Here is a 135,960-nt window from a genome sequence, read left to right on the forward strand (position 1 = left end):
GGAATCTGTCAGCTGTCATTGCAGCACCACCGTGAGTGCCACAATACATTCAGTGGGAATGAGGAGAGGTGGTGTAACAGGTGTCATTGCAACAGTGCTGAAAGGGACACTGTCACAGCTTGCAGACCTGAAATGTGACCTCTCGCTCTCCTGCGTGGGTGTGCGGGAGGTGCAATGTTATATTGCACTGAGGGTCCTCTGCCTTGTGGCTCCATGGTGACATCCAAGGATGCAACAGCCCTGAGCTTGTGAAACTCAGCACTGACCTTGTTTACAGTCCAGAATGAGCAGAAGACTGTTTTGGGTGGGAATATCTCAAACAAAGTGTCTGGCACAGCCATGCTTGGGACCATTATGGTGAACTACCAAATCTGCTGCCCTAGAGAGATCTGTCTCAGAGATCAGCTTTAAAAGCACCCAGACATTTTTAACTTGTCCTTCCCTTGCCACATTCTCTTCCTTCCCATAAGGCAAAAAAATGTATTCAATTTCAATCAGAGTATAAGTTATACAGGTATATTATACAATGATGATGATGATAATGATGATGATAAATGGCATAATAGCTGTCTTTTTTACACATACACAGATGAGAGTGCCACCACATGCTTACATTATAGAAAATACACAGTAGATGAACTATCACCTAAGCATGGTTTATCTGATCATATTTTTACTCTGAAGGGTAATTGGTAGAAATAATGAACATTGATAAATTGGAAAGTGTTTAAAGGATTTTCCATGGGATCTTCTGCTCAATAACCTGCATAAAACAAAGAAGATATGGTTCACATGAAGGGCTGGTGTATCATGCCCATCTTCCACTTTTGAGATGGTACAGGCTATTTCATGAGGCTGCCACTAATACGTTCAGTTTATTATTTAAATGAATCAGCCATGGGTTGTTGAGCTGTCTTGAGACTGTGCCTTAGATGCAGAGATGTGCACCCTCACTAGTACCTTCCCCAGGTGGCACACACACACACACACCCTTCTCAAGAAATCAAACTGTTGAAAACATTCCTTGGTGGAGAAATTACAAAAAATCTTGGTCCTGGAATGCAGTACTGAAACTTGCACTGTCAGTACCAACATGGGACTGAACTTCTGGAACTGGGAAATGCAGCTCTTGTAGACCTTGGCAGGTGGGCCTCTGGGCTGTGTCCTCCCCAGCATGACTCCGGTTTAGCCAGGTGGATTGGACTGACTGCAGCATGGCAGAAAAGCCAGGCGAGTCCCTGCTTGCACCCCTGGCATTTCGGTGGACATGCTGCAGAAGGGATGAATTTTCAATGTCTTTTGTGTGCTGGGACCCCATAACACCACCAGGTGAAACGGTGCTCTCCACCAGCCAGGGGAGGGATCGAAACTTCTGTGAGAGGGGAGATATGAGCCCTCCCTGGCCATTTATCAGCTGCTTCCTGGCGTGCTGGTGCCGGGGTGAGCATCACAGGCAGGAGCAAATTGTGCTGTTGCACCTGCCCTTGCACAGCCACCCTTTGGAGGGATGCAGCCCCATCATGAGATAAATGAGGCACTAGGGATGGAAAGGCCTCCTATTTCACCTCCTAAATATGCCCTTCTTCAGGCAGCAGGAATCATGGAATTATAGAACTATAGTCACAGAATGGTTTGGATTGGAAGGGACCATAAAGATCATCTCATTCAGTCCCCTGCAATGAGCAGGGACATCTCCAAACTAAATGAGGTTGCTCAGAGCCCCACTCCATGTAGTGCCTTGTTGCAATCCATGTCTTAAAAGCAGCTTTTTTTTTTTTTTCCCAGAGAGATGACAGAGTTTGCTGTGGCTTTTCGGGCACCATTGTGCACACAGCATGGCTTGTTTGACCACAAGCAGAGGACTAGCATGGCTTTGACAAATGTACCATACTTATTAAAAAGGAGAGTCCAATTATTCTCAAATACAAGACACTGGTTGGCAAGAGAAAATTAGGAAGGCTGAGGAAAAGTCACAGCCATAGATTTTCCAGTTTGGAAATAAGTCAGTGACAAACACAACAGCTTATTTGTCCCCCAGGTAGAATTTGCCTCCTGACTGTTGTTACTGTGCAGGGCGTCCAGCATTTGAAACCCTCCTGGGATAGTGTAATGGCTTTACCCAGCTGGCAACTGAGTCCCAAACAACCACTCACTCACTCCCCACCCACCCCAGGGGGATGGAGAGGAGAATTTGGAATGGAAAGTAAAACTTAACTGTGGGTCAAGATGGATTCATAATTAAAACAAAGTAAAATAATAAAAAAAATTAAAATTATGCTACTATTAATAATAATTGTAATTAAAAGGAAAGGCAGAGAGAGAGAGAAAACCCAACACAAGGCATACACTGTACAAAGTCCTTGACTTAGTACAAGCACTACTTAGCAAAAACTAAAAACACCAGTGTGTTATCCGTATTATTCCCATCCAAAATCCAGAACACAGACTTGTAGAGAAAATTAACTCTATTTCAGCTGAAGCCAGGACAGACAGGCATCTATATGCAACCTCCAATGCAGGATAAAATACAAATAAAAGAGCAAATCTGTCCATGCCCTTCTTCTTTGCTCTTGTCCATGTCAGCCTTTGCTCTTGACCCACTGCTGTGCACAGCTGTCCTCCCAAAGCCCAGCAAAGCCATCCAGACAGGGCACCAGGGGGAAAAGGAGGTGCTGGATGTGTGAGCCCAGGACCGTGGCAGCAGGACAATGATTCCCCTGCAGGCTGCCAGGGGCTGAGAGCCCTGGCCCAGGGGCTGCTCAGTGCAGCCTGTGGCTAACAGCCAGCCAGGCTTCGCTATTGCTGTGGGATAGGCTCCTTAGGTGCTGTATGAATGGGAGTTTTGTGAGGCAGATGATCTCTAGGGAGGGTTGGTGAGTGCACCTGTGTACCAGGTCACAGCTCCCGCTGACACAAAACATGCCCACCCTGTAACTCCCCCTGTTTTTGAGCTTGTGGCAGCCTTTATGTCTCAGAGTCTGACTTGTCCTGGCTGCAGATACAAGCAGTTGGTATTTCTTGGCACCGTTGCTGTGATGGCATTAAAGGATAATTCCCTTTTCCAAGCTTCAACTATTCCTGCAAAAAATTTCTTTTCCTGGTATTGCAGGAAAATGGGTGAGGGAAAATGTGGACTCCAGCACTGCATGAATCCATAGGAGACCTGGCCCTGGGCTTCAAAGGTTTTCTAGTAAGATCAAGTCTTCATCTCTTTCATTTGTTGAAAAAAATGAAAAAAAAAAAAAAAAGGGACAAATCTCTAAAAAGTGAAAACTGCAAATACAGTCACTTTAATTTAAAATATCATTATATTACCAAAAAATGTAATACTGGACCCCAGATACTTTAAATGTAGCAGTTAAGTAATTTCTAGTTCACGTTTCAAAGCTAATTGCAGCTTGTTGAAGTTCTGGAAACTTCTACATTGGAAAAAAATCAGTTTTTCCCCCTTGTAAAACTTTCCCTAGAGGTCTGCCAACCTTTCCAGCAATAATAGAGAAAAAGCTCTAGTGAGTATTAAACGGAGGTATCTTTTTTTCTCTTTACACTAAAATCATGACACAGCATAGAAATCAGCCTCCCCAGGGAGCCCCATGCTCTGTGGGAGCATTCCCTTAATCCCCACTACTCTGCAGCCCAGGCAGCCTTTCCTTTGGGCCAGGAGCTGAACAGTCCCACGTCTCACCCCATAAAGAGCTGGTGAGACAGGCACTGAAGGGCTGATGTAGGGATTGCAGCCCTGCTAAGGGTACCTCAGAGGATGGTTATGGCTCCACATGAAAAAAATATTTTCCCCCATGTACTTTGTTTTTGAAGTGAAGTAATTACATCAAAACAAATGTATGCTCAAAGAAGCTTACAGCTGTGAAATTAGGCACCCATAATCTATGAAATGCCAAAATCAAGATTGCCTAAAGCAAGCCTAATGCAGCTCTGAGCTCATTGGACTGATCCCAGCAGCCTCCACACTGCCTAGTACTCTTTTTTTTTTCCCCATGGAATATTCCAAGCTGGAAGGGACCCACAAGGATTGTAGAGTCCTCTGCCCTTGTTTGTTCCCACCCTCACACCTATAGCCTTAGATCCTTGGCATGACTGAATTCCCTTGACATATCCAGGGAGATGGTGCTCTGATCCCACCCCATGCCTGCAGGCATCTCCAAGATGAGCAATCCTCACACTTCCTGCTCACCCTGAGCAATCCTCACAATTCCTGCTCACCTGAGGTGTTCCTCTCTCTGCATGGAGCGTGGAGCAGCAGCCAAGATGTGCCCACCACAGAGGCATTTGGCAAAGTTACCAGTTACAGCCTGGGTTGGCTCCAGAGCCAGCTGCCCCCCCTGACTCCAGTGTCACACGTTGTCCCAGGGGCTGTGGCACCATCTCCAAGCATTCCTCATTCCCACCGTGGGGTCATTGCTTCCCATGAGAGCACAGGGATAGCTGGAAAGGAGGAGAGGCTGGAGGCATCTCTGTGCTCTGGAGTGAGAATGTGCTCCCCAGAAAATAAGTGTGCAATAGCAGAGGGAGTTGTGGGCAAGGAAGATTTTTTCTGCAACATGCAAATGTGCTGTTGGCCTCCTTAATTAGACCTCCTATTACCCACTGTCTTTCCAGAGGAAAAAGCCCTGGGGCCAAGCTCCCCAACGTCATCCTGGACCACTTCTTCCTAATCTGACAGCCTGGCTTGGAGGGGAGGATTCAGCTGCTCACCTCAGGTTTGTAAATGTAACAGGGATGCTTTTATAGCCTGGCTGTGCCAGCAGTCCCTGGTCAGCAGTGGCAGCTGGGGTTCCCACCAGACCAAGGGCTGCAGAGGGGTCAGAGGGGAGCAGCAAGGATGTTCCCAGAGCAGGGGAAGGGAAACCATTGATTCATCTGTTTCATCTGTTCACTCTGTGAGGGCTTTCTTCTGACAGAGAGCCCTGCCCGCACTCTGCTCACCACCCCAAGCAGAACCACATAGCTGTGATGGGTTGTCAGAGCAGGAAAGCCACTGAATTGCGAAGCCAATGTGATTTTTGCATCTGCACTAGCACATACCTCACTAGAAAATGCCAACAATCAAACAGGAGCATGGGGGAAAGGGTGCTGTCACCAGGTGCTCATTCCCTGTAGCACCAAAGAGTGAAGCAGTGGCGACTGCAGGGACACACAAGCCTCTGCCATTTGGCTGCCAAACCCCTCCAGACCATGAAATCACCACCTCCAGACCACCACACAGAGGAGTCCTGTTCCACCCTGCCAGGCTCTGCAGGCACCATCAATAGAAGGCTTTGGCCAGCACTGCTGCAACTCCATTGGCTTTCTCAGACCCAGGGAAATGAGACCCTGTTTTTTGTATCCATTGCTTCATCTCCTTTATGAATAAGAAGACAAGTCTACAGCACCAATCCAAGCAAATTATTAATGATCTTTCATTTTTATGCAACCAGCTCCAGTGCTCACTAGAGCAGGCTCGCCTCCTGTTTGTGACTGTCCTGCTGCCTCTGTTGTCAAACAATGTTGTTTTATAACAACATTTGTGTTGAAGTGGATTATTATCGGGTTGACTACCCCTTGGGGTGTAATGAAAAGCATTCATTAATGTTCAGGGCAGGAGGGCTAATTACTTCTTTATAAAAAATCCGTGCTAATTGCCAATAACTATTTTATTGAATGGGTCTCATAGAGATAATTTTGATTGTGTTTGATTTCCCTCTCATATTGTAATGCTTAATGCGTAGTCCAAAGGAGCTGGGGACAGCTAGGTTATCCAGATGAGCCTGGGGAGGAAACCCCACCATTACAAAGACCAGTGGACCATGCCAGTCCATGCTCAGTTCAGTGCTCGAGCTGCTGTGGTGCTGGCCAGGATTTTCTGGGTCTTTCACCTTCCTGCCTCCACCAGGCAGGTGGAGACCTGTTTTCTGTACTCCTCCAAGGCACAGCATTGATTCTGGCAGGCCTCGGAGAATTCTGCTCTGGCAGAGCAGAGGGAATGCACAAGGCTCAGGCAGGCTCCCTCCAGAGCTGAATTCCACCTCCCTGCAGGAACAAGGCAATCCCTGGCCCTGCAAGCACCAGGACTGCACGAGGGCAAAAGGAGAAGCACACAGCAGCAACCCATGGGGTCAGTGTACCCGTTCCTACACTTGGGAGGAAGACTCATTCACCTGATCTTTGGGTCATACTGCACTCCAAGATGAAGAAAGGTCCGGATAATAATTTGTTTGCTTTTTTTTACAGATAAACACAGGGCTGAAGACACCAAAAAATCAACACAAGCACTGACCGCGTCCTTTCAGTTCTATTGAGGAAGCAATGACTTACAAACACGACATTCAAAGCAAATCCCACAGAAGTACAGTCAGCCTGTGGGAGGCAGAGTAGAAACTACCAGGGTCCAAAGGCTCCTTCAAGGCCTCAGGAAGTGCCATGGGTTGCTGCTGGCTGTGAATTTCACTGGATGTGCACAGCAGTATTTTCTAGCTGTCTGACGCCTACAGACTCCCACAAAAGGCTGCTCTCACCACCCAGGGGATGTAAGAGGTGTCCTGGCAGGCAACAGTCCCCTCCAGACCAGCCCTCGCACCCCGTGGCTGCAGAGCTGAGCTGCTGAGCCTACTTACCTTGGAGCTACTGTCAGACTCACCATCAGATTGAACTACTTCCAACCCATCTGACTGGAGAAATTTTTTTTCCTCTTTTTTCTTCTCCTGTCCCACCCCAGCAGTTTTACAGGCCATCAGTGTTCTCTCATATCATATTTTCTGATTCTCTACTCAAAAAGATAAAGCACACAAACCACACTTTCCATATGCAAGCCAGAAAGCTCTCTTTCCCCCTAGAAATCACAGTTTAAATAAATATTAATGTTTTTTAACTTGGTTGAACGATCTCCATTTTATAAACAGACAGGGCTTTCAGAAATGACTTTTTTTCAGTGCCCTGAGAGTTTTGAGAGGGCCAGCTTAACAAAAAGTTGGTCATTTGGCACTTTCTGAAAGCATTCTGGAAATACCTCCAGGGGTTGCCTGGAATCTACTGCTTCTGCAAGTCTTGGCCAAGTATGGTGAATAAAAAATAGCATTCAGGTGATTTAGTAGTTGCTTTGGGAATGTTTGGAGTTGCACTGTTTCACAGTGCACCAGGGATAGAATCACAGAATTACAGAATGGTTTGGATTGGAAAGGACCTTAAAGATCTTCTTGTTCCATTCTCCCCCTCGGAGGAGGCTGCACAGGGCACCATCCAACCTGGCCTGGATATTTTGGGTCTGTAATATACACTCCCCATTTATTGACCACACAGGAGAACCACAATCTAAAATAAGTCCTTGGTGCCACCTAGAGACACTCCAGACATCAAAAATAACCACACTGCAGCTACCAGGGAGCAGAACAGAGTCCAGAGCTTGAGGACTTGCTGCCTCAGCTTGCTTTTCATGAGCTTGCACATACCAAATATCTCCAGTCATGCTGGACAAAACTGAAATGACTTTTGAATAAAGTATTTTCTGGTTGCAACAGGAACAGGTGCAATGACAAGAAAAAGGCAAAAGCAACAGCTTTTTACTTCAAAACCAGGCCAAGCTGGTAGAAACAGCTTGCAGAAAGCTGACCATATTTTACATGTTTGGAGGGCAAAACACTTTTACTTACAAAATAGAGAAGTGTCATTTCTATGTCAAATCTTTATTTCTGGATACGGGATCTTTAGGAGGATCTTTATTTTTTGATACAAGTTGACAGTAAAGCAGGCCTCACTCAGCCCTGGGGGAAGTCTGACATCCTGATCAATCCTTCCTCTCCAGAGGGATGCCAGGTATTTTATGCAAGGGGCTTGGCTGGCAGTAAATTAACTTTCTAGCTTTAAAATTATCTTCAACAGTAATGAGCCATTAAAGTCAAGGGAAGAATCACAGAAGACAAAATCATCTTAGAGCTGCACTGGGTCCTCCAAGGAGCAGCAGCCTGAAATCCTGTGAGCAAAGCCAGTCTCTTCTGCAGCGATGCTCGCCCAAGGATGGCAGCAGCAGCAGCAAGGCCTCCAAGAGCTGCCACATTTCACTGACACCATGAAACATCACCTTCACAGCAACATGCTGTCCTCTCAGCAGGGCTCAGGGCTTTTCTCCTCAGCAGAAACAAGCCCTGGGAGGCAGCTCAGGACAGCACACACATCAGCTAAGCCTGCAGGTTCACCTTACCAAACCAAGCCGGCAGCCCACTGGACCAAAGCAAGGCGCTGCTCCTTCCTCCTCCCAGAGTCCTGCTTCATCTGTTGTCATGATTTTGAGGTGGATTTGGCAGTGCTGGGGTGACAGATCTTAGAGGTGTTTTTCATCCTAAATGATTATATGATGCCCCACTCTCCTCGACCCCCGTCATGCCCCATTCCTCCCACCCCTCCCGGGGCTTATCTGGTTGCCCCATCATCTGCTCCCACTCCCACACCTGCCCACCCTTCTTTGGCCCAGCGGGCTCACTAATTGCACAGAACACAGTTGGCTCGGGCAGGGATGAGGCAGCCAGAGCCAGCTCGGCACAGCAGCAGCCCGATTCCTCTGCTGCTCATAGCGGAGGGAGCAGAGGGACCGCAGCCCCCGGGGCAAAGACCTCTGCGACCTGCGGCAGCTTCACCGCTGGAAGGAAAATCCTGCGCGCTGGTGCCCGGCTGACACCGACCCGCTCTCTGCAGCTCCGGCTGCGTGTCCTACATCAGCTACCCTGCTTCTCCCTGCCAGAGAGGGGAAGGGAAGGGAAGGGAAGGGAAGGGAAAAGGGAAGGGAAGGAAAAAGGGAAGAAGGGAAGGGAAGGGAAGGGAAGGGAAGGGAAGGGAAGGGAAGGGAAGGGAAGGGAAGGGAAGGGAAGGGAAGGGAAGGGAAGGGAAGGGAAGGGAAGGGAAGGGAAGGGAAGGGAAGGGAAGGGAAGGGAAGGGAAGGGAAGGGAAGGGAAGGGAAGGGAAGGGAAGGGAAGGGAAGGGAAGGGAAGGGAAGGGAAGGGAAGGGAAGGGAAGGGAAGGGAAGGGAAGGGAAGGGAAGGGAAGGGAAGGGAAGGGATGCCGCGGTGCCAGCCAGCGCCGCCTGTGTGGTCCCACCCGATCCACGGGGATTTCGCCAGGGAAGCCCCTGGCAGCTCCTCCAGCAGCCGGATCCTCTTCAGGGAAGCTGCCAAGAGCCCAATTAACACACCGACCCCATAAAAGCAGGAGTGGTGCTGCGCTGAGGGAAACAATCGAGCACGCACTGAAGGGCTTTGCTGAATGGATTTAATTCAGCTCTTACGCCTTCAAGCTGAGCACAGCTCAGCTTTCCTGAATGGGGACAGGCACGTTTGGGGGCCTGCTGACCTGTCACCCAACATCAGCATCTTCAAAAGGAACAGCTCTTGGCACAAACAGCTCTTTCTTTCCGGAAAATGAAAAGGAAAAAAAAAAAAAAAAAAAAAAGGAAAGAAAACCAAGGAGAGGCTGGTGCTTTTGTACTCCGGAAGGTCACTGGTGACTCCTGAAGGAGGCGGTGGCAGCCTCAGCCACCTCCCTCCCCTCCGCGGGGCAAGGGGAGACCTGCCCGGCAGTGAATAGAGGAGGGAAACTGGGGCAGCTGGTGGGCCAGTTCTTTCTGGTATGGAAAAACGTCGCTCTGTGAACATCCTGTGCCTACAGGAGAAGGGCATCGCTCCAGCACAGCGTAGCCCCAGCAACCAGCGAGCGGCCGTGCCTGTTCTTAAGCCCTCAGAAGAGACTGCAAATGTGACCTGCCGAGTGGCTTTGTCCCCAGCACCGTCCTGCTTGGCTGCCCAGCACAGATGCAGGACCTGTATTGGCATCTCCACCTTTCAGGATGTCTCGCTCCCTCGTGGCAGATGTTTTATTGAGGGCAGATCTAAATTTGGAGGCCAGATTCCTCCTCTATTTGCAAAGCTCTTTTCCTCTTTCCTGCTCTGGAAGGGCTCTCTGAATAAAGCTAAAGAGGATGCTGCTGGGGTTTTTAAGACATGCTGGCAGGTTTCTGCCCGTGTGGCTGTGAACCCTTCTAGAGCTGTGGGTGGGAGTGCACTGCCCATGCCAGCACCACCCCAAGGTTCACCAGGATCTGATGCTGGAGGCACCAGGCAGGGCAGCTCCCCCAGGCAGGGGGTCACAGTGGCACTGATGGATGGACAGACAGACACAGAGAGGAAGGACTGGCACTCCAGCAGCTGCACAGCTCCCACAGCCAGAAGGCTCCAGGACTTCTCAAGTCTCTCTGTCCACACTGCCAAGCCTAAGGCTTGGCCCACAGTTCCCAGGTTTAAACTTCCATGGGTTTTCTGTCACATCTGTGACGTTTCACTTATTCAAGTGAGAAAGAGATAACTGCCTGCCTTTCCACGAGCCTACCCCTCAACACCAAAGCTCTCTCTCACCAAAATCAAGAGAGAAATGCTTGATGCCAAAATCACTCACAGCACTAAGGATGGGATAATTAAACACTGCCCATTTTTAACAATTACAAAAAGAAAATTTGCAAAGCAGAGGGTATTTGTCACGTGGTGAAACCAGCTGTAGAAGGAGTTTTGAAACAATTCCAGCTCTTTCTCCCTTTTTTTTTTCTTGTCCCAACGTGTTCACATTTCTCTTTTACAAGCAAATTAGTTGTTAAAAAACACATAAAGACATGTCACGCCAAGCTGTGCCCGGGTGTTTTATGTGCACTTTCCCTCCTCCCAAAAAAAGAGTTTTCTTGTAACTAAAGAATGAGAAGGAAGCAGCTAGAAATCTGTAATGGTTCCATTTATTAATACGTATATCACAAATACTCACAATATCAATGCATTCTCGTTGGCATGCTAGACAGAGGCATTATTAAAAAAGTCCTATTTTTTTTTAAAAAGGTTTTAAACTTTTGCTTTCCCCCAAAAATATTTCATATGCCTGTTATTTTTTTTGTGATTTTTTTTTTGTGTGTGTGTGTGTGTGTTTTTATTTTGATTTGATTCAACAATGTATTTGGTGGCTGCAACCTCAATGCAAAAAGAAAGAAAAAAAAGAAAGAACAGGAAAAAAGTATGAAGGCCGCAGTACAGCACAGTTCAATTAGTTCATAGCTACGTAATAAAAATAAAGGGAGCAAAAATTTCTGCCTTCACAGTAAGCAACAACACAGCTTAATAACAGTATTACACAGGATCAGGTTCCGAGGCAAAATGCACAAGACAAAGCCTACCGGGATACGCACTAGGCATACAACACTGAGTAAGAATCAAAGATGTAGAAGAACATCAGGAATAACAGTTCCCTTCAAGCACAACATTTTAACATCATTTTCAAGTATCTTTATGTTATGTTACTGATTCCTTTGTTTTTGGGGAGAGGGGGACAGGCGCAGGGGAAGGGGGAAAGGATGGAAACCTTAGTAAAGCAATAAACAAAACAAGAAATTAAGATAAAACCAAAAGAATATATATTTCATATACCGGTTTATATGAATGTGTGCAACACTTATTAACCATGGTGAAAGGCTAATTATGCCCTCCAGTCACTACATGCACAGCCCGATCAACGCTGTTAATGAGTTACCTTTGTTAACTTACGATGCAACTACTGTGTGACCAAGAACATACAGACGGTGCCGTCCTGGGCCGAGCCGCCGGGGTGGGGGCTGGCTCTGGAGGCCGAGGGGACCCGGCCACTCTGGGTGGCACCGTGGAACTTCACAGAATGGGACACTACGCATGGGACAGTTCGGGAGGTGGGGTGCGAGTGTGCGCGCGCACGGGCTTGCTCGTGGGGGTGTGCGTGCGTGCGTGCGAGAGACAGTGTGTGCTATAACATTCATGGCAGTCTTTCTCCAATTCTGCAGCTCCTGGTCTTCACACAGGCTCTGGACTTCACACTTCTCGAAAGACTGGAGAGCAGGGAGGATGGAAAAACAAAAAACAAAACAACAAACCAACAAGTGGGTTGCTTTGGTTGGTATCAGTATTCACAGCAGGTGTTTTGCTCTCCCTTTCCAAGAAAATTTAAATGATGAAATTCAACGCTGCATTTCCCCACCCCTTTTTTTAATTCCCCACCACACAAAAAATTGGGATGAAAATCCCAAAGCAAAGAAGCCCATGGGAAGGTTTAATTCTCAATGAACACGCTCAGAATGGAAAACTTGCTCGCCGTCTTCAGCAGAAGCAGCACAGGCACAACAACACAGCAAGTCTTTTATAGTTCTACCACCTGGAAAATGGGAAAAGCTCACCTTGTTACACCATCTCGTACTGGTTAGCAGTAATAAACCGGGACAGACAGCATGCCAGCAGCATCCCGATCAACTGTTCCAGACAAGACAGAGACAGAACAGAATTCAGGTTAAATGCATCAATGCAGAGCATTGGTAAGCATGTAGTTCATGTTCTGGAGTTATTATGCACAACGTATTTATGCCCTATTTTAAGGACTGTTCTAATTAGAAAAACAGCATTAAAATCTGTCATCTTTTTTTGTCAGATCTTCCTCTTAATTTTTGTCATTTATTTGACAGACAGCATGCCTTTTTGGTATTTTTCCATCTTGTTGCCAATGTCTGGCCAAACCAGATGTGGATGAATAAACTGCTGGGCATATCAGCTTGTTACAGGCTGTGTTTCACTTGCTCCACCTGGATGCCTCACCACCACCCATCAGCCCCGAGAGCTGGTGCCTTTAACTTCTTTATCACTGTGCCTGGGAAAAGCTTCCTGATGTCCCAGAGTGGTTATGCTTCCTTTACAGCAGGGTAGAAATGAGTGCTGTAAATCTGGAAATAACTTTTTAAAAAGTCATTCACTATTCCCTTGGCTGTCACTCAGATTATTGAAAACAGATCCCAGGCTTCCACTCATCAATAAGCACTCAGTCTTTTCAATGTTTTGTCTACTGCAGTTTCTTAGTGCTTCCTTCATGTGCCAACAGTGTTAATATGCTGTAAATAATTCAACCTCTTTGCTCATTGGGATTGGTCAATTAATTAACTCCTGAGCATATCCAGAGCATGCCCAGGTATGACTGACTGGCTGCTCATCCAGACTGGATCCTCCCCTTTCACTCCCCAGGACTGTGTGCTGTGTGTCCCTTCCCCTAGACCAGGCAGTGCTCACTGTTAACACAATCATCATCAAAACACACATCTGTACCAGGCAATTGCTTGATTTGGGCTGGCACCAGCCCAGAGCAAGGCCAAGCCAAGGTAGCTCAAATCTGGATAAACTGTTTCCTGTCTCTTAAGATGTCACAGTCCTTGACAGACCATGCTTCTTTGCCAGAAATTTGTTCAATTTCCTGTTTCAGTGTCCACCAGAGCTCTTCTGGGAATTTCAAAAGGGCACTGAGTCACATTGAAAAGCAGGTTGAGCCCCCCTGTTCCCCACATGCACCCCCTGATTTTGGCACCAAGGATGACACTCTCTTGGTTAGAACTAGATATGTGGCACTGGTACCATCTCCTGACCAACCTCCAACAAAAACCAAAGCTACCAGGGTCCAGGGGCTATGTTTTTAGTTGTCAAAACGGTATGTGCATGGTGAAAACCCCCCTCAACTCTGAAAATCTCACTTGATACCAAGAAGACATTTTAACCATTTTGTTGCCTTTTCTACTCATCACTGGGAGGATTATTTAATCAGTTGCTGAAGGTGTTGCTGAAAACATTCACATTCTATAGGTTACATGACACTCCTGCAGCTGACTCCCACACTGTTTCTTGAGCTCAGCTGAATTTTGGAGAATGAGATTTCTGTTTTGGACAGTGCCATGTATTTCTCCATGCTCTAACAGGCTGAACAGAGTGAGTGCCTCTGGGTGGCCCTGTCCCACCTCTTTCACTGTCGCTTTTCTGTGTTTGTGGTGACTTTCAGTCTTTCTTCACCTTCCTTGTCTGGACTCAGAAGTTACTTTTCTGACTTACTGCATTTTTAAGTAAGATAAACTTTGCAGTGTATTTAATCCGAATTATTTTCCCTGAGCAAATTCTGGCCCAGACCCGAATCAATTCCTCTCTACAATGGGCAAGAATGTATGTACATTGAAGTTGTTTGTTTATTTTTCCCCATCATGAGCCCCCAGATTACAGCTCCTGTTCTTCTCAACCACAGGCTTTTCTTTCCCCCTTCAGCTGGAGCAGACTTCCCCAGATACTTCTAATTAGGGATTCTCCTCTTCTCTGCAGGCTGTAACTCTAATAATCAGTGTGTCTAAACTTTGTAGCATCTACAGGCATGTAATGGTGTTTTGTTTTACTCAGCTCACTCCTAAGACAAAAGGCAGGTTTCTCATGAATCTATCTCCATGATCTTTGGCCCACTTAATGATTCTTGGCTCCGACCTTAGGCTGGCTTAGGCATTTACGTGGTTATAGTGACATAATGTTTAACTTTGTATTTCAAAAATAAGCCATTGCACACACTTTTTATTCAGCATTTCTAAGTAATACCAGCACTCAGAGCTATAACAAATATTCTAGAAATATTTTAAATGCATATAAAAACATGTGCTTTTCTATGTGTTGACTCCCACATTTAACCACAAGAACACTACTCCTCCTGTAGCCAAGAAGAGGCAATATTGTACTGAGCTGCTGAATCTTTTTCATGGTGCTCTTTCATTACAGGCAGAACTAGAGTCCTCTGCATTTAAGTCGGGCTAGAGGCTCTTAGACTGCAGCACAAATCAGCACTCTCCACCCTGCCTTGCTCTCTGCATTTGTTCCATCACTTGCCTCCTCTGCTCTTCAGGCAGGAGGAAGCTCCTTATCCTATTGTGCACCAGGTCCCTGCAGCTCCTTTGAAAAAACAGAAGAATTGGCGTTAAAGGATTCCCACAAAGAAACTGCTGCTGGGAGCTGCATTCATTTCCCTGCACTCCCATTGCCTCTCAAATGCCCCATCTCAACTTTTACCCACTTATTCATTTATTTGATTTTAGTCTCCTGATTTTTGAGTGCTAAGTTGTCAGACTTGGTTCTGCATTTGTCTTCTCTCTTACTTTTTTCTTTTCTTCCCTTTTTTTTCCCTGAGATTATCTTGGTCTTCTGAGCTATTATATAGAAAGCAGAGAGTTTTTTATACCATGGTCTTGCCACAGGAAACTTGAAAATGCTGACAAATTCTTTGGTTTAGACAACTGGGAAACCCACACTCCTCAGGTGTGTCTCCTGTACTACCATGCTGTTGGCCACAGGTCATTCCAGCAAGCAGAATGCAGAGAATTTCTCATGATTTCTAGGAGCAATCTCAGGCACACCTTAGTTCTGGCCATTGAAAACCATCCAAAGCATATTTTGTAGCAGTCTTATCCCCCCCGTACACATAATAACTGGCTTTTAAACACACTTATTCTGTAGGAGTTACCACTTACTGGAAGCTGTTCTGCATGACATATTTATTATACCTTATTATACTGAAGAAACTGAATTGCAATTTGAATTTCCATTTTATTTTGGGTCTTGGTATTGTCACCATTTTTCATTCTTTGGAAGAATTTCTATAAATAGAAATGTGTTGAACTAACTTGGAATTCATCAGCACATCAGGTAAGCCAAAACTGGGAGGGGGAGGGGGATTTAATCCATCAGGAACAATTTTTTAGCTCAATACCTTGTCATATTCTCAAAATGCAAATCTCCAAACATGCAGGTTCTCTGGCTCTATTTTAAAAGAGATCATTTTCTGTGTCACATGTCACTTACTTGAGTCAGCCTCCTGTGCCATGTTGTGCCTCTGTCACAGGCCCTACCTCCACACTGAACCCACTGTGATTCACCTTTAGAAACAGCCCAGTCTTAGACCTGATTTCAGGTCACATATTGGATGCTGATGTGGATCCCACTCCCTAAGCCCTGAGCAAGCCCCAGCCTCCCTGTGCTCAGGGAGGAGCTGCAGCAGACAGGGTGGATGATGTCTGCCCCAGAACTGCATCCACCTTCAGGCAGAGCTGCCCACGCCGATGCTGACAGCAAAGAGGGCGGGTGGAGGCTGCACAGTAGAGAGGGTCCATGGCTGCATGGGAGCTTATCTTAGACTGATGGGGTCTGTATGTGCCCAACAACTGGTTTGGAGCATGTGGAGAGCACCTGATTTTCAGTCCCTCAGCACAAAGGGAATAATGTGGCCTGAACGTTGCACTGAGTCTCCCCTACTCAATCTGTACACCCCTGCAGACAGTGTCTCTTGCATTCCTTAAACCAATGCCTGCACAGTAGTTTTATCTAGGCACAGCTCTCCATCACCTATGCAGTTTGCATAATTTTATTCTCTGTTGGGCACAACACAGCAATAATTTTTCTGCTCTGAAGAGCACCTGCTAAATGGAAATTATTCCAGCTGGAAGTGAACATTGGTATCCAAGTCCAAAAACCATCAAATTTTATTTTATTGTTATTATTTCAAACCTGAGGAGCAGATCACACAAGGTCAGCAACACAGTGTTTTTTATAAGAACTCTTGACTCTGATGGGGAGGTCTGTGCCAGGCCTGTAAAATTTGCAGTGCCATTACATCAGCTTTCCCCATTTCTGGGCATCAGCACATTCCCCATGCTAGTCAACACCTAACAAATCACGTGAAGGAAAGGCCCTTGAGCATGCTTTACCGTAGAAGAGCAACATGATTTAATTTGTCTTTTATTTAGATTAAACCTATTCTCAATAGGAACAGCAAAACCTCGCCTACAGCTGGAGCCCTGCCTGGCATTCCTGCCAGCCACATTAACCTGAAATCAATTTGTAAACACCGTCCCTAATTGGGCCCAGCAAAACAGATTACTCAGTAAATTACAACGGGCCACCTTCTATTCTTCACAGCCTGGGAGAGCTGTGTTTTCCCCCTCTGCAGCCTCTCTCCTCTCTTTTTCAGAAGTCTGCTAACACCCCAAGCAGCTGAGTGTGTCCTCACAGTGCCAGAGCCCAGTGCCTGCACTGGGGAGTGACATCCCCAGCTGGCAGCAGGGCTCCTGGTGACACCAGCAGCTCGAGATGCCAACACCACACCAAAACACACCTCATTTTTCCCCTCAGTCACAGGGACAAAGGGCCTTGCAGCCCATGCTGCCTGCAGCCTGCCATGAAACACCCATTAAATGCTTTCAGGCAGTATTGGTCCTGACTTTTCCCCCCAGCAGCATATTTTACAATTCCACTCGTCTCATTTTTCTTTTGGATAGCTTTACAGGAGGCATTCTTTACAGCCTTCTGGCTATCTAGAACCCAAACTGAAACCCAAGCCTGGAGTTCTATAGCAGCAATCAAGCCATAATCAAGGCTGGAGAAGAGTATCAATGCTGTCACCATTCAACAAGAATTAGAATAGCCTATTAAAAAAAACCTGACCTCCCCTTGCCCATGCACAAACAGCTCCAGATTGTTCAACTTTTCTGGACCCCTGACATGCAGACACATGCTCTGGGCAGCTGCTGTTGTGATGAACCAACATTTCCACCCACACCAAACCAGGGGCTGCTCACACCCAACACCTTGGCTACAGGGCAACAGGCTTCCAGATATGCCCAAGGCAGGGCACTCAGCCAGTCTGAGCCCAGACAATTTTAGGGCTCCCTCAGGCTGTGTGTATGCTGATGGAGAGGATGTGGGGGCCATTTTCCACATGGCTTGGGGACAGTTTTGAATTGTGCATATTTCCCTCTCTCTCATTTTTGCATGATACCAGTAGAGTCCTTGCTGTGACACATGAAGTGACTGGTATAGAGGAGCATCTTGTTGAAAGATGCAGGTGTTTTCCTGCCCCTTCTTCATCAGAACAATCTGACCAGACCCATACTTTCTCCAGTTCCTGTCTACACAAATGCAGTTTGGATATCATGGAGCAGAAAGCCCCTGCTTAGCTCTCCTCTTGTCGCTCTCGTGCCACACTCCTTTTGGTGCAGACAGGAGTTGGTTTAACACTCTGATTTTGGTAGACTGAACATTTCTCACTGCTCAGTGTTAAAGGGAAGATAAATAAAATTGGTCACAAAGTGCCCTCTCCAGGCTCCAGGTCCAGGATGGGGAGGCCTGAGGGTGCACTCATTAGAGTTCTTGAGTCCTTTAAGAACAAATAAGAGTGCTTAGAAGATAGAAGCCTACCCAAACAATGGATAAGCTATTTGTCTTCTTAGCCTTTATGCTCCATTTAAGCCAATGTTTTATTGGGTTAACCTCTATTTGACCCAGTGCAGGGACAAGTTGTTTTCCTTGAGCTAGTCATTAGCTCAACCGTAACTGATATTCCCAAGGAGAAACTTCATTTAAGTTGAAAAAAAGAAAATCAATGAACAGATGACCTCAGGACTAATGAGCATGCTGAGTTCAGTCCCTTTCCATAATCCTTCCTTCCTTGAAGTCCAGGTAAAGAAAAAGAGGGGCAAAGAAAATGGGGGAAGGGGAGTGTTTATGCACTTACCTGTGAGAATGCAATCCCAAAAGCCACTCCGGCTATGATTCCCATATTTGTCTCCATAAAACTGGTCACCAAGTCATAACAGCCCTGGAAAACAAACATCATCATTCTTTGTACTGACCTTCCCTGCCATGAATGCATACATACAAATTTCTCATTTAGAATGAACTCTGGCTAGACAATATTTCTGCTGTAATTTCCAACAGTGTCACCTTTTTTTAAAATAGCAATTCTGAGTGAATGATGTGGAGTTCTGGCAAAACCAATTACTTTTAGAAACGAATGCATTTCAATACTTCTAAAATCGAAATGTGATGTTGCACTCATTTTTATGGGTCTTTTTAAAGAAAGTCAGTTAAAAAACAATATAGCTGACCTGAAACCAAACCAGTAACAATACACCAATGTTATAATACAATACAGATGTCAAAAATGAATAAATGATGCTGATTTCCTAATACTCTAGGTATTTAATAAAGTGTCCCTTGAGGCATTCTGCTTGCCTTTACCCATCAAAGGACACCAGGCAAGGCACTGAACAGCATGTAACTTTAAACCATGTAACAATGTTATCAAGGGTTTTGTATTAATTTTCTTGGTTCGTTTGCCCTTGGACATAAAATTCCCTGTCCTGCTCCCCAAACCTAATTTTCTCTCTGCTGACTTTCTTTGTCAATTCACAGCTCAGGCTGGGGCCAGAGGATTCATGTACAATATCTGCCCTTCTCTTGGATAGACTTTTTTGAGATGTTCCCCCTCAGTATAATAATGTTTGCCAAGTTTCTTCCCTCACCTATTTGACCCCTCAAAAAAGCATTTGAAGTTATCTCCTAGTTTGTGGTGCCTAACTTAATCTAAACATGTGACTTGATATGTGAAGAAAAAAAGAAAGATGGCACCAAAACCAATACACATTTCCTTTCATTATTAACTCTGTCATTATTAACCCCCATTCTTTCATTAGCCCCCTTTTCTTTCATTATTAACCCCCATTATCTGTCCCTACAATCCAAAATCACTGCTCAGCCCCTTTTGCCACCTTGCTCAAATGACCAACACTGGCTCAAGGCCAGTCCTGAGGAGTTTTATACATTATATCTTTATCCACTTTATCAGAAATTGGAAAACCCAGTAATAACAGTGAGTTGCCTTTCCCAGCTTGGACTCCTGTCCCATAAGAGAGAAGTGTCTCCACATTTCACCTACATCCACACAACCCTCATTCTGCAAGCACTGCAGGAACTCTTGATGGCCTCAGAGCATCAGGTTCTTGTAAAAAACGACAGTGAGAAGGACAAACAATGTTATTTATTTCAGACAGGTCATTCATTAAATAAATGGTACCATTTCTTTAACTTCTTTTATAATGTCACAAGACATTTAATCCCAAGAGTAATGAAGTGCTGAACCTAATAGTAGCTGAGGACCAGCACAGCTGGTCCTGATTAATTTCTGAAATGTTTACGTGCACATATCAACTATGTTTTACCACAGTGTACAGTAACTCTGATTCAAGCTTGCTTATTTAACCCATCAATCAGCTATAGTTTGCGTGTCTTACATGTTGTGCAATGAGATTAGATTTCTCAAGCAGTATTTTCATTCTGTCTGACATGGTTTAATGCTCTCCCAGCTCTTCTGAAACCAATTCTGTTGAAGAGCCTTCAAGAGATGCAACACGGAAGCACAGTGGTAATTTGAGGGAGACAGAAGATCTTGCCAACAAAACATGCAATGGCAGAGTTTTGATCACCCTCCTCACTTGAAGGCTCTGTTTTCCCAAGCCACAATGATCTGTTTTCTGAAGTACATTGTTTACATATGGCTCAGTTGCTCAGTCCTTACTGTGCATGGGCTGAGTGCAAGCAGCACCCACAAGCTGCATTACAGGACACAAGTGTGTGAAGCACTGTGTGAGCACCTCTGGGCGCTGGTCCAGAGCACAGAAGGGACAGTTTACAAAGGATCTGATCTGTCTTGACTCTGTGCATCTGCTCCTTTCTTAAGATTTTAGAGAGAAATAGTTCTTGAGGTTTCTTGGTAAAGAACTGTGATTAAAAACACTAGATGAACATTAATTAGCCAAACCTTAATGACAGCTCTTAGAGTTAGGTCTTAGTGCTGTCTGAGATGAAGAAACAGAGAGCCTAAATAATTAACCCAAGGTCACTAAGCAAGTTAGGGTCAGATTTGGCAATGAAAATCCAGGACTGCTGTCTTTTAGTTCTGTAATTATATTAGTTTAATCCTCTTTGGTAAATTCGTTATCAGTTCTCAGAAACTGCTAGTAATTTGATTAGCTCATAGAGAACTCTTCTTACTGATAGTTTTGCAAGATCCACCAAGAGATGTAATCCAAATATACTTGTCCATAGGCATGGTGAGAAGGGTCTTCCACAACACAGGCAATACTTATTTTCCTTTTTCTCCAACACTCAGAGAGCAAAGGGCCTCATGTTTCCAAGACGAGCAAGGGGCTTGGGTCAGAGGCAATGATGTTTGGTACCTATCTGAAGTGAAAGGATAGGGCCAAACAACATTTTCTCCTTCTTGCTTTTTACTCCCACGCACATTTCAGAAGCATCCCACTTTGCTCAAATGTCTGGGACAACTGCAAGGTCTCACAACTGCTGAACAGAAATCTGCAACTTTTGATTTTTAATGGCTATGTCAGAAAATGAGACAAAAACACATGAACTTCCAAACATCCAAATTTCCTCTAGGTAATTAAATCAAGTAATTACTTCAACTATTTCTGAGGAATCAGCAGTCCTTTTCTGTCAGGTGACTTGTGCATTTGACAGGAGAGCAAGGAGCAAGAATGGCTGGAAATGTGTTACTAGCCCTGGACAAGCACTCACTGATCTCTCAATCACTTCCTACAATTCAGCAGGCATCCTGTGCCACGAGGAACTCAAAAGTGGACAGGGAATTCCCTGTGCAGGCAGAGCAAGCCTGGCACTTGGGGGAAACCACAGATCAGTGCTGGGAGTGCAAATGGTACCTAAATGGTTTTGCAGGAAAGGTTCGGAGTGCATGGCTGTCCTGAACTGCAAAGCTGGGCCCTGCTGGTGGAACACCAGTCACAGCAGAAAGCTCTCCTGCTGGGAAGAGGAGCAGAAGCAGAGGCTCAGGGTGGGCTGCCCCGGAGGCACCATGCCTGCTGCGGGTGCCGGCTGTACTGCACATGCCCTGCATCCACCCTGCCCTGCCTCTCACCTTCCTTCCACTTCTACAAAAACATCAAGTTAGTACAAATTCACTGAACAGAGTGGCTCACCCTCCATGCCTCATGCAAGATTACTCTGCAGCTGGTGACTGTGAGTTACTCAACCAATGGACACCACCAACATTCCACACATCTGCAACAAGTGGCTCTCATTAAACCATTGCAAAAAAAAAAAAAAAGAAAAAAAAAAGAAAGGCTTAGTGGAAAATAATCCTCTGGTATCCCTTTTACAATACATGCCAGAAAATGTTGTCTACTTGACTGGTTTTCAAAGATGTTTCAGGCTGTGCTCAGCCACCAGTCCAACCTTCTGAGTCACAGGTGACTGAGGTGAAAAAGACAGAAACAGAAGAGACAGAGGCATTTCCATATTTCCCCTGTTATCCTCAGGACTTCTATTTATTTTTTAAATAGATCTCTGAAAATAAAAACAGAAAAGAAAATAATCCTTAAGTCTGACTAAGCTGTGTTGCTACTTAGAATGGTGATTTAGCCACAATATCATTCCTCTTACCAACAAACTCTTCCCTCTCTTGCAAATCTCAAGTGAAAAAGAATTGATGAAACACTAGCACTTGAAGCAATAACTTGAGTAGTACTTCTTCAGCGCAAGGTCTAATGCATAGATGCTGCATTATTTTCTCTTTATTCTTCCCTTTCTTAGCATTTTCTATATTTTTATTCTCTAATTTACAATTTTCTTCCTGTTGTCCCCACTCGCCTTCTCAACCCTATTTCTGTCTTCCCAACCCTCTCCTTCAGGTGACCCCAGGGAAAGGGTCATGACTTTGGCTGGTCATGTTCAAAGGTTTAAACTCACAATAGATGTACCCACCAACCACAGCATTCACTGTCAATCACCTCTGTTTCCTCAGAACTGCTGTGTCTGGCATTGGATTTCAGAAAGGCCAGCTCAAAGCATATGAAGCAAGTGCAGGACCAAGCCCATCCTTACCATCTCTCCAGCCTTATTTGCACATTATCAACCAACCATTTGAAATGAAATGCAACTGCAAGCAGGCATACACTCCACTGGGGTGCTGGGTGCTGTCCCAACTGCCTCTGGCACAAGGTTACTGGTACCTTCTGGTTTACTTTAGTGGCAGCCACGGTCATGTTGCGCAGATCCTGAGTGTTGCAGTCACTGGAGTTCATGCAACAGCTTGTAGGGATGCCGTGCTTGAAGAAGTAAGGGCTGGTGCTCCAGTTGGTGTAGCTCTGAATGCCACAGCAGCTCAGCTAGGAGGGATAAGAGGCAGGTTTAAAACACACAAACAAAACAGAATTAAAGCTAGAACAGAATCATCTCGGCCCACTTCATAAGCTCATAATCAAAATAATGACAGGGCACCTCAAGTTTTGAAAAGCAGATACCACTCCTGCCCCATTAATTACAAAAGTACCAGGGATGTAACTCACAGAACATGGGAGCAGATGACCGACTAAAAGAAGGTATTTTATGAGCAGAACGATTATTTGTAACATTTGACAAAGTTCCAACCATAAACCCATGTTTTTTAGTTGACAGTCTGTTGGGGTTTTTTGTTTGTTTTCTTTACTTTTTTATTTGATGAAAGATGACCCTGCAGATTCAAGACCTCATAGCATTACGCAGAATTACACATACAGGTAACATACAGGTATGTATGAACCTGTAACACATACAGGTTCAAACTAGTACAAATCAGAAAGGTGAAGCCTCTCTAACTCACCAAAATAATTTCTAGGACAATTCACTGAGCTGTGAATAGAAAGAGACCATATGTTCACAGGGTGTATCTACGAAGTCAGCTAGAAAACCCTAAATTGGGAAGGATGTTCTGATTTAGATCCTAAGCTAGAAGTCAGACACTCAAAAGTATGGAGTATGTGATTAATTTTCTGCATGGAAAGGGCTTTATTAATGCAGTTCCTATAAAGAGAGAACTGTGAATGAAATGAACATTTTGCTACAACAGAAAAGCTGAAAAACTACTCAGAAATATTTTGTTTGGTCAACTCCAAAGAATCAAAAATTTAAAATACAGGTTAGCATTAGGCAAACAGACAATTTGAAATTTGACAGCAGAATATACTGTTTGGAGCACTGCAGTAATCTGCTAACCAGGAGAAGCCAGGTTAGAGTACAGTTTCAACCATGATGAAGGGTCCAACATAACAGCTGTAATTTCTAAAGGTCTAGAAGTCATTGATACAATTACACTGACATTTCAGCCATTCATCAAGTTACAATCATATGGAAAGGCTCATAGAATGTTTTGCAAACTGAAGGAATAGCTTCTTGCTATGGCAGAGCTTCCAGTGGGAATTTAAATGTGAATTTTATCACTCTGTGTTGTAGTTGGTGGACTCGGTCTCTTGTGGATGGCATCCCCACCTGGTTTGGCTGTGCTGTGGCATTTGCTCCTGCCCTGTCCCTGCTGGAAGGCAAGGCAATTCCCCACTGCCCTGCTACCACCCCTGAGGGTCAGAGAGGCTCTTCTCCACCAAGCTCCTACTCCACCCCTCCAGCACAGCTTTCACTGCCAACCTCAGCAGTTTTCCCCTCCATTTTCCTCTGGGGAAAATATACCCGGTTTTCTCCTTAACTCACTAGGTCTCCTTTGCCAGCCTCTCACTGTACTTGGGAAGAGAATTGCTGCAGTTTATCAGTGATGCAGGACACAAGATTATAAAACCCTGTCTTATCCAGCTCAAATTTAAAACATTTTATGATCTTATTGGCAAATTCCCTTAGGAACAAGGTGTGTTCTTTAGGAATAGACCTGCCCTGTAAACCTAATAACCTAATTCAAGATCTGGGACCAACAACAAGCCAGTGGGACAGGCCTTGCCTTTATCAGACAGCTTTTTCTCTAAAATTTAGGAATCCCGGGCAAGCATTTCAGCTGAAATACTTTTCTTTTAGATCAGTTTTGCCAGCCTCTATTTTGCTTGCAAATTACGGCTTGCAGATTGAGCCATCAAAACCTCACATTCTGGGATTAAATCCGTGCTTTCTCTACTGACTGATTTTTGGTACCCAGTTTTAGACTTACACTTTCCTGTACGTTATCCACTGCATGGCTCCGCTCATCGTTCTTGTTGTAATTCTGGATTGCTTCAGTGTATGTCCTAAGGAAAGTATCCTTGATCTGTGAGGGTGAGGGGAAAAAAAAACAGCCCACGTGAGCAACAAGAAGCACAACATCTGAAGCAGTTTTTGCAGGAAGCAAATGCATTGCAAATTTCCTAACAAGACACCCAAACTAGCCCTTCCCAGTTGTTTTTAAGGGTGTTTTTAGAGCTGGCAGAGCTCCCTCTTAACTGTCAGGAATAATTTATGCCATTTTTCCAGTGGGATATCAGACACAGAAACAAGACTACCCCAGTATATTGATATGTTTTAAAAAAATACTGTGAAATGACTTAGCCTATCAAAAAGGAATTGTTTTATGCTTTTTTCCCCCAAACACTTTGTTCCAGCACTAAGTCTGAAGGAGACTGCATGCTTCTTCCTGCTCATGGATGCCAGGTGGGAGCCAAAGCTTGTGCAAACACCCTGGTGACACAAGCCAGTGGCACCAAAATAAGACATGACATGACATAAATCCCCAGCACCAAAGGGATTTGGGTAAGGAACAAGAGGTCCCTCAGCTGGAAAATGTCAGGCACATCATCAGGAATGGCACTTTGGGTGGGAGAGGGGCTAGGAGCAGATGATGTGAGCAACCCACATGGCTGCAGCCTTCACAAGAGACTGCCTCTCCCAAAAGGGAGCAGTCTGACACTGGGGCTGCTGCGGGTTAGGTGGGATGAAATGGGAATCCTCAGCAGGTGGACAGGCACCTCAGGACCTCATTAAAAACAATCCACTGCTTGCAAGGGTGAACAGCAGAAAACTCTATAGCAATGGAAATGTCATGTCAAAAAAGGAGACTGGAAAATCAGCTCATACAAAAAGAAGAGACAAGGAGGGTCTCTGGGGCTGCTCTGGTTCAGCACCAGAGTCATGTAGGTCCATGGACTTACAGCCAGAAATAGACCTGATTACAGTGGATAAAGCAGGAGTGTTACTACAAATCTAGACCATCACACTTTTTTAAAGCTTCTTCCTGTCCCAGTTTCCTCCCTCACTCTACTTCTAATCTCTCCTTATACTCAAGATAGAAATGAAATCCCATCCCACTCCCTCTCCACCCCCTCTCTCCCCCCACCCAAGAAAAAGAAGATTTACAAAACAGCAAGTCTGGTGTGATGCAGAAGTTGTCTCTGCCTTACATAAACCAGCATTTGCCTGGCTGAAAAAAGCTGTGTTTAAGAAAAGCATTTAATCTATTTTGCAGCCCTCAGCAAATGTAAAAGAGTAAAGATGATCTTACATGCTGGACACACAAAACCTGATGGCTTCAGAGTAAATCACCAGGCAGCTGAGGGCAAGAGCTTTGGCTAAATCCCTTCATTTGGAATGGCACTGGTTTTTAAGAGCTGTACAAGCTATTGTTGCACCCCAGCCCCATCCTGGGGATGTGCTGGAGCCGCCGAGCCCAGCGCCCCACGCGTTCTCCATGCTCCAGGGAACTTCTCAGCAGCTCCTGCCCAGGGAGGCGCTGCCAGCTGCAAACTCAGCACATTTCCACCTACCTCGTGGCGAAAGACAAACCCTGAAATGCCAGCCACTAGCTCAGCCAGGAACACCAGGGACAAGAACATGGCATACTGAAAAGGCAGGAGGCAAGAGAAGTCAGAGCATGATAGGCTTTCGTCTCAGCACAGATATTATCACATGAAATGTAACTCTCCCCTCTAGGCACCCTTCAAAGACGTTAAGAAACCAGAGGTCTTTTGGAGGAGGTACACAGGTTATGACCTGAATGTAATACACGTGTTTATACAACTCACAGCTGATATATATTGCTTAATTACTGGCTTTTCTGACATTTCTGTTCCCACATTTCTCAGCATTCTCATATAAATTAAAACACACTCACATGCCAGAGGTGAATCCAAGTCACTCAGGTTTTGATCTTGCACTAAGGAATACAAACAGACCCTTCCTGTTTGCACGGTGCTCTGCTAATGTCAATAGGCTACCCCAGGTGTTTTGGTTTGTGTTTATCTACCTCACTGCCAGATTGGGATTTGCTGCCTGGTCCCTGAAGTTTCTGCAATGAATGAACTGAAACATTGCCTTCACTGGAAATATTCTCACAGTAACACTAGACATATGCTCCAAATATTTTGCTGAGCCAAGGTCCATATTTGGCTTTAGGTGCAGCATTTGGATCAGGAGCTAAATAAACCTTGAAAACAGTGTTCTCAGTGTAGGCACTCGCCAAGTACTAAAAATATATTTAAGTAAGAATAAAGAAGGTAAAGAAAAAATGCAAAGTGGGGTAGTAAAATTGCAACTTGGGGCTTAATCTTCTGGAGGAAAAATTACCTTTTTAGTCCACCTGCTAAGTAACAGTTAATTAAGAAAGGAAGTATTTTAAATTAAATTCAGTCCTAGCAGGATTTAGTGGAGAAAGGGAAACTTAGCTTTCATGAAAGGTTATTGGGGAAAGGAGTACAATGGTGAAGGTAGAGCTAGGAAAAAAAAAATGTGTCCAATTAATGCAGCTGTCAAAACAGTGTCTTTTCAGGAGAGAAAAGAAGTTTAGAAATCTTTCTTATACATACAATGAAAATCAACCCACGTGCTTGCAACAGCATGTGCTAGCATTAGTGGCATATCTCTAAGAAAGTTACATGAGTTGTGGAGCAGCTAGCAGAGCCTGATTTCCTATGGATTTATATCATCATTCACCTTTATCCCTTTCCCATCTGGACTGCAGTGACTCCAGCAAGCCTCTGCACATGCCCTGAGAGCCCATCACCAGCAAGAGACAGCAGTGAGGGTCTTGCCAGCTGGCAACCAGCTGATGGAATTGCAGCTGCTACTTCTCCCCTTCTCCTCCCTGCCATCATTTGAGGAAATTAACTCCCTTTAACATGTCCTTTCTTTTTTAAAATGCAGTTAAAACTGGAGTAAAATCATCCCATCTCCTTAGAAAACTGGTCTCAAAATACTGTAGCAGGAGATGCATTGTACTGTCAAGCCCTTTCTCACTAGTTCAGTACTTCACAAGTGCTATTTCCACCCTTCAAATCATGGCACAAGCAGGATTTTGCTCCTAAATATGCCTAGAAACACAGTTTATCATGTACCTTTGTTTAGCCTGTAGTTATTTTGAATTTTACGGTAGGCTGGAAAACTCAGAACAGAGAAACTCATATGGAGAGAGGTTAAAGTGGACTGAGGGACAGCAGCTTCCCCTCTGCTCAGTGCACCTCAAGCCCCTGCTCCTTTTCAGGTGAGACCAAACATACCATAGAGTGCTCTGCTTTTTGGGTTGAATTGTTCTACCTAGGGATGTTAGGAGAAAATAAAGGGCTGGCATGCTTTTATGAGGTGCTAACTCTTCTTTCCATAATTTCACATCAGGGTATTAAACTGACCCCTTAAAATACAGCTTGAAAGAATTTCACATTTATGATGTTTTGGGCATCTTGAAGACTGTAAATATATTTATCTATCTGGCTCACAGAAAACCAGAATGATTATAGAACGACTCACAGAGCAATTCAGCAGCACCACCCTGCTCCAAACACTTGGGCCTATGTGCCATGTGTAGCAAAATTCAGTCATGGTCAATCAAAAACTGGTTTTGGCAAAGGGATTTTTTCCCCCTTTGCCCAAAAGGTGCACATGTTGAAAATAACAATTAATAACATCTAGCTTATGTGCCTAAGAAGTTTCACCAACATCTGTCAGGGGGCAGGGGTGTGGCAGCAGCTCTCTGGCCACAGAGAGCAACAGACAACTTTCCCAGGGAAAGGCTGTGAGAAGATCAGAGAAAAGAACGAGAGACAATTCTTATCTTAACCTGCTGCACCTGCTGTTGTGAACATGTGGATGTGTTATGGAGATTTGTTTAGCAAAGGGTGGCTTCTTAATTGGCCAATGGTGATGGTGTTTGGATTCAAGGACCACTTGGGTCCAGCTGTATCGTAACTGTGTATAAAAGCAACGGGTTTCTTAGTAATGAAATATATAAAATAACGAGATTGATCAGCCCTCCGGGAGTCATGGAGTCAATGCGAATTGCCACCCGGCCGTGGGCCCGTTGCGGTGACAGTGGGGGAAATCCCAACTGATCCAAAACCCCTCCTCCCCTCCAAGGCACTTGGGTGTGCTCACCAGCTTCAGCATCCATGGGCTGCCACGACAAGTGGCAAAGCAGCCGAAGAGGCCGAAGACGATGATGGTGGTGCCCGTCCCGATGAGCACGTAGGGGGCATTGGTGGAGTTCTCAGCAATGAGGGAGATGTAGGTGCCGAGGGTGAGCTTGCCCCAGACGCCGACTGCGAGGAGGATAACACCAGTGATCTGCAAAGCAAGGGGACAAACCTGTCAGGAGCTCTGGAGTTTTTTTTTGTTGTTTGTTTTTGTTTTGTTTTTGTTTTGTTTTGTTTTGTTATGATTGGGGTTAAATGCCCGAGATGGTATTTTTTGTTTGGATTTAGATGTTTATTAGTTTTTATTTATATTATAGTCTTCTAAATTGTGAGGTTTATAGTACTTTTACATACTAAAAGTGGAGTTGCATTTTTTCCTTAAAGGTCTTTTAAGGATAAACTGTCTAGTTAAGAAATGATATTTACACTGTTTTTACTTTTAACTTAATAACTAACTACTTTTGGTTTGTAATGTGGATTTTTTTATTTAATTATACAATACTACTTAAACTTGTGAAGAAGAAGGACTAGCTTTTGTTTTAAAAAATTTATTTTGTTTAATATATGTCACTATATTCTAAAACTTTAAGTTTTCTACTATTTGATATTATACACTTCTATTTAAACTACACACTTGTAATCTCAGTTTTATCATTCTATTTTGGAAGCCTTCTCCACAGCCTCAGGTCAAATGCAGTGTTCTCCTGGGGGTCAGTGCTTGTCAGCACAGAAAGCCTAAAATTCTCAGCAGCCAGGGTTCCAACCAGGAGCCACCGGGGAGGGCATCCAAAGCCTTCCAAAGCACACAGTGATCCTGCAGGGATGTGCTGGTGCCGTGCTGCTGGCAGAAGGGAGCCTCACAACCTCTGCAAACTCCAGAGGGACAGACAGATGAAATTAAACTCCAGCATCTGTTGCATTAAGGCTGCCACTGAAGGACAAACATCTCAGACTAATCACTGCCAAGGGAGGATGCAGGGTACCACCTGCAGGAACAGCTCTCTGCTCCTGCAGTGCGCTCAGAGACACGGCCAGCTCCACGTGTGCCTCTGAGTGTCCCCTGCTCCCCTCCATCAGCCTTGGCAGGCGTTGGCATTTCTGCTGCCACCCTGGGACAGGATTAGCAGAGACTTCTGCTCTCCTGCTCACAGTGGCAGTAAGAATAAATCCAGCTCTTGTCCATCTTTCAGTGCAACTGTGTGAAAAGTGCTGATTCCCTGCTATTGCACCCAACAGCTGAATGTCAGAAATAATCACCGAGGAGCCTACCAACCCACAGACAGCAAATGCCCTTGCCAAGCCTGTCCCATCCCTGCACAGCACCGTCTTCTCCTCTCCCCATCCTGAACAGAAGTGGATTAATCAGCAAAATCTGAAAGCAAGCTGCAGGGACTGGGAAATCTGCAGAACAGCTTCTGGTTTCTCACCTCCAGTTCCACAAAGGGCTGGTTTCTGTGCCTAAGCCGCTGAAAGTTTTACCACCGTCCCCAGGGAGGCATAAAAGCAGCCTTCACTGCCAAAATGAACAAGCAGCTTCACATATGAAAGAGAGCTCCAGCCTCGTAATAAAAAGCATTTTTAGTTGGCTGTTTGAAACAATTACTAACCCTTTACTATGCTTTTTAAGAGTTTGGTTTCCCCAGGTCTCGGGGGGGGCTATTCAATTTATGGCATACATAGTCTTTGGAAAAAGGGACGAAAGCCTCTTGGTGGTTTATTCCCCTTCTGCTTCTTAATAGAGCTCTGATTTACAGGGATTTAAGGAAATCCCTGAGTTTGTTGGGAGGTCTAAGCCAATAGCAAGTTTGGCACGGTGCAGAGGGGATGGGATGTTTCCACAAACACATGCTGAAGATGCACCTCAGGTTGCAGCAGTGCTGGCTGGACTTTTGGTTATGAAGACAAAAAATCCATAAGACTTCCCTACAAACCTTTTCATGACCTTTTTTCAGCAGAGCACAAGCAGTGGTATGATTAATGCCTACCTCCACCCCAAGGCAAGCCTCATTTCCTTATTTCCAAGACACAATTTTTATCACTATCTCTCTGTGCCATCACACAGTCTAGGGAACAATGAATGTACTGGTTTCTGGTTTGGTTTTTAGATTTTTTTTAAAAGCAGGAGAGACATGGGCAGACAGAAGACCAGGACAGTGCTGGCCTGAGAACAAGGCAGCAGGAACAGACACTGCTCTGGACACTCACCATCAGTACACACATCTTCCCTTTATGTCCTTCCTTTGACCCAAAACCTCTCTACCAGCCTAATTCTGTGACCTGTGACCAGCCTCAATAGTTGCAAAAGCAGGGTGTTGTGTGTCCCTTTACACCTGAAAGGTCTAAAAGGAAACTCAGAGCACCTTTTCAAATGCAGTCTCACCCCAGTCTTCCCTACTCCCCTTCCAGTGTAAAGTTTCAATTCCGACAATGATCATATAGGAGATGTACAAAGTATTTCAGATATCCTGGCAGTCAGAAGAGAGTGATTACCAGCCCTTTGACCTTTTGAGACCCTCTGAGCATTCAGCATCCAAAGGAACTTTATTTACAAACACCTGGAAGAGCCAGCACACACGGAGCACGAGAGCTGCAGTAAAATTCCACCAGTGGACTTCTACAGCAAAACCTGGTCTTCATATGGCCCAGCAAGAATTTTAAGATTTGTCCTGGAGATGCTATGAGAGCTACAGCCTGTGAGGAAGGAGTGTCATAACCCCACTCCAGATCCTCAGCAGACACAGAAGAAATGAACCGGCAGCTGCACAGCCCACAGTGCCCCAGATGAGACATCTGGAGTGGTACAGAAAAACAAGCATTTGCAAAGGAACCACCCTCCCCCACCAAAAAAAACAAAACAAAACAAAACAAAACAAAACAAAACAAAACAAAACAAAAAAAAACACAAACAAACAAACAAAAAAACCCCATTTCCTTCCAAAAAGCAACTGCTAGAACTGCCAGAGACATCCTACCTAAATGTAAAGATGTGGGATCCTGCCCTTTGGTGTTTATAAGGGAAAGCAAAAGAGAACAACTACCCAAAATCCCAAATTTCAAGGCCTGTCACAAACTTACCAAATGCTTCTGATTCAGAAAAAAAACTCCAGAGTTTTCCTTGGACTTTATACAAGCCTTGGTTTAAGCAGTAACAGCCCACCCTGGATAACACAGGCAAAGCTCAGATCCACACTCAACCAGAGAAATTCCTGCCAGCAGCCAGGGCTGGCCTGATTTATCCATGCTTAGGACCAGTTCCTATGATCATAAAAAGCCCCAAAAACTCGGACAGGTTTTGTGTCCACAAATGGGCTTGCAAGTGGCTTAAGCTTCTTTTGGTAGTCTCTTTTTCATGCTTTCACCCTGTCCTGCCCCCCACACCATTTTGATGGATTTTCCCTGCATCTTCTGTTTCTTTTCTGTGTTCTTTCTCTAGTTGGAAACATTATTAGAAAGCTATTTCATCCTGGATTTCATCAAAGGTAGATGGTATCTTCCTTACAAAAGTTCACTGCAGTGGAAGCCCCTGCACTCAGGTTTCCTCAGCCAGGAAACCAGAGATGTAGCATTCCATAAAACATTATTAGTCCTGCCCTTCATTTAGGTCAAAATTTTAAAGGTTAAAAGGAAAAAAAAAAAACCAAAAAACAAAAAACCACAGGAGATATCCAAGTAGGACAAGGATTGTAAAGGCTGCACACATGTAAAAATCACATTGTTTAGCCCTAGCAGGTCTCACATTTCAGTGCCTCTGAGCTCAGGCTCAGCAAACACATCCCAGAAGCCCTTGACTGATGAGATGGCAGGAAATGAAGCAGGTGGGCCACCTGGACATTTTCTAACAAAAACACCACTGAAATCAAGATGTTCCCACAGAATGTTTTAATCTAGATGAGTTGGATTGTTCTGGCTTAAACAAAACAAAACAAAACAAATTCTGTGAAACCAACCCCCCCAACTATACCAATCCTTTTACCTTCCTTCAGCATCAATACAGATGTTTCCAGTGTTACCTGCAGTACTGCTCCCAGTTCTGGATGTGGTGGCAAAGTTACCATGCAACAGGCAGGCAGAAATGCAGCAGAACTGACTGTCAGCTCTAACTTCACTTGTCCAATAAACCAACTGCTTTTTGGAGGCACACAAAGATGTGGCCAACAGCACTGGCACAAGGGTATGTGCCACAGCTTTACAGGACACAGGGAGAGTGATGCCCTGATAATGCTGGGCATTCCTAAAATCAGAACTAATACTAAACACATGCAGTTTCTCAGTAAAAGCTAACAGAAAAATGTCTGAGAATTACTTCTTTTAATAGTGCCTAAACAAAGATCAAACTATCAATCCCCTTCTTCCAGGTAACAGCAGCAATGTATGCAGAGAGGAGAATGCAGAAAATAACTTCTGAAAGTGCCCTGTCTGTCTTTAGTTCTGTCAGAATTAGGCAGGTAAACACTATGTACTCCTTTCAACTGGGTGCACACCACTCCTAAAAGAGTCTGTTGTATTCATACCCCAAAACCCACAGAGCACTGGCAGCACAACATGAAGGTTGCTGCTGCTGATACAGGAGGCATGGAAGGTTCTACACCTCACATCCAGAGATTCAAGAACCTAAATCAACCCCTTATTTATACTCAGGACTGCCATATGGAATATTTAAAGTTTGTCAATTACAGAGGTGAAGATAAATGTGCAGCAGGAATTGCTGGTTTATTGGTCCACATAATTCATGTCCTCCTGTTCATTACTGATGTGAGCAATTTTGATTCCTAAGGTCTGTCAAAATAAAAATTGGAAGCCAATCCTGATTGCTGCAGAGCACACAGCAATCCCTACTACTCCCAAACGCAGCAGGAAGAGCTCAGCATTTCTCTGGATCAGCTCTTTATCTACAGAACTGAGATGCAGGAGGGCAACTTCATTAATGAGGATCTCGCCATAGGTGTAATTCTTTTATTTCATTTCATATTTTCAGCCTTGCTACATGAATGTAAAATGTGGGCAACTTAAAAAGAAATTCAAAGCAGCAGCAAAGAATCAGGTACAAGGAAAATAACCATGTTGTTGGTATTTTCAGTTTCTCAATTCCAAATACTTCCTTTTCCAAACACCAGGCTCCCTGCATTTTGGTAGAGGCATGCTGTCTCTGCACAGCTGTCCTGCAACCTTCTCCTCAAACAGGCTAGAGAAAATGTGCATAAAATGGATGAAGCTGGGGAAGGCAGACAAGAACTATCTCAATCCATCTTGGCTGAAGCTGAAAGGTCTAGCAATAGGTTTAGCAGGCTGTGAGGAAATGAGAGAGGACCAAGGCACCCAGTTAATTAGCTCTTCCAGACATCTCCCCAAAGGAGGGAAACTTTTTTCATGAAGAAAACGTCCGACCTTGACAACATCCAGAACAAATCCTGCGTTAAAAGCATGTCCAGAGAGACTTAAAAATAACTGGCCTACCTCTGAAAATTTTATAACTTTCCCAAAATAGGCAATGGATCACATTCAAAATGTTCTTGCTTTACAGCTTGTCAAGCACTGGGAGTGGCTGGCTTTGAGTCTTCTCCTGTCTCAGCCCCTGGGCCCTCTTCAGGCAGGCAGGTGACTAAAACTAATATAAATCTTCCTTTGAGCTTCAATGTCAGCTCTTCACAGGCAGGGGAAAGCATTAAGCCAAGATACAACAGAACGTGGGAATGCCTGTAAGCCAGCAACACGCCTGAACTCTCAGTCCTCACATCTGCTGATCTTGACTCCACCTGCAAACCCAACTTGGGTACCTTTGCACAGGACTGGAGTGAACGGGAAATGAAGACACCACCAATTTTACCTTTGGAAGAGGGCAACAAGTTGCAAGCCAATAAATCATAATTTCTGGCCCCTTTGCAAATTGAGAGACAGCCTGTAAGGGTCACTGTGTTAGAGGAAAACACCAGCAGTGGCCATTCTTGTATGTAACTGTTCTAGTGTCTTCTAGTTCCTGACTTCACCATTTCTTAACACATCTCCCCAGTACCTAACATAATTATTTTGTCCCTCTGCTCTTGTAACTCAGGTCTGTCCCTCTTCTTCTTTGTTCCTTACAGTTTTCCATGTAAATAACTCCTCCCTAAAAAGACACAGCCAAAAGGATTTAAAGGAAAAATGCCCTAAGATTAATTCACATTCCTCTCTGAGATGCCCTGCCTGTCTCACCTGGGCAGGCTGCCACGCTTTGGGCTCAGGGTTTTCTCTCCCTGTTGCATGTGTGGAATGTCCAGCACAAGTGGACATTCATCTCTTCACCTCAGGAATCTGTTTCAGTTTTGATCCCTGCTGCTCAGCATCCATCTAGAGCTAGCTGCTGTCACAACACTGATTATCCATCACAGCCCTTGCTGTTTCTGTGCAGAACTGAGATTCCTGTGTATTAAAACTACTGGTCCATGTCCTCCCTGTGGAAACCATCCTCAGGGATACCAGCACATGCCAACCACAGCAATGGGGATGCTGCCTCTGTCCTCATGTCACCGCTGGGTCAGAGCTGAGCACCCAGTGCACTCAAGTCAGGGGACAGCCACTGAATCTGCCCTCAAATACAGCGGAGCAGATTTTGATTAGACACACTGATATCAAGCTTAACAACCTGATCTGGCACAGCTCCTTTCTGTGAGCTGACTACTATCCTATTTCCTTTTCAATAATATTTTTAATTTTCAGCGTTTGTCCTTGCTGGGACACTATGACAAGCACATGAATAGTTGTCCCAAGTGAGCTGACATCAGATTAAGGTCCTCAGAGGTCAAACTGTAGTGCTGGTAAAAAAAATAAGAAGAAAAAAAGAAAAGAAAGAAAAGAAATTAAAATATTGACTCTCACACAGATGACAAAGTGAATAGCAAATTATCATGGAGCTGATCTGGCTACTCAGCACCAACTCTGCAGACAACAGAGTGTGTACTAAGCCCTACCTTCAATAGTGCCTCTACCAAGTACAGAATTAAATGGCCTTCGAAAGGAAGTGAACATTTTATAAACAATCCAGGTGTTTCCCAGCACCCCCACCCATCCATACACCAACCACACACCAAGGTCTAATAGGGCTTTCCTTGCAGGCTGGGGCAGAAATGACAATCAGGACTGTACTACTTACTCTGTATGGAAAACAGGTTAAAAATCATGTAGAGGTGAGTGCAGCCTTCTCCTTGCATCCAGAGGAGGCCAATGGTCATTTAATGAGGAGCAGGAGGAAAAAAAAATCACAGTAATTTTGTTTGCTGCAGGATAAAAAATTGGACATGGCCCAAGAAGTCCTAGGAGCACTAACAAGGACTGCAGTGGGGAGGCAAGAACTTGAAACCAACCTTGCAGCATTGCTCAAAACTAAGGATTTCTTGCTAATACAGTGCAAATACCTATTTTTAGAGAATTTTTCTATAAGGAAACAATTGATTACATGGCACTTGTAGGAAGATTCAGGAAGAATAAGGGCATTTGGGACCTGATCTCTATACTAACATCATGTCCATGATGAATAGTTATAATAAACAGCCATATTCTTATGCTGAAGATGTAGCTTTATTACACCTTGCACTTTCAGAAAAGAAGTTGGAAATCTCAGTGAAATTAAGTTCTTTATCATGAGAATTATACTTATTTTTATGTAAGGCACTTCATTAAATGAGAGAAGATATTCTGCTTTACAGTTTAATCACCAGTGGCTCTATTAATTGATGTATCTTTTAAGGCAGCTTGCAGACAAAAAATGTGGTCATCTCTGGATAAAAATAAAATGCAAAATTACATTTCTGCTGGGAATTTTCAGACCTAATTTCTTGAAATGTAGCTTTAAATATGCATAACTGAACATCTCAGGGAAAAGAACTTAGAGAGTGGAGACTTCAAAAGCAGCATCCCACTCTGCAAGGCTAAGGCACACTCCTAGCCAGAGGAACTGGGGTTGTTTTGAAGGTCTGTAGTACACAGAACAGAAGGAATTAACTGATCACCAGCAAAGTGACACAGCCAGAGAATATTTACCTGTGGGGCCTGAAAGTTTTTGGAAGCTTAAATGCAGCAGCTGTCCCTCATACTCACACTTTCAAATCCCTTCAGTAGCAATACACAGAGGTGACAGAAATGTTGTTTACATAGCATGACATAGCTCTGCCTCAAATTTTGAAACAGTTCACCTATTTTACTGAGGTATAAGACTTCAAATGATAAAAAATACAAGACAATGTTTTGAAACAACACTATCCCCTATTTAAATAGTTTGTTTCTTAAATGCTCTTGTTGTTTGCTTGCCTCCTAAAAAATCAAGGCAAAATCAAAACTTCTATAATCCCTATCTGAAAAGAGTAAAGGAATAAAATAATAATATAATAATAAATTAAACACTCTGAAAAATAGCCTCTAGTGTTATCCATGCCCATGAGACTATCACTGTGTCCAAAGCCCAAGCTGAGTCACACTTCAGGGCAAAGACTCCCATGCTCCTCAGGACTGACCAGGGCAGAGAAGATTTTAAGAGAGACCCCAGTCAAGGAGTTTTGGTAATTTCAGTGGATCGATCAGCACTTAAATTCCTCCCTGCACATGTAACCTCCTTATAAAGTTTGGATTTAGCAGTAAGAAAACTTGAAAAGAATTAAAAAGAGATGTACAAGCTCATTAGTCACTGCACACAACAGCAGTGGCGTGAAACTCTTTCAGAACCATTTTTTATTCAAGCAACTATAGTCCTAACAACCTTCAGAAAAAGCAGAATATGGCATTGAGGTGCGAGATGATAAATTCAATAGCAACAAATGCAAGGTCATGGTGCTGGGACCAATTCCAGCAGTTTCAAGCCCCTGATTTTGCAAATAATAGGGGAGGAAAAGGATTTCTGAATGCCAGCTGACCACGGTGTTTATGAGGAACCACTCATGGCACACACACAAAGGAGGAGGCACACACAACCCAGTGGTGCATGTCCAAAGGCAAAGAATTCCCAGAGGAGGCTGCTCCAGGAAGCTGGGGCGATGCTGCAGCAGGTCTGTGGCAGGGATGAGGAGGTGCTGGAGAGTCCCTTGAGCAGCAGCTGAGATGTGTGGGGATGAGGGGATATAAACCTGCAGTGAGGGGATGACACTCCAAGGACAAGAGGGAGCTGGTTAAGCCCCAGGAGAGCCCAGCTGGGAACAAAGCAAGCACTTGCTGGCCATGAACACACGGAGGGTACAAATCAGGGAGATGAGGGTGGGAGCAGCCTCCTCCTCGGGAAGAGGGAAGGGGGGAAAACAGCAACACAACCAGAGCCAGCAAAGGGTGTCAGCTGGGCAGCCTTCATCCCTTCACCCTGGGATGGGGGCTGCACAAATGGAGAGCTGGGGAGCCCCACTGAATGCCTAAAAGGCTGGAGCTGTGAAGAGGAAGGGGACACAGCAGGGTCTCAGCCTCCATCCCTGCAGAAGAGGCAGGCTGCCTCTGGTCGTCAGCTGCAGCTTTAATTTCAGTTCAGTCCATCCAAAAATCAGCTTGAGGGCACATGTAATGATAAGGTTTTGTTTAAAGTTGAAAAAGGATTTTATTATTGCAACCAAGCCTCTCATGTCCTGATCCCATTTTATGGAAAATCACTGGTTATTTACATTCTCCTAATCATACACAGAATGAGCTGAGGACTGCCATTCCTATTGAGGGGCTGTTTTGTTTTTTCCCCCAGAAAGGACACATTTATTCCATAATTAACTCTTCTGGTTCTTTCCCCTTCTCCTTTCACGTGAGCCATGTTTTCCTCTCGTGTTCTTCAGGCACCATGCTCCAGTGTTTTCTGGTGGTCTGCTTTTGGAGGCAGTGCACACAGGATGGATCCCCACTATGCTGTTGTACAGCTCACATGAGAAATAAAATGTTCTCAGCTCAGAATACCCAAGTCAGTCCTTCAAAACCAACCATGCTCTCCATAACCATCTATCTGCATTTGCTCTCACCCACACCTGAGCTACTGCCCATCCTCCCAAACACAAGCAGCAACACAGTCAAGGAAGTGAAAAAGGTAACTAAACAAGGCTAAGGATGCCAAAGGTAAGGTTTGTTCTACTCTAAACAACCCACTTTTGCCCAGCCAAGGTCCAGCACTCTGGTTCTGCATCTACACGACAGTTTTCATACTGCTCTGTTGTTCATTTGTGTACAGCTCTGGTTTTCATGTGCTGCTCCCGCTACAGGAGCCAAAGCCAAAGGCAGAAGTTGCTTTTAATACTTCAATGCTTTTTTAGAGAGAAGAAGGAAATATCTGCCCCAAATGCCAACAGGATTGCAGAATCAAAATGGCTTATAAATATGATTTCAAAATTGTTTAGGACCTGTAACCATTCACCAAAACTCTCTGGATGAAATCAAAAGAAACAACTGAACTGTGTTTTATATTCCTATACATACACATATATTGGCGCTTAAATGGTTGAGATACTGGAGTTCCTGTTTGTGGGTATTCACTTGAGTCTGTGAGGCATATTCCTCACATATTAGCTGGGCTTTGCTACATGTCAGAGTTGCCTAATTCAAATACTGACACCTTTGAGGGTGTATGACTATATGTGCTTGCATGGGGAAAAAAAAAGTTTCTATGTAGCCTGCACTCAAACTGCTAAATTCCAGCTGAAACAAAACCAAAAAATGTCAGCCAGAACAGAAACAAAACTTAAACAATTTCAACTCAGATGTTTGATTAGTAAAAAAACTGAAATAACACTACATGGGAAAAAAAAAAAAACCCAAACAAAAAAACTCAAACAAAAGCAAACTAAACCAAAAAAATCAAATCAAATCAAACCAAAGCAACACAAAAGAACACGAGCAACAAAAAGGACAACAAAAAAGCCCCAAAACCCACCACCACCACAACAGCAAAACCAGTAAAAAGTACCAGATAATTACAATACCAAAGACACAAGTAACCTGCAACTCTATTCCCCATCAGGAGAGTGATGCCACCAGGAAAGCCTTTTAACCATAGGTCTCCCACTAACTCAAACTCATTCTCTGGCATGGGTCCAGCAGCTGTGGGATTCCATCATGCAGGATTCCCTCACCCCACCCTGAAGCTTTGCCACAGCTCCTGTGGGAGCACAGGGACAAATGTCTGTGTCATTTGAGGCTGAGCTGCTGCCAGTCTCCTTGAGAAGAGCCTTGGGAGGCAACGCTGCTGCTTCCATCTGCAGACCCCTCATCCCTGCCGTGAACCTCCTCCTGGCCTGGAAAATGTCCTTTGGCAAAACCACCGAAGTACCCCAAAACTGAGCAGGAATGCTCCTGCTATTTGAGATGCAGTGTAAGATTTGCAGAAGGGATGGATTTCTCATGGGTTTTAAATCAAACTCTTAGAATGCTACATCTAGTACTTGGGGCTCACTTGCTGCTTAATCCTTCAAGTTGTCTTTTCCTGAAACAGCTGCAATGATGTCCTGAATGACAGATGGACCAAACTATGGTATTTTGCATATCTTATCGCTATGAAAGATGATTAATTTTTAAATACTTTCAGACTTCTTTATTCCTGTTCATCTCATCAGCTGTAATGAGGTTTTGATATTCAGTTAACATCCTTGCTAACCAAATCTGCAATCAATGCAAATAAATTAAGCCAGTGGGTTGTTCAAAGGAAAGGAAGAGGAGGACTTTATCTGATCCTTGGCTCCGGTGCACACAGTTCCAGAGTGCAACTTGCAAAGCCTTTCTGAGCCCCTTGGAGCAGGCACTGGAAAGGCAGAGGTGAGCAGCCATCCCACTGGATTTCAGTGCTGCTCTTCAGTCCCCCAGGCACGAGATAAATTCCACAGACTGAGAGAAGGAGGTGAGGTTTGTTCTGCCTGGCACCTCTTCTGAGTTTCCTTTAAAGTGCCTGTAGCTACAACAACTGGAGAAAGCCTCTCTGTGTGCTCGGCATTAGTGCACTTCCATCTTCCCTGGAAATAGGGCTAATAAACCCCCCTATGTTTACATAAAGCAGAGAAGAAATATGTTGAGGAAGCAATTTCATTTTCAAGCTTGAATGGAAGTACTGCAATTAACAGAAGGAAAAAAGACAAATATAAAAAGTAGGCATTAAAAAACCTGTTATGTGTTTCAGAACAGCAATTAAAGGAAATGATTCACTGCAGAGCCCCTGTTGAAAAGATTAAAGAAAACCACTGCATCTTTCTCAAGAAGAATTACAGTTTGAAGGGGGATTTCATGCTGGCATAATGCTAGTTTATTTACAGATATCCAATATTTATCTTACTAGCATTCATATGAGCAGTAAGGCAAGCTAATAGTTACCATCATTACACAGATCATTCTGTTTTATTTCATTTGACTGGTAGTTGTAAAATTCATGCTTGCACTGGTGCCAGTCAATCTTATTCAAGCCTCATCTACGCTCTTTATAGGTTCCAATTTGGGGAACCACCTACTAACAACAGAAAACAGAAAACTTTAAAAGGCTGAGCACGAGCCATAACAATTCCGAGTTGATTACTCTACCAAGCTTTCCTCTTTTACTTCACCAGCTTTTACTACACCCTGCCAGCAGCTGTCACTAGGACTGTACTGAGTGGCTCCAGGCAGGGATGTGGCTCCCAAATTTGCCATCCTAGCTGGCTGTAGCTGATGCACACTGTTCATCCAGGATGACACTACAGCACCACGGTGGTTTACCAAACAGGCTTCTCTCAGCTTAGGATATCAGAGCCTAGGAGGAATGACAGAGCAGCAGTACCAGCAAGGAAGGAAACAAAAATCAAATTGCTACACTCATCCATACATAACAACAATAATTAAAGAAAAAATTAAAAACCTTGGCACCAAACAGTATGGGAAAAGACCAGACACACCTTTTCCACCCCATGTTGCCAAGCACAGTGTTAACACACAGCAGAGTGTTCTCTTCCAAACTCCAGGCACATTCAGAAGGACCACATCTGACTACTTAATTACATACAAAATTATTTAGACCTGCATTTTGATATGGATTATGTTAAAAGGGGGACTCTGTGGTTTCCAAGCTTGCCAGGCTGTTGCGGAGCTCTCCTGCCTGAATCTTGTGGAGGTCAAAGCTTGGGAATTGTGCACTTTCCTAGGATTCACAGGGAGAAAACAAAAGCTGCTTCCAGCTGTGACAGCCCTGTAGAACAGTCCCAGCAAGTTCTGCTTCTCCAAAACCAAAACATGCTATTCCCATCTAAGTGTTACTGACAGGGAATGCTCCAAAATCAACATTTGGAGAAGACACAACCCAACAAGTAACAGGAACTTCTCTGAGAGAGTCTGATATCATTCTTTATTTTCTTGGTGTTTGGTTCCTTGATTGAACTTCACATAAAGGATGCTCTATAGCAAAGCATGCTGTTCCTTTAACCCTTATCCTGCTGTTTCTTATGGCAATTTCCCTCATGGGCATTTCCATTCACACTTCACTTACACTCATCATGGTACTTCAGTTGCAAGTTTCTAACTGCAAAGTCTTAATGCATTTTGCAGTGCATTTTGCTGCACTGCAGCTGTAGAAACCCAGAATCAAGATCAGTAGAAAGCATCCCAAAACATGCCACATCAAGAAATGTGAATATCTAAAATTAACAAAAATTAATCTTCTTCTGTTTGTGCCAATAGGGGCGTATTTTCAAAAGATATACCAGATACACTGTGAATTAAGCACAGCAGGGCTGAAGCTCCCTGACCTGTAAGTCACCCAAACACCATGAATGAAACATCAGATGAATGCCTTGTCAATTAAAGAAAAAGTACCATTCTGTAATATAGCAAGAAGGACAAACAATTGGACTTACAAAGTTCTTTGCAAAATGCAAATTGCTTAGAACTAACCCCTTCTACCATTACACCATTGCAAGAGATCAGGCAAAAACCTTTGTCTCTCAGGCCACCAAGTTCTTACTATCCATCTTCCAGGTTCCTACTTTGTCTCCTTCTGTAGAAATTATAGGAGGAACATCCAACCAACCACATCTATGTCCTAGACATGGCAAAGGGACTTGATGCATCTCTTCCAAGAGCAGTGTGGTGTTGCCAGAGACAGAAGAGGGATGACTGGGAGGTCTGGATGGTCTCTCTGACTCAGGGAGTGGGGCTGAACATTTTGGTCAGCAGAGCAACCTGGACTTAAAGATTTAGATGCATGTTATTCATAGAGGCCAAAGGCTGTGGCTGGATGCTAAGGCACAAATGCATAAACGGTTATCCAGGTGAGAACACATCCCAGGAGTACTCCACATGGGATAAATGATGCCTCTGTGAGATCAAACTGCCTTACAAAACAAAGCTTAGGTAAGTGCACCCCAGGAGATGCCTCAAAGCAAAGAAATGTTTAAACTATAATGAAAAAGTGTTCTTTCTACATACTTTGCCCTCTTCCCCAATGGAATTGTTCAAACAGAGCCAAATGCTTTATGCCAACATGACAAAGTGAGCTGAACTTACTTTAGTCAAATTTGCTGATCAATACAGAAATGTAAGGGCTTCTAAAACACATTTACACTTCTGTTGAGGAAAATATTTTCTTATTCAAATGGATATTTTAACATCAGCACAAGTAAATACACCCCTGATGCTTCATTACAGCAACTGCACTGTTCAGGAATGCAAATACAAGAAGAAAGTAAAAAAATTATATTAGAAATATTAGGAAAAAAGTTAAGTAAATGTAGATATAGTTTTAATTGTACAAGCTGATAAAGTGTCAATATAAATGGGAAACTAGGGCCCACCTATTGAAAATAAAATAATATTCTTGCAACATCTACCATCAGGCATGGTCATACCACTGGGTATGTGCCATTGCCTCCACTTCTTGGAATGGGTGGCACATGGAAGCAAGCCATCAGTAAGGTATTATCTTCATGTTTTCTTAAACTCTCAAAGTCCCATCAAAATGCAACAATATTATGAAAATATTCCTTTCAAAACTTAAAAACAGAATTAATTTTCATATCCAGATGATCATTGTACATCTTTAGCAGCATTGCCTGCATGACTACAGCTAAATGTAGCAAAACCCCAATGTTTTATTAGTTTAAACAGATGTCCTACTTTGACCACAAAAAAATTAACATAAAAGTATTTTTTCTACTTTGTCTTACTTGCTTTATTAAATGAAGGCACAGAGGTAAGTAGGAAGTGGGATAAAACCATGCAGAAAGCAAGGCTCACTGAAGCTTGGTTATTGAAAATTAACCTAAATAACCCTTTCTGAAAAGCTGACTCACTTTTTATACAACAAAAAATACCACAGGAACCATCTGAGCTCCCTGCAGGAAACCTGCTGACAGAGCACCACGTATAAAACATGAAAAAGCTGTACTGAAACAGCCTGATGACAAAGGAGCTGGCAACACAGGGGAAGCTGCAATCACCTGTGCCAGCAGGAGTTATTAGAGAAATTCTGCAAGCATTGGAGCTGACTTGCTTTTATGAGTGTCACAAAAAATGAGGGACATCCTAAGGAAAGTTTATTGAGGATGAAAACGGCCAGCACTGTCACACAGAGGACATTGGAGGAAATGGGGGCATTTCACACCAAAACAGAAGGAATTTGAATCACTGTGTAATGTGCAATGTGTTAATGTCCTAATATGTATACAGACCTCTGGCATAGCCTGGTCTTAGTGCCCAGAAATTCCAGATGAAAGGCCTGCACCAGCTGCTCAAAAGGCCAGTATTAGCTACTAGGGCAAAGCAGGCATGAAAAGTGCTTGTGCAAACTCTGTACTTCCAGCACATGGAAATGTGGGTACTACAGAACAAAGCCCTGATGAAATCTCCTCTGGAGCACAGTATGATTCCAGCTGTCCATGTTCAGATTATTACACCATGCATGTGGAAGGAACCATGATTGCTGCAGAAACCAGAATTTTCTGGGCTGCTCAGGGGGTTCCTTGTCTTCCTTCAGCAGCAGCACCAGCCCATGACAGTGCAAGGTCTAAGAGCAGTTTTACTGGCAGTTTTCAGTCATGCTCTTTACTCTTTTTGCAAGCACGCATGGCCTACGTGACTCTGTGGATCACACGTAAAATTGGTTACACAGCCAGTTTAAATCAGAGCTGGCTGGGAAGAAAAGGATAAAGGTAGGTCTCATTTACAGCTTTTATGTTCCAACTTGACAATTCCTGTTACACTTGACAATTTTTGCTACACTTTCTATCCCCATCTCTGAAGCATCAAGCACAAGGGTCTCTCCAAATCCACCCAGCATTACTTGAACAGAGTTCTCAGGTGTCACTTTTACTTTTTTAATATCTAAAAGTGTTTCAGTCCCCCAAGGACAAAGAGAACCCACACCCACAAAATATTGCCTGAACTGACAGCAGAAACACTGAAATAAAGGCTTAGAATTCTCCATCCATGAAAACACTTTGTAGACTACAGGTCACTTATTTTAACAGATTTTAGGTATCTTAACCCTTAACCAGAGTTGTGAGCACCCATGTCCTCTATTTCCTTCTTCCATCTCTTGTCCAAAAACCCAGTGTTGACTTTGGTTGTCACCACTACTAAAGCATGAAGACTGCACCCAAGAATGGGCTTCACAGGGTAGAGGATAAAATACAGAGGCTGCAGCTTCCATACCTACTCAAACCAGACTGCCAGAGATGTAAAAAGCCTAGCATGTAAATAAGGACATTTCAAAAGCACCAAGATACTCAGAAGAGATAATGCAGTAGAACCCAGGCACCCAATTTCCACAGGCTGTCTTTCACTGCACAGAGGTCCAGCAGCCTGACCACCTGAAAACCGCAGGGCCTATCAGCACTTTTAGGTACCAAAATGGAAATGTGACTACACAAACATCACCTTTTCTGACCACTCTCATGCCCGCATTAATCTCGATGCCTTGTGAAGGCTGACCTAGAACAGAGACTAGAGAGAGCTAAGAATAAAGCAGAGATTTATTAAAAGGCCTCAACAGATCCACCTTGGGCAGCACAACCCAAAATGGTCACAAAATGGACGACTGGTCACAGCATTTCTCACTTTTATAAGTTTATATGCTAATGGTAGCATATTGGAGCTAATTGTCCAATTACAGCTTCAGCCCATGAAGTCCCATCCTTCTTGTTTTCTCTCTTCAGTCCACCGTTGTTTATGCTCTTGGGCCTGAGATCTGATCAGCTGTTCTTGGTCCCCAGCTAGAGAAGGAATTGTTTTGCCTCCTTATTCTGTGAAGAGAGCTCACCGTCCCCTAATATGAAGCTTAGACTTACACACTAAAGCAGAACAGAATCTGAAAAATATAAAAGCTAAAACCTGAGGCATCAATCTGTCCCTTCTCTTACATCCCTTGAATTGTGTTCATTTTTTCCGTTTAAACCATCTTAGAACAGTAAATCAAAGTATTCTCCCTACTGTCAGCCTGTTAATATAGACACAACATATATATAGACATGTAACTAAAACAGTGGAGATGGTTGCTGTAAGGAAAAGATCACATTAAATATCATCTGCAAAGAACATAAAATCAGTGACATTTTGACCATCAGGCCTTGGGGAACAATCTGTACTCCCTGCTCACAGCGTGCAGGCTGGTGCTGGGCTGATGCTGAGCAGATGGCTGCAGAGCAGCTTTTGCTGGCTCTGAGCCATCATATTGTTTTTTCCTTGCTCGTGAAGGTTGGGTTATTTATTTATTACGTGGCCTGACACAGTTGTGATCAGGGTATGGTGGAAATGCAAACGCACAAACAGTAAGATGCTGTTTGCAGTTTTGAGGGGCTGTTCATGATCAAACTCTGAATTTCTGCTGCCAATTTTCCATTTACCACCTCTGGCCTAAGAAAGCCTTCCCTCCAGCTTACTGTCGCTCCAGCTCACAGCTGCTAATGAAATGCTCGGGTGTTTCCATGGGGGCTGATATTGATGTGTTTTTCCTGGAGTTTTCTTTCTTTACAAACAGCACTGAGGATGTCAGCAGAGCTCCTGCAACCATTTCTGTTAAGCACAAAGGTTAGGATCCCAAACTAATTGGCATAAAGATAGAAGAGTCTTTAATTAAAGATCTGTGTCAGTGAAAGGGATTAAATACAGATGCAGGATTCTTAGACGCTAAATTTCATACAATTGTTCAGAAGATATACTTTTAGTAACTATTAAGATGCTCATTTTTCCTTTATAAATCAATCCCGCTAAAAATGGTAACTTTTATTTTAAACTCTTTCCCTATCACTAAGCTTCTCACAGATGCTCGTTTTGACATTGTATTTGAGAAAAAAGCTAAACAAGATCTGAGTATGTGTGAACTAAAGTAGAAATAAACTCCATTTAACTCCAAACTAACATCCACACAAATTATGCTGCACAGAATCAATAACCATTCTGCCTTTTGCATGCATATTTAAAGAGGCCTAATCCCACACATAAAGGCAGCAGGTTTAACAATTACAAGACAATCATCAGACAGACTTTAGATCAGCCAGATGTCCAGAAATATATTGTTAATCTCAACTGTAGTTTTACCTCCAAAATTACTCTGTGTCCTATCTTCTGCCCCCCATGCCTCATTTTTAAATCCTTCCATTATTCACTCCATAGCTTTTTATTATCCTCCCCTTAACTCAGTGTGATCAGTTAAGTTCCAGCAGATGAACACATTCTCCATATGAATCAGAAATCCAGCATAGCCACAGTGCTGCCTGGTATTTACATGTAAAGTGGTAAATCTTATAAGAAGAAAATTAAAATGACATCAATTTATACTTTGCATTAAGTGGATCAGACATCTCCTCTCTCCCTTCTCCCGCTCACTCCCACCCACCAAAGCTTAAATGACGACAGCAGTACTTAATCTTTTTTGCTGAAGGATGTTAACAGCACTGGGCTATGTGTTCTGCTCCTCTAAGTTTGTTGGTTATTAAATACTTTTTCTGCTTGGTTGCTTTCAGGCTTAGAGTCAAGTTAAAAATAAATTAATACGATGCAATTATTAATACTCGGTTCTGAACCAAATTTAAGCATTTAAGAGGTAGTGAGAGAGACACTCTAATAAAATTTATTTCCTTTATTTCAATTTAGAGGTGAAAGACAACAAAAAATGCAACATTTCGAATGACTGACAGGGAAATGAAAGCTGAGGAATGCTGTGTCTAATTGACCTACTTCTAAAAATACTTTGATCAAAACTAAACACGAAGCCACTCCCTTCACCCCATACAAACTCACAAATAAACCTGGTGTGCTTTGCTCAAATGGCTTTTTCTTACAAAACACCACTTCAGTATATTCAAGGCTTGAGGTCCTGTCTTGGTTCTGGACCACAGGCTGAAAATCAAGAGGGCATTTCCCATCTCACAGCCCAGAGCTGCACAGGGCAGCAGAGAAATGAGATCCAGGTGAGGGCCAGAACAAGCAGAGACACCAAGCCAGACCCTGCTGGAAGGAATTGCCTTCTTCAGGTCATGCATGGTCCCTGGTCCAAACACATCTGACCAAGGCATCTCAGCCTGGAAAATGGAGACTAAAATCAGACTTTGGTGGGTCGAGTGAGCACATGGTAGACCCGGCAGAGATAGAGCTGCACGAGGTGACTGAAGGTAAGAAATTGATGGTGCAGCCTTGCTTGAGTCCCAGATGGAACTGCAGAACGTGGCAAGGCTTCAGTGACACCTCCACTGGCCAAGCATTGCTCACAGCTCCCACACCACCAGCTGCACGGTCAGGTGAGGCTGAGAAAGCCAAGGAAAAGCATCATGTGCAAGAGTAAAGCCTGAAGAAGGGTAACACAGGGGCCACAGGGATTACTCCATCCAACCTCCTCCATCCCATCCCATCCCATCCCATCCCATCCCATCCCATCCCATCCCATCCCATCCCATCCCAACCAAACAACCAAACCAACGCCAGGGCAGTGAGAACTGAGCCAGCAGCCAAAGCTGTGTGGGAGTGCCTGAGCATTTCTGCTGAAAGCCAAGATGTAAACTTTGCCTCCCCACCCAAGGGGCCCCAGCTGCACAGGAATACTGGTTTCTCCAAGATGGAGGTGGCAGAACCCAAATGCAGGCTCAGCCTGCCACCACCCAGAGCACAAGGTCTGGTGTGGTGAGGACATGACTGCCAGCCCAGGCAGGGATGATGGAAAGGAGCTGAACAGGAAGGGCAGCAGAAAGGCCCACACATGAGGTTTTAACAGCAAGGACACAATGCAGAGGAGGAGAAGTGTAAAGGCTGCTCTTCCATCAGCCAGGGAATAAAAGAAAATGGCCTCTATCATTCCACTTTTTAGGGAGAGAAGGAGCAGAAGCAAGCAATGAATGACGAAGGCACAGCATGTGTATGGTGAAGAGCACAGTCACGTGTCCAATACCAAGCAATTCTCCACCTCACACCAACCACTGGTACCTGCTGGCTCCCTGGAAAAGAAAGCAATACAATTTGCACTCTGCTGAATAAATTCCTCATTTCCTTTTCCAACTATCTCAAGTGACAGTCATTCCTCTTATCGTAGAAATGTGCATTAGTAGAATGAACATTACCCAAGGCAACTGGGTTAGTTTTTTTTTTTTTGCAGGAGGAGGAGCTCACATCATAGCAACTAGCATGAGGGATGCTGGGAAGAAGGTATAAAGCAGCTCCAGGGATGGCCAAGAGGAAACTGATGACTAAGAGAGTGCCCTCAAGAAGGCTTTGGGTTATTCTGTGGAATGCAGTCCATGGCAGGAAGAAAGCAGAGGGAGCTTTAGAGGGCTTTAAATGAAGAAGACAGGTCAGTACATGTTGCAGTGACACATACATGGACAATCATCTGTGCTGATAATCAATTATTTCTCTTGTTTTATATCAAATACCATCGTTAAGTCCTTTAAATTGTGGCAAAGCACATGAAGAAAGATGGAGATGACAGCAATCCATACTCACAACACACTGGTATCACTCCAAAGCATGGCATGGGCTGAGTCTCAGCTCCAAGCTCTGATTTCCCAGCAAGCATCCAGGTCTCACACCACAATCCCCATGGCCACCACAACTTCCAGTTAGCAGGAATGAGTAATGCAGCATAACTTGACAAAATAAAGGTGGGTGAAATCCAGTTGTTATTGGATCAAAATGCATCTTTTCAGACAATGCATTCAGCATGTTCATGGCCAGAATGGCGTTCGCATTTTGTCACAGAAACATGGTGACACAATGTGGCTTTCCTGTATGGAGTTTTGTAACTATGATCAAGTTTTGTTTTTCTTCTTCAGTGGAAGGGAGTAATTCAAGTTTTCTCCACAAGCTCCTCTTTCATGCCTGAACTGAATTTTCTGAAAGCTACACCTATGCAACATCTCTTCTGCTTAGGAAACTTAAGAAAAACATCCTTAAGAAAAGTGTCCTTTCCATGCTCCTCTTCCTTGTAAGGAAAAACCCACACCACTACTCCAGCAGGTCACCACTGGCTGACCAGAGACAACCCTGTCCATGCAGCATTGTCATCCCAAATTTGTTTCCAAGAATATAATTAGTAACTCAGACGTTTTTCTGGAGTTTTTCCTTCCTCCTGTGTTTTCTTTTATTCTCTTTCCTTCCACTGGCATCCAAGTGTCCCAAACACATCACTGGAAAAGGATCCACTGTCATGATGACAGCAAAGTAAATTCTGGGTTCCCATCCCTTGTTGTGGACTGCATTTTCTGTAGCTCTCAAACAGCCAGGCTAGCTGGGCTGGTGAGGGCACTACTGCATGAGCATCACCATGTGATGTGAACCATCCACTTCACCTCAAAATAACTCAGCCAGCAAGGAGCAAAGTAAATAGGGAATGACAAGACAGAAGGAAAAAAAAAAAAGGAAGAGTGATGGAGTAAGACAGCAAATGAAAAGATAGAAGGAAATGACACAGCAAACACAGCTAAATGTTCCTATTGTTCTTTTACAGCCCATCTGTGAAGCCCTATATGCTTCGCTAGTGCATCTTTTTTGTAGAAGGAGATGCTAGGACAAAATCAATCTCTGGTATGGAAATGCTTGTTGCTGTAACTAGAACTGAGTAAAATCCTTGTGATACCTTTAACCTGCCCATTTTACTGTGAACCAGTAAAACAAAGAAAATTCTAGGAGGTGAGATCACAAGTGTATGAAAAAAATACACAAAGCCTATGCCCCTCTAAAAACAGTAATCTGGTTTATGGCTTTATATGCCTAGTAGATTACACATACAATTGATAATGTACATTTACTTTGGCTAAATGACCATTTTATCCTTGGACACTTGCACATGATGCTTACATTGTCATCCTGTGCTGGTTTGACGTCTTCTAAGCAGAGGTCAAGCCCCCTCATGGATTCCAAACACCAACAGATAAGTTAAGATAGCCACTTGGCTCTTAAATTTATGTCCAAATTCCTAGCAGACAGTGCTAGATGCACAGCAAGCCGTAACCTGCAGGCCAGTCTGGCTGAAGACTCCTCACCAGCTGGTCCAGCCACAGGGCACAGAAAACAGGAATCTGCACAAACCTCTGCCCATCCTAGAGGTCTGTCACACCTGGTGTCCCCTCCATCTGGGCTGGCTGGGAGGTGGCAGGCAGAGCTCAGAAATCAGCACGTGGGGTGGCCCAGGGGCCTCGCCCTGCCCATCCATTCGTCCCTCAGCCTCTGCTGTCACAGGAGGCTGCACAGAGCCACGCGGCAATTAAAATAGCAGCCTTTCGTTTGGGCATGTTCAAAGCTCTGTGCAAATAGAGGGATTAATTAATCCCCACAACAGCAGAGCAAGGTAAGCACCACTCTCCAGATGGAGAAAAAAATGACAGAGGCAGAACAGAAAAGCCAGGAATAAAATGCAGGTCTGTGTGCCCTGTCAGACTTGATTTCAGTCCCTTGGGCCACAAAGCAAAACATTTGCCTTTAAAGGGAAGTGATTTACAGTGATCTGGATCATAACCTTGACCTACTTTAACAATTATAAGCAGACAGGGAAAAAAACCTCTCTCTCAAATGCTAAATTAAGGTTTTAAATCAAAATAATCAATTCTGATGCAGAGGCATTTTCTGTACAGAAGGAAGCAGCAAACCCCTCCTGGCTCCATGGTGGCAAGGTCCTGAGCTCATTTACCCCAGAGTGATGCTGAAAAGCAGCAATGCTGGGATGTTTTCACAAACAAGCTGAGCTACTGCTTCCCAAGTCATTCCTCGCGTGCGACAGCAAGCACAAAGCTATCCTGCCACTATTCAGAACCAATTGCTAAATTGCAGCAAATGCAGCTAAAATACACAAAATCAGTACTTTCGTGCAGAAGTGCCTGGTGTACCTACCCCAGGGGTGCTACACAATACTGAAGTGCCATGAAACAACCCCTCTGCTGAGGCGTGGGCTGCACTGCAGGATTTGGAGCCACTGCACTGCATGAAACCTTCAGCCAAACAAGTTTATTTCACTTTCACACAAAAGCGAGCTGTCAGGAAGGAGAGGAGAACCTACTCTTTGCCACACGGAGGAGTGTAGTTGGTAAGGAGTCACCATTCTCCAAGGCAGGAGGCAGAGTCCCCCTGGGTTCACTGCAAACCCAAGATCTTTGCACTCACCCTTCCCCACAAAAGGATTGAGCAGACTTTCATGTCATCACTCATTCTCTGGTGAGCAGGAAACTATTGCTATGTAGGTTAAGATTCAGTCATCTTCAACACAAAAGATTGCAGAGTGCCGTTTTATTGCTTGGGAGATGCTGTGGCAGTTCACAGGCTGATATTGCCCCCTAATGCTGCCTCTGGCACCAACCTCTGCCACCAACCCTTGATTCCTCATTCAGAACATCTGACAACTTAAGCATCTAGCCAAATCTAGCTGTCCTTCCCAGTGGGAAAACACCTATGGTAAATATTTTACCCGATAACCTGTAATGGACTTGGGTATAATTCAGACTAGGAACATCCTTGTAAAGTGCAGGTTTTAATCTTTAGTGGGTTTGTTTTCTGCATGGGATGGCACACTGACACCATGAACAAGGATGAAATGACTCTGTAACAGTCTAGCTAGAACAAGGTTCTGGTATTATCACCAAAGTCCCTGTGAAAAATAATTCCAAAATAATGGACTAAACTCACGGTCTGACCAATGACAGGACAAAGGAGGAAGGAAACACTAATTTGGGCACCTTCCTATGGCATGATTTCTGTTAAAACTTTACAAAGCAAAGGATGGGGATAATAAGCTCAAGGTACCCTCAAGTTGCTCTCTTTTTTTGCCCCGACACCTTTCTCTGGAGCTCTCACTCCTTTTGGTCACAGCCGGGCTCCATCAGCCAGAGTCCTCCAAGGGCTGCCCTTCAAGACAAGATGCTTGATTCAGAGGCACTGCATCTCCTACTGTGCTGGAGTCTTTCTGCTCTCTCCAAAACATCGTCTGTGACATTGGCAGGCAGGGATTTCACAGGTATTTCAGTGGGACACAGACACACACTGGGGTCTCTGTTGAAATTCAGGCTGCCACAGAACTGTCCCACATGCTGAACAAAGCCAGTGATCTCTGAAGTCAGTTCTGTGCAGAATTCAGTCCTGCAATGCCAGTGGACATAAACCTTGGCACTTGCCTCAGGTTTTCTCTGGGGGGCAGGCAGCAGCTGCTGCTCCTGCTCTGCCCTCCCTTCAAACACTGAAAGCTGGGATGTGCAGCCATCTACTTGTGGAGTCATGGAGATAAACAAATGCCAACTGTGCCTGAGGTGGCAAACCTCACAGGCAAAATCCAGGATGGAGGAGCTTTGGAACAAGCAAAGAATAAACCCCAAAAAACAAGGAAGAGAATAAAAAGAAGACACTTGTAGCTGTTATCTCATCAAATTGCCAAAGAAAGATAGGACAAGCTGCTGATAATTCCATCCATATAAAAGAAGTGCCAAGATGGCACAGAGTGCAAAACCAGGGGAGATGGTGGAAAAGCCCATTCTGGAATACATCACTACTCGCTGCACAGGTAAGAAGCTGTGGGGATTGCACTTCCCAGTATTAGCTGGCTGGTTTCTTACCTTGGGACTGGAGATTGGAGAGGAAAAGGAAGATGGATTTTCAGGCACTCTACCTAAAATTGGAACAGGAGTCCAATCTGCAGTGTGCCACACAAAATTAATCACTATCAGTTCATGTTCCACAAATGTCTCACTGGTCCTACCCAGAGAGGAGGCAATAACAGGTATTACAAAGGGAACTTGTGAACAGAAAACAAACAATTACAGAGCAAACCACCCTTCCTATTTGCAATGTTTTATCCAGCCATTCCTGCTACAGGTCTTCACAGAGAAACCTTGTTATTTCTAAGTGACACAGAACTTGAGCACCAAGGGGAGTTTCACTGACACCTTCTTAGCAGCCACACACAAACCCCAAGCTCCTAAGCTGGAACTGCAGTGAGCTCCTATATTGAAATCACAGAAATCACAGAATAGTCTGAGTTGGAAGGGACCCAGAAGGACCACCGAGTCTTACTCTTAAGTTTTGTTGCACCTGCCACACAAACAGGTGCATTTACTGCCCATTCTGCTTGTTTTATCTTCATTTTTGTACTTACTCGGTACTCAAGACAGGGAGGAAAGGAAAAAATAGAAAATACTCAGCTGTTTCTAACAAAAGTATGTTTCTTTCTAGTCAGAATGCAGCATAATTTTGTTGCCAGACTTGGCCATTTTCTCAGAGGTAACCAGCAAACTCTAACTCTTTTGGGGAATTAAGTGTTAGAGCAAGAAAATATCAAAGAGCCAGCCAACGGCATTCAGCTCTTCTGCAGCATTTGCTATCATCAACCTCTTCCTCTTCACGCACCAAAGCAGTTCCCAGTGAAATTTCACTGGAAACATTTTAAAACAAAATGCACCATGTTAGTGCAAGCTTTTAATTTAATGTATAACATTTTATATACATATACATATACATATATATATATATATATATACACCCACAATTTAATGGAAGGTCTGGCCTCTTCAAAATCCTTCCTTAGAGAAGTGTTCTTTCCCAGGGGGGGTGGAAATCACTCCAAAACACAATACCAACTGCTAAGTTAGTTTCTTTTCCAGCAGAGCTACTGAAGATTGAAAATCTCATGTCGGAGCTACTCTCTTGGCAAAATTTTAAGCAATTAACTGCATTACCTGGTGCTGCCACGAGATGTCAGGGAGCAATAGAGAAAAATTAGTTGTGCTGCCCTAAATCACGGAGCTGGCGTTGTAAAGGGGAGGTGACAGTCACCCGGCCACAGCAGCTCTGACAGGGATGTCCACATGATTCTACCCCTATTTACTGCAACGTGCCTTATCACACCGTAATATCTTACATGCAGGGAGTCTTCTTTCAAATAAACAGCCCCAGGTTTTGAGAGCATCGTCAGGGGATGGAAGGAAAAAAGGAAAATCAAGCTTGGTTTTCTGAAGCTGGAAATTCAAAAGAAAAACCCTCAGGTAATGTAACAGCATTATGTAGGTCTTAAAGGCACACGGCTCAGAAATACCCAGCTTCCAACACTAAGATCAGCTCTGCTTTGTGCACATGTAAAAATATTTTTACATGTACTGCTATCTTCTTCCTTTAATTATCATCCTGTTGGCAGCAAAATTTTACACATTTTATTCAGAATCCCCACCCTTTCCAAATCCTGTTTCAGTGATGAATAAAATGCAGAAGGATGCATTAAAGGCTCTATAGCAGCCACATTGTTCCTGCCAAAACTGAAGAGTCCCTTCAAGTCACTCTGTAGCAGAGTCTGAGAGCAGGAATTGGAATATGTGATGGGGAGGAAGGGCATACAAGGTGACTGCAGCAGGAGACTGAAACCGTGGACTGTTCACAGGTGGTGAAGCCACAATTGGTCTTGGATGGCGAGATAGAAATGTTAAAAAAGAGCTACCATGTATCATCCATATGTCACCTTTCCAGAAATGCTTCAGATGGCTTTTGAAATCCTACCACAGCTAGTTTTTTGTATCCCTTCAATATGATGGATACAAGGCTTGGAGCATGCTGAAGTCTGTTACATGATGTAGAACACTTACACTTTCCTGTAATGAGAGTAAGAATTTTAAAAATTGGTATCTTGGGTCCTTTCCAAAGTAAGATGGAAGTGCTACAAGTCCCAAGGGAAGAGGAAAATTCCCACTTCTCTTGCAGTGCACATCTTGTTGAGGAGCAGGCCAAGAACATGCTCAAAGCTATGGCTGTTTAAATTACACCTTTGACTCCCTTCAGGCAGAGAAACTTGGAGATCCAGAGGGGGAAAAACGTTTCTGTGGCAGATTGAGTGACTGAAAAACACCTCTAAGGCTTAAAGACACTCAAGGCTGAAACAGGGCTGAAAGCAATCAGGTGAAGAGAGGGAAGCCTGGTGAAGTGGCCAATAGCATATGGCAAATTAATTATTTTGTGTAGGAGCTCTGCACATATAATTTTATACATTGCATTCAATGACTGTTCACACACATCGACATCCAAGTACAAAAATCTAAGGAGCTGTGTTTTGAAGGGGTAATCTCCCAGCCCTTAGGGCTTGGATTAGTGGGCAACTCCTCAGGAAGCTTGTCCCAGGACCTGGGTGGTCCGTGAAGAGGACCAGCAGCTGGGAACGCAGCTGATGCCCTGGGAACCTGTGAGCAGATGGGAACTGGAACGATGAATGTCAGCAGGGGAGCGGCGTGGGCAGCACTTTGTTCCGGATGCTTCGCGCTGAACATAGGGGATTATCGGTTATGTGAGCAGCAGATACATGGGCAGCAGCTCCAGCTCCAGTGGATGCTCTGCTTCCCGTCATAATCCCTCTCCCAGATGATGAGAGCAGCAGACCCAATGCTTTCCCTTCTTCTCTGGAACACGGCACAGTATGGAGTACAAGGTAAACAGAGCAACAAATTGGTTTGTGCCAGCCTGGCATAAAATACTCGGTACACACAGCACATGAAAATTGCTTCAGAGGGCTCGAGTTCCAAATGTCTCAGTGAGGAGATGTCCCCATCCTTCTGTTAAGCCAGAACACTGAGGAAATCCCACAACACTGAAGAGCAGTTCTGCTTGCTGTGGTGGATTTGGCTGTTGCATGTTATAAACACAGCCACTGAGGCCGTGCATTAGTTCCGCAGTATATCAGGCAGCAGACACTTCTAGTATCACACACTGCAAGCAGTATTGCCTCCTAAAAATTCCTTCAGGTTACGGCAGCTTGGGTGTGAAGCAGGTCCTTAGGATTGCAGTCTTGTTATCTGATGCCAAATGCTTTCTAGAGCTATCTTTTGTACCAGAATTTTATTCTATAATAGCATATGAAAAATCACCCAAAATGTACCTTCATCCTTAGTTATTTATAAATCAGTGAGTAACTCATGAAAGGGGCAGACAAATGGGAAGAGATGGGTACAAACCAGGTGCCCAGGATTCTAATATTTGTATGGATTTGAAGAAAAAACTTTTGACTTTGAAAGATAAGACTGCACAGTCGTCTGAAAGCCTTATGATGTCATTTCACTCTTCCAAATGCACATCAGCAACCACAGGAGAGATTAGTGGTTCAGAGCCTCACCACAGAGATCCAGGCACAGACCTGCTGAGTTTGCTGTGGGCTTTTCACAGAAATGGCTTTATCCTTGCATGGGAGAGCAGGAGGCTGCATGAAGGCATTAGAGGAGACTCCATGTAAACCAGTAATTTGAATTAAAGGCAGAGCCTGGAGAGCTGTGCTCCAAGGGCTGATCACAGCTACCAAGGAGGGTTGTCAGGGCACACCCCAAATCCTTCAATAAGCAAACTTGAACTTATTTGATAGATTGAGGAAAAAACCCACCCTTAAAAAAGAAGTCCCCAAATTTATTAGTGCCCAGTTTACTTCCAGACACCAGAGTTTGTCCAGCTCTCTAGCCAAATGCAGGGCAGGCTGATCGTACCCTGCAACTGCAGGCACCAAAAGGAGTTCATGTTTCCAGCTCCTACTGCCAGCACTTGAGTTTGATAGAATCAGGTCAAAATCAGTCTTGCTCAGTCTGATGTAATGCAGACTTCTGGATCCTACCCCGCTCACTAAGACGTGAGACCTTACTCTCCCTTCCCACAGTCAAGCTCTTAAAAACTGCCAGAGAAGTGCTCATGCTGTAGATTGACATACCAGCAAAAAACCCCAAACTGTATGTACAGAGATAGTTTTCAGAGGGGGGAAGCGCATTTTCTACCACCACAGAACAAAATAATGGAAATGGATAGTGTGCCAGAGTGGGCAGGTACCTTAACTGAGAACAACTGAAGTTAATTGCACTCCCAAAATCTATTAAAAGCCAGTACAAACCTTGATATCCTGGCTTATCATGTTGTAAATAAAAATAGAGTGAACAGAATGTGGTATCCTCCTTTCCTAGCTTTGGCTCCCACAGAAATATTTGGTGGTGTGCACCATCCCAATCTCTTCTCCATCCTCCTTCTCAGGTAGATTATGCAAGTCAGGAGGTCAGGGGGGTACATAATTTTGCCAATCAATCCGTGCTGAGAGCAATCTTAGCTAAAAAACACCCATGATCTTCCGACATCAAGAAATGCCTTCAGAAAACAGAACTTCAAACCCCGTAAGGGTTCCTGTATTCCCAAGTGATTCAAGCAAAGTGAGCTAACATAGTAAGGACATGGGTTAAAGGGCTGTACTGAGGCTGTTTCCACAGACGTATCTGCACATATTCCAGTCAACAAGGTCTTTAAATTGATGGAAGCTTCCTGTAAATTCAAGGGGCTGCACAGAAATATCTGCCAGGCCTGTTAATGCTTCAGCATATCTCCTAGAATTTACTTGGGGAAAGCAAAGACCGATCCACTCCTGAATTACAAAAATAAAGCCGCAAATCAGCCTGAAATCCAGGCTGAAAAGTCAGCTGGCTTTGGCACGGGGAAAACACAGGCATTAAAGCAGGAGCGCCGCAGCTCTGCGCATTCAGTGCTCCAGTCAGCCTGAGCCCCTGTGACAGCAGCAAGCGGCGGCTGATTGCCACCAGCTAATTATAGCGCTGGGCTCACGGCAGGGCGGCCGCTGCTGCCTGCTGGGGCCGTGTGAAGGCAGCAGCTCCGTGACACATTCACCAGCAGCTCTCCAAAAATGACCCGCTCCTGCCCGCTCCACCTCACGGCCACCGTTTCACCGCCGGCCGACCGCGCTGGGAGCGGCGCAGGAGCCATCGCCAGCTCTGGGGTGCTGGCCATGGCAGCTCCTCCAGCCGTGACAGGGAGCGCCTGGCCCTTCTTGATGAAGAAAGCTCAGGGCAAGTGATGGCATGGAGAAAGGGATATGTATTCCAAGTCACTCCAGATCTGGGGAATCTTTCGGAGGAAGAGGAGCCGGAGCTGTCGGAGCTGGCAGGGCACCTGCTGCCTGTGCAGTTTCCACAGGAAGGCAGGTGACCGGAGAGCAGCACAGCTGCCAGGCCACACGCCCTTCCCTGGGGCACAGGCCACGCAACAGCAACTGCTGCACATTTATTCTCCAACCCCCACTGTTTCCCAAGAATGAGAAGCAAAATAAAATGGGGAGGTTATTCCTCAAATGTTTTCCTTGACCTGGAGAAAGCAACAGCTTGCTACAGACTTCCTGCTGGCCTGCCCTCGGTCAAAGCAACCCAAAGGGCTGCTGCACGTATTTCCATCTCAGAGTTGTTTACAGAGTTTTGTCCTTCCCTCAGGCACTTTCCTTCCCAGTATTAGCAGTGATGTGTGAAGATACTTTGGTATCAGTGCCCTTTTCCTGGAAGTGTTCCAGCCCACCAGCCCCAATGACTGCTCTGAAGGGCAGCATTAGCCCCAGCCTCTGCATTTCTCACCCTGTACAGGTCTCCCAGATTCCTTTCCATACAAAGCCAGGCAACAAGGCACACATGGATTTGCAATTCGACTCTGCCAGAGTATCTCTGTAAGACTCGTATTTAACAAGAAGACTGTTTTCCCTATACTTGTGATAAGCAGGCAACCAAAATGATGCCACACAACCTTAAACATTAAAGACTGCAGAACAAGACAATTCTAAAGAGATACTTAACATAAAATCAGTGCTAAGTAGATGGGGAAACAGGGATGAGGAAGGAATGAAAAATAAAGCCAATGAGATAGCACATCTTAGTTACTTTTCTATCCACGCAAGCTGCCTCTCTTGGAATCAATTCTAGTTGCACCTAAACTAAATCTGATCAAAGTTGCTGTAATAATTTGTATACTTAAAGTATCAACTCATCAGTAAGAATGAAAAAGAGTCAGCTCATCAAATGCTTCTCATTATTACAGTCTTTCACAGCAGGAGCCTGCATCTCCCATCCCTGCAGACATCTGCTGTGCTCATCAGAAACCCAAAGAGAAAGTGGCACGAAGACTCTTCTCAGGATTATTTCACTTTGAGCACTTGTCGGTGCCACACACCCCATCTCCATTCTCCCCAGCTGTCATACATAGAGAAGTGCAAAAGTACTATGAAAAGAACCTACTGCAAAACCCACACACTGGCAAGGGATTTGGGGACCTACATAGCACTTGAACCTACATTTGCCTTCAGTCTGTGAAATAATTTAGCTTTCAAGTCTATGAGGCTTTTTAACATGGGAATTTTCAGTGCCAATCTTCCTGAATGTCAGCACCTAGTTACCTGTTTTTGAACATTTAAAGCCAGGAGTACGGCCATTCCAATGTCTGCTACTTCCCAGCTTCCAAAATCCTTATGTTTATGACTGATTTACACTTCTCTGCATGATTTTTATCTCATATGAAGATTTTCATGCGATGAACCTGCACTCACACCCCCATTGTTTTGGACAATCACTCGTTGTTTCAACTTGACTATAACCAAACTGAAGAGGAAGAGAGTATATCAGTAGCCCATGAGTTTTCACTTCTGCAGGAAGGCTCCAGATACCTCTGTACCAAAATATTTTTATAGCTTTTACTTCATGTATAGCCACACTTCCTTGGATGCTGCACTCACAGATGTTCCAATAAGCAACCAAGGAAGCAGTCTTGATGAAACCAGCAAAAAAATGGAGGACCCACATGGGTGTCATTGATGGGACCCTGTAGAAGCAAAAAGAGATGTCAAGTAGGTTTCCTTCTTTTCTTTTTTTTTTTTTTTTCTCTTGGTTCTACTCCCTGCTAACTTTAGTGAAGGAGAGGAAGAAGTAGAGGACATGCTTATTAAAATTTGCAGCACACAAGTCTGAAGGGAACGCAATTACACCAGAGGACAAGATTAAATGAGATTATTTCATCATCTGAAGACATGCTTTGAAATTCAATACGGCCAGAAGTATAGTTACTACAGGCACTCAGGAGCAACCAACAAAGAGAAGTTGGGGAAAACTGTTCTGACTGTTCAGACAACAGCTCTTCAGAGGAAGATTTGGAGTGTAGCAGGCTATAAGGGGAACATGCCTTGGTGAAGTCATACTGTTATGAAAGCTGAACAAGCTGGGATTACTAAATACAGGAGCCCACATCACCGACAATATAAGTCACTCTTCTTCTCTGCTCAGCTTTCTAAGTCCTTGGATGAAGAATTGTCTCCCACACTGAGTACTTTAAGTAAATAAAAGGGGACCAAAGGAATAGAGCACAAAAACCAGGAAAAATATCTAGAAAATAGGACTTGTCAGGAGGCGTTGCAGCAAATGGCATTATTTTTGTCTAGTGAGGAGAATGTTATGAGCAGGGGATAATGGACTGCTATGTACATAGAAACGTGCTACAAAAGTCAATAGAATGATCTGTTCTCCATAACCACAGCAGATAAGGAGTAATGGGCTGAAATTGGAGCAAGAATGATACAGATCAAACATTATAAAAACTACATATAATGATAACAAAGCACAGGAATAGATTTTATTCAGAGTTCTCCAAACACAGGGTAAATTAACAGCAGTGGTGCATCACTGAAGCACTGTTGATCATACCCAGGAGCAGGAAGAGGAAACTTGGCAATCTCATAGCGTTCTCCCCATCCCATTTTTTCCCAGTTTTCCATGAACCTCAAGCTGTCAACTGTAAGCACTAAGAGCTACAACAATACTATAACCATAAGAGCTACCACAAACCTCAGTGAAGTTTATATGCATTGAGTACCTCATCAATACCAGCCATTAAATCACAAATGATTTGTGCTGTCTGGTCAATGTGATGGCAGGGCCTTTTACTAAGGGTATGATTCAGCTGACATAGGATTAGCAGAAGAAGAGAAATTTCAGCCACTTATCACTCTCAGCCCCCAGCAGAGTCAACAAAGACAACTGCCCATGGTCAACGCCTGTTTTGGGATAAAGGCTGTGCTCCGTGCTGGCTGGGCAGGCACCCTCAGGGCTAGCTCAGGGCTGGAATTATGACATTTCTTGTGCAGGTCATCAATACAGGATGATTTGTCAGTGTGCACTGAAACAGTCAGCTGTGTACCCAGCCTCTCAGCCAGAAACCCATGCTGACACTTGCAGAAACCTCCTTGATCGGTGCAGCCAGAGAAGATGCTGCACAGCACTGGCAGGTCTCAGACAGATTTTACATTTCTCTTCTAAAAAGATTTTGGCTATAACCTTTACTACACAAGGGAGCAGAGCATCCCAACATGCTTCAGGGTGCTCATTGATGTTATTCCATATGGGATGTCAGCATATTTTTAGAGAAACACTTATTTGAAAGATGTGCCATTAGCTCTGGATCCAGAACCTTTTTTTTTTTTTTTTTTCAAGACACAACTTGGGAAACTTCCAGACAGGAACAGCTCATGTAATATCCTCACTGGAACGTCAGGCTTATCTTACAAGTAAGAAAAGCAGAACCCTTCAGATTACATTTCAGGTTTGGGATCTGCCTGTTTGCACTGGGCTCTCTCCTGGTGGGGCATGGCCTCTCTGGAAAACATTACAAAGCCAGGGCAGTGCTGTCCCACAGCTCATGGGCCTTTTGCAGGGTATAGGAGTTGCTTTCTTACACCCCAGCATTCATTCCAGCCCCCTTGGGGCTGGGAGGGCAAGGAAGGCATACACAATTCCCCTACTGTGGAGCACAGAGATAATTTCTTCTAATTAGAGAACTCTAAATATTTGGAAGTCAGCATCCATTATTATTCTGGAAACTTCACACGACAATACAAGATGGGTTGATTCTGGCAAAAATTCTTCATAGCAAAAGAGCATTATCAGGCAAGAACAGAAACATTTTTCTGTTTTTCAGTGCAGTAATGCCAAAAGATACATTACAGCCAGTCAGACGACTCAGCTATCTCTAAGAGGGAAGAAGGGCAAACTTCTAAATATGAAAATTCCAAATGAATTGCATTCAGATATCCCCCCCTCCTCTCCTAGATGAGCCTGTGAAAAAGATTTCTGATAAAAATGGCACAGAACATCAACTGAAAAATAACCATGAATTCATATTCAGCTGCATCTTTCAGATGCCAATACAACTTATGTGACTTCTCTTCTCTGAAATGGCTTTGGGGGGAAGGAACAGAGAAAGGAGAAAAAAGAGAAAACTGAAAAAAAAAATTGTCCTGGAATTGACTTTGGGAACAAATGCTATGTCAGCTGGAAGAAAGCCAAACATGAGTTGAAATAGCACTTGGCTATATTCAACTCTACAGATTTTTCTGACTGGAGATGGCTCCACTCAAGGACATTGCCATAATAATTGGGAACATGCTGACATCTGCATCAGAGGCTCAGTCTAGTCAGAAGTTGAAGTATGAGAAAGAGGCAGTGAGATCAAGCTTAAGGATCTGGAAAGCTTGCAGTTAGGACAGCATTTTGGGGAAGATTGTTTAACTCCAGAATGTCTTCCTAAGCTTGCTGAAAATAATGGGAAACAGAAAGCTGATCCTTTACTCCAACACTTGCCTCAGAAAACCCAACCTACCCACTTCACTTGATTAAAATGTAGTTAATTCACAGGCAGTACCATAGACTATAATTGTTGGCCTGTTGCTGGGACAGGGTGATTCCTTCACCTGTTTATCAGTTTTGCACAGGTCTAGCTATGGTTGAAAGATTAACTTTCAAATAGCAAAATTTCTATATCAGATAAAACCAGAAGGCTTAACAAGTAACAATTTGAGTCATGCTCTCTTCTTGTCATCAATTTGCAGTGCTGGGAGCAGCAGAAAGGGAAGATGCAAAACAGAGGTGATGCACAGATTTGTGAGAAATTACTCATCAATCCAAACCCCAATATGCAGCAGGGCCAAGAGGAATTTAATTTCCAATGAAAAATGTCCAGTCACCAGCACATAAAATTGCTTCTCTAGAAGTGGCATTTCCAGCTGCAGACTGTGTTCTGCTTAGACACATAAAATCCATTATATTCCTCTTCCCCTTGGTATGCAGTGCACACATGAATGGGAGTTGCTACTGGAGAAGCTCACTTGCTCCCAGGGTTGAAGGTGATCACATTCCTCCTAATTACATAAGAAAATTCCACTGTCGTGGTCATTGTTGCAGCAAAAACAGATGTGTAATGCTTGGGAACAACAGTGCTTTGGGACTTCAGCAGATCACCCCACTCTGTTCAGAGGATGCTGGGACCTCTCTTTCTGATACTCAGTTCCAAATACATTAAGCACCAAACAGGCCCAGCTGCTATTTCTGCCTTTCTTCACTTGCTGTGATGTGGCTTCTTTTCAGTTTGCTTCCCTGCATCCATCAGTGATGAAGAAAAAGAGGTAACAAGATTTACTGCTTGGTTGTTCTAGCTCTGTGTACAGGATCCACTAAAATCCCACTAAAATACAATAAATAACTGGTTTTCTGTTACTTTTCTCTTTGTTTTGAAATTAGGAGGCACTTTTATTCATTCATAGGCCAGGAAAATAAGGGCTTGCTCTGCCACAATGTGTGTTGGTTTAGCATGGCTTCAGGGTACAGTGTTTGCTGAGTTTGTTTGAACTTTCTTTTGGTTACCAGGCCTTCACAAGTAGAAGAATTTCCTCTTTTGCTAGTACTGGCAGCATCATAGCCAGTCTCCTGCAGTGCCCACCAAACCAAAAGCTGGTGAAACTCTAGAAGACTTTCCAGCACATACAAAAAATACCAAGGAAGTGGGATGGAGAAAACAGTTTTCTTTAGGAATATACCCCTGGTTTCCAAATGACTGTGATTCTACCTGTGACTGTCAAAATCTAGAATTAGATCTTCGTCTTCCAGGACAAGGGGGCAGACAATAGGAGGCTCAGAGGAAAAAGTACAGTACAAGAAATGGCATCTTCATTCACGTCATGGCATTCCCTGGGATACCAAGGTAGGAGCTGCTTTGTCCCGTTCCTGACTTGGCTCACACAAATGGTCAGGCACTCATCCTGGCCAGTGTCCAGCAACCTCCTCCTGATCTTCATTTTCCTCACTTGAAAGAGTTTGGCACCACATGAGTTTAAGCGCAGAGAGGCTTTGTAGGCAGCCATGCAGATGACCCTGAAGCAATCAAAACCAGCCACGAACCTTTCCTCAGCAAAACCACGTTTGCTCTTGCAATGTTACATTTTCTTTGCTGTCTCCATCAGGGACTGATTCGACCTGACACATGATCTGCAATCCTCACCAAAACTGCCTTTTCTCTGTTCTGTGTTTTCCTTTCAGGGTGACTGTTTGATCTCACCTTTACACAGAAGTCTCCAAGGGCAGAGGGCAAAAGGGAACTGCAGGAAGGATAGAGGAGAGAAAAGTCACACCAGCATGTGGACAGCAACACAGACTGCAGCCCACAGCAGAACAGTCAGACCTTTCTCTTGCTGGTGGGGACAACTCACGTGGCAGAAGATGAAAGTTGGTGCTGTTGAACTTTACATTAATCACTGTCTGCCAAGAGAGGAGCTGAGTAGCCTGGCTCTGCCAGTGTGGAGCACAAGGAATCACTCAGGGGTGCTGGTTTCTCCTGCCACGGGGATGTGCTGCATCAGCAGCAGGACCATGGCACAAGAGACTTGGAAACTGCTGCAGTTAAAGCAAGGAAGGATGGAAAATGACAGGATGTAAAACCAGCACCCTCCTCTTCCAGAAAACCACAGAGCAAACTCAGAAGATCTTGAACAGGAAGGTGCTCATTAATTTAGTAACAAAATTACCTCATATTGTTAAAACATCCTTCCTTCTCCCCAAAGGCTGCCACTGTCTCACCAGCAGAGCAGGCGAGCACACTGCACTTGTCTGCACATCCCCTCAGCACTGAGGATGCATCACTGCACCATTTTAGGAGAAACACACTGCACTAGCATGTCAGGTCTCAAATGAGCAGCCTTTTAGACTTAGGGCAAACCCAACATTTTTGGTTTAAAACAACAGCACTTTGGGAGCTTCTCATTCATGGGTTTCCAAGAGCATGTGCCATTCCCTAAAAAGCTGAGCTGGCTACTGCTTCAGAGGCAGCTCTGCACAGGCCATACTCCCACAATGTACTTCACATTTCTCTGCCCACACAAAACCCCCCTCTCAGCCTGGAAGAGGGCAGGCACCAGATGCTCTCAATGCAGCTCTCTGTTTCCTAACGCAACATTTCACAGCCAAAAATAAACCAGCCCCAGACAACTCACTGGTTTGTAGGTACTGCACATCCTAGCTGTTTCATCATCTAAAGCCAAGCTCCATGCTGCAGAAATGGTTACACCTCAAAAGAGAAAGGTTCACAGGGGTAAAGAAGTGCAAAGGACAATTAAAGAGGGCAGGGGCTCTCGTAAGGAAAGCACTCTGGCACGTCTCCTCCTCGGTGGCTTGGCCCCCTGAGCAGAATACAAATGAAGAGCATCACTGACAGCCCAGTCTAACATCTCAGTCCCCTTCACAAGCCATCCATTCGGCTCAGGGCACAGACACAGTGCAGGCATTGTCACAAATACACTGGGCACAAACAGACTGAGAGGGAGGCCCACAGACAAACATCACCCTATTGAGACTGAACAAAGCCTTAAAAATATACTAACAGATACAGCTATTAACATGCCTGCACAGAACAGAATACGGGCAGAGCACTCAAAGTGCTTGTTCATTCCTCATCCTCCATTTCAAGCTATAACGTCACCCTGTAATTAGCTGAAATAACCTCTATTCTACTCAGCTTCGCCACTGATGAGAAGCTCACAAGAAGCATGAATCGTCAGGAAAGGTTCAAAAATACATGCAAATTTAACAGCAACGACAAGAGACATAAAGTACTTGCTTTTTCTTTTTTTTCGTGTGGTTTTTTTTCTTTTTTTTGGTTTTGTTTGGTTTTTTGTTTTTTTTTGTTTTTTTTTTTTTTTAATCTTGCAAGGGCTGATTAGCAAGGATGTCACCAGTTTGGTTTTGCAAGCTAGTTCACAAGAATTAAGTGGCAATAGACTCATCCTAAGTGGGAAGAGACTTTTCCAAAGCTTCAGTTCTAAGACAAAACAACCATGGCAATGCTAGGAAATATACGGGCATTACATTCTTAAACAAAGGTACATTGTAGAATCCAGCAATACTTGGCTTTAAAATAGATTTAGGACAAAAACCTAACATCAAAGCAAAATAATTAGCATAGCAGAATTTCCATAAGAAATAAAAAGTTGAGGATGTCATATATTTTACTGACTGATCATCATTGCAAAAAAACATGGGTGGGAACTAACTGTGGGCAAATGAGGGAGCCTACATTTAAATAGCAGATAATTCACAAAGTTTTTTTTCCCCCCACCTCTATTACTCTGTGAACATCTGATTCACTGGGCCTTTTGTGTTTTTTCTTTAATTAAACATTTCAAGCCATTCACCACGTCTGACTAATGAACCCTGCATATTTCATTCTTGTTTTGTGTGCAGATGGGCTGTACACACAACTGTGAGCACTGTGGCTTATGATGCATAAAAAAGCAAATGTAGATTCAAAAAGTAAGAAAAAAAACTCTAGTGCAGTTTCAGAAGCTTGTGAGAAATAAACAGTCTGAGTGCCGGGGAAGCTCAGGCTGTCAGAACGCCAGGAAAACCTCCAAGAGCCATGTATGAAGATGCAAAAGGTAAATACACTGGGATAACACAATTATTATAGGTAGGAATTGTTCTTATAAAGCAAATGATGAGCTGCACAGGAACAGCAAACAGTTCTCAAGCCCAGTTCATGGTCTCTAAGTGCTACATTTACACAGACTGTAATGAGAAACACAGGCTTAATTAAGCTTTTATTTAAAGAAAAGAGCTGATAAAACATGAAAAAGAGAACCCCTTATCTCCGGTATGCATTGCCCCTTCTTTTAGCTTTGCTTGCTCAAAAATCAAACACAGACAAGATTAATTTATTGGTTGGAACATAAAACCAATTAAATAAATAAATAGCTTGTCACTCTGACTTCAGAGTGAATCTAGCGGAAAATTTTTTTCCCAGGAAACCTATTTTGGGAAAGCAATAAACCACAGGGAAGGGCAAAGGCTAGAGAAAAGGCTAGAGGCATAAAAAAACCCACCTGGAGACACAGTGCTATTTCTGATTTTATTGAGGATTTTTTTGGGAAGGAGCCTGCAGGAGCTGTATGCTCCAGCCCTCCTACAAGAGCAGCCCACAGTTCTCAGGTGCCTGGGCATCTCACTGCACCTCCAGCCAAGCAGCCACACTGCTGTTCCCATCCAGATATCTATGGTCTGTGCTGTTTTTCTTCAAATAGACCTTTTTTTTCCTCTATTATTTCACTCCTGATCTCTATGACTACAGAAAGGCAGTGGATTCCTCTGCAAAGATATGGAGCAGCGAAGCTGTGCTTAGGCTTGATGGAATTAAATCACTGGTGAAGGGCTCAGTTCAAGGTGCACCATTACCACCCACCCCTGTGAGGAGGTGAGGAGCAGCCCTCTTTTGCTGCCAGCCCAGACTCCAAAGTAGAGAAAATTACTATACAGAGCACAGAAAATGTTTCCTTTGGCAGCAGTTATGAAAATGCCATTCATCCTGTGCACAGCCTGTATACTCCAGCATAATAAAGAGGGTGATTGAACGGTCTTTTAAGAAGTTTACTGGGTCACATTTCTCTTGGACCAAGGCCAATGCTCCCATTATTCCCCAGTGCTGGGTGCACATTGCACAAATCCTTTACTGGTCTCAACCCTTGTTTCTTACTGATGCTGACAGTGCCTGAGAACAGAAATATGAATTCTGACATTATTTCTAGTGTCAAACATGCTTCCAGAAGTTGTCTAAGGTACATTAATAAGCCTGCCATCCTTGCTTCTTAGGTGTCCAAATGGCCAAGAGAAGTGGAGCCTGTGCACTTGTATCTGTGCCATTCAGCAGACATTGTTCTTCACAGGCTTGCAGAAGGATGAGAAGCAAACTAAAATACAGTGTGGGGTAGGATAATATGAGAGCTTGATTATGCAAGCCATTTAAGTTAATGGCACTAGTCATTTAAGGACAAATTATGCCAGGGACTATGGTTTTGCAGAGAAGCGCACTGACAGTAAATTGTACTTTCCAGCTACACATTTGTGCAGCTTCCTAGGGCAGTCAGTCCTCCTCTCACCACAATCAAGAAGCTACATTTTCCAAAAAACACTGAATGCTAGGGGCAGGAGCCCGTGCAGGGCCACTGCTGTGTCCTCTCCACAGAGGAGCTCAATGCCTTGAGACAACCACCTGATGCACCCAGGGGTTCTCCTGAAAACCAGCAAAACACACAGACATCAGCAGTTGCACAATCACTGTCTGAAGCTCTCTAGGTCACCAGGAATTGCTAGTAAGCAATTCATCTTTTGCAAAATAAAGCAATTTCTTATAAAAGAAGGAAAATCAGAACAACTAATTGTTTCCTTCTCCTTAGCTGTGCTATTGGATTTCTCACCTGTTTAACCTATAGATCCTCTATACAAGTTATTTTCTGCTTTTAATGATTCAAATATTATTTTAAGAATAATTTAATATTTTAGTGCTTTGGGTACTAGTGCTTAAGCAAATCTTGTCAAGATCCACATTTCAGCAAGCATTTCCATAAACTGAGGGCAATAAAGCTCTAGAGAATGGCCTGCGCACACTGGGAATCGGCAGCAGTCACGCATCCAGAGAAGGGTGGGAGCAAAGAAATGACCATAAAACCCATGATTCATCCACAGAAAACCAGCCTTCCCCTGCACAGCATCCCAGCTGGCTCACTCTGGGCATCGTGGGCAGAGAAGAAATTGCAACACAGCTCCTTCAGGAGGTCTTTGCTGCACACTTGGATTAGTGACTCTGCAGGGAAGAGTGGCTTCCCCAGTCCAGGTCTGAAGACAACAAGACCTCAGTTGGCCAGAGAGCTGTCACTGCATAAGCAGAGGACACCCATGGAAGGTAAAGACTCTACAGGACACAAAACAAATAGGCACAGAGGTACATTTGCAATGCCTGGCAAAGAATTTCACTCCTCACTCCCATTAGACTAATGGGCACAAGAACAAGGAAGTATTCTTTATGCTGCCCAGATCTGGAAAATTCTGCCCAGAAGGTCCATCTGTGGCAATTTTAAATCATTTCAGATGTAAAAGCAAAGATGGGAAAATAGCAGAAAAAGAAAAGAGGGAAAGAGCCTTTGAACCTCTCCTATGAATAATGTTAAAAAGTCCAAATAGCTTCATTTCAGACCCAAGACCTAATTTACTGTGTGGTAATAGCACTGTCACTGTACTTATCACAAAGAGCCATTTTGTCCCAGTGAAATGTGCCCTTGGAGGCATTACTGAAAAGCCTGCAGGACAGGAGGCTCACTTTCTTGTCTGGAAGAAACTTTCAGCCTGTGAGCCTTTGACTGAAGTAGCTATGCACAAACATAGCAAAATGATGAGCCCTCTTTCGCTGGTGCTCTTGCAGGGGCTGAAAATCAGCAGTGCACACACTTAACCAACACCTCACCTAATGCCAGAGAGGCAAACAAGCAGGATTTTGCTTTTGCAAGAGGCCACGAGCTGCTGAGAGAAGCAAAGCAAGAGCATTCTGGCAGCGGTGATGGAATCTCTGGAGGGCAGCGAGGTCCCCAGCTCCCAGTGTGATGGCCACTGGAAGAGGAGGCTCTCCTCAGCATCCTTCTGCAAAAGCCTCTTGGCTCATACAGCTTCAGAAGCAAAAAGCCTCCTTTCTGGTCTGCTGCACCAGCAAGGAGCAACTCTGAGCCAGAGATCCCTCCTGAAAGCACCCCAGAGCTGGGAGAGCTCAGCTCCAAACAGACATCCCCCTAAAGAGATTTAAAACCAGACATTTGTCCAGGCAAGAGGCGGCATGACAGATGCTTCATGGATTTTCTCATTGCTCCGAGTTACATTTTTGAGCCTCACATAAGCTTTCCCTGCTGGGATCTCCACTGAAAACTTGGCTGTGAAGAGGCTGCAGCTGCGTGGGACTGCACTGATGCCTGGCAAAACCCCCGACTCCAGGGCAAGGATGCAAAAACCAGAAGGAAATGTAGACACTTCACTACAGGCACTTGTGATGTGCCATTTCTCTGCTTCACACTGCAGCAGCTGGGCTCTCTGGTGCTCCCAAAGACCCACCAAACCCTGCCAACACTCTCTTTTTCTGCTTGCCCATTGGTACAACCCAACAGTGGTTCTGCAGTGCCATCAGGAGTTGTTCCCAGAAGAAAATTCAAGCCAATTTTGACATGTCTCCCACAAAAGAGGTAATTTTAACCACACTGGGTACACCACAGGCAACATTTATATTTGCACAGGTTTAAATGAGCAGAGTGCAGTTTTCAGTACACGCAGATCAAGCTGTGGTAAAAATTTAAGCTTGTGACACTTGTAGGAAGGAAAGCTGGACTGATAAATGGTGACTCAGACAAGCTGGCACTGAAGAGCAAGATGACAGAACATTTAATTAACAAATTAACTTTCTACTCTCTTAAATAATCATTACAGTCTTGCAAACGTCCAAGAATACAGCATTCAATTTCTACCTACAAGGCTGCCCCTGACATTTTTCCAAGCCTTACTTCCCAGTTTCCATTAAAAACAAGTTTACCTACTGCATCACCAGACGTTCTGCTGACAGCAACATTTTGCTCTGAGCACTTCTTTGTAGCTGCAGGACGTATTAGCCAATTCCTCTGAGTCACTTCTAGCAGAGTCTCACTCTATCAGCAGCACTGATTGTGTGAGTGTCTGTTTGCTTGGCTGCCCTCCAGCCACACCAGTTTTTCTGACTAAATCCCCTGGTCTCTCTCTGAGCAAATAGGAGTCAGAAGGCTTGCAGAAAGTCTTCTTCCTATTGGGAGGGGGACTCAGCAAAAAAAATCCTGGAGACCTTTTTCTGAACTGACTTGGAAGAAGGAGAGGAAAATGGACAGGAAAAAGACAGAACCATGTAAGTCACCATAAGAGTCTTAAAACCTTTGTCCCTTTATGAAAATCTCAACCTTCCAAATTTGGGTGGTGTGTGGAGTTAACCAGAGCTGATACTGATTGTTGTAGCACACTTCCAGAAAACACACAACTAAAAGAAGTGGCTAAAGCTACAAAAAGGCACTTTTATGTGCTAACCTGATCCCCTAAGACACTGGATTAAAAATCTGCCCAGACAACTTGGACTCCTGTTCTCCTTTTTGGTCACTGTCTTTTCCCCACTCCTGCACACAGCCCTTGCTTCCCCTGCTGGAAAAAAGATTTACCATTAGCAAATATTAAGGGCTTTCGGAAGAGATTTGTCTCCTGTTTCCCAAGATAAGCCATTTGCAAGGTCAGGCAGGCCCAAGCACCCATTTTTGTCTTTGAGCATCTGCTCTCACATCAGTCAGTCCTTGAACACAACATCCCAAATTTCTCCAGCAGCCACCATTTAGGTAAAATAATGAGTGTCAGTGTTTAACAACCAGATGGGAGCATCAGCTCCAGACACCATTCAGACAGGTCCCCTGGGCTGGGACCCTTCTGCAACCCTTGCAGAAGCAAGTCACCTATTACTCACACAGGGACTGTCACAGACATTTAATTGCAATTAACAGTTTGCTGAAGGAAAGGCAGCAGTAGCAGGGCCAGGACACAAATGGAAGAGATGCTTTCCCTCCTTCCTGGGACAGGGAACAAGAAGCAGAGATCTCCAGAGATTTAAAAGAGCAAACAGCAGCCAGTCCAAGTACCTCAGGGAGCCCTGTTGTAATGGGGAAAAGGTGTTTTGGCCAGGAAAAGCAACCTTAGAAGGAGTAACTTCCCAGCAGGCAGTGCTGATTCCAGAAGCCTTGATGGCCACACAGTAGGTATTGCTGGCTGGGGGTCTGTGTACAAATCACCAACGGGACGGGGCTGCTGAGGGACACAACTGGAGCTGTTTATTTTCCAGCATCAGTCTCATTACATGGTTGTGACAATGGGAAGATGCCAGCAGCTCACATCCCCGCCAGCAGACAAAGAACTTAATGTTACAACTTACTTTGAAAGCTTTTTGACCAAACATGCAAAGCAAAAGCATGCTGACAGTAGTTCCATCCAACCACTCTAAGCACATGTACCTTTTGTTAAAACAATATTTGCTTATTTAGAATACAATACCTGCTTGTAAGCCTTAAGATACAATGCACAGAGCTCTATTATTAAGATAAGAACTTATATCTTGCTAGATGTATTTTTCTTTAGCTTAGGGAGTTATTCTAAGTGTTAATACACAGACTATTGTTCTAGTTGTCTTTACTTTCTACTTCTTTTATAACTTTCCTGTTGACAAATCTTATGGCTACTGCTTAGCTCTAATCGTAGTTCTGCTGTCTCTGAGGCTTGCTTTTTGCAGCTTTCCCAAAACCCTCTGATTTTAAGGATTCCCACAATTCCCCCTCTCGCTTCAACTAAAAAGAAACCTTTGTAACCACGTCGTTTATTAACTACTTTGCGTTTTATCATTTTAGCAGAATATTTTTGTTCATTCCTTGCTTAAAGCATCTTTTTTGCTCGCATGAAGCATTGCTGTATCACAACACAGCAGTAGGGAACACGGAAAGCTATCCCGTTTTGCCCAGGGCACTCCTTCCATCCTCCGCGTCTCGGCGCCCTGCGAACGCTTCCTGCCCGGAGCTCCGGGCTTGCTTACCGCGCTGCCATCAGCAGGGAAAGCTGGGCTGTTTATTGTCCCTCTCGGGGAGGGCCATCCCGTATTAGGGAGATTAAGGGCAGCCTGGGAGCGCATGACAGGATCATCTGCTGCGGGCGCGGTGACAGGGACACGGCACCCGTGTCCCAAATCCCGGCCCCGCAGCGCAGCGGCTCCGCACGGCCCGGCCACCCCCCGACAGCCCCATGCTACGAACAACACACCGATGGAGAATCGCTGCCAGTACGGCCCGTCCTCGGCCCTTTCCCAGCAAGACACAGTATTTCGGTCAAAATATTCCAGCGTTCCTTTGGCATCCCCTCCGTCCCCCCGGCACCCTGCAACATGCTCTCCTGTACCTTCTGAACAGCTTGTGAGCCGAGATCTTTTTAAAATGTTAAAGGGATTACACCGGAAAAGTCATGAATGATTCCAGTGAAGTGTGTCTGGGGCAGGGGGGAATCTTGATTTTCTGAGACCAGCAGCTGTTATTTGGGGCCCAAAGGAACAAGCAACCCTTCTGCACATTTTGGCAAAACAGAATCGTCACTTTTAGATACTACCATTCACCTCATGAAACTAAAGGAAATTTAATTTCATGCTGAATAAGGTAGCTAAACACAGACCATATTTTGAAGCACAGCGGCACCCACAGAAAAAACCTCAAATACAAACCCCCCCAAACTGAACTTATTTCTTGTCCAGAATATCACTTTACTACTGACTCAGGGCAGAAACATCAAGCTATTCTTAACCAGCCTGGTCATAGTCATTTTCTTCAACAGCAAAGCAGAATTTAAGTTTCTGGCTGCTCAGCAACTGCAGCTCACAGCATTTTTAGTATTTTGCAAGCAAAGCCACAGGACTCCCCTTGCACAGTGTCCTGACAAGAGGCCTGACAGTGCAAGAACTCTGGCAGTGCAAGAGCTGCCTGACATGCAAACCAAGAATGCTGTAGGCAGCCAATACAGTTTCCAGGTATCCACAGTGTGAATCCCCTCTACGCTTGTGGTTGTTTTATTTCTTTGATAACTGATGGTCCCCACCCTTCTTAGATCTACCTCTTCATCATCCCTCCCTCCACTGCCTCCACTTGCAGGGGAGACCCCAGCCTGCAGCTCTCGTGCATTCAGGGGATGCAGCAATGATTTTTAGCAACCATTCTCTCTCTCCTGCTCTTATTTCATGGGTGAGCAGCAGCTTTGAATGCCTGTCTTCCCTTCAGACACTTAATTGCTTGATGTATTGAGAAACTACCTCTTAAAATTATTATGCAGCCCTGTATCACTAGATCTCCATCTCCGAGCACCAAAACCTGTCATGTACAATCAAGCCAAAGGAATCTTTATTTGTGGCATCACAAGGAAAGAAATAAGAACCCTATAAACTAGGAAAACTACTCATATTGCAGTGAGTTCAGAATGGTTAATAGTTTTTGTCTCATCTTTTCTTCTTTAGAGCTAAACACGCTTTTTCCAGACCTGCCTGCTACCAATTTTACATCAGCACCTCAAGTGAGCAAATCACTGTGTTCTTTCTCAAAACCCCAGCTTTATCACAGATTCTGTACCTAACAGCAAGAAAAAAAGAAAATAGCCCTTAGTGTAATTTTGAAATCTGTGCAAATGCAGTTAATATTAACATAAGAAAACATCATTAAGTAAATCTTTATGTTTAGAAATCCTACTTGTTGTTATTCTCCTTTTCCAATCGCCCTCCCTACCTCACATCTAAGCTAGCAAAGCCAGCTAGAACGATCAGAATGATGGTGCACAACAGTTGGTGTTTGGTGCACAGAACAGCCCCTCCACTCCCAAAGCCCCCCCATTGCTGAGGGCTGTGGAAAGATCCTGGGCATGCCAGGTATCTGCTGAGCTCCAATCTCAAGGTCAAATTTTCTTTTAAGATCCACTTCCTGCAGGAAACAATGAGTTTGCTCTACCAAAGGTAACTCGAAATCCAATCATCTTCACTACACAGAGAAGTACAGGGGTGTCAAGTGAGAAAAAGGAATGGAGCCCCCTTAGAGAGAATCACAGTGACCGCTGAAATATTAATGAAGCTCTTTATTTTAGAGAGTCTAAAAAGGACTTTGAATAATGCATTGCAAGCAACGGTACATCAGCACTGGCTTTTTTATCCGAGAGGCAGCTGGCATTTTAAAAATAGACAACTTTCAACTTGATGGCGGTAACTCACCAGCAGAGGAAATTATCCAGAAATGCACCATCGTTTAAGAGAACAAAGCAGACAAACTAGCAGAGCACAAAGAAAGTTCATTAGTACAAATACTCTGAAGTAGTCTTTTTCTCTCAGAACAGACTTGCCCACCATAAGCTCAATTTCACTATTGTTGGGTGCCTCAACATACTCTGTCCCTTAATGTTACCAGAAAAGTCTCTTTAAGCTGCTGCACAACATGCATGTTCTGGCAAAGATCTAATGATTTGCACTTGCAAACAAAAGAGATGCTCTGTCCCACCCAGGCAGCTCATGAATTTCTGAAACTTACATTTAAAAACAGGATCATTAGTGATACTGGCTTTTTAATTCAATAGAGGAAAAGGAAGTGGGAGAAAATGGAATTCTGATAGGAATGGAAAGTAAGATCCTTGAACTTGTTCTCCTGCACATCTGACTGGACATGTGGAACCCCTTGCCTTTGGGATTGCACTGAAGGCCCAAGTCCCACTGCACAAACACCTTCAGCACATGGAACAGACACATGGGGTGCAGCCAGTGAAGTGCTTGGCTCGTTGGGGGGTTCAGTGTTCACACTCATTAACAACAACATGACTGATGACAAAGATGTTGCTGTAGCTGGCTTTGTGACAAGTCCCCCAGAAGGTGACGTAAGTTCTTCCAGCCAGAGATGTTTCCTAACTACCCTTGATATGCACTCCTTTTTCCTGCACAAAAAGCTTTAAAATACAGCCACACAGGTATATCCAAAGGTGTGGGGCTGGATTCAAGGCACAGGTAGTGACAGTGTAGTGGCACTTGTAATGACAATGTTCATGGCCAATGCCATTGGCACCGTTGATTTGTTGGTGAAAACTCTGTGAATCTTGATGCCACCAAGAAGGACAACATGACAAAGCTGTTTGGGAAAGGGACTGATAGGAGTTTTGCATCTAAACAAGTGGAAATTTCCCTCCCTGCCCTCTGTGCCACACTGCCTCCCCTCCCACCAGCCCCTCTGGTTCTGCTGCAGAGATGAATCCGCAGATAAAGGGGTTTTATGCCACGATGGCAAGTAGAAAAGAAGTACAGGGATGTCTTCTCCTACACATTTCCTGGAGTTCTTCTATCCCAACACAACCCCGAGACGCACTATCCTGCTCCCACACCATTTCCCCCTTTGCCTCCCCCCACCAAAGAGGGGGGTCAGTGGGGGCAGCAGCTCCTCACCCTGAGGCACAGGGAGCAGAGAGGGGCATGAATAAGCTCCACAGTGAAGCACCAAAGCCAGTGAAACAGAAGTGAAATGTCCCAGAAAGCAAAGAACAGGGCCATAATACAGAATGCTCTGCCAGCCTTATCTCCTCTTTTACCGTCCTGATTTATTCTGCCTAGCCACTTACTTATTGTACTGGCCAACAATTGACTGCTTGGTTGCCTCAGTTACCTGTTTCCCTTTGCCCTTCTCCATTAGCTTCTGCCTTCCTTCTCCATACATCCTCCTTCTCTCTTCTGTGAGCCCAGCCTTTCTGCTTTGGCATCTTTGCGCACATTTCACACAGCTAGAAACAGGCAGCCATCAGCACCAACACCCACACTCACTCCTGGCAGGTTAAGCTGCGTGAAGGAAGAAAAACCCAAAGGAAAGACAGGAGGAATTCCTGCCCCAAAGGCATTACATGCTATTATGGCCTTAGAGAAACTCTGAAAATGGCATTAGGGGTTGAGGGGCAGGGATCACCGATGTAGCCTTGCTCCCACCCTGCTCTGGGGGTAAGCAAGGGGCTGCTGCCCCAGCAGAGCCACCTGGCACCCCGAGGCCAGCAGCATTCACTGCCTGCTGCTGGAGGAAAACACAGGAGCACACGAGGCAGCCCTGGGCTCGACTTGTTTTCAAAAGGAGCTTTGCCTTGCCTGGGCACAGGGGGAGGCACTTGGACACCACTAACAGCACAGTGTGAGCTACACCACAGGCAGCCTGCCCACAGCAGCACCCCTGGGGAATACCTGGGTGGTGCTGCCAATAATCACACAGCCAGTGAGAGCTCCTCTCTGCACAGGAGACCGTGCTGTCCGGGGGGGTGAGTTGTGAATGAGGGGATAGGAGAGGCACCAGCAAGCACAGAGAAGTCAGGGGTGCAGCCCAATTTGCACTCCTGACATTTCTGTGTGTGCTGGTGCCTCAGCTGGTGCCATTCCCCCCATGCATCAGCACGCAGTGCACCAAGGTGTATGCTTCTGCACCTCACTTCACACTTTTATTTTCCATTTTTTCACCCCTCCTCACTCCTTCCCCTCCCTTTTTTAAATGCAATGCAGCCTTTTTTCCCTTTTTTTTTTTTTTTTTTTTTTTTTTTTCCCTGCACACTGGTGAGTGTAGGAAAAAAACCAACACACCTGAAGGGCACAGCAGGAGGGTGTGCAGGGTGTGCAGTGCTGCTCAGGGCACAGGTGCTGATGAGGGCAGGGCAGTCTGCCACACTGAGCACTCACAGTAAATAACTGCAGCCTCATTGGGAGAGCATTACAAATCCCAGATACAGCTGGCACAGGATGGATTTAGTGTGGTTGTGCTACTCAGCACTAGTGTAAACCCTCCATGCCACTGCAGTGCAGCTGCCCCCTCTCTTGTTTTAGCAGTTCCCAAGAGGCAGATCCCTCCCAAAACTCTGAACAAGGACAAAAGCACAGGGAAAACAGCCTGCAAGTGAGGGCTTGGATCCCCAGACTGTACCACAGCCTAAAAGTCCCAGCATCTGGACTTCTGACAACCTGGACAGAGCTTCAAATAGAGGAAGCCTTCAAAGGGAAAGGCAAGTTTTTCTGAACCAACCCAAAAATATGTGGCAAACCTTTAAACTGGGGGGAGGAGGTGGGGGGAATAACAAAAAGAGAGAGAGATGATTTAATCAGTTTTAAAAAAAAGGAAAAGGGGAAGTGCAAGAGCTCATGGTGTTTAGGATGAGGCATTCCCTGTGGAGCAGGTCATAAAATCAGAGGGAACCTACTGGTTAGCCAGAGAGAAGCATTAAAAATGGAATAACTGTTTCTGCTAGATGCATCAGAAGCAGCGTGAACTCTGAACTTTGGAATTACATCCAGGATGTTCAACATTATTCCTGATGTTAGTACTTAGGTTAGGTATATACACACAAATACCATTTTATCATTAAGTGTTTCAAGACAAACTATCCACCATTTGTCTTCTTCTCCTAAAGCTGGGAGCCTCAAAAGTGCAACCCAGGTGTGCTGTAGAAACACTGGCAGGTATGTCAGGAGCAAAGACATATAAAACCTCAGTAGTGTGATATTTCTGAGCAACTATATCCCTTCATAAAGAGACAAACAATGCTAGTTTTTCTTCGTTCAAGTACCTACATCATCAGATTAAGTTACCTAAATTCTTCCAACTTTTCTATTTGAATAATGTTTCACATATTGTTTGCTGTAACAGAAAGCATAGTTAAATCTTCTGTCTCTACAGGCCTCCTCACCTTCTCTGACCAATCTGAAATATGTAATGCAAAAATCCACATCCTCCTACAACAGGAACCGAGTACAAACACTTATATTTTACAGTCATTTTGTGGTTTTCTTTCCAGTTGCAAAGTCAGGTGAAAATCTGATGGTTCATTGTAACAGTGAGTCAGAAACCAGGGTGGCAATGGATAGTGTTATGACACGAATATTCTCCTTCCTAAGGAGGTAATGAACTGCCTTTTCCTCTAGCAGTGCCTGCCAAACCCATACAAAAGGAACCTGCCAATTTCTATCTGTCTCCAAGACTGATTTATCAGGTCAAAGTATTATGATAAAGATCATTTTGCCTGTTGACTTGTGATATACACACAGATCTTTGAAAAGGAGAGAAGGGTTCCACATTTAAACTCTGGTGTGAAGTCTTGGGAGGAATGTGGCAGTTAACTTTGGAATCGGTGTAAGTCCTACAGCCCTTACATAATTTCTTTGGTAACTTGTCATGTCCATCAGGAAGAAATTTTATATATAGCAGCCTGTGTATGAGCAGCAGCCAAACTAGTCTATGGAATAATAGGGGAAGCAACCTCCTCACCATCCAGCTCCTCATCTCCCCACTGGAACAAGGGGAGAAAGAGCAGCTTCATCCTGCTCTAGAGAGACCTGACCTGGACCAAAGCCATTCGTTAATGGCTTTCCACCCCCTCCTTTCTCATCAAGCCACTAACAAATTAATGAGCTATTTCTCAAGAGCAGAGCTTAAGGGAGGGAAGTGCAAGGGAGAGTTACCATTAAATACTTTGATATCTTCAGCAGCTTATGTACAAAAGCAGGTGCTCCCTCCTTTGCTGTTCTCCAGAAGGAATGCCCTGGGACTCCACTCCAGAGCTAACAGGGAACAGAAGAACCAGGGAATACCCAGCTGCCACCTCCATCAAGGGTAAATGCATTTGACCATTCAGCACAGCCATATATTCCATGTCTCCTGGAGAAAGTGGGGATAAAGTTATCTTTCCTTCCCTTGAATGACCAGCAATGTGTTTCTAGTCCTGCCTCCACACACAAGGTTGTTGGTGAAAAAGCCTTTAAGTGAATGCAGAATCTGGCTTTACCCTAAACCCAGGTAAGTTTGTGTACATGGGCCAGGGGGAGAAGAGGAATTGTCACCACCTTACTTGGTTTCCTCTTCTCTCCCAGGGTGTTTTAGAGGCATTCCTCATGTATTTTTTCCTGACACATAGCCAACATTTTCTGCTTATGTTCAAAAGACACACATCAAGACAGCAGGAATCATGGTCCACACAGTGATGTAGCACTAGGAAAGTGCAAAGTTCATAAGGCAAGTTGTGAGACAAATCCTTCCAGGCCAGGCTGACAAGAAGGGTCTTCCCCTTGCTCAGCTGCCCAAGGATAAGGGCATATCCTGACAGGATTGCCTTAGGTTATCTCCCACATCATTCTCAGGGCAGTTATAATGTGTTTTATCTACTACAGGTTATTACTCTGCTGGTGAAAATAGAAGTCAGAGGGTGGTGAGGCACTGGAAGAGTTTGCCCAGAGAAACTGTGACTGCCCCAGTCCTGGAAGAGTGTAAGGCCAGGCTGGGTGGAGTTTTGATCAGCCTGGTCTAGCAGGTGGCATCCCTGCCTTGGCAAGGAATTGGAAGCAGAGGATCTTTCAGGTTCCTTCCAACTCAAACCATTCTGTGGTTCTATGTTTGCATCATCCCAGGAATGACACAAGCTTTAGTTGCCTTGTACAAAGCAAGGACTGCTTAGCCTCTGTCCATGCAGGGGAAGGAAAAGGATTTAAATGTCAGAACCAAATTAAATGTTATCTCCTAAACTGAAAGCTTGTAAGGCAGCAACAACAACAAAAAGCAAAAAAAAACAAAACAAAAAAAAACCCAAAAAAACCACAACCCCCCCCAATGAAGTAATGAATTTCCCATGATTGTCTGACAGTGAATTTTGCAGAAAGAAGTTTCTCACATTTTTATTCATGTTGTCTCTTAGTGTCAAGATAGGACAGGTACCAATATATACTCTAAGAGCCCTCTGAAAGGCCTGGTGTGCCAAATCTGAATCACGTGGCCATGCCTAGGATCTCTTGGCCTTTTCCTGCTGCCAGCTGGACAAACATCCCATATAATACAGCACACAAAGCAAAGGTGGCTGTGGCTAAGCCTTGGCCACCTCAGCGGAGTAAGTTTGGCCTCCACAGACTGTGTTTAAGATCACAGCTTTCTTCATTCATGTTTTTTCTCTGCCCCCTTGGAGATGTGCCCACTGCTACCGATGAAAACCAGGTCGAAGCATAGGGGATGCTGCCAGCCCAGCATTAGGAACACACTTTCCCAGAACATGAGCTTTGCAAGGCAGCCACTTTCTGACACATCCCCCTCTCCTCTCTGGCCCTTTGCCTAGCATGGTACTCAAGTACTTTAGTGCCAGAGCAAGCTAGAGGGGGAAATACTGGTCAAACCACCTGTGATTAATTCTGGCTTTCTTCTTCTGGCAGTTTTGCATTGGTTACTCCATTTTCAGGCCATCCTATGGTAGAGCACACATGGAAGCAAGATTACATTGTGGACCTGGCTGCTCTCTCCTGTGTATTTTCTCTCACACAGTACATTTGATTACAGGATAAGCAAAAAGAAAAAAAAAAAAAAAAAGGAAAAAAAAAAACCAACCCAAAAAACCAGAAAACTAGCAAGCACAGTGATTTTATCCAAGAAGAATTTCAATATTATTGATCTAGCCCAACATGAACTTGATTTTCACATATGCCAAGACTTCAAATAGAGAATACCAAAAATCAGATCTCTGCAATTCCAGTGCCAGCTGTGCTTCCTCCTGGGAAGCATTCATGATGCAATCCAAAACACATATGTAGATAACACTGGCTCCTACCCCTGTGATCCTTCCTGTCCTTGCTAGCATGGGCCATCTGTTACTGCTTAGCAGGCAGCCCCACCAGACACTTGATTGGTACGACTTGCATGAAAAGTATGAAATAGACTGCCAGGAGAAATGGCATTAAGAAGTCTTTCCCAAGCAATCTACCATTTGAAAAGTGTAATTTAAACTGCACCACATAAGGTGATAAAAGAAAACAAAGCATGGACTAAGCCACAGAGCAATCTCTGTCCCTACATGATACCCACTCAGGGGGAAGGAGAAGTGGGAAACAGAACTCATGCTGTGGCTGACCTGAAAATTCTCTCTGCCTAAAAGCAGCATGGTCCAGGAATGCCAGAGAAATTAATTACCTTCTGCTGAGTCCCTGCTGAGCCCTTTGCCCTCTTGTTCACCGAGCCATAGGAGAGGGTAAGAACCAAACAGTGACTGCTTTAAGCCATTCTGCTCTGCTCTCAGCCTGACCAGCTGGGCAATAGCCATTACAAGGGATTTTAGATAGAACTGCACAGGGCCATCAGAAGAAAACCAGCCTGTCATTCACCCACTCAGATTCAAGATGCATGCTAGGATGAATGATCACGTCTTTCCATGAGCTGTCACTGCCTACACCCACCAAACACCAAAATACACCTTAATCCAGGCTAGTGAAAAGCCTTAATTTAACTCTGACACAAAACCAAGAGCAGCCAGCATTAATTTCTTCCAGAAAGGTCTCACTGGGGTGTGGGAGAAAGCACAAGCTACTGAATAGGCTCTCAGCATGAACAAACTCCCTTTACTTGAAGAAATCCCCAAATTAAAAGTTTCCTTCAAGCAGTAAGTTACCTGATATCCTGTGGTAAGCACAACAATATCCTTTTCCTTATAACATGTTCTAGCCTTAAATGACAGCTTGGGAAGCCCCACTGTCCTTCCCAGCACAGCCTCTGCCCCTGTAGGTGCTGGTGCTCTCTCCCTGTGCTGAAGCAGAGTCCTGAGAGCTGCATGCCCACACAGAATGTTCTTTTTAGCTGCCTGATTACAAATTATCAAACAGAACTGCTAATAACTCTTTGCAGCGGTCATAATATCCACTGCATGAGTAAACTAGAGAGAAACCCTTCTTGAGCTAAGAAGTCAGCCCAGTTCTTAGAAGCACTTGACAATCCCACTCACAAGATCTGGCAGAATCCACAAATTACAAAATTCTGCATACTGCTCTTTAACCAGAACTCCATGTTAGCAAAATCTTCCTCTGTGTCTCCATGTCCACAGCAGGGTAAAAGCAAACAAACCACCTTGTTCTGGAGGTCACCACTTAAACCTGATCCTGCTTGCCACACTTGGAACATACCATGGAGATAACAGATCGCTGGCACTCAGCACAAAGAGGATGAGGACATTCTTAAGCAGGTACACCAAGTCTCCTCTCCATGGGAAAGTGTGTCAACATGTTTGTGCCCCAGTCAAATGATCTTCCAAAGTTATATCCATCCATCTACAGAAATGTGCAGCTCGTTCCCTGAAGAAAAACTATCCCCCCTATGCCCTGCATGACAGGAATTTTTCTTCCCCCACAAAAGGGCTTGCCTGATCTGTGAAGTCAAGGAAAGCTGTGTGGATCATTCCCAGCTGTGGAAGCCCACTCACCTTGGGGCTTGCTCTTGTGCATCAGCAGCTCCACTTCCTCTCCCAAGATACTGGGCAGCCTGAAAGGTTTTTTCAGAGCATTGTCTATGCAGTTTCAGAATTAAGAAGCATCATGGTGTATCAATTCCATAGCTCAGATACAGCCAGCTGCTCCATCATAATCTGTCTTCACAAGCAGTATTCATTAGGCTTCTCAGAAGCATTCCCATACTCCACAAGCAACATCAGGTAACCCTAATTATTACTTCAGCTTTCTACTTCTGCAACTGAAGTAAGATGTCAAAGTGAATGCTACAACACAGTAATTATTACAGTAAGGGATTTAAAATAACTAACTCACAGCTGTGCCACATCCTAGACATATTGCCTGACTTCCACCAGTGGCTCTGTCCTATCAAATGGACATGCCAACTACTATTTTTCAAGTATTACCACTGGTAAATAAATCCAAAAGTTTAGTGCTGCTATAAGTAATTACACAACGCTTCTTAAGAATAGAGAAAATACAACATACAGCTATCAATGTTGTAAAAATCCCATCTTATCAACATACAGGGTGCAGCCAGGGTCCATTTTTTTTCTGTATTTAATCCAAATAACAATACTCAGCATTTATTCATCCACCAGCTGACTCAAGTGGTCTCACTCTACTCCATCTCATCAACACAGAGATAAGTCTTTTGCTTTTGTATTCTTTTAGTTTAGGCTTGGTTTTCATAGAAGCTGCAAAGTTTTAAACACCATTTTACCTTTTTAGGGTCCACCTAAACTTCAGTGGGACCACCAGACCAGAGGATCACACATCTTCTTGTAAAATGATGCTGTGCTGCAAAATCACAGGGTAACCAAAGCAAGTCTGGAGACCAGAGGCAGAATTTAACTTAACAGAGGAAGGGGAAGAAAGTTTATCCTATTGAGATATCCAGCACACAAATGAATTATAAACCCTGCCAAGCACATGTCTATGGGAATTCTGAGGAATCCAAGCCAGAGTAGCTGTCTGTTTCACCGAACATAAATATTAAGCACAGGTGAGTTTCAAAAACTGTTGCCTGACTGCATAAGACATTTTGGTCATGTTTGCTTCCCACTGAATTTAAGCAGAGCAAGATGATATTGTAAGACATTTTACACCTTTCATATGCACCAAGCTGAGTCCACCCACATGTGCCCATCAACCAGAGATGATGTAATTCTTCTTGAAATGTCTTTTTATTTCATATTACTTTGCTTACCAGTATTGCACTAACATATGATGTAGAGCAAATATGTTTCCAAAGGGAAAATTTTAGTGCTGCACAGACTTGGGCTTGGTTAACAACTGATAAGCTGGTTAATGGTACTAGAAGAAAAACTGGGTTATTATCTGCTCCTCACTGATGAGGTGGCTCTTATATCACTAATAACTTGATTGATTGCCTACGAGCTAAGATTTAGCATGAAATTCTTCTCTATATCTTTCAGATTTAGAGGTCTGCAATCCTAAATATTTTTCATATTCAATAGTGCTGGAAAAAAATAGGAATATTTTTGGTCTGACACCTGTTATGACACTGGAAATTAAGTGAAATTAAGAGAAGAAATCAACTAAGTGGTTGTGGTTCAGTTATATTCTTTATCATTTGAGGATTGCATTGCTCTAAGAAACAACCAAGCTCCTTGCTTTAATACTGGATATTCTTCATGGCACAGGGATTAATCCTGTCTGGTCCCCCAGCAATTTGAGGTCAGTGAGCAGGAGGGAAGGGAACACATTAAATCTGATACTTCTGTTAAAAAATAGCTATGGTGCAGCATGCTCAGGTTTCTGTGCAACAGGGACCAAGTTTGTTTTGTGTTAAAGTGTATTACATGTATATCATACCAGTTCACAGAAACTGAGGCAACTCTTCCATATCATTCTGATCAATTCCATGAGCTGAAAATTCTCTCTACCACAGACATACCTATTTTGAGTACAACCATCCTGTCACAAAGCAACTAGCTGTTGCTTACAAAACACAGAAGTCCTGGGAGTAGGAGGTTTTATTTTTGTTGTTGGTTTCAGTTGAAAATTACACAAGTGTTGGATGAAATACTGTTTATTACCAACTGGCTGGTCCAGCACATCTCCTGCAGTTTGTCATTTCCTTGGTGAGTATGGAGGGAGAGCCCACCCCACACCTGCCTGGCAGTGCTCTTGTGCTGGCCAGGAGGCTGCTGGCTGTCCCCTGGCTGTGGCAGGGACCACCTTGGATGAGACAAGGACCAGTGGCCCTGCCTTGCACATCTCTCTGGTGAGATTGCCAGTAAACACAACTGAGGGTGGGTGAAGTCAGTGCTGGGCAGGGCACAGAGGGCACTGAGCTGCCCTTTCCATGCTGGGAGGACGCCCAGTGAAAGCATCACTTTGAAGGTGGAGACCAATAGGGAAAGGTTTAAAAAGGAGTGTTTTGTTTTTTTTTTTTTTTTTTTTTCCATAAGGAACTATTTATCTACAAGGCCATGGGCAAAACCAGAAGTTGCCCCATCCTGCCAGTGAGAATTTTCCACAAGTGCTCTGAAAGCTGCACAGACATCCTGCACATAGCCAGTAACTGCAGCAAGGTCACACTGCCTCCTAGAAAGGCTGTTATGTGTCCCCAGTCCTACTTGCCATGACAGAAATAAACCTGTAAGGTCGTCTCTGTGCACTACATTTTTTTTCAAGTGGTGTGACCTTCTGTTGGAAAATCCTGATTCAATCCCTTTGCATCAGCTCCTGTTTTGTGAGAATGGGAAGCAAGGAATATATACCCAGGGTTAGCTTGTATGTTCCAGGAAATAATAGGGAAACATTCCTGCAAGTCAGCTCTCCAACATCTTGAGGTCCTGGTTCTTTTTTCAGGAGGTTTTAGATCATACTTGCATAGGAAAAAACCCAAACCCCCGAAGACTGCAGGTGATGCACAGATGGCCTATAGGTTACTCAGGGACTGAAGAGATCAATTTAAGCCTCTAGATTATTTGAACCCACACAATTTAACTCAGCACTTTTCCCGAAGCATACTGGAAAAAGAAACTCAGTTCCTGGTAATGCTCAAGCTGACCTCAACATTTATAAGCAACTGCACACTTGATCAGCTTTAACTGACTCAAAGACGCAGCTATACCAAAAAGGAGCTCTAGTATAGGATCAATGAAAACAGAGAAAATTTGAAAAAACATGCAATAATATCAGCTGCTGGTTTCCTCTAAGACATTATTTTGCAGGTAAATTGAATCATGCTCTACCTGCAATCAGTGCATGCCACAGAGCCATAAATGCTACATCGAGCACAGGGCAGCTGCACCAGTGAAAATGAACCCAGCCATAAGATGCAGCCATCAGGGAGAGCATCAAGGTACTGAGGGTAACCTATCTGTATTTGTTTCCCTTCTTTGTTTCCAAAGGGAAACAGACACGCACTTCATTATGTTCCCATTCCAAGCCTAATTAGAGCCAGTTAGATGTTAAGTACTATTGAAGTGAAACAGGAGGATTGAGTTTCTATCTGTTCTTCTGTTAATGCATACCTGGAAAGTATCTCCTCTTCTGTCTTAACTTATTATCCCAAGAATGAAAGGCACAACCTATGTGACACATTTCTGGTGTGTTGACTGTCTTTTGATTCAGGGGAGGCCACAGCAAGTTGTAATAAAAATGCTTTGGACAGGAGACTATTAGGGAAGACAACAAAAATCGTGGATTCTCCATGGCAGGAAATCTGCAGCAATCCTCCATCTCAAATAGCTTTTGGAATTGACTTGGATGTGTTTCCATAATCTGTTTACAATATCCTTCACCTTCTCTTTGGTGGAGGTCACAGCAGAGTATCTTGACAGTCCAAGCAAGCTGCACCTTTGTATTTTCTCCAAGCATGGACAAAAATCCTAATCCAGGTGTATCTCCTTGCAGGCTACATGGCCTGCAGCCCCCAGGTCCCCATCTCTGCCACAGACTTTCAGCTGTGGCTGGGCTCCAAGCCCCAGACACAACTTTGAAGCCTTGGTGCTGCCCAACTGGACTGATGCGACACATGCCATGACACAACCTGTGATGCCATAAACTGGCCTCAGTTTCAAGTCCAGATATAAAAAAAAAAAAAAAATAAAATTAAGTGCTACCTGGTATATTCAGGAAATTCTCATTTGAAAACTTCATTTTTTTAGACTTTCCCAAATCACTAAGTTTTTATCACTGAGAATACTACCTCCATCAAAAATGTCAGGTTTTGATATAGCTCCCATTTACTTTCAGAAACATACAAAATGAGCAATTTTTCATATTCTTTTGCCAAAAATTGCTAAAAGGAGTTCTCCAAACACTTCAAAGTTGCTTCCAGATGGAGGCCAGCCCATGAGAAACTCCGTCCAAATGACAAATGTTTTTAAAACTTATCAAATTACTAAATTAGCATGGCCTAGATGAATCTTCAGTTGCAGGAGATGTATTCAGGTCCTTACAGTAAGAGTTTCCTGTGTGCTGAGTTGCAGATGTGCTTTGCTGGTGGCATTCAGTGCAATTTGCTGTTCCTGTGTGCTGCATTCTCTGCATCAGTGCCTGTAATCCGGTCGGGAACAAGATCCTGAGGAACTTGTCAGCTTCCCTGGTAGCTTCAATCCTGTGGCAGCAGCAGGTCTGAGCTGATCATTTCTCTTCAGAGGCATTAAGGCACTGAGTGGTTATGTGGGTCAGACAGCAGGGGCTTCCTTCTCTTCCCCGTTTAAGGGAAATGTAAGTGCTCCTCTTCCTATGATATTTACAGGGTTTCACTCTCTTTTCTCCTCTCTGACTTCTCTTCAGAGCCTTACAAGCACGCCAACCTTTTCCTTAGGCCTGCTCCCAAGATCCAGAGGCTTCTGCAGATTAAGTCCATCACGTCATTATTCACCCCATCACATTCTCCTAGCAATTAAACTCTTAAAAAAGACCCTTTCTGAATATAACAATAACAAAAAAAAAATTCAGTTTGATCCATCCAAATCCACATTCAGCTCAAACCAAACCCAACCTTTTCTCAAAGCTCTCAGCAAGTATCTCCCAATAATAAATGATGGCAAGACAAAATTTCAACCTTCTGCTCAGCCCACACTGTTGGTGAGTGTGGTGAATGCTGCCTGGCTTTTGGGAGAGGGTCACTGCCAGCATCACACAGTGACCAGCCACCAACTGAACTCAGCACAGGAATTCAGAGAGATGGGAAAAGCAAGAAACAGAGAGGGAAGGGGGGCTGCTTTCTTCTTGTAAAGATTTTAGTACTGTCCCCAGAAACACAGAGATGAAAAAAAGCATATCTGGAAAACATCCTGCAAAACACTATGCGGAAATTACAGCAAAATTAGTATTAACAACATTAACTTCCACTCTTTCATTACAGTAGCTCCTATAAATCCTGTGTCCTCCTCCCAGAGCTCAAAGAACCAGCTCAGCTATGAAGTAATGATAATCCAGTAAGACACAAGTGTGCCATGCTTCAGAGTCCCTTTAGTGCAAGGGAAATTCAAATGCTTCCCTCTCCTAACCCAGAACTGTTACAGAGACAGAACTTTCAACCATCTGCCCACCACCAAGAGAGAGAGCTAGGATGGAAAGAAGCCTGCTCTGCCCATGTGAAGGATCTCTGCTCTGAGAGAGGATTAAAAGCTAATTAATAGAAATGAGCCTAAAGAAGTAACATCATGCAAATATAAATGGCCACACAATATCTGTCATCTGCTCCCCACAGTCACTTCTGGAGTCCTGCATTTTATTCTAAAGATTCAGTTGCTGAGGTTTGCAAGACACTGAGAACAACAGAGCTGAAAAGTGTAAATTTGGTGTCTGCAGAAGGGACTCATCAGTACAGCAAAGCCACCATCTCTCTAACAAGCATCACTGGGCTTAAACAGCATGTGAAAGATTTCTGCAAGCTCACATGCACAAAGAGCCTTTCTAGATATTCATCTACTAACTCACTGGCACGTAAATTTGTAGGACAGTTGCAACAACAGAAGAAATTATGATAAAAATCCAGAGATGGAGACAACTAACGGTACCAGGTAACCTAATTTCCCTCCCTGACAGCACAGGGAATTGATAAATAGTCACAGAATCAGAGATAAAATCAGATTATTGGATCCATTTTAAATTCCCTTGGTTTACCTACGATAATTGCCTCTGTTTCCTTGACAAGCAAGGCTGGAATGAACCAGCATCCAAGGACTCTACTGCTGTTTTCATGGAAAAGTGCTAACAAGGCCTCCCCAGCACCTTTCCCTAGAATTTATATTTTCCATGTTTAGACCACACAACAGGTTGGTCAGAGCACAAGGGAACACTAAAACAGCCAAATGTTTACTACACATACAGTGGCACTCCCCCACAGCCTCATGCCCTTCCCTGGGAAAAACAAGGGCTCCTGCTGCTGCTTGGTTATGAATGCATCCTGTGCCTTCCCAAACAGAACTGAAACAACTTCCAAGTCACCCATTATCCCCCTTCACCAGTCCAAACTCACCCATTAATGTGAAAATGTCACCATCCTCAAACTACAGAACTGTCCTGATGCAAACTCCAAGGTCAAGGAGTTGCACTTGCTGAGATGCAAGCACAGCTCCATAAGCAGAAAAGAGGGAGCATTTAGCCAACAGCAAAGTTAATTATTCCATTAAATGAGGTGTAAAATGCTAATTTGTACCAAACCCACACAATTTTCAGAATGTGAAAAATCCCAATCAAAACCCCACTAAACTAAGCCAAGCTGGGTACACGTCCCAAGAAGGAACTTCAAAGCTGACTCTGAAGTTATGGTTTCAAACACCATCTAGCCTTTTTTTTTTTTTTTTTTTTTTGTTGTTGTTGTTTCTAAAAATCCAGTTATTTATTTAGCCAACAGAATTCACCTTGGGCTATGCTCACTAGAGAACACCATTATCTTTAATCTTTCGTGTATACCATTATGACAACAGAACAGGAAACAACTGACTTAAGGAGGCAACTGCATGAGGTTTGTGCCTGAACAATGGAGCACTTCAAATCTCACATGATGGGGGGATACTGTGCATTTCTGAGACCTTTTTTTGGAGGGATTTCAGGTAACTACATATGAGTAATAACACTTCTTTCTAAAAGTTGACTTCTTTCAATGTTGACTTTGCAATCAAATGGAATCACCAAGAGATTGAGCAATCTAAGCCACATGGGAAAGCTAAAAATTTCCCATAATATTTCCTCAAAAACCATCTGCTAACATATATTTTAAAAGAACTAAAAGAAAAGAAAATAAATACAGGCATGGTAAGAGGTATTAAAAAGACCAGAAACGTGCAGGAACCAATGCAGAAGTACTGGAAAGAAGATTTGGGGAGAAAAACAGTTATTTCAGCAACCCAGATGGACACTTACAGGAGAGATGACTAATGCCACTCGTAACTCAAAGGGACACGCAAATTTAATCCCACATTATAATGCAGAGCTCAGATGGCTGCATTTGAGGATGGGTCAGGAGTTGAGCCATAAATCTGTGTTCCTGAGCAGGCTGCCACACTTGCTCTTTGTCTCAGTCATTTCCTGGAAAAAACTCTGTGAGCCCTGGAATGGCAGGGAAATGCCCGCTCCACCCTCCTGCCACAGCAGGAGCTGCCTGTCCCAACAGCAGAGCCACTCCCAGCACCCACAAGTGATCCTCTTTTGGGGGAATTCTGGGATGATGAAAATGGGAGGGGCACTTCAAAGCACTCACCAGGACTTCCCACACCTCCCATGTCAGAGGGGCACTGAGCCCATCACCCTTCATGGGGTCATCTCCAGACCCCTTCACCTCCACCCGTGACACCACATTGCCAGAGGAACTGGCTAAAAGAAGAGGAACTGTATGAAAACTCTGATTTTGTCACACAGCCAAAGACATGCCAAGTTCTAAGAGCCTAATGTAGTCCCCAAAAACTTTGGAAGATGCTCTTCAGATCAGTGACCCACCTTGGAACATTATCCAAATGGAAACTCTACCTACATGCTTTTATTGCATTAACTGACAGCAAGAAAACCCAATTCCAGCAGGACAGCACACACAAAGCACTCGTTTGAGTGCCAAGTGTCTCACAGGACCTAGGATCAGAAAGTAATCACTTTGCTACGGTGCCTGTTTGGGGTAACAACAAGCTTTGCATGGAAGACAAAACCCATTTTTCTCAGCCATATAACTTTAAGGACAAGTGCATGCCCCCTTAAAGCTCCCTCCCAAAACACATTGAAGCAGGCAGTTAATTTGGTAACAAAATATATTTAGAAGGCTATGGTGAAATATTAATTATATACATGTTTTAAGACCAAAGGTTACTTAAGTACTAGACAAATACAAGGTACTGACGGGTGCTTCAAGGTTTCCCTCTCCTATAAAAAATTCACTTAGAATTCTAATCCAAAATTCATCTTCTCTTAAAAACAAGACAGGCTCTAACTCGGATTTCTATGCAAGCAATTTATGATACCCAAAAGGAAAAAATAAAAATAGCTAACAGCCAAGCAGAGTTTTTATCACCTTTTTTTTAATCTGCTAGTTCCAAACCAGATGCATTCAGTATAGAATTCTGATTAGGAAAAAAATGGCTGTTGAATTTTTATTACTACATCCCTTAAGGACCCAAAGCGGTAACCTTAGGCATTTAATGTGTTCTATGAATAACAATATATATGAGCACACAAAAAGCTTGTTATCTCTGTTTATGGAATTTTTTTACCATGTTGATACATTTACAGAGAGAAGTTGGGAAGTATGGTGAGGGGGAGGAGAGGAAGCTATCAAAATAACAAGTTACACTAAACAAAACCTATTTGGAAAGGAACAAGCTATGCAGTATGAAATTTGAATGAACTGCGTCTCCCCATTATGGTCCTACAGCTCCCATGAAATCTGTGCAGCCTCATTTAATGCTTATACTAAAAGCCTTCACCTATACACATCTGTCCCACAGACACAAATGCAATTCATATTTAAGCCTGACAAAAAATCACTTGTTGGGGGAATATGCTGCGTACACAGACTTTCTTATTTTATAAACAATGTGAAACACACAGAAGTCCTTCATGATGGTTCAGAACAGCTCACTGGATGCAAAGAAGCATCTTCTCCCCACTCCCTCACATCTGTAACCTGATCAACAGGCAAAGGGCTGCCACCACACATCACCCTGTCACAGGACGAGTTTCTGCCCTGTGTTGTATCACAGCTCCATTCCCACAGCTAGAAAAAAACCCATGCAAACTGCAGCTAAGCAACACAGAGCTTTCTCCTTCAGAAATCAGCTTGCAACCTCTCCAAAAAATGTGGGAAAGCCGTCAGAACAAAAATTTACAAACCAGCCATTTGTGGTGCTGGCATGGTTTCCTTCTGGTATTTAGCTCAGTCCAAGAAGAAAAAAATAAATAGTTCCTCCAATAGAATCCTTCCCATATTTTCAGCTCTGAGAATTCACAAGGACTCAAGTTGAGTTACACTGACTCTGGACCCAGCAGATTCTAAGAGTACAAAAATCAGAAAATAATGGGGGGGGGGGGGCGGTTTTGAGGGAAGTCCATGTATCCCTCACCTCTTGACTGAAAAAAAGAAAATGAACATACAGCCAGAGTACACCATGTTTTTGCTCTCCTCATGACATCCTGCTCCAATTTAGTCTAAATGGATTCAGAGCCCAGAAAGAGGACAAAAATGTGGGTTTTTGTTCTTCCTTTTAGCACAGAACTGATAAAGACTTGGAATCTGCTGTCAAATGCTCTGGACCTTTACTGAATCCTCTGCTGTCTTCTCCCACTGAGACCTGCCTATGTCCCTAGGCTGGAGCCTTGAGAAACCAAATGCAACAGCAAGCACCATTCTTCATTCTCCTTTGATCATGGCTGCAGGATTTGTCTCCAACCATCGATTTCCTCCTCCTCTTCCAGACTCAAGGAAGAGGACAAGCAGACACTGTGGCAGCCGTCGAATGTCAAGTGAATGGAAGAGTGGGCCATGCCCTTGGAGAAGATCAGGAGACAGGGGAGCCTGACCCACAGTTCAGAGGAAAAGAATTCACAGCAGAGCATCCCACCAGCACAGCCACGTTGCTGGAGCCCAAACCCGAGCTCAGCTGTGTTATTTACCCCACGAGGTCCAGCTGTCAACCTGGCCTGGCTTCCTGACAGCCCACGGCACAAATGCCCCCAGCCAGCTGCTTGGCTCAGTGTACAATTCTCTCTTTTTAAATGGGATTAGCGTTGCTGAAATGTGCTAGCTCAACGGGCATGCTCATCTAAGTCCTCTGTTTATTCGGGCTACAGCAGATAAAATGATCACTTAAAAAAGAAAAAGACAATTTTAAAAGATGCCATGAATTCGCCTGAGCTCCTGCAGTTGCTCACTCATCACAGAATAAAGAGGGGTTTCTTACAGATCTGCTGGGAAGTGAGGACTGGAAAGGATAAATCTTGAAACTGTGGTAAGTCTATAAACTTAGCCACCTACCTCCTTGAGACTAATGTGAAGAATCTACTTGCCAACAAAAAACCGAACAGATTATTCTGGCTTCCTATCCATTTCAGTCATCAGACACCTCTGCTGCCACCAAAATTACTAAAAAAGAATGGGGGGAGATATGTTAAATATCGGGGGGGGGGGGGGTACAAGGGAGCCAATAACACCGAGGTACTGCCGTAAGTATGGATAAGGAAAATGTCTTTTGGTTATGTTAAAAAAAAAAAAATAGAAAGCCTATGAAGTCCAAGTTGAAACAGCTGAAGTCCTATGTTCACTGTAAGGATGTCAAACGTTATTGCCATGAATAAGCAATTCTTTGTTTAGAATGCCTTTTTAAGCAGAAAGATGAAGATTTGAGCCAGTGTGTTTCACAGACACTTTCCACAGCACAGAGCTACCAAACCGACAGAGCGCAACCAGCTCCCCCGGCTAGAAGCGACAAATGCGCCTCAGAGCGCCGTACCGATGATGTGCGGAGCAGGTCTCTAACTGCACACAGCGGGGCCATTATCGTGTGTTGTCACCGTGTGCCATTAAATGGTCTTTAACCTGCCGATCGCCGCCGCGATACGCGGCTCCTGCCGGGGATCTGCTGACTAACAGGCCGGAGCGCTGCGAAAACCTCCAGCCCCTGGGGTCGCCTGAGAAACACGGCCGGGCTGCCCGTCAGGCAATCGCGGCAACTCAATTAATGCATCTGGGTCAGGAAAATGGTTTGCGGGAGCCTGAGCCCGGTTACGAAACGCGGGTACCGCGGCCGGGGCGAGGGCAGCCCCCGCTGCGCGCAGGTACCGGGGGGCTGGGGCGGCATCCCCCGCGCCCCGCGGAGGGACGCGATGCGGCGGGCAGCGGGGACGCGGTCCGGCGGCGGGGACGCGGTCCGGCGGCGAGGACACGGTCCGGCCGGCCAGAGGAGCGGTGGGGAGGGGGCTGGCTATGGAGGCTTTCTGGGAGACCCCTGCAACTTTCCCCCGCGGGGGCTCACGGGGACGTGCTCGCCGCGAGAGGAGGCAAAACCCATCATTTTTTATACCCAGAAATGTGTGTGTATATATGTGCGAGCTCATATATATGTGTGTGTGTGTGTGTGTGTGTGTGCACGCAGATCTGTATTCCGGCGGACATGCCCCGTCCCCGCTCGCCCAGCGGTGCCACCCCGGCGGAGCCGCGCTGCGGAGCCCCCGGCGCCCCCCGCCCCGGGCAGGTGGGGGCCGGGGGGTGCCGGGCTGTGCCCAGCGGTCCCTGTGTGCCCGCGCCGCACTCACCCAGAACACGAAGGAGTAGATGATGAGGAGGGTTTTCAGACACGTTATCACGGGTTTGGTCTCCATTCTCCTCGATGCCATAATACTGAGATCCCGGCTGCAGGCTGGGCGCGGGAGGAGGCGGAGGAGGAGGGAGGGAAGGGGGAGGGAGAAGGGAGCGGGGGGGCGGAGGGAGGTGAGCTCAGCGCCCGGCTGCCGCGGCCGGGCTCACCGCGCCTCCTGCTGCCGCTGCTGCCGCCGGGGACCCCCGCCCGGGCCGCCCAGGGCAGGGCGCAGGGGGCTCGAACATCATCTGCCGGGGGGCGGCCGCAGGGGTGACATTTACTGGAAGATCTCGGGGAGGGGGGGAGGCGCGAGGTTTTGAACGATGAGGTGAAAGACACCCCCCGGCCACCCCTTTTCTCGGGAAGATGCTCGGAGGCGTTGCTTGGGCTGCTCAGGGGCTTGGGAATGGAGGCGCTGCATGGTCGGAGCTGCAGAGGGAATTGCTCATACGGGAGAAAACATCTTTCAGTGTCACGATTAAAATGTGTGTTCCTGCGCAAGCTGCAAAGGTGTGGAGACCACAGCAAGGGCAAGTAGCGCAGGTTTGACGGTGCTCTGGTTACAGCAGGAGCTCTGCATCGGAGCCATTGGAGGGACCGGGGCTCCTCCAGCTCTGCCTGTGCCGTGCCTCTTTTGCAGCTCCAGTGCAGGTGACTGTGTGGAGACTGGGAGCTGTGACCCATGCACGGTGCCTTACAAGAGCAGGTCGTGAAGCTGGGGTGCTGCTGGAGCCTGGCCCCTGGCCTTGGCTTCATGTCAGCCTCGAATCTGAACTCTATGCTAAAACTACTCAGTACATCGAACCCCAGCTAAACCGATCAGAAACCTCACACTTCTATGTCTTTGAGACCCTCAGCTTCAGCTGGAGCAGAGCTGGCTCAGCTCTGCCTGGAGTGACAACACACCTCGGAGAGGGCACACAGCTCCGGAGAGAGCCTGCCTCTCCTCCTTGTCACCGCAGCCACCAGCCCACTGGGGAATCCAGCAAGGGATGGACAGCAGGGAAATACATAACCGAGCTAGTCTGGAGATGGAAAGAGAGCTGATCCTGCAGAGCCCTGGCAGCTCTGTGGGTCTCACCAGCCTCCTCTGGGAGGGAATAAAAAAAGGTTTGTGGGCTGGCTGCCTCCAGGAAAAGCATGGCCAGAATGAGGGCACACATGTGCCTTGGCAGCCCGGCTGCTCCACCAAGACCGTGGGCAGGCACAGAGGGGATGCCTTCAGGGTTTTTTCTGTAGTTCACATTTTGGAGGAGGTTATGTGTGCAGGGGAGTGGATGCTGGAGCACTGCATGTCCCTCCTCAGTGGTGTGCCTGCACACAAAGCAGGGATCTGAACTATAACTGCATTAAAATCAAAACAAGGTCGACATTAAACTGCGAATCTCCTCAAGCTACAAAAGTAATGTAGTTTTGCAGCTGAGACATTTCAAAGTGATGAAACAGCCTTTACCATTCAAGAGACAGTGTTTGAAAAACAGAGTGAGAAAAAAATGGTTCCTGAGCAAGTGCTTTTGTAATATGCAGAAGTTTTGCCATGAAGACTGATGCAGAATTTTGCTGGGTTTAACTTATGACTTTTAGAGCTGTTAGCCTACTGTTTCCCAAAACAATGAAGGCATCTAAAAGATGCTTGGAGAGGGAGTATTCTGCAGGAGATTCTGGGGTTTTTTTTAAGCAATCACCACTTTTATGGAAAATTCAGATGACAGGTGCATAAATCTTTATTGGCTTGGCCATTAAAATGTAAATAAGTGCACTAACTGCAAAAAATTGTATTGACACTAACAGCAGTTATAAATATTCACTGTACAAAAATTACATTAAGATTTTTGACAGAAAATAGCTCCAAGCTGGAGAATTCTCTTCCTTCTTTCGCACATGGGCTGTAGAAAGATAAATGCTGCTGTCACAGCCCAGGGGACAGCAGCCATTTATTTCAGTAGCTATGGTTATACTTCCCCTCCCCTTCAGGTGTTTTGAAGAAAGCATGAAACAAACTATAATATCAATCAGAATGGATATTTTGGTAGATGCTGATTTTGACAAAGACTCACATTTTCTGCCAATAGCATGTGATTTTAGGTCACTCTGTCCTGTAGTGCCTAATTTGAGATACATCCCCTGATTCTTCTCAGAAGGATGTGTTGGGGATCTAAACTGAATGAGTGCCCACAAAGCCTCCCTTGACAGTGCTGTTAAAACTCATAAGATTTTGCACCAGGGAACCAGAGAGAAAACAGAGATGCAAGAAGAGAAGTCCACATCAGGAAATACAGCTCCTTTCTTCACAAATGTCAGGCCCTGGAGCGGATGATGTCCTGAGAACTGAGAAACAGAGGCTCCGTGATAACTCCACCTGAACCTAGAGTCTTCTCACCAGGCTGTCTTTGGAGGAACTCTGAGTTGCTTTTTGGCACACAGTCAAGGAGGATATACTTTATTGGATATAGATGCAAATTTTGGATTAAAAAAGAGAACGTCTGAACAGAGCTGAACAAAAATCTGCCTGATTACAGCAAATACCATTAAAATATGACAAGAGCACCGAGCCATCTAACATTTTAGGCTTAAATGGAATTACTGAACAATTGCTAGTCTTTATGTGTGGCTTGGAAACGCATCTACCTTTTAAAAATATTTTTATCATAGTTTTGCAGATTTGGGAGGGCAGATTCTCAAGTATTACTTGAACAAAATCAAAGTGAGCCTCTCTAAAGAAAATACATTTTCAGTTCTGTAATCCACATTTGCAAAATTGGGAACATAATTGCTCTTCACATCTCTCCACAGAGAGAACATTCTTGTAGTTATTCAAAACAGGACATTTTTGCCTAACTGTGTCATTTGAAAAATATTTCTTTAAAACACTGGCAGTTTGCAGGGGTTTCTTCTACAATCTGTAAGCTTATATTTCTTCATAACGCACAGGGAATATCCTGCCTTAATAAGTCTGTTTGCAAAGCATCAGTCTAGAAGGAGCTCCTTCATCCCTTGGCAGAGCATTGAAAGTGAAAATGAGGACTTCCATCCTTATCTGAAGCTGACCTTGGCTATTTGACAGGTAAATAGCAACTTTCTGGGGGAAGTGGTGGAAAAATGTAAAGGTCTTACACCCTTCTGCAGTTATAGCAGGTGAGAAATGTGGTGCTTTGTTTTCTTCATGCCCATTCTGGCCTTTCACAGGTTTGCTGTGGTGCTGTTGAATATAAAAGCAGCAACATCTGCTATCCTTTAGTGGGCATTTAGACTTATAATCCACACTCACTTCATCCTCCCTGGAGAGCAGAGGCTTGAGGGGCTTTTTGTCCTTTTCCCACTCCCCCTGTCTCCTCAGCTAGCAGAGCCCACAGCCTGCATCACTCCATTGCAGAGTAACCACAAGCTTTGTGGCAAAATGCAGGAAGCAGGAGGAAAAGTGTCTGATAATTTTGCTGCGCTCACGGGTCACAGGTGAGTTCAGGCCCACTGACACCTCTGCATCATGCAAAATTCAGCTCTAAAAAAGCAAAAAAGCTCTCGCACAGCAGCCAGTTTGTCACATGGCTGATGTCTTCACGCTTTTGGCAGATGCATCAGTGGGACCAAGCTGCCAGGCCCAGGCCCCAAAATGTGTCTTTTAGAGATGCCTCAGGCTTTATAGGTCCCCAAGGAAGAGACATGGGGTTTCAAGACCAGTGCCAGAGAATGATTTGCCAGAAAAGAGCCTCTAAGGAGATGAATCTAGTGTTGACAAAGTCAACCAAGGTATTTCCATTTACCACAACTTGGAAAGAAAGGCCCAGTCTCCTGCAGCACAGGCATAAGGGAGCACGTACAGACATCAGCTTCAGCGGTTGGGCAACAGGTACAAGTTAGGATGAAATTCATATTCAGCCAGATTCAACATAAAGGGTTCATGGGATAGCTCTGCAGTATTGAGATCGTGGTGCTGACCCTGATGGGCAGCAGTACCTGTTTGCAGAGGAAGTAGTAATGTTAGGAAACTTTCTTCAACCTTTTAAGGTCTTTAGGACGCTTTGTAGGAAGTACCTCATGCTTAATGAATTATACTCAGTTTATGCTCTTATGTTAGGCCAAAAAGAGATGTCCTTTATCCCCTTTCCCTTCAGAGTGGGCATGAAATATCTGTCTTTTATCAATAACTTTGATACAAATAAGCTTTTCATAACTCTTCATTATTTCTCAGAAAATGCCTTGATTTTAAAGGAAAGTTTATAGCTGGTTTGTAGGCAGGTACTTCTCATAGCCTGTGATGACTTTCCTGATTATTTCAAACCTTTGTGAAGTGTCCTCTTGAAGGGAATGGAACAGAAATACATTTGTGACTAAGCATAACTACCATAACAGGATAAATTAAGATCATCAGCATTTACAGAGGGCGGGTGGAGAACTTGAAAAAGATAAGAGGTCAGAAAGCAGAAAAACACACAAAGGGCATATAAATACACAAAGAGCAGGTCTATGTTATTTCAGGAGAAGCATTATTACATCTCCAAATTAAGGGAGTTTTGACACACAGCAATAAGAATGGAGCCATACAATTTTATTTTCTTCATCTTTAGCAATAAAGTCACAATTAACACTGCACATTTGCCAAGTCACTCAAATTGGTTTGTCACACTGTATTTTCTCTGTGGTTTTTTTTTCTTTTCTTTGTAGTTATGAATAACAACACCAGATTCTCTCCTGTGTGTCCCTGGAATACCTGAACATTTTCTTAAGGTCAGTAGATAATTTACAATAATCTCGGGAGGAATCAGGTAATTTCTTCTTCCGGAAAGATCATTGTGAGGGGCCAAGAAACATCTATGAGGTACTCCATGGTTTTCTGTTATTTAGCTTCTGTCAAGGAGGGTGGTTGGGCTGCACGTTAAACTGTGAACACCAAAGCATTCAGTACTGTTTGTATTTTCCTCCTTCTCCTTTCTTGACTGTGCCATGATTTGTTTCCACAAAATTTCTCTTCTGTGTGCCCTGAAGCAAAAGCAGGCAGAACTCGGCCTCTTCTCCAGTGCTGGCAGAAGTTACCCATTGTCATCACTGGTCTGTGAGAGTTTGCACAAGAAACAGGGACAGGAGAGCAAATCCCAGATTTTCTGTTCTGCAGCAATCCCCCAACAGGACAGATGCAGGCTCCTGGCTGACATGGAAATGTCTGTCTGTACATTGTGCGGTATTTTCTGGGCTGGGTAAGACACTGGTCAGCCTGGCACCTGCAAGGACCTGCCAGGCCCTGGACCTTGCCTCTGACAGCAGTCACGGGTGGCACATGGGGGAGGACCCTGACCTCTTGCCTGGGGTGCTCCTACTCTTGTTGCCTCAGCTGCAGACTCTGGATTTTTTGTGTCAGCCATAAGAGCCCTGCAGCAAGAGTGTTCACATCCTTTCAGCAGAGACCAGTTACTCCAGTTACAGTTTGGAAACAGGTCTGAGAAAACTTCATTTTCCCCTGAGGCTTGCTTTTCCTTGTATGCATCTCAGGTCTAGTTCCAGAGGAAAGGAAACCATAACCTAAGTCTCGTGCAGCTATTTGAGCAGAAAAGGAATTCTGGATGTCCTCAGCTTATGGACAGTGGGATGGGGAAAGCTCAGGTGTGAGACAGCTGATGGACCATGGGCAACATGGGTGCTGCTGAGGGAGGTCAAAGTGTGGAATGGGATATTCCAAGGACAATGTGAAGAGCACCACAGAGGCTATGGGAACACCAAGAGCTCTTTAGTAAATGGCCATGCTCAAGGTAAAATTAGACCATGTACATAATGAAAGGAATTTGAGGTACACTGCATGGAATTTGATCCAACGTGTTTTCTGCCTATATAGTGTCTAGTTTTCCTTCTCCTCCTCTAAACAATGGCTCCTCATCTTCAAAAAACGAGATGATTGATTTTTAAAGCTAACATGCATCTAACAACAATTTGCTAGTGATGAAAAGAGAAAAAATGACAACAAAATACTAGCATGTTTTAGTAAATAGAATTATGCTGTATCAAGCAATAACATTTAAAAAACAATTAATTACAGGTAAAGTGTGGGACATGTTAAAACAACCTTAAATCTTAAAACAACCAAAGAAACAAGACTGATATTTAGAGCACATCTTGTGCCCACATCAGTGCCAGTGTAGGCAAAGTTCTTGTTTTTCAAGGACAGCCTGTTGCATGTGACATACAAGTATCTCTTAGATGAGCACACAAAAGCTCTGGCTCCAGCTTAGAGGCCCAGCTGCTCATTGTGGAGCAGATTTCTTCCCTGTGATGCTGGGGAATGGAGCAGAACTGCTCACTCAGACTCTGCTTGTTTCTTGGGTGAGCTGGGAGGTGGACGAGAGCAGCTCTTCCCTTGTGAAGGATTTTCTTGCTTTGTGCCCACATCCCTTCCTTCTGGAGGAGCAATCTGTTCCCTGGAGACACCCACTGCTTGTCCCTGTCAGGCTCCCTCAGTGAGCAGCCTCGCTTCCTCCACAGCCATCCAGCAATTCCCTAAGCCACTGGGTGAGGAGCTCTACTCCTCTAAGACACAGTAGTGTCTCAGTTTGTGTCAGTCTGCCAAGCACGGCCTGTCTGACCCTGAGCACACCCTCCTGCTCCTCCTGGGGTCTGGACTGCTTGGGCTTGGGGCCAGCTTAGGTGAGGGGTGCAGGTGTCCCATCTTGAATCAAGCCTTTGGGAAATTGCTGTGAGAAGCCTTGGTGGAGATGGAAGGGCTGCCCTTCTCTCTGGAGGAGCTTTTAGGCTGGGCACTCTCCTCATAATGGACAGCCACATTGCAGCCGTGCCTGTGGCCATGCCTGTGCTGCAGCTGGCCACCCAGCCGAGATGGACTCTGGTCCAGGAATGCAAGGAGCACAGGCAGCTTGTTCACAAAGCCTCTCCGGCACTGGGAACAAAGCACCGCACGCTTGAGCAGCCAGAGCGAAAGGAGGAGCACAAGGCAAAGGGAGCCGAGAGCAGAAGGGCGAGGGAATGCACAGGGAAGCACCAGGACATCTTGCTTCATGCTCCCCCCATCCTCCTTATGGACACTAGTGGATAACTCAGAGGCACCTCCTCTCCTCTCCTCTCCTCTCCTCTCCTCTCCTCTCCTCTCCTCTCCTCTCCTCTCCTCTCCTCTCCTCTCCTCTCCTCTCCTCTCCTCTCCTCTCCTCTCCTCTCCTCTCCTCTCCTCTCCTCTCCTCTCCTCTCCTCTCCTCTCCTCTCCTCTCCTCTCCTCTCCTCTCCTCTCCTCTCCTATTGACTCATTTGAAATGTTTTTAATGATGTCACTTGCATTCAATACTCAATTTCATATAGCAAAAGAAAACATAAAAATGGGGCTGCATAAACCTCACCACAACCACACATGGTGGAAACAATCTCTGAAGAACCCCCTATGTTGTCCAGCTCTCCCTGGAGCTTCTGACCCAAGAACCACAGGTCAGTACCAGAACATCCCATATCTCCTTGCTGTCATACTGGCCTCATGGATGAGGGACACAAAGCGTGCCCTCAGTCCCTGGGGGTCACTGCAGGTGTCCTATAGCAAAAAAGGGCAACCCCGACGGGGGAGAAATGATGATGTCTGGCTCCAGATCAGAAGGCTGAAGGATCTGCTTTATTAAAACTATACTATATTACATTAATATACTATTTAAAGAGACTATCCTATTCTACATACTTACTTCTTACTTACCTATCTAGCTAACTCAAACTCATGACTCTCTGCTGAGAGCCCGAGCCACAGCTTCATCCCATTGGTCACTGACCCCAAACAACCTTCACCAGAATCCAACCCAGCAATCACTGCAGGTAAACAATCTCCACACCACATTCCACATGGGGAAAACAAGGGAGCAGAGATAAAGATTGTTTTCTCTTCTTCTCTCTGTGCTTCTCCTGAGAGACAGAATTATGTCTCTCTGTCCAGAGAATGTGAATGCCACAACGTCCCAGTGACACTTTTGTGGAATGTCCCCTGTGGACGAGGAGAACTCGGCAAGTCTCTTACTCATCACTTTGGCGCCTGAGAACCTACAGGCTTTAGAAAATTAAGTCTCTCTGACTCTCCTCTTTTTCCATTTCAGTGTTTTCCTTCCACCTTGCATTTTAGAGTCCTCTCCATGCCCAGCCCAGCCTGCAGACCTGCACAGGATCTTTTATCCCTCAGACCACCTTTAGGGAGGTTGTCATGTGGCAATTCCATGATGTACATAAGTAAAGGACTGCACAAGTCACACAAAAACCAGACTGTAGACTGCCTTTTCCTGGGTTCTGGTGACTTCACAAGCACAGCAAGGGCTCTATGATCCCTATGAATTACTGACATGGTATTTTTCTGTGCAGGAGCAGGACAATAAAGACACAGGGTGGGTGCACCATGGAAGGACTACCATAAGGAAAGACTTCCCCCCTTCCATGCAGGAGTAAAAGAACCAGGCACACCTTTCTGGGATGTGTTTTGATGCAGGATTTGGCATTTAGTGCCTGGATAGCATTACTGACCTTCAGAGCTTTGCTGCAGTTGGTAAAGTAGTATCAAATAAAATACAAGGTTCTACATTTGCTTTCTCCTGAAGATTTTTCTGTAAAATTGGGTCAACTTCTAAGTAAAGCAGGAGATCATTTTAGTCTGTCAGCACTGCAAAACTAGCCTGGTATTTGAAAATTACTTGTATGCTTGAAAATGATGTGGAGTCTGGATTTGGCAGGCAGTATTGTTTAAGATCTAATGGTATATAATTCAAAACCTGAACCTTTCTGCTTTGCTGAGATTACCATTATTTTAGCAAATGTTTGTTTTGGTGGGGTCTTGGGGGTGATATGAGCAAATGAAAACTCCATAATGATACTTTTCCAATACTGAAAATAAAAAATAAGCTAACATCCCCCCAGTGTTTTAAGTAGTAGCATTCGCCACCTTTATAAAAGTTTTATTATAGACATGGAAACAGATCATAAAACTGCTCTGCCCAGATCTGCAGGGGAATCAAACAGATGGCAGATCCCACTGCAGCTTGGATGAAGATGTCATAGGTAGATAGGCAGAGAATAGTCAAGGTCAGTGATGAGGTGAAAACCATGCTCAGATTTTCTTCAGCTATGTAGCATGTACAGTCTTCTCATACGTTTAGAGGAAATGCACAAAACCCAGAAATTTTTTCACAATGAGGAGCAAATGCCCTTAGTGTAAGACAATATTACAACAGGGAAACAATGTGCTTGCTCAACAGTCATTTCCTAAATTAAAATTAAAACTATTTTTTCAAAATTTTTGTGTGTATGTGCTAGTATGTATTTTTAAAATTCAGTTGAATCTGAAGGTGATCATACACCAGATTGTAAATAATATTATTTGTGAATTTTGGCAACCAAAATGATTCTCAAATAATGGTTATTGTTATTCAATTTGTTCTGGGACCAACATACATGTAGAACTCTTAGCAGATGAGTTTTTTCCTCCATGCTTCTGTCTTTTATGCCCTCACAAATGTATGAATTGAGAAGTTATGGCTTTAAATGGAAAATTTCCTCCCTGATTTGTTGTGTTCTTTTAAAAACAAAAATCCCAAGCAATCTAGTTTGAGATATACATCAGGCTCAGCTACACAAATCTGGAGGCTGTATTTCTCCCTTGTTTATGTCGCTAGTCTGGTTTTAGTTAATTTTCATTTCCAGATGTCTCTTGTGCATGCTGGGTTGTTTTTTTTTTTTGTGGTTAACAGGATATAAATTACCTTGATAGGACAGAGCTGTTTGCTCTGTTTTACTTGTTTAATTTCTGGATACGTTTTACTGAGCCTGATCCCTCATCATCACAAAATAGATTTTACTGGCTTAGAACATAGATCTTACTACAGTTATTTACTGGCATGAAATATGCACAACTCAGAGAATCACACTTGCAGTCTGAGTGCTTGTTTTTCTGTCATTAAAAGGGCACAAAGACCTGCTCTGGCAAGGGCTGGGTTCAGCTCTCAGAGCACTGAGGAGCACAAGGACTCCAGTCAGCCTGGCTGAAAGAACAAAGCTGTGGGCTACTGCTATGGAGGCTGACTCCTACTTGCTAGGTTGGGATATCACCTAAGGTGGCTTCATGTTTAGTATCTGCCTTCTGTGAGAGGCAAAGATTTTGGTTTTACTCATTTCCAGTGAAAGAGGTGCTGTAGAGCAGCAGCTTTAGACCTGCAGTGAGGTCTCTGCCAAGCAAATCACTCCTGCACTGCATCAGCTTCTGCTGAATCACTTCTTGTCCTGAGGTTTCCCTCTGAAGGAGTAAAGGACAGTGCCAGTGTCCAGGTAGCTCCTCCAGCTTTTTCCCTGCAGGAGGGTCTGAAGAGGGGTGTTTGGGGTGCAGTGGTGTCTCTTGTGCCTTAGTGGACTTGAGCTGATCCCCAAAACATTTCTTCAGGTACAGGAGTATCAGGTGTGTGGGTATTGCTGGGTTACATAAGGCACTGCAGCAATCAAACACTTCCTACTGCTTTCCCAAAGAGCTGCTGCAGGGACACTCACACCTTGCACACAGGGATCACAGGGCACCTTGTGCTTTCTGCTGGAGCCTTTGAGAACTTAAAGAGGTGACATCCAGCAATCTTAGAAAAAGCCTGAGAACTGGTCCTCCAAGAAGAAAATCCGAGTGGCAGGGAGATCCCCAGGATCCCCAGGCTTGTCCTGTGCTGCCATTTCCCTATTGGTAGCACGGGGGTAACTGATGTTGAACTCCATCAAAGAGAATAGAAATGCTTCTAAAATTTTCCAAAGCTTAAAAAATACACATGGTCATTACTACTGCTTCTCTAACCACAAAAAAGGGCCCTGATTTAGGGGCCTGCTGTCTGTAGTTACCATCTCCAGACAGTTCTTGGTGGGACAAATTAACTCACTGCAACATTTGCTTAATTTAGGGACCAGATGCAAGTGCTTTTAGGGCACCTTCCTTCTGCTGACCAGCTCACATGAACACAGGTGGAGAAGAGCAGTCCCAGAGCACATACCAACAACCAGCAGCACAGATGCACACACCAACTGTTGTCACTGAGGTTACATACTAATGGTTATTCAGACTTGCACTGACAAACACACTATTTTTGGCTTTGTGCTAGTCAGGCGAGGTCCTGAGCTCCTGCTGATCAAGGATCACGAAGGAGATGATGCAGCAAATGAGATTTGTATGCTGAAAGTCACTCGTGCTTTGAGAGCCTGCCAAAAATAATGTTTCAGAGGGCATGTATAGCACTGCCAAAATCAAGCTGATGAATGGCTGTATCATTGAATTTGGATGCAGAATGAGGGTCAAGTTCAGAAAAGTGTAGCAATAGGCCATTCATGCAATCTAAGCAGCATGGGATCAGGGCATTTTGTAATCAACACTTGTTAAAGCCCTGTTTTATTCCAAAGTGCAGTAGAAAGAGGGCAGAGAGAAATTAAGTCTGGAAGGTAGATTAAAAGGGAATTTTAGGGCTGTACGGTGCCAGACTTATCTGATTCTTTGGGAGTTTCCTCTAATTAGGCACAATAAAACAAGAACAGGAAATGCTGATAGTCTCTTCAGAAACCTCTACACATCCAGGAGTGTATTCTGCAACACTGGTGTTCAGTCTTTTCTTCCAGTGGAATTGTTCATGGCTAATATTAATTCAACACACAGGAATAAGAAGTCTATAGATTAAATGCTGCATGCTATTTTGCCTGAAGATGTGAGGATTTTGAATTTAAAAATGAGGCTTAGCTCTGAAAGCTCTGAAAGCTCTGAAAGCCTCACATTTCATTTTTTATTGAGGAATTTTATCTGCCTGGGTAACATGCAAGTTGTGCAGCAAGAAGTGCATCACTTTTTCCTATCTAGAGAAAGGTGGTGAAGAAAAGCACAGATCAGGCACAGAGAGTGTCAGGTCTTGACTGAATACCGTCCCCTCTTAGCTTTTGTTTTTTAATTCTGTTTACATTATTCTCTTTAACCAGTAGGTGCTTTCCCACTGATTTTGCTTGAAAGACCTTTTTTTTTCTGACAAGTTACTTCGGACTGAAGCCAGTTTTAACCAGTTTTATAGTCAAGGAGCTTGTGACCAAGAAGAATATAATGTTCAGCTCCACCATGACAACTGCTGTGAAGGAAACTGAGGGCTAACATCAGAGACAATGCTGCCTAAAATAACCACCAACCACAGTCCTGCTAATTGCTATTATCTTATGAAAAGTGCAGTATCATTTCTAGCACACTCAAACAGCAGGACATGGAGGTGTGTTGGGACTGTCACAAACAATTCAATTAAAATAACTGGAGGTGTGGTAATTGTTGCTATAACCTTCTGTGGTTTTTGTGACCTCAGTGGTATCTTATACCTCAGTCATGAACTCCCAGAGTGACGACAAGCCACTTCCAATGCAGAGAAAAAGGCTCAGTCCATGGTGTGGAATTATATCCAGATGGGAACATAACAGGAAGATGACTAAGAAAACCACTTAATGTAAATTAGTTGTTTGTGCCCAGAAATCTCATGTGAGAGAGCTCTTGGTGCACATGGCTCAATGGAAGACAGATAACAATAAGAGAATAACAAACATGTAATTAAATAGAGTTTACACCTGAGGCTATCTATAAAAAAAAAATTCATCTGCTTAGTGTTGCCATAATACCTAGTGATGGACAAATCCACCCCATTGTATCTGGACATGATGGTTTCATAGGTATTTGTCAGTTCTACATCTGTGCTTAGGTTACTAAATGACTCGTATGAGGCAAATTAAATCTCATGGCAGAATATTACATTAGAAACATTAGCTAAGCCTTATAGACCCGAATAATTGCAGAGCTATTCCAAGTCACAAGTGATGATTTATACCTATCTTTTTATTAATTTATTGCCTGCCCCTAAATTGGAGAGTTGCTCTTCAGGAAAAATATCTCAGTTAAAACAAGAATTGAACTCCAGAAGACAGAGACTTTGATTCAGGATAGCAAAGAGGATAATAAGGATTGAAGAGTTGCAAGTGATGAATTACTTTGCAGTTTGAATTCAGCTCCAGCAGAAATCTTGCCAAGATACCCAATTCTCTTCCCACACTTATCTCTGGACAGCAGGGCTGGTAGCTGTCCATTTCATCCAGACAGGAGTCAGGCTTTGAACCATACTAAATAGTTATCAGTGTCTAACTAGTTATCAGTGTCTCCCTCTCCCAACCAAACAACTCCATCTCAGTGATCTTTAAGGTCAAAGCTAGAGTGGAGTAGTGCACATAAAGAGTTTTAATTAGCTGCACCCTCCCAGCTCCTGCTCAGGCATCTCATCCTGTGCTCCTGTTCAGGACCACAAGCACCTCGATTCTGGTCAAGGACTTCACCACTTCTCAAGGATTCCTTCTCTTCCTCACCACCACCAGGCATCCATCACGTGGGTCTGGACTGAAAGTTTGCCTGCTTTGTTCCCTGATCTCTCTGTGCTTCGTCACACTCTCCCAAGCACCCCCTGCCCACACAGTGAGGGTTAAACCATGTTGGTGGCAATTCCTGCAGTGTGAATTTGTCCATGTACAAGCACTGATGAACAGCTCCTCTCCACATTTCCATGTGAACAAACAGTGGCCTTTTAAATGTTTACTTGAACACAAATGGATTTAAGCCTGGCTGAGTAGGATCTCTGTCTGCTTAGACACAAATATTTGATGGGATCTTTCTCCATAATTTTCCCAGCTAATTTCCAGCTTTATACTTAACTGATTATCTAATTGATGACTCACTGTCAGTGGCCATGATCAAGAAACACTGATAGTCTCTAGAGGGAAGTTTATTTCATTCTCACAGACCACACTAAGGGTGATGTTGTTGCAAAGCCCAGAGGGTGAAGGTTGGCCTTCGCAGGAGGAAGGAAGAATAGGTGGCTATCTTTCATTAGACAAAGAAGACACATTTTTAAAGGTCAGATCTCTTATCAATTTCCTAGCTACAATCCAACCAGTGCTTTGAAATGCATTGCTGCTCTAGCTGTAAATAACAAAACCAAGATTTAGGCCAGTTTATGAAGCAGCAGTCAACACCATAGCTTTCATTGCATCTCCTCTTTTGAGACCCGTAAAAAGCAAATTTATTGCACGAGGTGTTACCTTACAACAGGTGTCAGATTCTCTTGGAATCCGAAATTGGAAGCGAACACCTTGGCAATGGTGAAAAGTGGTTTGTGTTTGGAGAGCAGCAAGTTAAATGCCTAGCTTACATCCGTTTTTCCTGCTTCAGCTGAGCAGCAGTGCTAAAAACAGCCCAAAACACCAACAGCTTGCCTGCTTTTGTGCATTCAGGTTGCCCTAATTTATATGGCTGTATGTGCATATATATGAGCAACTACTGTGGGTGAATAGGGAGAAGAACTCCACCTAGAAACACTGGAGAGTGTTTTTGGGCTGGTACTGGCTTAGAGGGACATTGGCAAAGGTTGGTCAATGCAGTTGCAAAATACGTGGCTCATACATCAGAAAACAGAACTGTGGTGCATTTGGAGGAGCCAGCTGTGCTTTATGAATAGGGGAGTGGGTTGTGCTGCTAGACAGAGTGAAGCTGTAAATGTTGTATATGGATAATGTGGAAGAAGAGCTACATGGATAGACTTGCCTTTGCCATGTTAGGCAGGCTTGTCTTTGGAATGGTCTAACCTAACCAGCTCAGTGGCCTTTTTCATGTAATTTATCAAACTGAATAATAGAGCAAACATAAATTGAAAGCAAGCATGCTACTTGGCTTATTTACAAAGCTAATAGAAATGCAAAAAATACAGTAATCAAATGATGTTCTCAAGTAAAAATGAATCAATAGATTAATAGCTTCAAAGTGCTTCCATACCAAATTAACACAATAAGCAATCAAATCAAATGATGAGGCTGTCACTTTCACTCTCAGTCCTTGTCACTAATGAAGTTATGCTAAGAGAATCAGAAGAAGAGTTGTTTTCAGACCACAAGTGTCTGGCATCCAACACAAAACAATCCTTTCACTTGTCTGGGGAGCAGCACAGGTCATACCACCTCTTTGGTCTGGACTTCAACCCTTACCAAGCAAGAATGAGAGAGGTGAGCAATATTCCTCTTTCAGCATAAGTAGTGCTCAGCTGTCCAGGAGTATACAGTGATTATTGCCATAACATTTTTTAAAGCCCTGTGGCTGTTTCAGGGAGATCGGTGTCATTACCAGTTCCCCTGTCCTTGTACACAGTTTGTGGGATAGTAGGTCCACCCTCTAGCACAGGTGGGATTGCTAAATACTGCATGATGGCAGCTTCAGAAACAACTTTTGTCCTCAGCAGAACTTCCTGGCTAACTCAGCGGCAGGCTGACATAATTTATTTTTATGAAGCTGTGAAAGGTGTTTCTCCTTGAGCTGTACACAAACATTCATTTGTAACTGGGGGAGGAAGGTGGCATGTGGAAGAGAGAAAATACATGGACTAAAGTCAACCTGGAAGTGGAGCAATTCAGTGAGGAACCTGCAGCTGTATCTAGGAGCTGAGCAAGTGCACTCTGGCCTGTGTTAGACCATCCCCAGGAGCCAGAAAAGTGCCCACTGGCCCAGGCTGGATCGTGCTGAATTCCTGGACTAGAATTGCTCAGATGCCACTTGATTCACTGCTGCTGACACACAGATTAACAGGAGGCAATATGGAAAAACAGAGAGAACTGGAGAGCATATCGCTCAACAATCCCCAGGCAAATGTGCTCTAGGAGAGGCTGCGTTTTCTGATGACCACGGTATTCCTTTCCTGAAACAAAACTGAACCCCAGCAAGTGCTGGGGACAAGAAGGGCTGGATTTATCCTCCATAGGGCGATGCTGAGAAAATGTTTCTGGATGTTTCTGTCACTAAAATATCTCACTAGGAGAGTACAAAGGCAGATACTACTGAGTTTATCAAAAGAAAGAGCTTTCAACCCATCAGGGAGCAACAATGTGCTGTCCAAGGAATATGAAGATAAGCTACTCTAATTTCATGCTGTGTTATTTTATTCCATAAGACAAACTATTACTTGCTTTCATAAATTTATAACGATGGCCATACAAATTATGGTTTGATGTCACAGTCTGTCTATTGGCTTAGCTAGCAGGGGAGAGGAAAAGGTAATTGCAAAATGTACAATGACAATAAAACAGTAAAGCTAGGTGGTTATGTTAGCCATTATTTCTGATGTGTGAATGTTTCCACTACAGCTAATTTTCGAGAGGAAATTGGAAATTTCTTTTAAAGAAAAATCTTTCCTGGAATCCTAATAAGGGTCAGAGGAAATGGATAGTAAAGCCTCTCATGGCAAGCTGGGTGAGCAGCATGAACAAGCAGTAGCAATGAAGTTTGCTGGGATGTCACTTGTTGCTTCCTGACAGCTTCAAGGAGAGGATGTGAGTCAAGGATCGACCAGAGCAGGCATCAGCCTGGTGGTCCTTGCTGGAGTGTTGCAGTCTTTAGATATGCAGTAAACAAACAATGCAAGAAATCAGTTCAACAACTCCTCTGAGCAGAATAACACCAGCAACAAGAAGAAATTTCTAGCAGATAGTGAGAGGAAAGCCCCCACATCAGATGTGTGTGGGTGGTTAGCAGGAGTGCAGTGACCTGCTTCTTTTGGGTATTGTTCTAAAATGTTGGGAAGTCACTGAGGACAACTTCTCTGGGACAATGGCATTGACTTTAGTAACTCTTTAAAGTGAAGATGAGCCAACAGAAGGTGGTTTGTGGTACAAAATAAAATGTTCTAGGGTGTTCTTACTATTGAAGTAGGTGCTTGTTTAACATGGCTGGGAATACTGTTATTAAAATAAATATTTGTTGCTAAGATACCCTATTACTTCAATAGCCTTGAAATCTAGTTTGCGTCGTTAGACTGGAGGTGCAGATATTTTATAAATATGTCATTGCAGGGATTGCAGGCAGACCTGGGAGGCAGGGAGAGAGCTCCTCAAATACTAATAAGAAATAAAACAGCTGCTAGCAGCAGCTCTGACCTTCAGGGCAAAGCTATCCTTGGAAAGCAAGCAGCTTGCTGAGTGGGAGGAAGAGCAAGAAGGAAAACAGTGGTAAGAGAGAAGGGAGAAAAGGAGCAGGATGAGCCACAAGGGAAGGCAGCAAACTGCCTGATAAATGCCACCTCTTTAGGCTTTGTTCACATCAGCCCTGAGGAGGAGTTGCAGAGGCAGAACCTGGAAACAGAGGGGTGGTCTTCTGGCAGCCAGAATTCCTCACCCTTACTACAGGACACTGAGTCTGCCCTGGGCTAGTCCCATGAGCTGGGACTCAGTCAATGGCTGGAGCACCATGGGTGTACTTCTACACTGGGACTTCCAGAGTGGGCATGGTCCAAGCATAAACGAGCACCCAGATATCAGGTTCTTCATCCAGAGCCTGGCTGGGCACTGGCACAGGCTCCCCAGGGAGTGGTCAAAGCTCCGAGCCTGACAGAGCTCAGGAAGTGTTTGGACAGCGCTGTCAGGCACATGGTGGGATTCTTGGAACTGTCCTGTGTGGGGTCAGGAGCTGGATTTTGATGATCCTTGTGGGTCCTTTCCAACTCAAAATATTCTAAGATTCTATGATCTAATTTAGGTCAGCAGCAGCCTGCTTCTCAGGTCTCTAGCCCATGGTATAAAAACATTTATTCCAGCCTTCCTAAAGAAAATTCTCTCTACCATTTAGAGAGGGCAGAAGGCATCCCTAGAAGCTTCTAGATATTAATTCAGCATCTTTGATTGAGCATCTCCCTTTCTCTCCATTGAAAATTTAAGAAATGAGTAGGAAATGCTGGATGACTCATTCCACCAGAGGTACTGCTTTTCTGAGGAGAATCAGCAGCTTTTTAAAGAAAAGGCAGTGGCATCATCTTTTGAGCTCATCTTTTTCTTCATCTTCCATCTCACCATATAATAAGTCCAGGGGGTGGAAAATGTGCCTTGAATGAAAACAGCTTTGGCTCTGTGCTTTCCTCAGCCCAATAAGATCTGGTTTTGTCTGATATGAGAGCATGCCAACCTCAGCATGGAGGGGAGCCAGGGAGGGAGAGGAATCCTCTGTCCCTCCTGTTGGCAGGGGATCTCTCTGCAATCCTTAAAGGGGTCTAGCTCCCAAAGCTCATGGGACTCAGCAGGAAAGTTAGCAAGAGGGAGTCTGAGTCTCATCTGGGAAGCAGCAGGAGGCTCTGTTCCCTGCAATATGTCAGTAATAACAAAAGTAGTCACGGAGCAGGACTCAGGCTGTTTTGGGACAAGGCACTGACTGCCCTTAACAGAAGCAATTTTGCTCTTGCCCCTTCTGCTTCTGGCTCCATCACTCTCACCTTCCAACCAGAGATTGGTCAGGGTAATCAGGTGTCTATCAGAACAGGTCCCAGGGTTGTACTGCTCCTGCTCACACAGGTGAGCACCAGAAAAGCCCCAGGTCTGCAGATCCCTTTAACAGCAAGCACAGGAAAGCTTGAAAAAACATCACCCCTCCCTTGCTAGAGACTGACTGAAAAGGGATAGCACCAGGGCTGAGTCCTGGTTTCAGCCACAGAAGTCCTGGGGCAATGCTGGCCCACAGAGGACATTTACCACATATTCTCCCTATTGTTTTGTGCTTTAGCAGATGATATTAACATCTGTATTTCTCAAGTCAACGTATGCAATTTCATTACAGAGGGTTTTGTCAGATGGTATAACCCTATAATTGCTGTAGCAGTTTAAGATGTTATTGCCTCCATCTGTGTGCTCTGTCCCTCTGTTCAAAGTCACAACCTTTTAAGAGCCAGCAGAAGGAGGTGTGCATCCACCTACATCTGCTCCCATTCCCAATCCTGCACATTAAAGCCTTCAACTAAGGCCGTGGATCAAAATTTGGAACCATCAAAGAAGAGGTGACATTTCCTTCACCTCACATTGCTAAGGGGGCGATAACCTTTGCAACTGGGAGGGAGTGACAGGTGGATCTGGTCACACATTAAAGCAGTTGCTCAAGTTTCTCAAAGCTCATGCGAGGCAGTCGGAAGCTGTGCTGGCCCTAGAAGGACTTCTCTTGCGCAGTAGTGCAGGTACAACTGTGATTGAACAACACAGTTTGTTCTTGGGTGTGTAGCTGTATCACCATTTCTGCTCTTTGTGCTCCTAAAGAAAGCAAAGCTATATTTTATGAGCAAGCCACACTATCCCAGAAAACACAAACTCTCGCCAGTGTAGCTGGATTTGTACCAGAGACCCCGCTGACATAGTTAAGACAGTCAAGGATTATTCTGCTTTTCTCACCTATCAACCCACCAGGCTGGAAAATATCTGTTGTAGAGAGCAGAATAAAAGAAATCACAATAGTTTGTCTTTTCTGTAGTGCTCCAATTTAAGCAGGATCATGTGGGCAGCATCCGTGGGTGCAGCTTTACTGCAGAGATCGATTTCAGCGCCCTGAAGAATTTGACCAGTGGTAATGTAGCGTGGCTTTAAAATTAGAAAACCCAATTACAGCCAGGCTCTGTCTGCACAGCTTCTGCTTTGGTGGCTGGGGCCACCAGCCTGTTCACGTGAGGGCAGAAACCTGCCAGAGATGCCCCATGGCCAGCCTTTGAAAACAAAATATTGGGTGTGCACGTGAAGAGGAGCACACAGTTACACGTAGCTGCTGTGTTGTCTGCTTCTATAACCATTTTTTACTCACAGAGAAGTGATTCTGGCAGAGTATAAATACTGCCATAACAGTTCTGAGAGCAGTGCTGAAGGAGAAATATGTGGTTTAGCAGGGACGGCTAGTGAAGCACTTATGTCACCTCCTTGCAGGGTGATGGAAGTATTGTATTATTACTAACCTATCCTAGGAAATGGAAGCCCTCCATCATTTTCCTTGTCCCTGTGCTTTACTAATGAGAGTGGTGAACCATATGGTGTCCTCTACAGGCTAAGAATCTGTGGACAAATTACTAAATTCATTAAAGCCAAGTAGATAAAATCTTGATCCCACTGACTTAAGTGGGACCTGGATTTTACTTTATGTTCACAAACTTGCCCATGTGTATAAAGTCCTTTTGTACTATGTTCTGCTCTTGAGTAATAATTAACTTACTTCCCAGTATTAATGTTTAACATAGATTTTTTCTAAAAAAAGTAGTTTTTAATGTAGAGCTAATTGATTCCAGCTCTGCCCTCAGCTGCTGGTAACTGAACCATACTTCCTTTGCAGAGGGGTGATGCATGGGGATGTTATTATCTGACCCTGGGACTGGGGGGCAAAAAATTCACTGTGTCATTGCCCACCATTCCTGCAGCTGTTTAAAGCAGCCAGCAGTAGTGGAATATTCCCCCATTCCCCACTGGTGGTAGTCTGTGCTCACCTTCCAATGGAGTGAAGAACAGCCCATTTTGCTCACCACTGGAGATGATATTCAAAGATAGCCACTTTCTCATCTTGCTTCTCCTCTAAGTCCTCAGTAGCCTTGGGCATTTCACTTCTTGCCCCTCCCCTTTTTCTCAAATTTATAAACATAGGATAATATTTATACAATCGTTCAGCTGTTGTGATGGCTATTAATTACTTTTCAGGCTCTGAAATTAATGTATGGTGCAAGTACTGTCATTTAATTATTGACTTTCAGAATTATTTGACTCTCTGGGTTATTTTAAATTCTTGTTTCTTAGTCTATATAGAAAACATATCTATTTGTTTCAGTCTGCAAAAGTCTGTGTTAATGGCAAAAGGTATCTATTACTTGAAGCTGGATGTTACAGAAATATGAGACTTTCTGGATGCCTAGAAAACAGAGTAATGTTTACACCACCCTCTATACCCACTACTGCACCTTATTTCTTCCTGTCTCCTCCCTTCCTTTCTTTGCACTGAATGGTGTGGTTTTCCCACATTGCTACATTAAACCTACCTGGAGGTTCTGCCTATCTGCAAACAACTTGGTCTTAAGATTAATCTGACCCCAATCTTACCTTCAAAACTCATTCAATTCCTGTCTTCTAAACTCTTGACAATTTCTTAATTTCTTTTCAAGCTAAGAAAAACAAATTATCTTTTTTTAAATGGTTTATGACTGAAAATCTTTGGGGATTTGGCTGAACTCTGTGTGGAGGGCTCAATTAGAGGGTTTGTATATTGTCAGATATGTCAGTCATGGTTGCACTGAATGGGTGTTGCTTGGTCTGTTTCTGTCTTTACAGACCCATGACATGGATTTTGTGTGTGTGTGCTCATGGAAAGAGGCAGAGAGCTGCACTTCTCCCAGTTTTGTCCTGCTCCCTCAGGAACATGGAGAAAAAGCAGTGCCTGTGCTGCAGGGACCATGGGGACCTGTATTTGCTGTCTTCCCTGTGTATTTGCTGTATCCCCCATTGTCATTCTCATACATCCTCTGCCTGATGTGTGCTGGTTGTTTCCATGGTCTAGAGAAGAGCAGCACTTTATCTGTGAAGAATTCAGAAGGACCTCATTCCCCATGTATCCAGCAGACAGGGACAACAGGATCCTAATATTTGTAGCCAGTTAAAAGAAAAAAAAAATCCCTCATACTCCAAAAGTCATAGGGAGGATTTAGGGGAATAGATGAGGGTTGCATGCTCAGCTGCTTGTCTTTAAAACCTGACAGGATCAATGTTCAGACAGCAAAAGGTTGTAATAAATTTCTCTACTGGATATTTCTCTTCTTCAGACAGTTTTGGTGAGTCTACAGAGGCTAACTCAAGAAATGCCCATAATTTCTCAAATTCTCCAATCTGTGCACTGCCATTAACTCTGTTCAGGGAGTACTGGATAATATCTGAAAGGCTCAGTGACCACCCTCTGCCAGCCAAATAGCACAGCTGCTGCAAATGAATCTGAGGAAAAGGAGGCCAGTGTGTTTATACCAGAGTGGAGGGAGGACCAGGAGTCTCCTCAGATTCTCTCCTAACCCAGCTGTTGCCCCTGAGATCCCCCTGCCTCAGGGGAGGCACGATTCACGATGCTAAAAGGCCATGGCCTCAGGCAGTATCTTTTTCCAGGGGAGCTGTAAGAAGAAAATATAAATGTAGAAAGTTAGGGAGCAGCACAGAGCCATCAGCCAGTTCCTCTGGCCTAGTCCCTGAGGAAGAGGTCGGAGAGGCAGCCCCAGACAAATGACCATTGCTCCACCCTTGTCTTGATTTATGCACAGAGCCAAAAGTCAGTTATTTTTCTGTGGAAAAAAAAAAAAATCTGTACAATATTCTTCATTCCAGAAAAGCCAAAATACCTGGAAAGGGCTTTCTTCTCTCCACTAGAGGGGTGGTTCTGAGCAGGCTGAGAATGGTAAGACTGGGGAGAGGAAAAGCCTTCAACTATATAGGAGCAAAAATGGAAAGAACTAAAGGCAGCCAGTATGGCTCTAAGTTTGTTAGGAGAAATACATGGCAAAGACAAGAACAAAATAGGAGACAAAAATAGCTGTATACTGTACCCAGTAGCTACAGAAAAAAAACCCCAATACTTTGAAACAGTAAAGCTTCTGTCTTGCTGGTAAGATAAAACCAAGCAAAAGGGTTTTACACTAGAAAATGAAGGGATGACCAGTTTGGAAGAGGGTGTCTTGGATGGCATTGTATTTTTTTCTCGGTATGACAAGTTACTGTGTTGAATCTTGAGGTATGAATCACACTGCAGTAGGACAAATAGTTAAATGGGTCTGAATAATTAAGCACATCTGAACAGAAAGGAAGGAGTGCTGGAGACTGAAAAATGGGAAATTGTCATTCCACAGAGAAAAGGGTTTGAGTAACAGTGAGAGCAACTCTTTATACATTCCCAGCATGTCCATGCATCAGCTACAGCAGTAATGTAGTAATCAGTTAGAGTCAGGGTGCATTTGAGCTGTTACAAAATACATGGTTTGATTTGGTTCCATACCACAGCTCTTCTTCTCTTGCTATTATGGTTTTCCATCAGTATATAATATTCTGCCTAACTGTATTTTAATAGCACACTATGGACAGCTCTGTACTCTGCTGAAAACAAAATATTTAAACAAAGAACTGTGAATTTTTAACCCATTCATATTTTATGGCTAAGTTTATTGAATTTTTTATAGCACTCGAATAGTTTTCTGCAGAGGTCACAGTGTCCTTTTGCTAATAGGCAGTACAACAATCTGGCCCATTATAATATGGCCCCATCTTCCAAAGCCTGAAATACAGCAGCTGAGAAACAGAAAGGCAGACAACAACAGGGACTTTCCCAGAGACTTTCTGAGGCGTCAGACATTAATTATTTGTAACACAGGCAGAAATGTGCAGTGGTTATTGCTTCAGCTTCATACTGGTGCCTGAGTGGACTCGGTCACGGTTTGGCCTCAGCCCCAGCTGAGTTCAGCACCACACAGAGATGGATTCATGGGTCACTCCAGCTGGAGCACGCTGTCCAGCCCACTGCCCAGACACCTCTGAACTGCTTTGTAGCCCTGAGCATTTCGAGGCTACACATGAAGAAAAATAAAGCCATTCATAGCCGGCATGCTGAGGAAGCTTGGAAGACAAGCCCTCTGACTCTGGCTGCTCTGCCGGTGCCATGGCAGAGCCACGAGCCTGTTCCAGCTCCTGCACAGCTGCTGGTGCAAATGCCCAGCAACAAGGCTACCCAAAGCTATCATTAGCAGCACTTAAACACAGCAGTTGGGAAGCAGCATAGGGAAACACAAAACCTCTGATTGCAGGAAGCTGGGATAAAGTCCTAGCACCCTGGGAGAAAGCAAAGCCTGTGTTCTAATATCCCCTTTCAGAACAAGTGAGGCTTTCAGCTGCTGGGGTGCCATTAATAGAGAGGGTGTGACACCTCACTGCAGTCTCATCTCCAGGCTGAACATAACTAGGTGAGCATGTCATCTGCAGTTAAACAGGACACCAGCAAGACTCTGTGTCAGAATATGTTCCTGGATGGCACAGTCATGGAAGTGACCACCTGTCAGCTGTGCACATTTTGGGAGTGTGGCAGCAGGTCTTCGTCAGCTGAGAGGACATGTGACAGAACATCAACCTCTGATGCTGTAGACAGGCCTGTAGCACGACTAAGAAGGGTGTTCATAGACAAACTTGGCACATTCTAATTCAGGACAGGGCCAGACTTGTATAAAATCATGTGATGCCGCATTTAAAATAATTTTAATCCAATTTTTTAGTTCTTGGTAAACCCGAACTTCTGTTTATGTGGATGTAGCTATATTTTTGCAAGATGGCAATTGTCTCTTCTATCTTCTTTGGGCTTTCCATTTTGTACTGATAAACACAAAGCAAAATCTCATTAGTGTCTTCTGAAAATAGTTCACAGAGTTGTGGTTTCCATCAGAGCCGCTGATTTTGCATTCCAGGCTCAGTGGGGATCACACAAACCAGCACAGGGGCTTGGCACAGCAATACTCACCACTTCCAAGATGATTTGCCTGTCAGGCACCCATGCAAATGGCATTGTGTCTGTGATAAGCAACTCTATCCTCATTATCCTCTCTTAAAAGCCTAAACCACTTTCTGATTAATTCAGGAGGAACAGATAAGGGTCCTGTCATTTTACATTGCTGAACGCTTTCCATTACAAAAGACCATCATGACATTTCACCAGAAACTTTCATATATTCAGTGTTTTGCCATAGGGTGAAGGGATCTGGATTTTCATGAGCAGCAAAGCCTTTTGGCTGAAAGAGTGAAATTCTTGCTAGGTTTTTGTGAAGAAGTATATTGTCCCCAAAATATCACCCTTAATTTTAATCTTTGGAAAAGACTTGCTTCCTTGCCAGCCATCAGCTTTCTGAGGATAGGCTGTGGCTGTAGCAAAACCACTGATCTTACTCCTCTTGGGAGGCCTCAGTATCTCTGCTGAAGCAATCAGTGATGAGAAGAGAGACAGGCCAGGGGCATTCTCTCTCCCTGTACAATCACACATTATTCTGAACCCTGTACACAGCAGCAGAATACCTTCTTTTCTGGGGCACCCTGTTAAACAGCAGAATTCCCTCTCCTCCCTCCAGCTCCTCCCTCCCCACACTGCAGGGCCCTCCTGCCTCCAGGAGGAGACCAAGGAGTGCTGGGTGTATCCATTCCCCAGGCTGGAGGGGACACTCGGGACTCAGTCTGCTGTCCAAAGACAGCCTGTGCTATTTCAGACACCCTCTTCTCTCCCGCAGATTTCTCTGGGGCTGAAGGAAAAGCAGGAGACCCACAATTTTCTGGAGAGGTGGCTGGAGAGTAAATGGGGTTCCCTAGAGTGTGTAATACAGTGTTCCCTAATACTGATTAGGGAACAGATTCAGATGCTCCTCTTTATCTCCACTTTCAGACACTTAAACACACCTATCCCCACTACAGGTACCTGCAGGTGGAGTGAATGTCTCAGCTCCTGTTACTGTCACTGGAGAGCCATTTAGTGGGACCTGGAGAGCTGTGAATTCACCAGACATCCCGTTTTAGGGGAGTCCTGTAGACCCCAATGACTATAGTGGCAGGATAGGTAAGAGTTTCACGTGTAGACAGCTATTCCAGCAACACCCAAATTTTGGTGTCTGGGTCTGGAGGCAAGTCCCATCCTCTGTGTCTGTGTCTGGAGTTCGGGTCCTTCTCACAATGACAGCACGTTGCTACAGTTACATATTATTTGTTCTTCATAATTTTCCACTCCAGGGGGAAAAATGGAGAATTACATTTAAAAACAGAAGCATGAAAAAATTTATGTTAAGAAACAAGTTGCAAAGTCAGATACTTGAAAATTAAAAGTTCTGTATGCAGAAGTCATTCTGCAAAGCCTAATTCAGTTACCTTGTGAATCTATTGCAATTTTCCACATTTTACAGCATTATAATTTTTTCATATCCACCTCTCTCTTCATTTTGCATTTCAAATTACTTTCCTCCTATGTTTAATGATACATTATTAATATAAACATAGCCATTCAAATGTATTACCAGTATCTCTGTACAAACATTGTATTTATTTAGGCTGCATAGTCAAGCACTTGAAAGCCAGGAAATGCCAGATGTACGCACTGCAAGCACAGTGAGATACATTCTCTATCCCAGAAATCTTATGAATCAAATTAACACAAGCTGAACCATCTGCCACGGGGATAGGATGGGAAGACAAAAATAATAGTGACCAAGACATGTTATATAACCTAGGTATGAGCACTGAGAGAAAATGAGTGATTGCCTTTGTTTTCTTCTAAGTGGTTTCAGGAGACCTCTTGGCCCTGATGCTGTCGACATACCTGGAATAATGTTCTGCATATTGCACATATCCCTGCATCTTCTGAAATGGCATCATCAGAAGCAGTGTGCCTGTGGGGGCTCAGAGATGCCTTTCCCCAATACTTGTTAACAGTCAAATCCCTGGCATTAGGAATTTGCAGTACTAAATGGGAGTTCATCTAGCAAAAGTGCTGCAAGTTAAAAAAATAAAAGGATATTTCACGTTACAGAACATGACTCTGTGCTCCAGGATAAGGGTAGCCTACCCTGAGCCCACTGTCCTGAAAAGCCAGGGCCTTGCAGTGCAGATCCTGCCCTGAGTGGCCTCATATCACTGGGAGCTGGCACATACTTGGATTAACCTTCTTCTTCATGTTCAATGTTATTTTCAGGGGTGGATATCTGAACATGGGTGTGTGCAACGACACTGAATGTTGTATGCAGAGCTGTGATCCCATTCTTTGGGTCTCTGACTGCCTCCTGCTGGATCTAGTGACAGAGAATGACACTGACACTGCCTACTGTCCCCGTATGGGATACTTTAGACATTGAGGAAAGAAAAACGAGGAGATAAAATGGAATTAGGTTCTCAACTTGATTTCCTTGCCAGTTGTTCCACCAGAGCATTACCTCTGATACAACTCCTGGTCTCTGTGTGATGCCGCTGTTTTTATGCTCACGTGAACATATCTCAACAATGTGAATGTAGAAAGAGACAGTAATGTGGTTCCATGCCCCTTTTGCTAGACTGGCTGCAGGCCACTCTTTTGCCCCAAATGCATCTTTCTCCAGCAGGCTCTGTAGAGCATCCCAAGCTGCTCTGTGCTGCAGGTTTCTGATGAAAGTACTGGTGGAAAATTAGGCTCCTGAAGAACACTGGCTTTTCAAAAACTGTCTGGACTGGTTCACCAATCTGTTTGCTAATTTCAGATTCAGATTCATGCCTCTTCTGTGGAATCCAGGGGTATTCCCCAGCTTCTAGATCTGTGTGTGTGTGCCTTCTTCCCACTTCCAGACCGGAGGCTGAATCACGACTTGGATATTTGTCAGCTCGCTGTCTCCACATTCCAAAAGCTTGCATGAGCTGTCCGGAGAAGGAGCAGTGACACACTTTCCCTGTCCTTCTTTTTGAAAGAAGAGGAGAGACAGCAGGCCTGCAGGGCTCACCACCAGGGCCAGCATGGCCCGTGCTACCTGAGTAGCACCCTGTCAGGAGCACTTCAAACTCTACACAATCTGTTCCCAATTTCTGGTGTGTCAGATGATTCATAACACAGAGGAGAAGAATAAATATAAATGGCAACTCTCACCATGCTGCTATTAATCATCTCAGAGTATTGCTGTCCCACCACACTCCTCCCACTGGCTGACACCCCTCCAGAGCGTTTGTGTCTCATAGGCTTGTGCAGCTAAGGTGGCTAAACAGGGGTGAGTCCACGTCCCTGCACATTTGTGGTTCATCAGTGCTCTCCTTGTTACTCCTGGAAACTCTGCAATCCCACGTGTTGCCATCTGCTTCAGGCTTTTTGGTGGTGGTGCTGTACCCATGTGAGAACAACTGCACACAGCTCATCCTCAGAGCTGTGTCAAATGCTGCTTTCTTTCCAGTCTGGAAGGAGGAACTGTGGGAAGGGTGTGGAGATCTTCCCTTTCCTGGTTTCTGAGACTTTTGAAAAAACATCTTTTCTGTAATGACCACAACAAATTGTTCTTTTTCTTCTCTTTTATACACACTTCAAAGCACACCCCTTGCGCTGATCTTTCTCTGGAGCACACAGTTTGTTCCTATTACTCTTTGCTGCTGTTAGTATTGATCACTATGGTGTTTTTCAAGTTTCCTTGTTCCAGTAAGTGGAAAAAACCCCACCACTTCTCTGACCTTTAGAAATGCTTTTCTTAGCTATCAGCATAACTCAATGTGCAAGATGCAAAAAGGGGTGGAAAAAGATACATCTGTGCTGGTTTGAAAAAGTGGGGTCAAGTGGGTGGAGGAAAGAAATTATATGAATAGAGAGGTGTGAATTTATCTTCTTTATGCTGTTTGTTGTATGCATTCCACCTTGTCTCTTGGCCTGCACAGGAACAGGAAGGTCCACACTTACCTTACATGGTGCCATTAGCACTGGAATATTCTCTGAAAACTTTAATTACCCTAATGACTTCAACATAAGCTTCCAAACAGAGAGTTCTATAACTGCAGGATTTTTGTCTAACTTAATTGGCACTACTTTTAAAAGCACCCCTAAGCCACCCCAAAATGTCCTTAGTTAAAAATGTGATTTTTCTGTGTTTGGCACAAAAATGGAGGAAGGTGTTTTCTCACTGCAGGTGTGTTGGAGCTTCCCTGTGGTACCTTCCATTACATCACTCCCCAGGAAAGTGCACATTTCCACAGCAAAAGGCTACAGCAGTGTCAGTGCTGAAGCAGAATGGGAAGGGAAGGAAGAAACAGATTTCTTTTTAAACATGTGTATAGTTCAACTGGCTAAAATGGCTTTAGAAAAAAATGCAGACAAATTCCCTTCCTTATGAGGCTGAGTCAGAGGAATTGCTAAGAGAATTAGTCTGAAAATTCAGAGGTGAACTTACAAATTTAATAGAATATGTCCTGGAGACTTCACAATTGAAATATTTTCCAATAAGTGCTAATAACATATTTACCATTGCTTTCTATCCAGGACAAAGAAAAGTGAAGGAGAAAAGAAAGAGTGGGAATAGAAGGCTAAACACTTCTGTGTGATGCAATGTTGTGATGTCTCTCTTAGCTGCCAACAAAGGCAACACTTTGAGTTTTGGCTGATAATTCAGCTGGGAGATTTTCAAAGATTTCACTGGGAGATTTCATTTACTGATTAGCAGAAGAACAACTGTAACATAAATAGCAACACAGACTAAGCAGAACAATAGAGGGAGAAAACACAACATCTCCATAAGAAAACTGTGCATCTCACTGGCAGCCAATTAAGTGTCTGGAGTACAACAGTCTGTCCCTCACCTTTGCAGCCACCACACCCAAGAAATACAAACACAAGCTTCAGGAAAATGAGACAAGATGTGAACTGGGCAGATCGTTCACATCCCATCTTTTCTGGGGTTGCTTGGAAGTGGACCTTCCTCTGCCTCCTGAACTTTTTTGCGAAGCAGCAAAGCTGTTGTTATCATGTTGTCGTTACCCTTTTGTGATGTCTCCTCATTACAGACCTGAAATGCCTCACATGTATTTTGAGATCTGCTTTCTGTATTTATTAATTTATACCTGTGTTTTTTTGCTCGCATCATCCTCATCCTCGATCATTTCTACCTACAAACAGGTTGTGTCCCCATGGCTCCCCGGCTTACCTTGAGGTGCAATTGTTTGTGAGAAATGCTTTTGTGGAGAAAACCCATCCTGCGTGGGAGGGGAGGAGGAAAGACAATGTAATATATTTCCTCTATTGTTGCTTTTGCAACCCATTGATCATTGTTAATATAAGTAATTTAGTTTCCCTTTAAATAAGTTGACAGTGTCCAGAATAGAAGGTGTGTTTATCATAAACTTGGAGATGCTGGAGACATGAGGGACTTAGTGGTCTCTAAGACTGGCTCTTGAGACAGCATTCCTAACTATCCATTATTCTTTCCAGGTATTTGTAACAGCTAGTGAGACTTAAAATGCTCTACCTTAAAAAAAAAAAAGGTTTGTGATGTTTTTTTTACTTCCCTTCCTAGAGGTAAAAGTGGCAATAGGAGACCCAGGCTGCTTTCAGCTCATGCCTAATATAGGAAAAATCAGAGATCTCCAGGGATTTCACCAGAGCAGTTTTCTCTCAGCTCTAATCAGTAAGAATGAGAAAAGAAGATATTTGCTGTTGCCTGCTGGGTCCATCATTTTTCTTTGTTAGTGGACTACAATATCTGTGTTCACAGCACAAGAATGCAGCCAACAGATCCTAGACATACCATATATTTCTGGGGTTTAGCAACCCATAAAAGTGGAGCATAGCATCTGATTTATCTCAGCAAATGGCTCCAGCTGTTCTCAGGAACATATTTTTTTCATCAAAGGAGGTTTTCCTTAGATTTGAATCTCCTTGTCCAGGGATATCTTTACAGAACTATTTATAAAATATTATCCACTTCATAAATGCATTTTGAATGCTTTGTTCATGCAGTGACTCTCCGAAAATCATTGTTTCTTCCCAAAGGAAGCTAGCAGGATTATTAGTAATTGCTGGAGTATCAAACAATGCACAACCTCATTTTCTGGCCTAAACAAGTTATTGGAGTTTCATAAATGTCCAGTCACATGAATTATTCTACTATACTGACCTGAAAAGACCACCAAGGAGAAGGTAAATGACCCATAGAGGGAGAGAAAAATATTTACATTCCTGAATGATCTGGTATTTCACTTGCTTACTGCCTGTGGTGCTGCTTCTCTCATGTGTGAATGCAAAGGATGCCTGGGCCCTAAGTCCCACAACATATTGATAAGAGAATGATGACAAGCAATGATGTTATGAATTCCTGACATTTGTCTAGGCCTGGTTTTAAATAGTGGAGTCAACCTTTACTCATCTGCAACCATCCAACACAGCTGTTTTATGGTCCCTCCCTTCTTCCTCTCCCACCAACTTTCTTTTTTTGAAAGCCTAAATCCTGGCATGACACAGAGATGAAAAATCTTCAGCCTAGTCTCCATCAAAAAAAATTCTACTGGTCTTCATAGGCCTCCATAAACCACTGGACAGCCTTCTTCCTTCCAGAAAGGAAATCGAAAGAGGAACGTCACAGATACATATTTTTGTATGAATGATTGTTTAACACTGTATGTTTAACACTGTATTGTTTAACATTTTGTATGAATGTTTAACGCTTAGTTTTAACCAACAGGTGAATGCACTGGAAAGACAAGGCAGAGATATATTGGAGGGATTCTTTTTCTTCTGGTGGGAAATGCTGGTTTGACAAAACTGAATTTTTTTACTGGTACATACGGCTTTCATTAAAATATTTGGAAAATACGTTGAAATATTCCATTCTTACCTTTTTGCTACAGCTTTTATATTACACTGTTATTTTACATAAATGCAAAATTAAGTCTAATTTAATGAGCCCAAAGGAAACTACTTGACTTTAGTGCTTGAATGTTTGCCCTCATGAAAAAAAAAAAAAAATCAGTGCAAGTCACTTTAATTTATGATTCAGAATGAAACCAAATTTTGAAATCTGCAGCTTTCCTGAGGATGGGATTTCTGGTTTCTGGCTGCCCCTAGTTCTGGTCTGATCATGGCACAGAAATGGGACTGAAGGGGTGCAGCACATGACATGCATGGTCTGAGCCCTCTGCTCTGTACCACAGCATCCAAGAGCCACAAAAGCTTCATTCAGCAGCATCCTTGGAAAACTTCTTTTTAACTCATTTTAGTCGCTTTTTCTTTTCTCATTTACTGTTGGTGGGGCTTTTTCCCTTTTATTTTTCTCCCTTTTTCTCTTCCAGGGCCTTTTTTCACAGTCTTGTCTCGATTTTTCTTTTTACTCCCTTAAATGGTTTGGTGAGTGTGATGCTCTCTGTTGGCAGCCCATATGTGGGTTAAAGAATGAGGGGAGATGCTTTGTCCTTGCCTAGGGATGGGTAAACTGCCTAAAATTTCTTTCTGGGAGACTTACTTGAATCCCTGCAGGAAGGTGGAAACATGGATGATATATGACTAAGCTATTTCATGGCTTATGACTTTTATCAGCATGTAAATGAAAGACAGTGAGTGTCTCTTTCAAACATCCACAGTGAAAGTGTTCATTTGGACACATTATCAAAAAATAAGCAATGAGAAAGAGATGGGAACAGGGCAGAGAGAGGCAGAGACTGGGATGTGACCGGAGTAGGAATGAGCCATCTGAAGCCTCACCGAGGGATGTAGTGCAGACTTTACTTTGTGACCCAAGGAAAGCAATTTACACGTTTTCAAAGCAGCCATTAACTTCAGGAGACCAGATTGAAACAGTGTGAGAGGAATTTTTCTCACTGGAGATGTCCATATGTGGGCTGGTCACAAATTCCCTATTTACAAGCAGGAGAAAACAGTAGCTGGGCTAAAGATATTTACCTCTTGGACTGCTTTGAATGTTCAAGATGCATCTCTCAGAAATGCCATTTCTACCCCCAGCCTACATGGGGAGCCAACATGGCTCACCCATGCCCAGCTATCAGCAGTGCAGGGTCTGGAGTTAGGTGAGAAGCTGCAGCACCTGCCCTGCAGCATCTTGTTTGATGCAGCTGCTGAGTGGTTGCAAACCCCCTAACCTCAGGTGACACCTGTACAACGGGTGTATTGGAAGCAAAACCATTTTTGTGTGATTTGTACATGGATCTTGTAAAAAAAAAATAAATCTAACAGCCTATTGGAAGAAACCCCATTTTCGTGTGATCTTGTACATGGATCTTATAGAAAAAAAAAATCAAATCTAACAGCCTGGATTTTTTTTCTAAGGGAAAATATCGACTCAGGATCATGTTGATTCAAGATTCTTGAATGTCAGAGTCAAATTAAAAAAAAAAAAAAAAGCAAGTGAGAAATGTGCTATTAGGAAATCACAGATACTGTTAAGGACCTCAACCATTGTGCTGTTCCTTTCAAAACAAAATTCCTTAATCAAAAATTGCCTTGTTTTTAGAATTACAGTGAGGGACAGGTAAGATCAGCATCTAATGGAGGTGTTCAGTCTGGCAGTTTCTGTGTCTTCCAAGTTATTGTTTCTTGTATTCATACATAGCCATAAAACTGTTACAGGTCTTAAATAAGAAACAAGATTCCCTAAAACATTATAAGGTGTCAGAACAGAGAAATAGAGGATAGAGGAAATTCAGAAAACACTCCTTACCTATTCTACCTCTCTTTCCTGGCATATAAGAATCTTGAAAAGATTAAAGAGAAACTTCTTAGTTTTTAAATAGCAATCCTGTGTCCTAATGTGCATCCCAGGCCAAATTCAACCCTCATTTAAGTGATTGGAACACTCATGAAGTCAGGAAATTCATGGAGTCAGGCTTATGCCTGAATTTGGCTTCCTGTGTTAAATGGGGGAGCTCATTTGGTTTTTTTCCCTAGGAGTGAAAATACAGTTTACAACCAGGATGTGATACATACCTTCACAAATAATAAACAAATTCCCTGTGACAGAAGCTCAGCCTCACCAAACTGAGCTCTGTGCAGCTCTCGAAAGAAAAAGCATAAAATTCTGCTGTAGCTCTAACACAAGCTGGGATGAACACGATGTGTACCTGACTTCTGGTTTGAATTCAGCAGGCTCCTCTCTTCTAACAGAACAAACGGATCTCGCTTCCCCAAGCATATGGTAGCAACACAAGCAATTTACATCCCAGATGGGATCTTTGTCAGGCAACCGTCCGACTAGAAAATGTCACAAGAAGTCACTTTAGATCCCCATTATTGAGTGCAGAGACTTAGCATTTCCTTTTGTGGCACTGTCCACAGCTCCAGGAGAGGTGCTTTTATTATAATTTTTATTTGTGCTGCATTAGTACCTGCAAGTTAGAGAGCACTGCAATGCCTCTGCCATCATGCTGTGAAAAATGAAAAATGTAGGATTCCTTCAGATGCCCACGGACTAATTTAGCCACAGATGAAACCAGTTGGAGTAACACATAATGAGAAAGAATGGGACAGGAAAAACAACAGTGCATGGTTATTGCATAGCATATTTTATCACTCGGTCTCAAAGCTTGGAAAACATGGTAAGCAAAATTATCCCTGTTTCAAAGGCGGGGAAACAGAGGCATGAGCAGGTGACTTGTCAGCACATGCCAAAGCAGTGACAGAGCTGGCATCAAAACCCCAGTGACAGGCCAGCCCTTCACGCACTTTCACACTGCCTCCTCCTCACATACTCGGTCCCATTTAAGGAGATCACGTCATGCCTATGAATAGCTCAGCCACACACATGTAAATGTGGGGGCAAAGCACCACACAGAATAGGCCTGTACCATCATGCTTAATTGGCACTGCTGTGTAGGCAGCGCAGTGAAAACGCCTGCAAAATGCAGATTTTAAAGACCGGTATGAGAAGAGCCCCCCTTCCACGAGGAGGAACGCATGTGTGCACTCAGTGGGAAACTGGATATCCAGGCAAATGGGGCTGGGATTTCTGGCATTGCAAAGGATGGAAATCAACAGGGCATCAAAGCAAATCAATGGACAGAAGTCAGGAACGGGAAAAGAGAATATTTGTGTTTGATATATTTATGAGGAAGACAGAAGCAGAAAACGATAGAGCAGGGAAGGAAATTGCTTTATCAATGCATATACATTAGATTTAATGGGTTTCATACTAGGAAAGCCAAGAGTGAAAGGATTCATATATTCTCACAGTGGACTATTACAAATACCATGTTGGGCACAGCAAGTAACTCAGGCTGTGAAAATTCATCTTCTGGTGGACCTGAAAGACGGGGAGAATGGTCAGTGAGAGACCTCCGAGGTCAAGAAGAATGGTGATGATGAAGGGAAGGGAAGGAAGATGCAAAGGATGTTGATGTTTTAGCCTAGAAAGATTACTTCCAGGTTAATGAATGGCTCTTATAAACTTATCAGAGTATGTGGCTGGAATGCAGAGAGGATGAGCAATGTATTGTGAGGTTCTCGTTTCAAAGGAAGCAAGGAGAAGAACAGAGGAAGCCATTGATGAGAAGCATTAATGGAATAAACGGAGAAGTAAAAAGAGGTCTTAGGAGGCACAGGACTGCCAAAGCCACAGAAAGAAAAGGTTTCAGCAAGGGGATAAAAACTGATGTCACCTAAGCCAGTAAGGAGGCTTATGACCTAAAGATATGGACTAGCTGGGAAAGAAGGGATCAACAACGGTGTATGTGCCACCCACCAAAAACTGCACAAGCAGTGGACCACTGTTCATCCCATTTCACTTACCCTTGCCCGAGAGCACACGAGAGAACTTTAGTTGTGTGGCAAAAACTTTGTCTTGAAGGATCTTACCTCTTTTCACTGACCCACCTTACATCATGTCCTCATCCACCCTGACAGTGACACCACTCTTAACACCACTGGCTTGACATGGCAGTGCTATGAAACCCAGATAATTGTACCATGAAAACCCAAGTGTTTCACAGCACATCACATAGCCAGTCTCTAGCCAGTAATTTGCCTGCAATACTGTCCCCTTAGCAAGAATTTGCAAAATCTGGAGAACTTGGTCTGGATGAGAAAATGTTCATTGCAACCCTTGAATTTCCTGCAGTCATTAATCTGATGTTTTTCTTTTACCTCTTCTAGTTATCCTGGTCCTTTTTAATGAGACTATATATTAAGTCATTCTAGGCTTTACCTGTAAACTTGCATGCAGCAAGATTTTGATGAATGTTTTTAATAAAATTTCTTTGGTTTAGTCAGGCAGCAGCTGCCAAACACCTCCACCCAGCCTGCTGTCTTTCCATTTAGTCCAGTGAACCAGGTCAAGCCCCAGTCAAAGCCTCATTCTTGGGAGGCTCACACTGGGCTATAAAACTGATAATGACATGAGGACAGTGAGCACAGTGCTCAGACACAGTAATTGCTCAGCAGTCCATAAGAGAAATAATCACAGTATATAGATAGCAGCCAGCACAGGGAGACCAGAGAGTCCAGAAAAACAAACATATTGTTCTCCAAAGAAGACCTCTAGTTAACTTCTTTCTGCCTTCGTCTAGAAAAGAATTAACCTTATGAATTCAGGTAATTATTCTCTGCCCTGACTCTTGTGTGAGTGGCTTCAGAGCCACCTCCCCGCTGTCTCCAGAAACAGCAGTCCACAAGGACATTTCAGATATTAATTGGAAGGGAAATGTTTGCCAAAGGTCAGTTCAAGTGGAAGAAAAGCCCCTTTCATTGTGGCTGGGTGAAGAGCAGAAAAAAAAATAATCTCAAGGGAGGCATGGCCAGCCTTTGTGATTTATTTGGTAGAAGGCAGGTGAGAATCAGTGAATCATCCCCCTCCTATTTATTTTTGCCCAGCCTTTACCAACTTAACACATTTCTAGTCAGGACATAGATCACCTCAGCACAGTTTTCAAGACTGTCCTTTTTTTTTTCCCCTACACTTATGCACACACATGATAAATCACTCTGCTGATGACTTCGTGTGGATTAGTGCACAAGAATGTTTAGATCAATGTGTGGAGTGGCTCATCTCACTTGCTGATGGCCAGCACCCAGTTTAATGCAAAATGGCATTCAGAGCCCAGAAGGGTGTTACCCTTGTATTTCACATAAGAACACAATGCCATTGGGGATGCAGAGACTGAAGTTTAAGAAGAAAAAGGATGGGAAATTACAAAGGACACATTGAAGGCCTCCTGACAGTTCAAGGCAGATGCAGGAACTACATCATAAATTATTTCAGCAGGGTCTTCTGCCACACTGGACATCTACCCCTTTGCTGTGCAGGCATTTCTCTACAGGTCCAGACTTCTCTGGAAGCTCTCATCCTGTTCCAGAATTTTTCCTCTCAGACAAATGTAGGATTGCTTTACTCTTATTTTGGTGGTTACAGACAATATATGACATAAATGGAACATCACATTGCATTAATTATTTAGGAGTGGGGGTGTTTCTTTGTAAAAAATTCTCATTTCAGGCCTTTGTTCCTCACTGTCTTACATTCCTGGGTCCTGGTAAGCTGGAAGATGCATCGGGGGTTCTAGGACTGACAGAAGGGAATGGGCAGATAAATTGGCTAATTCTGACTGTGTTGAAAGTCTCTGAAAAACAGAATGAAGATCCTGGCTACAGGGCAGTCACCTGCCAAGCACCTCAGTGCCAAACACTGGGAGTGGCTCCAGGGTGTTCAGATCATGAGCCCAGGTTTTCAGGCAGCCATGGACTCAGAGGTTTGGGATAGGAGGGTCCCCAAAGCTGGTAGGCACTTGGGTCTCTGTCCCCTCACCAGGTAAACACTTGGGTTAAAGGATACACATTCTCTTCAGTAGCCTGCTGAAAAAACTCAAAGTAAAATTTCCTGAAAAAAACTGAGCTCTACTGTGAAAAACTGGCATGGCAAAGTGTCTTGGTACTGTCACAACTGCAGCTGGAAAAACTGCCCCCAGTTTTTGCAGAGGTTTTGCTGCAAAGAGTGTTCTCCTGCTTAAGCATTTGCTTAAGCATGTCCTGTGTTTGCTTCTGCAAGCAGCCCTTGTAATACAAGTTCTTCATCTTTATCCTGCTATCAGACAACCAGGCAATCTGTGAGCAATGGCTCTCCAATAACTGGTTGAAAAAGAGGACTGCTGCAAGGAAAGGCACTCGCTTCCTCTTTTGGAGACAGTCCAGACATTTAGTATGTAGAGGCTAATCCAGTTAAGCCAAACACTCTGCAGATTACCTTTTTAGCTGCCTAGCTAACAACCTACAAGGACCTCCTTTATTTTTTTGTGCAATAGCCTTTGACACCTGTTTCTCACAGGCAGCAGTAATCTTGAGACAGGCAGTATGGGCTTGCTTTCAGAGATGCTGAGTGCTTAAGGTCCATGCAATTTCTGTGAATTTATTTCTCCAAAAGCTTAAGTCCCATGTCTATAAATTTACCTTGCAAGTCAGCAGGACCCTGATTATTGTTACTTGCAATATACAGTGGCCAGAATAAACATGTTTGTGATCCTTCTTCTGCCCACCTCAGCAACGAGGAAGAGGAGGAAAACGCACTGTGGTCCTGAGCATCAGCAGCAAGCTCTGGGAAACAGCTTTGTCCCTTTGCAGAATGGGGCAAGTCCTAAAAGTTACAGGTGAAACAACTGCCCTGCCTAATTATGATGATCTCAGAGGGCTACCTCTGTGGGAGGGATGCTCCCATAGTCATCCACAGTGCAACAGTGGAGTTCTGTCGAGCTGCAGGGACAAGAACAAGGAACTGGTGCCTTTTTCCTATAGTCAGAGCTAAACCCTTCCAAGTGGCAATAACTGACTGCCCCCACAATTCAGCATCCATCCTGCCTTTAGAAACCTCTGATACATGTTGGACATACTGCCCTCTCAGAACATCAGAAAAGCTTTTCCTTGGCAGACCCAGTTATTCCTGCTATATGGACACCTAGAAGCAATTTGTGCATAGTCACTGCAATAGTCTTTCAGAGGAATTTATTTAACATACTTTCCTGAGTCCTTAATTGCAGTCTTGTGAATTCTAGTTACTACCCTGAGCAAATCAACAGTATTACTGGGAGAATAACAATAATCCCCTGGTTTCCTTTTCCCAGGAAGACAACTAGTGAAACAGATAGTTCAGCTGTACTGCAACTTCCTATAGCTGTTTTTGATTGCACTGTCCTCCCTAGTGTTACAATAAGAATTAAACTTATCTCTCTGGTGCAGTTTTCGGATTCTCTCCTGCTGGGAAGATGCTCTGTAATGCCCAGTGATTCACAGCTCTGATATTTCACGTCTAATGGAATTATTTCTGGATGGAATTGTTACCTTTCCTGAGAGAGATACATTCATAAAGCTGGTAGGAGACAAATTATATACATCTTCCCCTATCTCCTCTGCAGTGCTGCTCAAAATCAAGTTATTTGGCTACACTTTTAAAAGTTCCTCCCATTGCAAGAATGTGTGAGAAATTTAAAGGAAAAGATGGGGCATTGAAATGACACAAAACACAGGAAATTCAGGGTTGCAAACGGACTTAAGAAAGACCCAGCTGTGTCACAGCACAGAGGATTAAGACAGGGGGATCTGAAAGCTCTCTCTTCTTTCTCTGTAGACCATATTATCAATAGCTCTCCATTATAGGATTGTATGCCTATAAGGCATATGCATAGATCACCACATGAGGTGTGTTCTGTAATTGTTGGACTGGGATTAAGACATTTTATTGCTTGAAGTCAGTCTGACTTTGAAATGTTTTAGACATCCTGCCTCTGCTCCCTTCAGAGGTGGCTGTGTCCTGTCACAGGTGGCAGTGCCCCAGAGGAGCCCACAGGGCTGTTCTGCCACAAGGGAAATGCCCTGGAGAGGTGCTTGTGCCATTTCCCCTCTAGCACCCTGTCCTCAGGAATCCCCCAAACCTGCTCTGGGACTGAAGGCAGAAATCTGAGCTGTGGAGTGGTCTCATAAGCCTGCTGGTGAATCATGCAGGGATCCTGTGGTGCTGGCAGACATTTCTTTTCAATTAGTTCAATTCCCAAAGTAAGCAGATATATTTCAAGTGATATCAATTAGAAACATTTCAGTCTGCCTCGGGACAAGAGCAGTGCACCATCTGTGGGGCTCTGTTCTTGGGGTTTGCAGGGAAGAACCTGCCCCACTGAGGCTGCCCTGGGGTGGCAGTTTAGCCCTATGGCACAAGGCAGGGGCTCCTGGGGCAGCCCAGCAGGGCAGGAGGTCACAGGATGTGATCACCCATCAGTGGGACAGTGTCTTGCAGAAAACCCAAAGGCTCTGCTGTGGCTGAAGCCCATCCATGGGGAGAGCACACCCCAGACATGCAGGAGAGCCTCCAGGGCAACCACAGCAGTGCAGATCCCATCCTTACACCACCAGAGAGCACAGCAGGCTGCCCTGCCAGCAGGGACATGTCAGGAGAGCACTCTCACACCCTCATTTCTGTCCTAAGCCAAGGATTCTGTGCAGCTGCCTGTTGTTGGACTCAGTTCTGTGCGTGCACTACGGTGTTTCTTATTTCAGGTGCTCAAGGTTTTCTTTCTTTGTTACCCAAACAAGAGCAACCAGCCACGAGCACTGTGTGTGGCACAGAACCCGGGCAGCAGTGGCTGGCAGTGTGTCAAACACAAGCCTTTGGCACAGTGACACCCAGGCCAAGTTCACCTGGGCACAGAACTGGGAACAGGATGGAAAAGTTGGCCCCAATTTCGGGCCACAAACAGAATTCGGTTTGTGCCACCCAAAACAGGTGTTTTAACACCACCGAGTTGGCATTGCTGTGCTGAGTCTCGTCTTAACCTTCTGAAACAGCGTCCTTCACTGCAGAGGGGCTGTGGAACACATGGGCCAAACCTGGG

The 135,960-nt window shown here is 44.2% G+C and overlaps 1 protein-coding gene across 1 annotated transcript; it reads right to left on the minus strand.

Annotated features, from left to right (window-relative positions):
* Window positions 1-10,743: 10,743 nt before the first annotated feature.
* Window positions 10,744-95,916, minus strand: TSPAN7 (tetraspanin 7). Its single transcript, XM_068179758.1, has 8 exons — window positions 95,768-95,916; window positions 28,836-29,024; window positions 26,237-26,311; window positions 24,652-24,747; window positions 22,697-22,852; window positions 18,388-18,471; window positions 12,218-12,290; window positions 10,744-11,872 (listed from the first exon to the last, which is right to left on the minus strand). Exons 1-7 carry the CDS (start codon window positions 95,846-95,848, stop codon window positions 12,222-12,224), a joined length of 750 nt encoding a protein of 249 aa, XP_068035859.1. The 5' UTR covers window positions 95,849-95,916; the 3' UTR covers window positions 10,744-11,872; window positions 12,218-12,221.
* Between the last annotated feature and the right edge of the window lie 40,044 nt (window positions 95,917-135,960).

This window comes from Anomalospiza imberbis, chromosome 2 (genome assembly GCF_031753505.1).
Source record: "Anomalospiza imberbis isolate Cuckoo-Finch-1a 21T00152 chromosome 2, ASM3175350v1, whole genome shotgun sequence".
NCBI classification, from domain to species: domain Eukaryota; kingdom Metazoa; phylum Chordata; class Aves; order Passeriformes; family Viduidae; genus Anomalospiza; species Anomalospiza imberbis.

Bases quoted from the DNA above. Each gene is read 5' to 3' on its own strand.
- TSPAN7 (XM_068179758.1), bottom strand. From the start codon at position 95,848: ATGGCATCGAGGAGAATGGAGACCAAACCCGTGATAACGTGTCTGAAA. The intron at 26,312-28,835 runs GTGAGCACACCC...CTGCCTTTTCAG, and splicing joins GCCCATGGATGCTGAAGCTG to TATGCCATGTTCTTGTCCCT. The intron at 24,748-26,236 runs GTAGGTGGAAAT...TCACCCTCACAG, and splicing joins GGTTTGTCTTTCGCCACGAG to ATCAAGGATACTTTCCTTAG.